Source organism: Urocitellus parryii, chromosome 4, assembly GCF_045843805.1.
Source record: "Urocitellus parryii isolate mUroPar1 chromosome 4, mUroPar1.hap1, whole genome shotgun sequence".
In the NCBI taxonomy this organism is placed as follows: domain Eukaryota; kingdom Metazoa; phylum Chordata; class Mammalia; order Rodentia; family Sciuridae; genus Urocitellus; species Urocitellus parryii.
Window position 1 is genome coordinate 184,822,239 of NC_135534.1, and position 144,179 is coordinate 184,966,417.

The window sequence follows — 144,179 nt, forward strand, 5'->3', positions numbered from 1 at the left end:
GCTGGGGCTCAGAGCTCACTTGAATAGAGCAAAGAGCCCTGAGAACAGCTTAAGCAGAGCTTATATACTTTCCTTGAAGAGGGCAGGGAGGGAAGTTCATTGACAGGTCAGGGCGAGTGGGCGGTTTGCCTGCAACCGGGTGAGGGAATATATTCTGCAGTTTGGCAGTTGGGGACAGCACATTCTGGGAACAAGATTAGCAATCAGTTCTCAAGATTATTAACCTTTCATAAGAATTCAAGTTGTTTTATATTTCACCAGTATTTGGTATTATTTTCTTTATTTGAGCCATTTTGAAAACCTACCTTACTATAGTTTTGATTTGCATTTTCATGAGGACTTCTGAAGTTAAACACCTCTTTGTGTGTTTGTTCGTTTTTTGAATATCCTTTGTTTTTTTTTTTTTTTTTCTTGTAGCGCTGGGGATGGAACCCAGGGTCTTATGCAGCTAAGGCCTTTAATGCTGAGCTGTACCCCCAGCCTTTATATACTCTGTTGTGAAATTCCTGTTAAAGTCTTCTGCTTATTTTTGTATTGAGATTTCTTAAAAATTGATTATATTTTATTAGCTTATATGGCTACTTTATATTTTCTGGGTAAGGGTCCTTTGCTGGAGAGAGTATGTTCGTATGCATATACATATATATATATGTATGTGGACTTCTATTTTGTGCTTGTCTTTTTGCTCTCTTAATAACGTCTTTTGATAATTGGAAGTTCTTAATTTTAAGGCCATACTGTTTATGGATTTTATTTTTCTCCTAGGGCTCAGCTTTTTGTGAGTAGGCATCTTGAGTTGGCTCAACTTTTCACCTGTCTGGGAGAAATCCTTATTTGGACCCTGCCAAACTATCATCAGTAGTTTTTTATGGCCCAAAACTTGTCACTGCAGTGTCTTCTTGCTTTGTTGGCTTGAATTTATCTTATCTGATCCTTCTTTGCTGGTGACATTTGACTTTGTTCTGCTTCAGCCAGCAGACTATCCCTCTTCTGTCCTTAGGCTGGATTTCTTTGTCTCGGCTCTGATCTAACTGACCAAACTTTCCAACCACCCACTCCAAGTTGCCAGTCTCCATCTCCTTCGTGTCTAATTTTATCCTCAGCTTCTCTCTAGATATGGATTTGCAGCACCTGTTCGCCTAGTTATCCTAACCTCAGTCTAGCAGGGAACATCCCCTTCTTTAGAAGACACCCTGCCCAACCCTTTCTTTACTTTGGCATCTCCAAGTTACGTGAATTTAGAGGCTCAGAGGCCCTGTCAAAGATTTTTCTGCACTGAGGTAGTTTTATTTCATCATAAGTGACTTCCAGCTGAGAGAATATGAAAACATCCTCCTGATGATGCATATTCTGATATTTGGATACTTGATGAATCTCTTGAGGTCAGATTCCTTTTGTTTGCTCAAATATCAGGTGTACCTTGTGTTCTCATGACTGGTGTGTTGGTGGAATCAAGCCTCCTCCACAAATCACTGACATTTTATGGGTTCTCAGGCATATACATGTGCATTTTTTTTTTCAAACTTCATCCACCAACCCTGTTTTCTAATCTCTGTTCTTTTCGTCTTCTGGTGTAACAAGATGAGAATGACATTTCAAAAATTCCAGTTAGAACCTCTAAGATAAAAGATGTTACTTCCACATTCTAAAAAGAGAGAGTCGACTGTCTATGTGGGACTCAATAAAAGATAACAACTGGTCTAGAGAACTTCACTTTCAACAAATAGCCCAAGTGGTCAAAACATTGAAAGGGAATTTATGGAATGAATTCAGAGAGCAGAGTTCTTTGCTTTTCTATTTTTCTCTCTAGGAGGAAATATGTGCTTCCCTCCCCCCAGCCAATTCAGACTACGGAAAACAGATGGAGGATTATTTTCTCTCATAACAGAACATCTGAGAGACATAACTGATAAATTTAGTTATCTGCTATTTTCTCCCATAGTCATAAGATGGCTGTCCCTGTTCAGGGCTGGAAAAGGACCAATGTCAAGGGTATGGGGTCTCTTTTTATTAAGGGATGTCACTTTTTTTTTCATTGATCATTCTGTTCTTTCACCATTACCATTCTGTCTTTCCAGCTTTATAATTCACCTTGAGGTCGACTAGTGTTAAGCCTCCCGTTCTTCACTTTGTTTTAGGAAGGATGACAGCAGAACTATAGATGTGCATTCGTCATCTTATGGTGTCAGCCATGAGTGTAGATGTCAAGAAACCTTGCTCTGTGGAGGTCCAGGGCATAGATGAGTCAGCAGCGGGGGCTTGCCATAAAGGATATCAATAGCCCAAACAACAAAACAAAAAACCCAGACTCAAAAACTATAACCAACACTTGACAGCTAGAAAATCTTTGTTCCTTTTCTCTTACTCTCCTTGACCTTTGTTCCTTTTCTCACCACAGGGTACATGGAAGATGGAAGGGGCAAAAGATGAAGAAAGATTGAAAAACTTCATATACTTTCCCCCCACTGAAAGTCTCTGTGACTAAGCACTTTGTAGCTACTTGGGAGGATGAGGCAAGAAGATTGCAATGTGGAGGCCAGCCTGGGCAAGTCAGTGAGACCCTAATTCAAAAACAAACAAACAACAACAACAAAAAAAAAACCCAACAAAACAACAACAAACAAAGGGGAAGAGCTGAGGATGTAGCTCAATGGTAGAACACTTGTCCAGTGTTCTATCTCCAGTAGCACAAACCAAAGCAAACCAAAATAAAACAAAACAAAAAAGAAAGTCTTTAAAGAGATAGACTAGTAGCTGGTAGGAATCAAGAAGTTCCAAATCAGATGGAAGATTGACATTTTAACTATGTTTTTTTCCTCCTTTTAAAATATCTTAAGTGATAACAAAGCAATGAGATCTGCTGAGATAATATTAAAAGGACAGGATGACATTACCAATTATTACCAAGTTGTCTTCCTAGCTCTCATGTGCTGGAAGGACTTTTCCTTGCTATAGGGAAGCTGGATGTGTCAGGAAATTTTAGAAGTATTTCTACAATTTTACAAGGAAAATTTTAGAACTATTTAGGTTTGTTGAAAAGGAGAAAATCCAGTTGGTGTACTTAGGCTAGACTGGTTGTAACACAATAAATAAATTATAGTCTGTTGTTGACTGTGTTTATGACTTCTCTCTGGCCATTAAAATTGGTTAAATGAAATAATTATACTGCACAACTCTTGGGATGTCTGCGTGGCTCCTTGCTTTCTCAGGAAATTGTGCTGATACTTAGGGATGTTTCAGATACAAATCGTGTGGTCCAGCCTCCCATCAGAGCTGATTAACCAGAAGAGGACATCTGTCTCATTCAAGGGCAGGCAGGGTCTCTTCTGTTAGTACTGAACAAGGGGACCCAGAGGCTGAGGGATGTTGGCATTGAGTATCATCAGTAACCATGCCCACCTGCTGCTGCTGGCCCCAGAAATTCTCTGTTTCTTCCTCTTCTTGGTAGTTATTGCTCACCTCTTCTCTGCTTTCATGAAATTCCCTGGTAGCCTTTCAGTATATCCTTTACTTGGCTTAAGTGTCTCAGAATGGTTTTCTATTACTTGTACTCCAAGGTACATTTTTTTTAAGTGTCCATTGAACTTTCAAAATTCTGATATTCTGTGACTTAATGAAGTCATTAACCTGCAGTGTCAGAAAATAGGCAGCTATGGCACTGGTAAGTGACTGCAGTGTTGGCAGTCCTTGCAATGATGAAACAGGCTTTTAATTAGGCTAACTTGCACTTGTTGCACATGGGGAACATTTTTGTTTTGTTTTGGTACCAGGGATTGAACTCAGGGACACTCTACCACTAAACCACATCCTAGCCTTATTTTACATTTTTATTCAGAGACTGTTCCACTGAGTAGGTTATTGCATTGCTTTTGCTGAGTCTGGTTTTGAACTTGTGATCCTCCTGCCTCAGCCTCCAGAGCTGCTGGGATTACAGGTGTGCGCCACTGCATCTGATATTTTATTTTTTAATTTAAAAATTTTTTATATTTTTGGTACCAGGGATTAACCCCCAGGGCTGTTTACTACTGAGCCACATTCCTGACTCTTTTTATTTTTTTTTTATTTTGAGACAGGGTCTTGCCAAGTTGCTTTAGAGCTTTGCTAAATTGCTGAGGCTGGTTTCCAATTTAGGATCTTCCTATCTCAGCCTCCTGAGCCTCTGGTATTAGAAGCGTGCTCCACGGTGCCTAGATTGTTTAATTGTTTTTATTAGAGGAGTAAATGATTTTTATAGAAAAAGATTTTAGTTCCATTGTAAAAAATAAGTGTAAAAAATAAGTCATATTCCATTGTAAAAAATAAGTCATATTTGCCAAGACACAATGTCAAAGGCACTATTATTAGATACACACTGAATCTAATGAGTTGAATGCATTCTATAATAACCAATATCCAATAAGTGTTGGTTTATCACTTAAACCTCATGAGACAGTATTTCACTGTACTGACTAAATGCAGTGGATATTTTGAGAGAAACTGGTGCTCTCTAGTTAATTATTCTTGACAATCCTGAATATTATAAAGTTTGAACTCAAAGTACACATATTTTCCTTATATACCATACAATATAATTGGATACAGTTTAGGGATCATACATACAGTGTAGTTATCAAGTGCCTATCAAAATATCTTTAGAATGAAAATGCCCAACCAGAATACCAAAGTTTAGAAGTGCAATTGATCATTTTAATATGACCCTTATTAATCATGGATTCTTCATGTCTTTTAAAAAGTTATTGTTGTAGATTTCCTAAAATGAAAGGCATGCCACTCAGTGGATGGGAAGCATTATTGCAGGAAAGAAATGGCCAAGATTACATTTATGATACTGAAGTTAGGACTTTGTCATTTGAGCCAGGGACATGGATGAGCAAACTAAAGAAGGGATATGAGAATTGCTCTAGAATTAACCTGATGATTAATATTAGTGGCATGACCACAAAGTTTGTATTAATAGAGGCACACACTGCTGAAGGAAGCATTTATTCATTTATAATGTAGTTCTGAGCCAGGGATGATTTTGTGCCCTTCCCCCTGCCCACTCTGGGGACATTTGGCAATGTCTAGAGATATTTTTGGCTGTCACAACTGGTGTGTGTGTGTACGTGTGCATGTCCACACTACTGGCATTTAGTGCTAAGGATTCTGCTAAATATCCTATAATGCATAGGATGGCCCCCTACAACAAAGAATCCTTCAGCCCAAAACGTCAACAGTGAAGCCTCTGAGAAACCTAGCTTATAAAAATTAGTTTTACATGTTTTTGAACTCAAAAGTAGTTCAAATAGATCTTGTCAGAATTCTTTAACAGATATTAATACAATTAGACCAGTTTTGTTTCCTAATGAATAAATTATACTTTATAATTTGGATTCATTTTATCAGCAGTAAGTATTCAATTTTGTAAACTAATTTCAGAATTCAGGAAAGTTTAAATTTTCACATGTAATTTCCTCACATCTTGCCTTTCCTCATTGATTCAAAGTTCTCCCTCCTTCTATTCCCCATTTTTTCCTGCTCTGACCCATTTCATTAGACTAAATGCACTGACCAAAAGCAAATATGATAAGCAAATTTAAAATATGGATAGAATCTGTCTTTTTGTGAATCACTATTTCCTTTTCTTTATAGCTTTTCTAAAAATAAGCTTTAGGCAGAAGTACCCAAGCTTATTTCTACAGTATTAAAATGATCAAATTACTTGTAGACTCTGATATGACTAATTCCTTTCTGTTGGAATTGATTTGTTTTAAGGTGACTAAAATGCTTGATTTACTGTCTTAAAAATAATCTTGGCCAGGAGCCCTAGTGCATACTTGTAATCCTAGCTGGAGGCTGAGGAAGGAGAACAGCAAGTCCAAGGCCAGCCTGGGCACTTTAATGAGATACTGTCTCAAAAAAACAAACCAAGCCAAACCAAACCAAAAAAGGGGCTGAGGATGTAAGTCAGTGAAAAACAAAAACAAACAAACAAATAAACAAAACAACTTTGGTATTTTACACTGCTGCCCTACTGGTTTTAATAACAAATTATACCCCAGAATGATACCGAACAGACACTTGTCTTAGAGATGTAAGACAATTATATAATTATTTCTTATAAGTTCAAGGATGAAACATATTTTGTGAAATTTAAGACTGTTAAAGTATTTAAAAAATTAGGAAATAATATCAAGTTCTTCCCCTAAATTCACTATACTTCCAAAGAAGGCAACCTATGAAAAGAATGGAAATTCTTTCTTATAAGTTCAAGGATGAAACATATTTTGTGAAATTTAAGACTGTTAAAGTATTTAAAAAATTAGGAAATAATATCAAGTTCTTCCCCTAAATTCCCTATAATTCCAAAGAAGGCAACCTATGAAAAGAATGGAAAGAATTGATTTAAACATAAAGATATAAATAAATACAGGTTTTTCTTCTTATTATTTAGTCTTACTAGAAAGCATGCTAGTTTAAAAAACTTTCTCTTGGGCTGGGGATGTGGCTCAAGCGTATGCGCGGGGCGCTGGGTTCGATCCTCAGCACCACATAAAAATAAAATAAAGATGTTGTATCCACAGAAAACTAAAAAATAAATATTAAAAAAATTCTCTCTCTCTCTCTAAAAAACAACAACAACGAAAAACTTTCTCTATAGGAACTTCCTTAAAAACCACAGATGAAAAGTATTTTAACAAGTCTACTCTTCCATGATAAATAATAAAATGTAGAAATCTGTTCCAATTTTCCTGTTTTAAACATTGAGTGTTCATGATAGTGCTTCTGACATCTGGGAGAATGCTTGGTTTAGAACAGGCATTCAAAAAAAATTGTTAAATAATTTTAAACCAATGGTTAAATATTTAGATAAAAATAAAAAAACAAGGAGAGTTTCTCTTCCAGCACATACTCCCACGCGGCTGTTACCTACCTAGCAGCTGATAGTCTTTGTATTTTCATTTTCCTAGTGCCAACATGATCTGTTGGCATGTCAAATAAAACGTGCCAAACTCGACTTTTCTTTTTACCCAGATCACTCCTTCTTTCCTAGTTCTCTTTGCGATCATAATGTTATTGCTCATTCCTCCTTCCCTTGACAAATTATGCTTCTTTTGCTGACTTTACAGGTGGATATGACCAGCCCTATTCTGCTCCTATGGCACCTGGGCCTCTATTCCTGCTGCTCTTGGCTTTCACTATCTTTTTCTTGGATGGGTGAAGATTCTCGGATTTTCCCTGTCTCTAGTGTTCTCACCAAATTTCTTCCCTTGTTGCTTGACTCTACCTCCATCCTCCGCAAAACAACCCGGGTCTGCACAATGGTCAAGAATAAAGGATTCTGACTCTGATAGGCCTGAGCGTAATGTAGCGATTAATCTGAGGTTTAATTATAGGGCCAAATCACTTGTTTTACTGCCTGCTGTTCAAGGACTCAACTTCTTTTTCAACCTCACTTCTCACTTCGTTGTCTGACAAAATACCTCCCTCCTTCACATAACTTCCAGATCCCCCCCCCCCCCCAGCTTTTAAAGTACAACTCTTTTGTCACTCAGCCTCTTCTCTGGAATCTTTCTCTCACGAACTTTGACTATTTTCTTGCGTTAAAAACATTTTTTTTCCCTGTTGGGAAAGAGCAACTTTCATAAGACAAGAATGTTGTTTTATTTTGTATATCTAATAAGTCACAATGTGACTTGAAATGGGATTGCTCAATAAAAGGTGAATGACATCAGTTAACATAAAGAAATGTGACCCTGAGTGTCTCCCCAGCTTCGCTCATCGGCGCTTTCTCTCGAGCCTGGCACGATCAGGTTCAGCACCAAGAGGACACTGAACCCTTATTAGGAGAATAAGGCAGCCGGCTCGCCGCGTTCCCGCGTCTGAGACTCCCGGACGCGCAGCCCCGCCCCTCGGCGCGCCGCCCCGGGCTCCAGGGCGCACGCGCAGGCGCTAGCCGGCGCGGCGGGCGCGCGGCCGCGGCCGTCCCCTCCCCCACTCCCACTTCGCTGGAGGGGAATCGGTCACCGCGGCTGCTCAGGCCGCCGCGGTCGGTCGTAGCCATGGACTCTTCGTGGGAGGATCTGACGCTGGCCTTCTCCCGCACGTCCATGTTCCCCTTTTTTGACATCGCCCACTATCTGGTGTCCGTGATGGCGCTGAAGCACCGGCCCGGTGAGTGTGGGCGCTGCGGACCCGCCCCCTCAGCTTCCAGTCGCTGGGATGACGGCCTCGGTCCAGGGGCAACCGGGAGCCGCTGTCCGGGAAGGATTTGATAGTCTAGTGGGAGGGCGCCCTGAAACTGCCTGGCTGACCCCCCCTTTAGTACAGAAGGGAAACTGAGGCCGGGAGGGCGGAGGCCAGGTATTAGACCATGGAGGCTAGGCGCCGCTTCCGTGGCTTGCGGGGTTGGCTGGGCTCCGGGGCCGGTGCGGAAGCCGCTGCCGCGCGGTCGGTCTCCTGGTGGTACCAGCGCTTCCCTGGAAGGTGTTTCAAAGTCACCGGAGAGCTAAGCTCCCAGTCCCCGCACGTCTCCGACCTCGCCTCCGGGAGTAAACAGGTGGTCCTTGCCTGTTGGGAAAGTTGTGCAAACACGTGAGCCGCAGGCCTCCCCGGAGTGGGCACACCGAAGTTCCCCTTAACGCGGTGTCCTCCTTGACACCTGCTCAGCACGTTAGGATGAATGCCAGAAGCCAGTGATTCCTGTTTTCATTGTCACTAGTGACTTTTGTACAAGTGAGAGTCGCTGGACATCTAGTTTCACACGACTCTGTGCAGTGGGGATGTGGTCTTGTGGTTTGAAGACCTTTGGAGCTGTTAACCAAGGAGCAGTATTTCTATTTTCTATCTTACATTCAGGATATTTGCTCCTATATTGCTTTACTTTTGTTGTTATTTCACCTTCCCTTTATGTTTTGTGCATCTCTTCTTTTTAGAGGCCAAGCATTTCTGTCCGTTTTCCATGTGTTCATACCATCTTTAATCCGCCTTGTTCTACAAATAGTTGATGAGTGAAGATTTGAGGCTGATGCTGTATCTCTCCTAGGTATTACTGGTTGTCTCAATTTTTGGAACTTAGAGTATTTTTTTTTAAAACTTATATTGGAGTTTGTAACTCAGTCTGAATCAGTTGTTTGGTAGAGATTTTGACCTGGATAAGGGGAGTATTACTATACTAATTAATGTAGGTTAGATAATCTCTATAAGATACTGCTTCCTTAGTCTAAAAGGAAGTACATTTTGTTACTGCCCCATACTCAGAATATGATATTTTCTTGCATTGGGTAAAAGATTCTCAAAGTATGGTTGAGGAATCCATAGGATTCTCTGACACTAACTTGTTAAAATTATTTTCACAATACTATTCAGATATTATTCATTTTTTCACTCTGATTTTTTTACATGTGTACAGTGGAGTTTTCCAAAGACTACATGACTTATAAATTGTGATACTGTAAGAGATTGAAGAATATGAGTATGAGAATCCTGCCAGCTGTTTTCTGTTTGAAGCCAGACATTAAGGATTTGCTACAACAGAAAACAGTGTACTTTTCTCATTAATTGATTTTAGCTTTGGAAAAACAGTCATTTTTCATAAAGAATCTGTTAACATTTAGTGCATTTATTATTTTTAAAATGAATATAGAACTCCCCCTCCCTTTTTTTTTTGGTGGTGGTAATAGGGATTGAAACCAGGGCCTTGAAGGTGTTAGGCACTCTACCATTGACCTGTGTCTTTAGCCCATAAAGAACTATTTTGAAATTCTCTCAGTTACAATTTGATACTTGCAACCCCCATGAACAAAAGTTCTTTGGGGTTCTCAAGAAATGTTTGAAGGGCTGGGGTTGTGGCTCAGTGATAAGCTCATCTGGCATGTGTGAGGCACTGGGTTCTATCCTCAGCACCATATAAAAATAAATAAAATAAAGGTATTGGGTCCATCTACCCCCCCCCCACACAAAGGTTTGGAAGTCAGTTATTTTTAAAGGTCTAATTTATATATAGTATATTTTTTTTTGAGAGAGAGAGAATTTTTAAAAAATATTTATTTATATTTTTTAGTTTTCGGTGGACACAACATCTTTATTTTTGTGTTGCTGAGGATTGAACCCAGTGCCCTGCGCATGCCAGGCGAGCTTGCTACCGCTTGAGACACAATCCCAGCCCAGTATATATATATATATATTTTTTAAAGAGAGAGTGAGAGAGAGAGAGGGAGAGAGAGAGAATTTTTTTTTAATATTTATTTTTTAGTTATTGGCAGACACAACATCTTCGTTTGTATGTGGTGCTGAGGATTGAACCCGGGCCGCACGCATGCCAGGCGAGCGCGCTACCGCTTGAGCCACATCCCCAGCCCCAGTATATTCTTTTTTAATATAAAAATTTAACATTAGCATATATAAAATATATTAATTTAAATATAAAGTTCTAAGATTTTGAAAATAGTCTTATAACCACCATTACAATCAAGATGTAGAACATTTTGTTCACCTACCCCAGATTTCCTTCTGCTCCTTTGTAGACAGTCCTCCTCCAACTCCTGGCAACTGTTAATTAGCTTACTAATTTTTAGTGTATAAAGGGGTCAGAGTCCCCCAAAATCTGAGAATTACTTGGATAATTGAATGCTAATATAGTGTTATATAGAGAGTAACAAATATTTTTTTCTAGTACCAGTCCTTGTAAAGAGGTAAAAATGATAGAATTCACATGGGTGTACCTGTTTATACTTTCCCTGGAAATATGTTAGACTCCCTATTTCCTTTGACATTGTTGACTATTTTCAGTCCTCAGTACCTTGTCATTTTCATGATCAGAAAACAGTTTTCATTTGCTTTTGTCAGGGTTACTAATGAGTTTATACTTAGGTTTATTGAACACTTGTATTTCATGGCTGTAAGTTTCTTAATATCTTTTGACCATTTTTTTTTCTATTGGGTTGTAGGTTGTTGTCTAATTGTATTGATTTTCTTTATGTATCATGGGTGTTAATTCTATTTATGTATAGTAAAGCTATTTTCCTTATCTCAGCAGAGTGGCTAATTGAATTTGTTTTCCTCTAAGACCTTTATTAATCCTCTAGACTGTCTGTAATTTTGCTTATTTTCTTTATTTAGCCTTTCAGTTTTTCTGAGTTACTGAAATCCTTCAAGTGAATTCTTTTTGGCTTAAGTTTGTCATAGTTTTTTTTTTGTTTGTTTGTTTGATTTTTACTTGTAGCCAAGAACCTTGTATTTTCTAGCCTCTATATTGAGGAGTATTGATATAAAGTGTTTAATAGTGGTGATTATAGTGAGTAGCTTTGTTCTCATGATTTTAATGAGAATATTTTTAAAGTTTCATCAAATGTGATGTTTTACTGTAGGGTTTTAAGAGGCATAGTTAACAGTTTTATTTTAATCTTAACTTTCTAGATTGTCCCTATATCTTTATCACCATCCTGGTGGAGAAGGTGACAAATTTTATTAATGTTTCCCCCCCCCCAGAAATCCATTGAGATGATCATTTGTATTGGTTTTTCTATTTAAAAATGTAATGGGCATTGTAGCTTAGGCTTGTAATCCCAGCAATTCTGGTGGCTAAGGCAGGAGGATTATAGGTTAAAAAATAGCTTGGGCAATTTACCAGGACCCTGTCTCAAAATTAAAAAGAACTAGTGATATAGTTCACTAGTAGAGCACCCTGGGGTCAATCACCATTACTAAAAGGGAAAAAAATGTAGATATTTAAAAGGATTTAAAAAATGATGAACCATTCTTATATTTTAGGAATAAACTTGTTTGATGTATTTAGTTTTCAGGAATTTTGATTGCTAATACTTTATTTAAACTTTCTGTATTTATGTTTATAATGGGAATTTGCCCATCAAATCTTTTTCTACTTTGGGTATCAAGATTATGCTGTTTTTGTAAACTAGATTGGGAAGCTTTCCACTATTTTATATTTATTATTTATTTTTAGCTCAAGATAGTTTATTTAATAGGCATTCCCTATACTTTTTTTTTTTTTTTTTGGAGAGGGGGTGGTACTGGGGATTGAACCCAGTGATGCTTTATTATTGAGCCATGTTCCCACCCTTTTTTATTTTTTATTTTGAGACAGGGTCTCGATAAGTTGCTTAGGGCCTCATTGAGTTGCTGAGACTGGTTTTGAATTTTCGATTCTCCTCCATCAGCCTCCTGAGCTGCTGGGATTACAGGCATGCATGCACCACCATGCCTAGCTCACTACTTATTCCTAGGTATTTGTTTTAGTCAACTTTTTCAATGCTGTGACCAAAATATCTGACAAGAACAAATTTAGAGGAGGAAAGTGTATTTTTGCACTGATTATTTCAGAGGTCTCAGTCCATAGATGTCTGACTCCATTCCTCAGAGACCAGGTAAGTCTGAATAGGAAGAGTGTGGTGGAGGAAACTTTCACTCAGGACATGGCCACTAATAAGCAAATAGACTCCATTCTCCAAGGACAAAATATATACCCAAAGACACTCACAGTGACCCACTGCCTCCAGCCATACCACCCTATACCTGCCTAAAGTGACAGGTAGTTAATACTTATTAGGATTCATCATGGTGTAGGTTAAGACTCATAATCCAATTATTTCACCTCTAAGCTTTTTGTGTTCTTACACATGAGCTTTTGGGGAACCATGTTTATATAAACCATAAACAGTATTCAATAGACATTTAAAATATGAAGCTGTTTCTTGGTCCATTTTAATGAGTAAATCTTTTTTTTATAAAAAAAATCAGTCTTAAGTCATTTTTGGCAATTTACATTTTTCTCAGGAATCATTTGTTTCCTTTAGATTTTGGAGTGTATTGGAGTAAATGTGTACATTATTTCTAGAAAATTTCTCTGGATTCGTTAGTAGTTGATTCTTTAAAAAAATTTTTAATGTATAAATATTTTTTTTAAAAGAGAGAGTGAGAGAGAGAGAGAGAGAGAGAGAGAGAGAATTTTTAATATTTATTTTTTAGTTCTCGGCGGACACAACATCTTTGTTGGTATGTGGTGCTGAGGATTGATCACGGGCTGCATGCATGCCAGGCAAGCACGCTACCGCTTGAGCCACATCCCCAGCCCAATGTATAAATATTTTTAGCTGTAGTAGGACACAATACCTTTATTTAATTTATTTATTTTTTATGTGGTGCTGTGGATGGTACCCAGCGCCTTGCATGTGCTAGGTGAGCGTTCTACTGCAGAGCCACAACCCCAGTCCTTAGTAGTTGATTCTTAAATGTTATACACTTTAATTTGACTCTTCTGGATCTTTTTTTCTTATGTCCAGTGATAAATTTTTATAGCCTCTGATTTACCTTTTTTTTCTTCTAACTCATTTAGATTAAGATATGTTTGTCCAAAAAAAAAAAAAAATTAAAGGTATAACTAAAAAAAAAAAAAAAAAAAGATATGTTTGTCCAGATTCTTGTTGGTAGCAGCAAGTAGCTTGTATGCTCTCTTTATATGTGGTCAGTAAGACTTTTTCATATTTAGAACTGAAGAGTGGATATGTGGTACTTCCAGTCCAATGCCCAGTTTCTCTTAGTTTTACTTAGTATATATATGCTCTGCTTAATTGGCAACTTTTCTTATCCCCCAGAGACCGATTGTCTAGAACTCAGATCTATAGTAGTATAATAAATCTACAATTCATGTATGTGCTGCTCTCAGGATTCTTATCTCTGTACTTTCAAACATGTTACTTTTTGAGACTTAATTTTGAAATATTTTCTATCTTTGCTAATACCTCACTCCCCAATTTTTTATCCTTTATATCTTATCATTGTAGTTTCTGCCTAGAGCATAAAAATGCTAGTGGAAAAGGGGATTAACTCTTTATACCTGAGGTTTGGAGACGGTTATACCTCATATTTGTTTGGTTTAGATTTTGAAGTGTATTGGAGTAAATGAAATGAAAGATAATTCTCCCATTTCTCCACTGTGTGATTTTTTTAAAAAAAATTTAAAACAACATTTTTTTAGTTGTTGATAGAACTTTATTTTTCTTTGTTTATATGTGGTGCTGAGAATCGAACCCAGTGCCTCACACATGCTAGGTAAGTGCTTTACCACTGAGCCATCACCCCAGCCTCCATCCACTGCGTGATTTCTACTTCATAAACAAAGATGAAAAACACAGGGTATGAATTGGATTTTTTTCCCCGTAGTTTACCTCCATTTGTCTTAAAATCAACTGTAGTTTTCCCTGAATTCTGGCATTTGATTTTCAGCTCCCCCAGTCCCTTTATCTCCTGGGCATTTTATTAGGAAGTTGTAATATGCTGCTTGGAGACTACTAGTGAGAATCCATTTTTTTACATTACCAACTTAATATATTTTATCTTGCATTTAAAATCAGTCTTTTTTCTTGTTAAATCTTCATTAAAATAAACATTTCTTCAAGCCCATATTCATATACAATTGCCATCTACTATGAGTTCTGAAAACAATCTACAATTATTTCTTCTATGCATGAAATCTATCATTGCACTCTACATTCTCTCAACATTTTGCCAATCTCTCTTAAATCCTATATAGTTCAGTTAAACAAATTATTATTATTTTTTTTAAAGAGAGAGGTGAGAGAGAGAGAGAGAGAGAGACACACACACACACACACAGAGAATTTTTAATATTTATTCTTTTTTTTAGTTTTTGGCTGACACAACATCTTTGTTGGTATGTGGTGCTGAGGATTGAACCTGGGCCGTACGCATGCCAGGCGAGCGCACTACCACTTGAGCCACATCCCCAGCCCAGTTAAACAAATTATATGGTACAGTTTTTGAAACTGTACTATACTATATTATCAGGCTCTATATTAGATGTTGAGGATGCCAGAATAAAGGCTACTCTTTTTTTTTTAATTTGTTTTAATTTGTTGAAAGCTACTCTTACAATCCTAAAGAAACCCAACTGCTCATTCTTCTTGTTTTTTTGGACAGTGTCTCATTAAGTAGAAATAGTTATCACTGGTTTTGTATACTGCAGAATATTTCTGTATAATTATAATCGTCATACATTTCTGTAATATGGGTATGACTGAACTCATTTGACAGATTTTAAAGGAATAAAATAACTTTCCTAACTCACACACTTGAGTGAATTTTAGTTCTTGTAGTGTTTTTTTTTTTTTTTGGTACCAGGGATTGAACTCAAGGGCACTCAACCACTGAGCCACATCCCCAGTCCTTTTTTAAATATTTTATTTAGAGACAGAGCCTCACTGAGTTGCTTAGTGCCTCGCTATGTTGCTGAGGCTGTTTTTGAACTCGTGATCCTCCCACCTCAGCCTCCCAAGCCACTGGAATTACAGGCATGAGCTACCGCACCCTGCTTAGAACTAGTTCTTGACTCCAGATTTGGCTAATTCTAAACTTTCTAAACCATCTGTGTTCTCTCTTTGTAGGCCCAGTGTTCCTGGTTTCTTAATATTTATAATTTAGCACTGAACTGTCTTTTGACATGTTATTAATCATGGGAGTTATTTTCTCCCATGATTTCTGTCACTTCCACATCACAAACCAGGTTCTCATTTGTTTTAGGAACTGAATTGAGGGAAAAAGCTTGTCATAGTTCCATTCTCTAATTGGTGGGAAATGAAAGGGCTAATAAGTTAAAAATTTATTACTCTGGGCATTTTGGACAGATGGCAGTGCTTGTGACAACACAGTTTTGCCGTCTTTGTGAACCCCTTATAAAACCATAAAGAAGCCAGGCATGTTGGTGTATGTCTATAATTCCAGAGGCTCAAGAGGCTGAGACAGGAGGATCGTGGGTTCAAAGCCAGCTTCAGAAATGGCAAGGCACTAAGCAACTCTGAGACTCTGTCTCTAAATAAAATATAAAAAATAGGGCTGGGGATGTGGCTCAGTGGTTGAGTGCCCCTGAGTTCAATCTCTGGTACAAAAAAAAAAAAAAAATACACACACACACACACGTATACACACATATATACTTATATGTGTATATACATATATATTTATAATTTTTAAATTATGTTTTGATAATTATGCATTTATATATACACATATATACATTTTAAAATATGTATTTTAAATTATATATATTTATTAGTACAAAAGTTAAAAAGGTACAGACCAATGAATTTTTAAAATTAGCAATCTATGTAATCAATACCCAGATAGTAATAGACCATTCACAATCTTCAAGAAGCTTCCTTTATTATATGATTAAAAAAAATGGAATAGCTTCTACCAGTATATAGGAAGGGATGTCTCAGAAATGGCAGTTCATAATTTACTTCTGTAAATTTAGAGATTATGCTTGAATATATTTAATATTTTTTTGAGTGATCTGAGATAAAATGCTGGTCAGTGAATTTTTTTAAGAATTTCTTTTTTAGTTATAAATGGACATAATACGTTTATTTTGTTTATTTTTTTTATGAGGTGCTGAGGATCAACCCAGTGCCTCACACATGCTAGGCGAGTGCTCTTCCCCTGAGCCTCAATCCCAGCCCCTGGTCAGTGAGTTTTTTGGTAGAAAGATCTCATAAAGCTAGTCAGGAGGCCAGTGTCTAGTTGACACTCTTCCATTAATGGGCTGAGTAGTTCTAGATAAGAACTTAAAACTCAGTATTTTATTTGTGCAATGAATGTGTAGTACTAGAATATCTAACTGAGGAGTTGCCCCTCTACAGGGTTCTCAGTTTGGGCTGTAAAGAGCTTTTCCTCCAAGTTAGTAAATTTAAATAATTTTAGCTTATTCTTTGGTTCCCCAGAGTGGTAATTGCTTTCTGCAGCTGATACCTATGTAATAATATTTACCTTTTGCCTTTTAACCACTTATGAAGCAAGTTTATACTGTAATATTAACTTCTCCTTGTTAAAATGACTGTGTGTTTTCTATCTATTGACTGGACCTCTAACTGATGATAGAAATCCAGGAATGGAATTTAATGTCCCACTTTCTGGTTTTCATACTTTTAAATTTTTTTTAGTTGTAGATAAATATGATACCTTTATTTTATTTATTTTTATGTGGTTCTGAGGATTGAACCCAGTGCTTCACATGGTAGGCAAGTTCTCTACCACTGAGCTATAACCCCAGCTCTGCATATATCTTTTAAAGATATCTAAAGTATTTGGTATATCTTGATTATCAGTTTTATTCAGTAGGATGTCATCAGTATTGTAGGCAAGTTTGGACTCACAATATGATTAAAATCTCAGTGTTGAAGTATAGGAGAGTTAGCATAGGCTTGAAGCAAGAAAGTGATAGTTTAATAAAATGGAGTGCTACTGCTGCTGCTGCTGCTGCTGCTTCTGTTTCTTCTTCTTAAATTGTTGTTTGTTTTTTACAAATTAATATGAAGAAAAAAGCATTTGCTTAGTAGGTGTCATGGTTTGAATACAAGGTGTCCCCCTAAAACTCCTGTGTTAATGCAGGAGTATTTGGAGGTGAAATGATGAGATTGTGAGAACTGTAACCTAATTATTCCATTCTAGTTTGAATGGACTAACTGTAGGGAGATGGAGCATGGCTGGAGAAGATGGGTCCCTGGGGTCAGGCCCTGAAAGGGAGCATCTTCTCTGAGGGGACCCTTCTCTACCACTTCCTTGTTAGCATTGAGCAGAGAAGCTTCCTTCCACTGTGTCCCCTCTGCCATGATGTGTTCTGCCTTGCTTTGGACCCAGTAAAATCATGAGCCAAAATAAGCTTTTACTTCTCTGAGTAAATACTTGTTCTTGTCAAGTATTTTGGTCACAGCCGTGAAAAGATGACTAACATACTAGATTATGAGTTGTTAATTTGCTCTGGTAAAAACACTTCATCTTAAATACATCCATTCACCAGGTCCATCTGTTTGATGTGGACCAAAAAGGCTAGTTAAGCAAATCATCACCTTTCATCTTTCAAGTCTGTTTATTGCACTTATATCTGTGGTTTTTTTTTCATTTACTTTGTTGGGAAGAAGAGGAATCTCTATAGAGTGTCTCGTTGATCTTTCTACCATAATGATTCTTACTCCACAGCTCAGAGAATCAATTTGGGGACTGAGCCAGTTGCCAAATATATAACCATTCTAGATGTGCATTAATGAACTGAGGAAAATAACCAGAGGGTGGATCTTTGTATTTACTTGGCTCAGTGCGACTCAAACTTGATCTAAAACTCCTTGAATTTTGTCACAGATAGTCTGTAAACCTTTGTTTTTGTTTTTTTTTTTTTTAGAGAATTTTTTAAATATTTATTTTTAGTTTTCGGTGGACACAACATCTTTATTTTATTTGTATTGGTGCTGAGGATTGAACCCAGCACCCCGCGCATGCCAGGCCAGCGCGCTACCACTTGAGCCACATCCCCAGCCCGTCTGTAAACCTTTGTTGCTTCCATGATTATTTTTAATAATTCTAATGGAAAAGCATTATGAGGAATGTGATATATTATTTTATTCATTTTTCTTTTTTAATATTGATTTTTTAAAATTTGTAGAATAGTCTCACAAAAGTAGAACTGTTCAAGGTACATGCATTTAATCAATACTGCCAGTTTCTTTTTCTTTTTTTTCCGGATATCTAGAACAATCTGCTTGCTTACTCCGGATCTTATCCATTTTATTTTGTTTTATGCCAGGCAGAGGTGGAAAATGGTTTTCTAAAATTTTAATTTGCATTTTTACCACTTTCTCCTAAAATGCTAGGTTAATGGTCAAGGTTCTTTCTTGGACACTGACCTTTATGGTAACTTTTCTCTCTTTTTAAGGAGATAAATTCAAGGATAAAGCAAAGTATTAGTAATACGCAGTTTAAAAATACTAAACATCTGGAGTTAAAATTTATGCAGGCTAGAACATTCTTGTGTTCCTTTCTGGAAATCATACTAACCACTAGCAAGCTGGATGTTAAATATTTAAAAAATAGCTACAGTGAAACTAAAGTTCTTAAGAATAGGGTTTTACTTTCAAGCTAAATTAGACTGAGTCCAAGAAATTAAAAAAGTCATGTTTACCATACAAAAAAACTATCTTTCTAAAATTTGTTACAAATAAGTTAATAGAACTATTGTAAACATAATCTAATGATTTTATTTTGGCCATAATTTTGGAATTTTGTAGATTTTAAGTGAGTTTACAGAAATAGTTTGGAACTTCATATTTAGCTTCCATTTTATAATGAAAATAGTCTTATTGAAACACAACCTCATTCATTCATTTATATATTATCTATGATTGCTTTCATAGTATAACTGCAAAGGTAAATGATTAAATAGACACTGTCTGGCCCACAAAGTGAAAATATTATTATCTATCCCATTACAGAAAAAGTTTTCCAGATCCTGGTTAGGGTGAAAAACTCAGGTTCCCCCTGTCATCCTCATAGGCCCTAACTACAGCCATGCATTGTGTAGCTCCCCTTTAAGTCTCTGATCCCTTTTACCCTGCTCCAGTCATACACCCTCCTCCTTGCTGCTCCTTTAGCACCAGAAGAAGCTGTCATGGGGGTGGGGGGGTGGGGGAGGAGCAGGATTTGCTCTTCCCTTACTTTTTCATTAATGGAAGTATTTTGATATTAAAGTCCATATGTGGTTATTTGTGTTTTCAACATCTTAGATTTGGTACTTAGATTTGGGTCTTCAGTACTTAGATTTGGGTCTCCATGTGATAACTTTTGCTAAGAGTTTTGGGAAAAATAGTTCTATTGATAGCATATTTCAAACATCTTTATTCAAGTTAGGACAAAAATTTTTTTTTCTCTTTTAAAGATCATTATGTTAAAAATAACTTGAACAGAATGTTTTTCACTGAAATAATATTGAAAACTGTGCAAGTAGGACTATGTGAGGAGACCACCTTATCTATTCTTTTCCTGATTTTTTTTTCCCAAATGAAATCTTACTTTCACTTATTTAAGGCTGTTAGGTTCATGAGTATTCTTTCACTATCATCTTATCCAAACCAATATGCAGCTTAAAAATAGTAAACATCTGGAGTTAAAATTTATGCAGGCTAGAAAATTCTTGTGCTCCTCTCTGGAAATTATACTAACCATTAGCAAGCTGGATGTTAAATATTTTAAAATTTTAAATTTTAAACCAACAAATGGTTCTGGGAAAACTGGAAGCATATCCTAGTCTTTCAGTAATAACTCAATAGAATTGTATTTTGGGCTTAGAGAACTGAGTCAGAAGCAGCCTGAAGGTTTCATTTACCTACCTCCTTTCTCTGTTGTAATGATGAATCTGCTGAATAGAGAAATAAGTCAGCAGAGTAATCTGCCATGTACTAGGTATAAAAATGTATTTTATATATGTTCTCTCATTTTAAATCCTCACAAGGTATGTATTATTTCTGTTTTATAAACAATGAAATTTAATTTGAGTGAGATTGAGGCCAATCCAGAGGTTATGAAACTGATAAGCAATCATAATTATTTGTCTGGCTTTTGACAATCCTTGGTAAGGGAGATTAATGGCAGTACAATTTTAATGCTTAAACTCTTTGTTATATTTCATATGTATTTTTCCATCATATGGTAAATGTTCTATATTAGTACCTGTTTCACACTAAAATGTCGTAGAGTCTCAGAATTAACAATTTTATAATGGAGATGTGATTTGTGAAAAAAAATGTATCTTAAGAAGAATGAATAAAATAAGTGTTGAGGGAAAAGGAAAGTTTTCTTTTTCTTTCTTTCTTTTTTTTTTTTTTTTTGAGTACCAGCATACTGGGCCACTGAGCCACATCCCAGCCCTATTTTGTATTTCATTTAGAGCCAGGGTCTTACTGAGTTGCTTAGCACCTCACTTTTGCTGAGGCTGGCTTTGAACTCTCAAGTTCCTCCTGCCTCAGCCTCCCAAACTGCTGGGATTATAGATGTGCACCACCACACACAGCTAGCAAAGTTATTTTGGTGGATTTAATAAGAAATTAATATTTTATGATTAAATATTTTTTGTGTAAAAGTGTTTAATTTGGATTGGTTTTAATGGCCAAAGGAGAGGTAGGTGTATTTGGGTTTGGCTTAGCCAGTGAGTGATAGTGTTAGAATAGTATCAGAATAGTACTAAGGAATGCAGAAGAGACACCAGTCAGTATTCCAATTGTGTTTTTCAGAACTAATCAGTTACCTTGGGAATGTGTTTTCATGTGACTGCTGTGTTATTTGAGTCCATTATAGCTCTCACTTAAAGTTTCTATTTTATGAATACAGCTCCATGCTAACCAGGTTATACCTGAGAGAGAGAGAGAAAAGCAGACATGCATACTACACATGCATCAGGTGGAGGAAGTGGGGACAGATGGAAGGGGGAGAAAGAGTGCATGTGTGTAAATAAACATAGAAGTTGTCTAGAAATAGTCACCCTTCATCAGAGGTGTGTGACTGAATTGTAGGAGTCGAGAGGAAGAGTCATTTTTTTTTAATTTACTTCTGTGATAGTAGCTGGTACTTTTGCTTACTATGTGCCAGGCTCCATTCCAAGTACTTGAAATGTACTCATTTCTAGTTAATCCTTACAACAATGCTCTGAGGTGAGTTACTTTTTTCCTTTTCTCTGTTTTGATGGAGTGTGTGTGTGTGTGTGTGTGTGTGTATGTGTATGAGTGAGAAACAGAAAGAGTTATTAATACAAAGAGTAAGTGCTACAGACGGGGTTTGTTTCTGAGCAGTTAAGATCCAGTCCACATTCTTAAACACACTGTATTGCCTTTCAGCCTGAGGTAGCTCAGTATGGCATTGTTCATTGTTCAGCTAGTGCTCATTAACCAAAAGGAGAAGATCAAAGGTCGTATTCATTTATTGTGTTGACCAGTATGACAATCATTCACACTGCATGGGACAGTACTGAATGGTGCTGATACACATACTCAGATAAATATCTAAAATGTGTGTGTGTGTGTGTGTGTGTGTGTGTGTGTAGGGATGTATATGACATAGTGGTAGCATATCTTATGTAGGGGTTTGTCTCTAAAAGCAGCATGACCATGTGACATCAAAATAGCTCTTTTCCAGCAATAGTAACAAAACCAGCATGGTATTGGCACCAAAATAGACTGGTAGGCCAATGGTACAGAATAGAGGACACAGAGACTAACCCAAATAATTACAGTTGTCTTATATTAGACAAAGGTGCCAAAAACATACATTGGAGGAAAGATAGCCTCTTCAACAAATGGTTCTGGGAAAACTGGAAATCCATATGTAACAAAATGAAATTAGACCTTATCTCTCACCATGCACAAAACTCAAAAGTAGATCCAAGGACTTAGGAATAACCCAGAGACACTGCGCCTATTAGAAGAAAAAGTAGGCCCAAATCTCTATCATGTTGGATTAGGCCCCAGTTTCCTTAATAAGACTCCTATAGCACAAGAATTAAAACCAAGAATCGATAAATGGGATGGATTCAAACCAAAAAGCTTATTCTCAGCAAAGGAAACAATCATAGAGGTGAATAAGAGAGCCTGCATCTTGGGAGCAAATTTTTACCACTCGCACATCAGATAGAACACTAATTTCTAGGGTATATAAAGAACTCAAAAAGCTAAACCCCTCAAAAAACAAATAGCCCAATCAATAAATGAGCCAAGGAACTCAGCAGACACCTCTCAGAAGATTATATACAATCAATCCAAAAATATATGAAAAAGTGTTCATCATCACTAGCAATTAGAGAAATGAAATCAAAACTACTCTAAGTTTCATCTCACTCCTGTCAGAATGGCAGCTATTAAGAATACAAACAACAATCAGTGTTGGGAAAGATGTGGGGAAAAAGGCACACTCATACATTGCTGGTGGGACTGCAAATTGGTTCAGCCAATATGGAAAGCAGTATGGCGATTCCTTGGAAAACTGGGCATGGAACCACCATTTGACCTAGCTATCCTGCTCCTCGGTCTATACCGAAAGGACTTAAAAAACAGCATACTTTAGGGACACAGCCACATCAGCAGCACAATTCACAGTTGCTAAACTGTGGAGCCAACCTAGATATGCCCCTCAGTAGATGAATGGGTACAAAAAAAGTGGCATGTAAACACAATGGAATATTAGTCAGCAATAAAAGAATAAAATCATGGCATTTGCAGGTAAATGGATGGGGTTGGAGAAGATAATGCTAAGTGAATTAGCCAATCCCAAGAAACCAAATGCTGAATATTCTCTCTGATATAAGGAGGCTGATTTATAGTGAGGTTGTGAGGGGCAGCATGGGAGGAATTAGATGAACTCTAGATAGGGCAAAGGGTGTCAGGGGAAAGGAGGGCATATGGGGGTAAAAAAGATGGTGGAATGAGATAGATTTCATTATCCTAAGTACATGTATAGGGCTGGGGAGATAGCTCCTTTGGTAGAGTGCTTGCCTTACGTGCACAAGGCCCTGGGTTTGATCCCCAGCACCAAAACAAACAAACCCCCCGAAAACTAAGTACATGTATGAAGATATGAATGCTGTGAATATACCTTATATACAACCAGAGATATGAAAAACTGCTCTATATGTGTAATGTGAATTGTAAGTCATTCTGCTGTATATATAACAATACAAAAAAACAAAACAAAACAGGCAGTCAACTTGCTTAGACTTTTGTTAGAGGCTTTGTCTCATTCTTTGGAAGTGGCAATTTCAATCTCAGTTCATTTAATTTCCTTAAGACTCTGAGTTTGTTGTATGTAGGTGTCCTTTGAGGCTACCCTGAGACTTGTATAGGATTCATACACACAAGTAGAGGATTCAGTTTGTGGTTCTCTTTCCTCCAAAAGTTCCTCCCACCTCCATCTCCAGGTATGACTTGTTATGCTCCTTTCTCTGGTTCTGTTTCTACTGTACTATTTTACAACTGTGGCTCACTCTCAGGGCAAGTGCCCCTCTGCCAAACGTGCATACAAAGGGGCACTCAGCCATGTGCTAATGGATTCTACTTATATGGACTCCTTTTTTTATTTTGAAAAATCCTGGCCACATTTTATTTTTTGGAATTGTGGGTTATACTATTTTCATTTTTATTTCTGAGCACATGAATTTATCAATTCCCATACTTGTTAAACACAAGTATGTTGATGTTATTCTTCTGAATGCATTGTACACATTTTGGTTCATTGTCTTGATTACTAATGTTGAAGACTTTCTTTTTTTGGTATGTTTCTACTCACTTATGGTTCTGTTTTGTGACTTGCCCATTTTTCTTTTGTTTGTTGACTTTTCCTCATAATTTGTTGTCATTTGCCTTATGTATGTTGAAAAATATTTTATTCCAGTCTTTTGTCATATAAAAGTCTTAATTTTTTATTTTTTTGAGCAGTACTAGGGATTGAACCCAGACAGTTGATCATTGAGCTATATCTCCAGCCCTTTTTAGTTATTTATTTTAAAAATTTGAGAGAGGGTCTCAACAAGTTGTCTAGGATGGCCTTGAACTTGTGATCCCTGTTCCTTAGTCTCCTATGTAACTGGGATTACAAGAATGTGCCATGAATTTTGATGTCTTATCTATAAATCATGGCTTTATTCAGATTAAGTACTTTTGTTTCTCTGCCTGCATTGCTTGATTAAAAAAAAAATCAGGAATGTTGAATTTTTGTGAAGCACCTTTTTCTGTCTGTCTAAAGGAGTGACCATAATAATTTCCTTGTGTAATGAATGAAGATTAATGAATTTCTAAATACTGAACTTTCCTTTAATTCTTTGGATAAAATCAAAATCAATTTGACCACCAGGCGTGGTGGCGCATACCTGATGGCTCAGGAGGCTGAGGTGGGAGGATGGCAAGTTCAAATTTTATAAAATGCTTCTATTTCTCTGGATGAACCGGTTTACTTTATTTTGTTATGTTTTTTGTTTGATAATTTCAAATTTACAGAAAATTTTGAAAATTTTCAACCAATTTAGAATAATTGGTTAAGAAACTCTTTATATAAGTGGGGGGGGCATGGGCAGAATATGAACTCTAAATAGGGCAGAGGGGTGGGAGGGGAAGGGAGGGGGCATGGGGTTAGAAATGATGGTGGAATGTGATGATCATCATTATCCAAAGTACATGTATGAAGACACAAATTGGTGTGAATATACTTTGTATAAAACCAGAGATATGAAAAATTGTGCTCTATATGTATAATATGAATTATAATGCATTCAGTTGTCATATATAAATTAAAAATATAAAATAAAAAAGCAGACTTTCCACCACGGAATACTGTCTTTATGATGAACGTAAAGAGAGAAAAGGCTGAAATCCACCCCTACCCCCAGCCCCTCAGTGGACATTGCATGAATCCACAACATGATGGCCACAACGCTCCTCTCGCTTCCTTAAAGGAGGATACGATGGTATCAGGAACCTGTGTGGTGTCTGAGGAGGGGAATTAAAAAAAAAAAAAAAAGAAACTCCTATGTACACTTTAGTCAGATTAATCTACTGCTTACTTTTGGTGCTGGGGATCCAAGTAGGGCCTCACACGAGTCAGGCAAGTCTTCTGTTGCTGAGTTCCATTGCTTCAGACCCTAGTTTTTTTCTCTTAAGATATTTAATCTGGAACATGTCATTGGTCTTTTTATTGTTTTTCTTGACATTTTAATTGTATAGGTCAGTTTTTGTTTTTTGTTAGTTTTTTTCTTTCTTTGTTTTTTTTTCTTTTTAATTCAGAATATCCTCAACTTCGGTTTATTTGGTTAGATAAATTCATTACTTATTTTTGCTAGTAAAATGAAATACCACAGAAGTGATGGTATGTTCTCAGTGCATCATATCTGGAGTCACCTGATGTTGTTTACATTGATGGCTGCAAGGCTTCTCCACTCTAAATTTATTACTTCCTTCAGTAATTAGTAAGTATTTTGTTAGGATTTATTTTGAGATGGTGTTAATATTTGCTCTTCATAAACTGTTCACCTTTGTTTCTTGCTTGTCATGTTGAAAGCTTAGTTTGTTTACTTCAGCCTCATATTTTCTAAAGTATTTAAGATTATAAACTTGTATTTTTTTTTGTTTGTTTTGGGGATGCTGGGGATTGAACCCAGGGCCTTGTGTGTGTGAGGCAAGCACTCTACCAACTGAGCTATATCCCCAGCCCTAAGATTATAAACTTAATACATAATTTGACTTATGGTCTGGGAATACTTATAGTAGGATTTGGAATGAAAGGAGACTAAATCATCTATTACCAGGAAGCTGGCAGTAAGAACCTGAACAGAGAATTTAAAAGTGCCAAAAATCAGTCATTTTACAAAATGTGTTCAGTCTTTTTTTTTTTTTTTTTTAAAGAGAGAGTGAGAGAGGGGGGGAGAGAGAGAGAGAGAGAGAATTTTCCAACATTTATTTTCTAGTTCTCGGCGGACACAACATCTTTGTTGGTATGTGGTGCTGAGGATCGAACCCGGGCTGCACGCACGCCAGGCGAGCGCGCTACCGCTTGAGCCACATCCCCAGCCCATGTGTTCAGTCTTGCATTAAAGAACAAGTGATATGGTTTTTAATGGTTTAATGGTTGTAATTGGCACAACTATGAACAGTAATAAGTTGCTGAAAATAATGAATTTAAGAAGTTTATTTCTTTAGTGCATTGCGTACTTGGGGCTTATTTAATATACAACTATCTCAGACCATGTTTTGCCTTTACCATTTCAGGAGCAGTGGAAGGGGCATGGAAGAATCCTTTTTCAAGCTGGTTTACTGCAATGCTCCACTGCTTTGGTGGAGGAATTTTATCATGTATACTTCTTGCAGAGCCTCCACTGAGGTTTTTGGCAAATCACACTAATGTTTTACTGGCATCTTCAATCTGGTAAGCTATCATTATGGTAAACTATGAGACATTCTAAAAATTGTTTTGTAAATTGCTAGTAAAATGAATTTTTTTTTCTTTAAAAAGTATTTTATCTTCTTGGAAAGTTAAATCCCAGCCCCTCCCCTTATTTTTTCCTAGAGGCAGTTATTACCATCATAGTCTTATGCATTTAGCTTTTCAGACATGAAAGAGGATTAAATATTTGGCCCCAAACAGTTTCCTCTTATGAGCTCAACTTATACATCCAGAATTACCACACACAGAATTAGAATACAATAAAAGTCAATAAATGTCATGAATGTAACCAAACAAAAAAGATTCAAATGACTCAATATATAATTGTCCTTTGTCCTACTTTTTGTTGGGTTATTTAGAACCTTATGAGATCTTTAAACATTAATTTTTTTAGTTATGAAATGAAGAAAAATGTTGCTAGGAATTGCTTTGGCTTCTTATAACTCCAAATTCAGGTATGCTTTAGAGAATTGATCCATTAAGTTAAAAAATAGATATACTACAAATCAGTGAACTTTGTTCTGTTGAAAGCCAAAACTGTGCTTCTATTAAAAACCACATCAGGTTAAATATATAAGATGTTAGGAACACATAAGATTTCATTTTTATTATGATAATTTGTAAATGATTGTTTTACTAGTTCTGAAGGGGATATTATAAATAATAGTAGCAATAATAAAAAGTAAAATGAGGGAACTTGTGATATATAAGATGTTAGGAACACATAAGATTTCATTTTTATTATGATAATTTGTAAATGATTGTTTTACTAGTTCTGAAGGGGATATTATAAATAATAGTAGCAATAATAAAAAGTAAAATGAGGGAACTTGTGGCAGGAGAAACTTGAAAGAGCATAATAATACACTTGATAACTTTATATACTGAACTGTTACTATATGTCAGTTAAATTCTTTATATTCATTTTCATATTATATTATAGGAGTCCTCTGAGTTAGTTTTTATTCTTATTCCTATTTGACAACTGAGAAAACTGAAATAAAGAAATGTTGCTATAACTTTCATATCTAATAAGTGACTGAGTTAGAATCAAATTAAAAAATTTGATTTCAGAACCTTCAAACTTGATAGGCCCCCACTCCCTGTCTTTCTCTTTCTGTTTCTCCCCCCCCCCCCTCTCTCTCTCTCTCTCTCTCTCTCTCTCTCTCTCTCTTTTTGGTGATGCTGTGATGGGACCAAGACCTCACTCATGCTAGGCAGGCTCTCTGCTGCTGAACTACATCCCCAGTCCTCTCATAAATTTGTTAACAATCTCCTAAATATAGTCTTCCAGTTGCTTTTTGTTTTAAAAAACTTTTCAAGAATTTTATTTCTACAATGATATTTTAAAATGATATAATTATATTAGCATTTTAGGAAAATTCTTTTTATGTGTGTAGATGTTGAAATTATATAAAAAGTAAGAAATCCAGAATATGTTACTCCCCATCACTTATACTTCTATTTCTGTTGTACTTATCACCAATATTTCTTGCCTGGATAGTTGAAGTAGCTTCTTAAGGGGTCTTGCTGCTCTACTCATTATCTCTTTTTTTTAAAAAAAATTATTTTTAGTTTTCGGTGGACACAACATCTTTATTTTTATTTTTATGTGGTACTGAGGATCGAACCCAGTGCCCCGCGCATATCAAGCACATAACTGCTTGAGCCACATCCCCAGCCCTGTTCATTATCTCTTGAGTCTGTTCTTCATGCAGCAGATGAAATGAATTGTTTTAAAATAAATTGGAACATGTTACCCTTATGCTAGAGTTTCTTACTTTATGAAAAACAAAATTCTAAGCTCTTACCTAACTTATAAATCCCTACAAAACCTTTCTTCTACTCTTTATTGTAATGTCTTACCACTGTAACTCTTGTTCACTAATTCTTGAACATATATTTTTTTTCCTTAGTGCCTTTGAACTTGCTTTCTTCTCCCTGTAATGTTATTTTCCCAGAAGACTCATAGTTTATTAGAGAGGTTTTTCACCATCCTTCTCTATTTTTCTTCCTAGAGTTATTACTGCTTGACATATTAACCATTGACTTTTTATGTTGCTGTAATTCCACTAGAATAACAAACAGCTTATTAGACCAAGAACTTTGTTTTGTTAACTGTGTACCAAGTAATATTCTGCGTTCAGTAAATACATTGCTAAAGGAGTAGATTGCTGTGTACTGTCATGAGCAATTTCTGAAATTGAGTACCAAGGAATTACAGATCTTGATTAATTGATCTCTTAAATGAAGTGAAATTGCATGTCTATAAATGTATGATTTCTTGGCTTAAACTAAGACATATGTTAGAAATGGAAAATGAGAAATGCATTTTTATAATGAATTAATAACATTATTCATTAACCTCAGATCTTTTATTCCCATTTTATGTAAGAGGAAGTTGAGGCTTAAAGAGTTGGTATAAAGTCTGAATTTCAACTCAGGCATTTAGATTATGGTATTTTTAAAAAATATTTATTTATTTATTTTTTCTTAGTTCTCGGCGGACACAACATCTTTGTTGGTATGTGGTGCTGAGGATCGAACCCGGCTGCATGCATGCCAGGCGAGCGCGCTACCGCTTGAGCCACATCCCCAGCCCTAGATTATGGTCTTTATAGAGTTTTTTCTCTAAACAATCTTTATTAGTCTTTTCAGCTAATACAGAATAGGTAGAAAAATATTTCTAAAGTATATGTAAAATAGAAACAATTATGATGTAATAAATCTTGTTTTTTTTTTTTAAGAGAGAGTGAGAGAGGAGAGAGAGAGAGAGAGAGAATTTTTAATATTTATTTTTTAGTTCTCGGCGGACACAACATCTTTGTTGGTATGTGGTGCTGAGGATCGAACCCGGGCCCGCACGCATGCCAGGCGAGTGCGCTACTGCTTGAGCCACATCTCCAGCCCTAATAAATCTTGTGTGTCCATTATTTAATTAAGAAAAAAAATTGCCACTTAAATTTTTTTTTATATGAAGTGAACATTCAGAAAGCCACAAAGATACATTGACATAGTAAATTATTATAGTGTATACCCTTAACCCCTACCCCAGTCAAGAGATTCTGCTTTGTCACTAATCATAGAAGTTCTTTCTGTGTGTTTTATTCTAATCACAACCTCTTTCCCACCTTAAATAACCATTATAATAACACATGGGAATCACGTTTCATATTTTTATAATTTTATCACCACTGTTCATTCCTTGATATATTATAGTTTAGTTATTTACAGGTTCAGATTGTCTGATTTGATCTCTTTTGTGATATTAACAGTGTTTTACACTTAATGCCTGTAACAGTAAATTGGGAATTGTAAAATGGCAATGATCTAATTTTATCTTTTCTTTTTCTTTTATTTATTTAAAATTTTTTTGTAGTTGTATACAATACCTTTATTTTACTTTTTTTATTTAAATGTTGTGCTGAAGATCGAACCTACACTGCACACATACTAGGCAAGTGCTCTACCCTTGAGCCAGAACCACAGCCCCCTTCTTTTTATTTTTTAAAATATTTTTTAAGTTGTAGATGAACACAATACCTTTGTTTTATTTTTTATGTGGTGCTGAAGATTGAACTCAGTGCTTTTCACAAGTGAGGCGAGCACTCTGCCACCGAACTACATCCCCAGCCCTCTTTTCTTTTTATTCATCAGTTAGAATATTATTCTAAACAGATACTTCTGACTTATCATCTACTATTTGGTAAAGCAGTTGTATAGTTCATATAAAAAAGGCAGGATAAATAACGTGTTTCTTTTCCTTTACTAGTTTTCAGTATAATCAACCTATCCTCTGTCATCCTCCAAAGATGACCAGTTTAAAAAAACAATAATTATGAACTCATGATTCAAGCATATTTCATGAGTTTTAATTTTAATTTTTGTTTTAATTCTTTGGCCAGTGGGAGCCTCTTTAAATTGGCTCCTGAGACTTCGGATTAGCTTCCTTGCCTTTTGGTGTTATAAAATTCATCTTGTACTTTTCTTTTGGAATTTAAGAACCTCCAGTATCTTTTTAATGAGAAATGGCATTTCAAAACCATAATCTGAGCATTAGTGATCGTCATTGTTACTGAGTTCATCATTGTTTCTAGGCCACTGCAGTGAACAGAGCTAAGAAAAATAAAGACAAAATAACTTATGAGTTCATATTGATATTTCTGATCCAAATTGAAGACTATACAATTTTTATTTATCTCATCTCTATTACATACATATCTTCTTTCTTTGATACTAAGGATTTTGGTTTTTAAAAGAATAGGACATGATAGAATTAAACTATTTTGACATTGCTTATTTATTCTGTTGTTTATTTGTTTTTGTGTGGTGCTGAGGATCGAATCCAGGGCCTCACCCATCCTAGGCAAACACTCGACCACTGAGCCAGAACCCCAGCCCTCATTTTATTCTGTATTATGCACATGATAGTTTTAGAATATAGTAAGACTGTCACCAGTTTGGTTACTGGAAACTTTTTTTATTAGAGCTTTATATTTATATATATAATATTTGGGTTCCTTTTGACATACAAAGAATTTGATTTCAATTCCCATTCCCTCCTCCTCTTAATTTCCTCCTTTCTCCCTCTTTTTTCTCTCTTCTCACTCTTTTATGTATTTAACTGGTACTTTCTTTTTTTATTTTATTTTATTTTTTTTATTGTTGGTTGTTCAAAACATTACATAGTTCTTGATATATCATATTTCACATTTTGATTCAAGTGGGTTATGAACTCCCATTTTACCCCATATACAGCTTGCAGAATCACATCAGTTCCATTGATTTACATATTGATATACTCATGTCTGTTGTATTCTGCTGCCTTTCCTATCCTCTACTATCCCCCCTCCCCTCCCCTCCCCTCCCCTCCCTTCTTCTCTCTCTACCCCCACTACTGTAATTCATTCCTCCCCCTTGTATTATTTTTCCCTTTCCCCTCACTTCCTCTTGTATGTAATTTTGTATAACCCTGAGGGTCTCCTTCCATTTCCATGCAATTTCCCTTCTCTCTCCCTTTCCCTCCCACTTCTCATCCTTGTTTAATGTTGGTCTTCTTCTCGTGCTCTTCTTCCCTAGTCTGTTCTTAGTTACTCTCCTTATATCAAAGAAGACATTTGGCATTTGTTTTTTAGGGCTTGGCTAGCTTCGCTTAGCATAATCTGTTCTAATGCCATCCATTTCCCTCCAAATTCTATGATTTTGTCATTTTTTAATGCAGAGTAATACTCCATTGTGTATAAATGCCACATTTTTTTTATCCATTCATCTATTGAAGGGCATCTAGGTTGGTTCCACAGTCTTGCTATTGTGAATTGTGCTGCTATGAACATCGATGTAGCAGTGTCCCTGTAGCATGCTCTTTTTAGGTCTTTAGGGAATAGACCGAGAAGGGGAATAGCTGGGTCAAATGGTGGTTCCATTCCCAGCTTTCCAAGAAATCTCCCTACTGCTTTCCAAATTGGCTGCACCAATTTGCAGTCCCACCAACAATGTACAAGTGTACCCTTTTCCCCACATCCTCACCAGCACTTATTGTTGTTTGACTTCATAATTCTTGTAGAAATAGAGAAAGCAATCATGAAATTCATATGGAAGAATAAAAGACCCAGAATAGCAAAAACAATACTAAGCAGGAAGTGTGAATCAGGTGGTATAGCGATTCCAGATTTCAAACTATACTACAGAGCAATAGTAACAAAAACAGCATGGTACTGGTACCAAAACAGGCGGGTGGACCAATGGTACAGAATAGAGGACACAGAAACCAACCCACAAAACTACAACTTTCTTATATTTGATAAAGGGGCTAAAAGCATGCAATGGAGGAAGGATAGCATCTTCAACAAATGGTGCTGGGAAAACTGGAAATCCATATGCAACAATATGAAACTGAATCCCTTTCTCTCGCCATGCACAAAAGTTAACTCAAAATGGATCAAGGAGCTTGATATCAAATCAGAGACACGGCATCTGATAGAAGAAAAAGTTGGCTACGACCTACATGCTGTGGGGTCGGGCTCCAAATTCCTCAATAGGACACCCATAGCACAAGAGTTAATATCTAGAATCAACAAATGGGACTTACTCAAACTAAAAAGTTTTTTCTCAGCAAAAGAAACAATAAGAGAGGTAAATAGGGAGCCTACATCATGGGAACAAATCTTTACTCCTCACACTTCAGATAGAGCCCTAAGATCCAGAGTATATAAAGAACTCAGAAAATTAGACAATAAGATAAGAAATAACCCAATCAACAAATGGGCCAAGGACTTGAACAGACACTTCTCAGAGGAGGATATACAATCAATCAACAAGTACATGAAAAAATGCTCACCATCTCTAGCAGTCAGAGAAATGCAAATTAACTGGTACTTTCTACATATACATAGAGGAGGTATACCGTTTGGTACATTTATATATGTATATATTATGGTTTTGTTAGATTCATTCCATATTTCTTTCCCTTATGCTTCCTTTTCTCTCCCTCTCATTTTCCTATTTTTAATCCACTGATCATTCCTATATCTTTATGATATCCAATCCTCTCCCCCACTGCCTTTCCCCCCTTATTTTGCTTTAGCTTCCACATACAAGAGAAAACATTCAACCCTTGATTTTCTGAGTCTGACTTATTTCACTTTATATGATTTTCTCCATTTCTATCCATTTACTGGCAAATGTCACATTTCATTCTGATTTATGGCTGAGTAAAACTCCATTGTGTGTGTATACCACATTTTCTTGATCTATTTATATATTGACAGGCATCTGGGTTGATTCCATAATTTGGCTATCGTGAATTGTGCTGCTACTAACATTGTATTGGCTGTTTCATTATAGTATGTTGATTTTAGTTCTTGGATAAATACCAAGGAGTGGGATAGCTGGGTTATATGGTGATTCCATTTCTAGAATGGAATCTACTTTTGAAAGTAGTTGTACTAACTTGCAGTACCAACAACAATATTTGACTGTACCCTTTGCCTATATCCTTGCCAGCATTTATTATTATTCATATTCTTGATAATTGCCATTCTGACTGGTGGTAGTTGTGGTTTTCATTTCCCTGATTGCTAGAGATGTTGAACATTTTTTTCATATATATTTTGGCCATTTGTGTTTTGTTTTGTTCTTTTGTCCATTTAATGATTGGGTTATTTTATTTTATTTCATTTTTTTTCATTTTTTTGAGTTCTTTATATATTTTAGAGATTAACTCTCTCTCAGAGGAGTAGTTAGCAAAGATTTTCTCCCAGTCTGTAGGCTCTCTCTTTGCTTTCTTTCTTTTGTTTTTTTGGGGGAGGCAGGTGTGGGTACTAGGATTGAACTCAGAACACTCAATCATTGAGGCACATCATTAGCCCTATTTTGTATTTTATTTAAAATCAGTGTCTCACTGAGTTGCTTAGTGCCTCGCAATTGCTGTGGGTATCCTCCTGTCTCAGCTACCTGAGCTGTTGAGATTGCAGGCCTGTGCCACTGCACCCTGCCCTCTTTTACTTCTCAGTTGTGAAAATTGCTTTTTATGTTTAACTCTCTTATGTTTAACTCTTATGTTTAATACAAACGCACCGTTCTGCATTCTAATAATATAATAGCCATTTTATACTATACATACCCTTTTTCAGTTTTCATTCAGTCTTATTTTTCAGCTAACTTTAACACTTAACACTAGTTCTTATGACTTATATCTGTTTATTTTGGTTGTCTGAAGTTTATGCTGTAGTAAATTTCTTTTTTTTTTTTTTAGAATTTTTTTAATATTTATTTTTTAGTTCTCGGCGGACACAACATCTTTGTTTTGTATGTGGTGCTGAGGATCGAACCCAGGCCGCACGCATGCCAGGCGAGTGTGCTACCGCTTGAGCCACATCCCCAGCCCAATGCTGTAGTAAATTTCATCAGGAATAGTAGTCCCAGAGTTTTCACATAAGGATGTTTATTTGTGTCTTTTGACTCAAAAGCCAATTTATTTATTTACTTATTTAAAAAAATTTATTTATTCTAATTTGTTATATATGACAGCAGAATGCATTTCAATTCATAGTATACATATAGAGCACAGTTTTTCATGTCTCTGGTTGTACACAAAGTAGAGTCACACCATTTGTATCTTCATACATGTACCTGGGGTAAATGATATCCATCTCATTCTACCATCTGTCCTAACCCCCTTTCCCCTCCCCTCCCTTTCCTTCCCTCGTCTTTGCCTTATCTAAAGCCTATTTTATTGAATATAAAATCATTGACACATGTATAATTAATATATTAAATGTACTATTTCATTTTTTCCCCGTGACTTAAAGCATTGCTGTGAAAAAGTCTAATGGTCTTATAATTTTCTTGCCCGTATAAGTCACATGCTTTCTCTTTCTTTTTCTCGCGCTCTCTCTCTCTCTCTCTCTCTCTCTCTTTTTTCCTGAATTTTGTTTTCATTAGAGTCTAATAATTTAAATAAAACATGTTTTGATTGGTCTTTTTGGGGCAGTATCTTCAAGTATGTGGGATGTTCTTTTTAGTACATATAAATGTTTTCTTATTTGGAAAAATTGAGTATTTGTATGATTCCCTGGACTTGTTTTTCTTTAGGAACTCCCATTATTACTGGCATATTGGCTCTTCTTTGCCTTTCTTCAATGAATCTTTTTTAAAAAATATATACATTTTTAGTTGTTGGTGGACTTTATTTTATTTGTTTATTTATGTGTGTGGTACTGAGAAATGAACCCAGTGTCTCACACATGTGAGGCAAGTGCTCTACCACTGAGCCACAACTCCAGCCCTTTATCTGTCTTTTTAAGTTAAAATATTTTTACCTTTTTCTCTTCTGTTTCTTTGGATGCACTGTCTGTTGTGTTTATTTCTCTTTGTGTTTTCTTGTTTAGTTTTCATATCTGAAATTACCTTTATTTTTTATTTTTATTCATTATCCTTAGTTTTTTTTTCTAATTCTGATGTTTGCTGTGCTTTTTATGTCTTATATCACTTTCTTAATGTCTTCAACTTTTTCTTTCTTTTTATTATTTTGAAATAATGAGCTACAGTTCTAATCTGATTTGCAGAAACATCCTGAGTGTTTTTTTTTTTTATTATTTTTAGTTGTAGTTGAACACAGTACCTTTTATTTTATTTATTTATTTTTTATGTGGTGCTGAGGATCAAACCTAGTGTCTCACGTGCTAGGAGAGTGCTTTACCACTGAGCCACAACCCCAGCCTCCTGAGTGTTTTTATTGTAGGGGCTTACTTTATTTATTTTTTATTGTAATAAGTTTATATGAGATTTGACCTTAATAATTTTCTGTTGATAATATTTATATGAATTTGGTTTCCTTTAGGCTTTCAGAGTTAGGTACAATTTTCTGACTTCACATAGTTTCTATTTGTTGTTTTTATGTAGCATTCAAAAGATGATGGTACATGTTCCCTGAGATTTCTTGGGTCTTTTCTCCTTCCCCATTTTGGTCTAGACTTTTCTCTTTCTTTTATTTTTCTATGCTGTTCTGTTTTGATTTTATTACAGCAGTTTGTTTTCAATATGGGGCCTGTTCTAGAAGATCATCCTGGTGGATCAGTTTTGAAAGCTCATACAGACTAAATTGTTTAAACCTTTTCCCATCTTCTATCATGAACCCTTTGTCCTATCTGATGTTTAAGCTGCATATATGTTAGTTCACCCTTGGAATCCTAGCTATGTGGAGGTTGAAGCAGTAGGAGGATTACCAGTTCTAGGCCAGCCTGGGCAATTTAGTAAGATTCTGTCTCAAAATAAAAAGGGATGAGGATGTAGCTCAGTGGTAGAAACCTTACTTAGCATGCACAAGACTCTAGGTTAATCTGTAGTTACTAAAACAAATGTGCAGGCGAGCACACAGCCAGAAACCCTCTAGTTTTTCTTCAAATTGGCCTACATTTTTTGTGGTTCTGGGATTGAACCCAGGGCATTATAACATGTTAAGCACACACTATAGCATTGAGCTATATAAGCCCCTAGCCCCTGAACCCATTTTTAAATGGAATATCATACTGACTATAGTTTCCTGGGCATTAATTTTTCACTTGACATTATGTTACTAAGATTCATCTGTATGTTTTTGTGTGTAGCCATAGTGCATTCCTTCCCATTGCTGTATAATCCATTATATTGGTTCCAGTTGTTTTGTTGTGCATTACAGAACCACAGTAATGATAGTAATTTATATATCATTTATTATGTCCTAGACACTCTTCTTAGTGCTTTACATTTACTATCTCATTTAAACCTCACATGAATCTTGTGAGGTAAGTATTGTTTCACTCTTCACAGATCATATAACTGAGGCATGAGGCATGAGGCATGCAGGGTTAATAACTTACCCAAGGGATTGCAGATACTGATTGGAACCTAGGATATCTAGTTCTTTGTACTTTGTTCATGCAATGTATTCCTCCCCCCCCCCCCCGCCCCCAAGTACTGGGGATTGAACCCAGGGCACTCTACTACTGAGCCCCTTCCCCCCTTTAAAATTTTGAGAGGGTCTTGCCAGGTTTCTGAGGCTGGTCTTGAACTTTCAGTCCTCCTGTTACAGTCTCCAAAGTAGTTGGGTTTATAGGAGTGTGCTACCACACCTGACAATATTGCATCATATTCTGCAAATAGGAATCTTTTCTTTGTCCTCATAGACCTTTACATATAAAAAAGTTTCTGATTTAAAGACATAGTATATTTTACTATTTTCTCCTTTAAAGTTTTAATATTTAGAATAAATATATAGTCTTTGCTTCATTTAATTTTTCTTACTTCTTTCTTTATTTTTAGTATTGGGTATCGAACCACTGAGTCACATCCCCAGCCCTTCTTATTTTTAATTTGAGACCACATCTATATAAGTTGCTTAGGGACTCACTAAGTTGCTGAGGCTGACCTCAAACTTGCGATCCTCCTGCCTCAGCCTCCTGAGTCACTGAGATTACAGGCATGTGCCCTGTGCCCAACTACTTCATTTAATTTTAATTTGAAAATTAAAATGATGTTTGGAGTATAAATTCTAGCAAGTAAGGTCATCTTTAGTATCATAGTGCACACATATGGAGATTAACACCATCTACTGGCATACAGAAACAATAACTTGGTTATGTCATAATTATTGGTTAGAAGGATTTTTCTTTTTTTCTTAAATTTTTTTTTAGTTGTAGTTGGAAGACAATACCTTTATTTTATTTATTTAGTTTTATGTAGTGCTGAGGATTGAACCTAGTGCCTCGCACGTGCTAGGCAAATGCTCTATCGCTGAGCCATAACCCCAGCCTATAGATGGAGTTTTCTTTTTGAAATTCTGCTTCTGAGGAATCAAATATTTTATAATTTTTCTGTGTACTGATTTTTATTCCCCAGGGTTTTTTTTTTAACTTTGAACTTAAATTCCCAAGTGTAACTTATTGTATGTTGCATATTATACAGTTGCATAGCTAAAATTACATTTAGACAAGCTGTCATTGGGTAAGTCTTTTTTCCAAGCACATATATAAAATAATTTATTAGAGTAATAAGAACAAGAGGAAACTATTATATTGAACCCTAACATTAATTATATTTATTTAGTGTTCTGTTTTGGTTTAGTTAAGTGATAATATCTTTGTAGAGGAATGGAATTGATAGTACAGTGAAAACAGAATTCTCAGTGACTAACCTTGGGAAGTTTTACTTCAATCTTTCTAACTTTAAGTGGTTTAGCTTTCATTTGTTGGTGGTGTAGGATTTTATTTGTATCTTGTTTTTGGACTAATTTCTATCCTTGGTCATTTTTCTTTCTTTATCAGAAAGATAATCCATGAGACTTAAAAATGTGTGAGAAATTCATTATTGTCATTCATTTTTTTCTTTTTCTGTTTTTTCTTTAGGCACTTTTACAAGTTAAATATATCTTAGATGTTATAAGGAGGGACATGTGATTACTTAATGAGTGTTAGTTGAGTGATTCATTAAAGGAATTTTAAAAAATCTAATTTATGTTACAGAGTAGGAATAGTTGTTTTAGAGATTCAGTGTTTCTGATATGTTTACTTTTAAGTCTTCTGAACAAAATAAATGTTCTTTTGCTCTGGGGCTATTTAGCACTCAAGGAGAGTGGTTTTTTGTTTAATGTGTTAGCTTATTGTAGGTATTCACATATTTAGGAATATCTGATTAAGGTCTTACTAATTCAGAAATAGAAATAATTATAAAATCTTGAATATGAAAAGTCCAAGATTACTCTTGTAATAGCATAAGTTTTTAACTCATGTTAAAGATAGACTTAGTGAATGGATTGAGCAATGGCGTCATTTGTACTATTGTTTTTGTTATTCCTTTCAGTATTTTACTTTTGAATTTAATTTATGTTAAAGTGAAAACTAATCTTTTCTAATTCTAATGTATAATTTTATTTTATTAAAACATATACAATTTATTATTTAAATGTATATACTCTCTTTCCTAATCGGCTATCTAACCCATTTCTTAGAAATGAGTGCAGAGACTTTTTTTTTTTTAACAATATCTTATTTATTTATTTATTTATCTATTCATTCTTTCATTCATTCATTTATTTATTTTATGTGGTGCTGAAGATTGAACCCAGGGCCTCATACATGCTAGGTGAGTGCTCTACTGCTGAGCCACAACTTCAGCCCTAGAGTACAGAGACTTAAAATATTATATGAACATATAAAAATTTAAAATTATTCTAGCCATTTTTCAGAAATCTTTTAGTACTTTCCAATAATCTTTCTCTCAAGCTCTCTGTCAACTGATTCTTTGATTTGGTATATTTTGTATTTTGCTTTCACATTGATTGCTAATAAATTATTTATTTCAGAGATACTTTCCACCCTGGTGAGTTTTAGGTTAGGGAGTAATAAGATGAATAATTTCTGACCTGTAAGGACTATTATAATTGATTATGAGTGTTATAGTCTTTATTTTATATTGTCTCAAAATAAAAAATAAAAGAGCTGGGAATGTAACTCAGTGGTTAAGCACCTGGGTTCATTCCCTGGTACCAAAACAAAACAAAACAAAACACTCATGATATTTCTTGAGTGCCCTGTATTTCTTTATCATCCCATTAGAGAGAAGGTACATTTTACCTTAAGCACAATATTGTCTACTAGAGTCTTTTAGAAATGAAGAGAAAATAAGTCGTTTTTTTTCTAGTAAAAACTTCTGACATTATTTGATGCTTAGGACAAGTGAAATTTAAAAAATAATTTGTCAGAGGTGAATTGTTCTTAAAATATTAACATGATTGGTTAAAATTAAGCATGTTCAACTAAATTTTAAAAACCAGGCTTATATTCTTTCAGTTGTATGAAAAAGTGTTCTTTAACAACCCTGCTTGCTTTTGAGCTATCACCTATCTTTGTATAGATTTAGCTTATGTTGCTCATAAAGAGGCACAGGAAAGAAATTACTGGGGATTGAGTGCAAACCTTTCTCAATTACCAAGTGCCCTTTTCTCCAATTCATTTTTCCAGAGTATAAAAGACATTGTGTAATTAGACCAGTCTTCACCCCTAAAAGTGATTATGCTTTTGCTTAATTTTGTTAGTTGATTCAATACTTCCAGAAAATAGGCTCAAATTAGGAACTCAGTAGATACTTCATCCATTTATGGAGTATTCACAAGCCCAAAGTTTACATTCCCCTCTGGTCGTGACTTTTTTTTTTTTTTTTTGGTATCAGGGATTGAACTCAGGTGACTCAACCACTGAGCCACATACTCAGCCCTGTTTTGTATTTTATTTAGAGACAGGATCTCACTGAGTTGCTTACCACCTCACTTTTTGTTGAGGCTGGCTTTGAACTTGCAGTCCTCCTGACTCAGCTTCCCTAGCTGCTGGAATTACAGGTGTATGTCACCGCACTCAGCTGATCATGACATTTTGACATGTGATTGACCTTCCTATACAATATGTGCTTTTCTTGGATTCCTATTCTAAGTTTACATGGATAATTCCATTTATTGTGTTATGCCATATTGTTAGTACTGATAGAGCTTTGTTTCTGTTCTTCTGATTCTGCACATATTAAAATATTTAAATTTTAATTTCAGGTATATTATATTTTTTTGCCCTTGGGACCTTATTTCCCAGGGCTATTCATTCTTACCTGTTCAACTTCTGGCTGCGGGAATGAAGGAAGTGACCAGAACTTGGAAAATAATAGGTGGAATCACACATGCTAATAGCTATTACAAAAATGGCTGGTTAGTCATGATAGCTATTGGATGGGCCCAAGGTAATATTAACAATATGTGTTCATAGGTATTCTCTTATTGATGTACCATAATTTTGGGGATGGCATACTTTTATTAACAGTCTTTTTGGAGGTAGAAACCTTGTTTCTGTTGGCTAGCAAAATTATTTAAAAACTTGTACTTTTCACTAGTACTAGTTCATCAGCCATTATTTTGAGCCTGACTGCCTTGTTATATAAAATTTTTATGATTTTGATTTCATTTTTATCTTTAATTTATGAACCAGAGACATTTATGTTAATTATTTTAACATAAATAAAACAAGTTTACTTAAGAAATTATGTAGCTCATATAAATAAAAACCAGCTCTTTCTGTGTTCTTTTCCTCCAACTTGAATTACTGGAAATAGTAAATATGATTGGTTATAAATTCATGTTCATGCATCAGTTGCTTTTATCGTTGCTTTCTGTAGGAATTGAATGAATTTCTCTAACAACTTGTTATAGCATACTGTACCTAAAACTAATTATATCAGGAGAGTAAATGGTAAAACAGAGGATTTTATTTTTTAGGTCTGAAACAAACCTCTAGCCATACCTCTGTGCTTGAGACCCCAAATTTAAGCTTAAGTGCAGTAAAATAGACAATTGCTGTGCGGGTGAAAGGGGAGAATTGCAGATGTTTCAGTATCCTAAGCTTACAAAGCAATTTTTTTCTTTCTTCCAATACTTCTGTTTGGAAATCCTCTTGGATTTTAAATCAGGTGGTAGAATTATGGCTCCCCTCAAATATTCTTAAGAAAGTTACTAAATAATCTTGTTTATTTTTTATTTTTATTTTTAGGTGCAGGTGGTATAATTATCACAAATTTTGAACAGTTACTAAAAGGAGATTGGAAACCAGAAGGTAATGAATGGCTGAAGATGTCCTAGTAAGTTGGTATATATTTTACTGAGATCTGGATTTTGTTCTTAGATCTTTTTAATAACATTTTTAGAACTCCCAAGTGTAATGAAATATAGCTGAAAAAATAAGTGGTAATGACAATGGAAAGAAAACCCCCAAATTTTATTCTAAGAGTTTTCTCTCTCAAATGAAGTTTTAAAATAAATATTGATTCACTTCTCTGAGGATTTATCCCCTTAAAAAACAAAACAAAATAAAACAAAACAAAAACCTCCAGATTATCATAGAATTATGGGAAGAGTATATACTTATGAAGAGAGATCTACTTAGAGGCAGACTTCTGGATGGAAATGAATCAATTATAGGCTCTTGGCATTTTCATTAGTGTGACATCGCACACATTTCAGTTTATACATAGCTCTAGTAGTAAAATGTCAAAATTAATGGGAAAATAAATTAGTACATTATCATAAGATCCTGAGAGTGGTTTTAAAAATTACAGGTAAGTTTAAGTATCAAAGTAAGAAAAAGATTAGCAGAAATAATCCACTGTATATTTGTGTGATGCAAACTGTAGGTCAAGTCTCTTTAGAGAAAAGAATCTAATCATTAGATCTTTTCTAAGGCAACAACTCAAATCTTAAATAAGTCATAGGTATATACCTGGTGCACCTGAAAATGAAATGGAAAAATATAGTTATTATTCACACAGGTTGAGAAAGAGAAGACTTAGGAATAGTGGCCATAATAAGCTGCTCTTACTGTTGATTTTTATAAGCTCATTTTCAAATTAATGGATTAAATATAAAGATCACAAGCATTATGAATGAGGTAGTATTTTTGAGTGAACCAATAAATTCCAGGATATTCAACTTGGAAAGTACCCTTTAAAGCTTATAAGAGGTAGTTTGAACATAATATATTCTAAAGTAAAGCCTTAGAGAATAGTGTATAAAATCAGTGTTTTAGAATAAGTGGAACTGAAAACAGAATCCAAAGCTATTTTCTGAGGCTTTACCCTATCAGGTGCTATGTAGACACTTCTAAAAACATATATATTATCACTAATACTCTCAATAAACCTAAAAAGCAGGTATTATTTCTACTTCATGGGTTAGAAAACTAAGGCTCAGAGATATCAGAAGACTAGCTTATGGCTACCTAGGTATTTAGAATGTTTTTCTTTTCTTTCTTTCCTTTTTTAATTGTGCATTTCTTAATTTTTAAATTAAGCTAAAACTTTATATTGAGTAAACTTCGTCCATTTGAAGAATATAATTTTTGTTGAGTTTAAATAGAAATATATAATAAAAGAATAGTGATCACTATCAAGAATATTTCCATTATTCCACAAATTTCCTTTTGTCCCTTTGCATTCCATCTCTCCCTCCATTCTTGATTATAGTCAGAAATATGTTTTTTTTCCTAGAATTTTATGTAAATGGATTTTGTATATTCTTTTGGGTCTTACTTCTTTCTTTCATCATAGCAATTTTGAGGTTCAACATATGGATGAACTGGTTTCTTCCTTTTTGTGCTATATTTTATTTTAGGAGCAATCACATTTTATTTTATCTGTTGATGGACATTTGGGTTGATTCCAGTTTCGACCATTGTGAGCAAAAGTTCTTTCAATATTTGTATGTGAATCATTGTGTGGACACATTCTCATTTTATTTATGTAAACATATTAGGGAGTGGCTGAGTTGTATAGTAGGTGTACATTTAACTTTTTTAAAACCATTGCCCATTTTCCCAAAGTGTCTTAAGAATTCTAGTTGCTCCATATTATTGCCAAGCCTTGGGATTGCCAGTCTTTTTATTTTTAGAAATTATAGTGAGTACATTTCTCATTGTGATTTTAGTTAGTATTTCCCTGTGGACTATGTTGAACATCTTTTCATATGCTTATTGGCCATTTTATGTCTGTTTTGAGAAATATCTGTATATACCTTTTTCTATTGTTATGATTAGATTGTTTGTCTTATTATATTGTTTTTTATTTATTTTTTGTTTGTTTCTGGACCTTTATTTTATTTATTTATTTTTATGTGGTGTTAAGGATCAAACCCAGAATCTCACTAGTGCTAGGCTAGTGGTTTACCACTGAGCTACAATCCCAGCCCTTGTTATATTCTTTATATATTCTGAATACCATTTCTTTTTTTAATTCTAATTTGTTATGTATGACATCAGTATGCATTACAATTCATATTATACATAAAATGCCATTTCTTTGATGTGTGTTTGTAGAATTTTGGTACAGATCAATTTATCAATTTTTTAATACTTTCATATTCTGGGATGTCTTTGCCTATCCAGAGTTGCAAAGTTATTATTCTAATGGTTTCAAGAAATTTCTACTCTTAGCTTTTATAGTTAAGTCTATGATCTATTTCAAGTTTAATTTTTGTATAAATAGTATTGTGTAGGATTTGATATTTATTTTTCCCTTCTATATGCAGTTGTTTTGGCACCATTTCTTGGGAAGACTTTTCTTTTGCCCATTTAGTGCCTTGTTAACCCTTGTTTTTTTTTCCCCCATAATCAAGTGATCACATATTTGTGGCTCTGTTTCTGGATTTTCTTCTGTTTTACTGATGTAAAAGTCCCCTAATGCCCAAACCCCACTATGGTATGGGAGTTTTCAGTTTTAATATCTTTTGGAACCTATATGCTGTTTTCCATACTTTGTTATACACTAGTTTTAATTCCTACTATAGTGTGAAAGGTTGCATTTTCTTCATACCTTTATCAGCATTTCTTGTCTTTTGTTTTTTTTTTTGATATTAGCTACCCTCATGGGTGTGAGTTGGTATCTCACAGTAGTTTAATTTGCATTTCATTGATGATTAGTAATGTTGGCTATTTTTATGTCCTTTGGAGAAATATTAAGTTCCTTTGCTTCCTTTTTAAACCTGGTTATATATTTTCTTGCTGTTAGATTGTATGGTTTCTTAATAAATTCTGGATATTAACCATGTATCATATACTAGGTTTAAATATTTTCCCAGTCTATGGTTTGCCCTTTCACTTTATTGGTTGTTTCCTTTGTTGTATAGAAGCTTTTTAACTTGATAGAGTCCTGTTTATTTATTTGTTTTTGCTTTTGTAGCTTGGGATTTTGATATGGTATTCAAAAAGTCATTCCAAGGCAGTGGCATACTCTCAGCCTATACAGGTTGCATGACAAAATTAGATTCATGTTATCAAAGTAATTCTTAGAAAAGTGAAGCAGGAGGCATCACAATACCGGACCTTAAATTGTAACTCAGAGTGATAGTAATAAAACTGGTATGGTATTGGCACCAAAACCAATGGTACAGAATAGAAGACAAAGAGAAACCCATGTAAATATAGTTATTTTATACTAGACTAAGGCTCCATAAACATGCTTTGGAGAAAAGATAGCCTCTTCAACAAATGGTGCTAGGAAAACTGGATATCTATGTGTATCAAAATGAAATTAAACCCCTCTCTCTGACCCTGCACAAAACTCAGAGTGTATCAAGGACTTATGCATTAGATCAGAGACCTTGCAGCTACTAGAAGAAGATAAAGTAGGTCCAGATATCTACCATGTTGGCCTCAGAACTGAATTCCTCAACAAAACTTTTATTTTTATTTATTTTTTTTTTTTAAAGAGAGAGTGAGAGAGGAGAGAGAGAGAGAGAGAGAGAGAATTTTTTTAATATTTATTTTTTAGTTCTCGGCGGATACAACATCTTTGTTGGTATATGGTGCTGAGGATCGAACCCGGGCTGCATGCATGCCAGGCGAGCGCGCTACCGCTTGAGCCACATCCCCAGCCCATCAACAAAACTTTTAAAGAGTAAAAAGTAAAATCAAGAATCAATAAATGGGTTGGTATTAAACTAAAAAGCTTCTTCACAGCAAGGAAACAATCAAGAATGTGCAGAGAGAGCCTAAGGAATGGGGGTAAGTCTTTGCCACCTTCACCTAAATAGAACATTAATCTCCAGGATATACAAAAAACTCAAAAAACAAAACAAAACAAAACAAAAAACTTAACACTGTAAAAAGAAATAACCCAGTCAATAAATGGGCAAAGGAACTGAACAGGTGCTTCACAGAAGAAATACGATCAAGTCAGCAAATATATGGAAAAATGTTCAGCTTTTCTAGCAATTAGAGAAATGCAAATTAAAACTACGTTGAGATTTCATCTCACTTCAGTCAGAATGGCAATTATCAAGAGTACAAGTAACAATAAATATTGGGGAGGAAGTAGGGAAAAATGTACACTCATACATTGCTGGTGGAACTGCAGATTGGTACAACCACTCTGGAAAGCAGTGTGGAGATTCTTCAGAAAGCTTAGAATGGAACTACCGTTTGACACAGTTATCCCACTCCTTGGCATATACCCAAAGGACTTAAAATCAGCATACTATAGTGACACAGCCACATCAATGTTTATAGCAGCTCAGTTCACAATAGCTAAGCTATGGAACCAACCTAGGTGTGCCCTTCAACAAATGAATGGATAAAGAATGTGGTATATATACACAATGGAATATTGCTCAGCTATAAAGAAGAATGAAATTATGACATTTTTCCATAAGAGATGGAACTGAAATCTGTCATGCAAGCAAAATAAGCCAGTCCCCAAAAACCAAAGGCTGAATGTTCTCTTTGATATGTGCATGCTAACACATAAGAAAGGGGGTGGAGAATAGAAGTTCATTGGATTAGACAAAGGGAATGAAGGGAAGGGAGGGAGAAGGGAATAGGAAGGACAGTAGGATATATCGGACATAACTTTCCTAACTTCATATGTGAATACGTGATCACTGTAACTCCACAACCACAGGAATGGGAAATATACTCCATGTATCTATAATATGTCAAAATACACTCCACTATTTTGTATATCTAAAAAGAACAAATAAAATATTTAAAAACTTAGATTCATGCTTAGGAAGATTTTCTCTGGTAAGAAAAAATTTTTTCTCTGGTCAAGGGTTTAATTGGATAGTCTTTTACTAGTGTTGAAGGGTTAGGCATGTGATTCATGGATAAATTTCAGCCATCATAGCCGAAGCCCAGGAATAGAGAGGAGATTATTCAAGAAAGATTTGTGGAGGAAGGATTCACTTGACTAATGGCATGGATCCCAGGAAACCCAGAGAATGTTAGAAATGTTAAATTAGCAGATATACTGCCAGCTTGGACTGCAAGAACAGAGACAGGATGAAATGAAAGAAGATTATCAAACTCATGGAATTCCTTAGGTGAAAAATAGGCTGATAAAACTGTGCAGCTACAGAAGTGTGCTGCCCTCTAAAGGAAAAGGAATGACTTCATGGTGGGGGCTGCACCCCAGAGGCCTGAGTCTAGCCCCACAGTCTGGAGTCAGAGGTGCAGAAACCAAAGATGTGAGTGTAGAGTTTGGAGCTGCAGATTCAGGACAGTGCATCCAGCCATGGAGGATTATCCTCAAGCCTTGAAACCTAATGGAATTGCCCTGCTGAATTTTGAAATTGCTTGGTACCAATGATATATTTATTTTATTTCTTCCTTTTGGAATGAGAATGTCTGTAACTATTACCCAGTACCTGTTCCACCATTGTGGAACTAGAAAACTTGTTTTTAGTTTTACAGGAAATTAGTATGTATTACAATTTTCTAATACATCCTGAGTTTCCTGACAAATCTCATATTTTGATTTAAAATGGAATTTCCCTTAATTCTAACCCTTCTCCAGTGTCCTGCTCCAGTTTAGTATCTATAAAATCATTATTCTTCAGATTCAACCTTCAAGAGAATGTAATCCAAAATGGAATATGTGTATGCCAAGGCCATACCTGTAATGACCCACTTTGGTACAGAAACCAAACTAGTAGAAATGAATAGTTGAAAAATAACTTGAAGACAAATCTCATTTCATTTGTTTTTATCTTATCTTTTTAGAATTTCAGTTTTATGTATAGTTTATAATAAAATTATGTATGTATGCATACTTTTATAAATTAAGAAACATATTAGGGAGCATCTAAAACATAAAGACCTATAGGGATATAAAATAAAAACTTAGAGATCACTGTTTTAAAATATGTTACTCAGTATATTGGTAAGTGAATTCCAAATCCTGTTGCCTAAACTTATTCCTATTTTGAACTTAATCTTTAGTGTATAATAATTAAATAACCTATTTAAAAAAATAAAGTGACTTATAGGGATCTTTAAATTTGTCATGTTGCAATATGGCATTCTGAGAGTGTATCATTTATCTTTATGGTAAGCATAGAGAAGCTAGATAATGATCTATTACTGAGGTATACTTTAAATAATGTGGCGGGTGTATAATATCAAAGTAATGTTGCTTATTTGATCCATTAGTAACTCATTGTAGACTTAAAATTTCAGCATTAAGATATTAGCAAAAGCTAATATGATATGTTGGAGTTGGCTCATATTGTTTTATGGAGCCAGTTGTGTACATCTCTTTTTCATTGCATGCAGCAGCCTGAAATTAGCTATGTGGGAGTATGTACATCATGGAAATAGGCAAACACTATAAATTGGGAATGAATTTCCCTCCTTTCACCCTCTCCTCTCCTACTGCCACATCCCCCAGCTTGTTTAGCACTGAGGGTTTTTCAATACTAATTCCAAATCATGCTATGAAACATGAGACTTTCAGCTCCTTTTTGGAACAAAGTTATATGTGCAAAGTATGTTTTAGAAATGTTGCATTATGGAAATATACTCACCTTTTAGTTAGAGAGCCATGATGTACATAGACTTCTGAAATCTCTGATACTTTATACTGTGAAGAAAGGTATTTAATTTTGTATGACTTAGCATTTCCAAAACTCTTAAGTAAATTCACAAATCTCATTTTGTGTTAATATCTGTTAGTAGCTCATTAAAAAATGTTATACAGGGGCTGGGGATGTGGCTCAAGTGGTAGTGTGCTCGCCTGGCATGCATGCGGCCTGGGTTCAATCCTCAGCACCACATACAAACAAAGATGTTGTGTCCTCCGAGAACTAAAAAATAAATATTAAAAAAAAATGTTGTACAGTGTACTCTTTGAGAAAGATATAGTTTATTAATTACTATGATTACATTTTTATTAACTACTGTCTTAAAATATGTTTTATTTTCAGCCCTTCCAAGGTAACCCTGCTGGGGTCCCTTATCTTCACATTTCAGCACACCAAGCATCTGACCATATCAAAGCATAATCTTATGTTCCTTTATACCATCTTTCTTGTGACCACAAAGGTAAGAGTTCTAGGTATCTGCTCATTGGCAGTTGCTTCACATTTTCCCCAACACTTGTAACCATAGGTCATTTTATTTATCCACTCATTTATTGACAGACATTTTGGTTGTGTCTCTTAGAGTACATATAATGAGTTATGAACATGCAAGTAAAAGTTTTTGGAAAGACATGTGGTTTATTTCTTGTGGGTATATCATCTAGGAATATATTGTTAGATCATATAGTAATTCTGTGTTTAACTTCTTGAGGAACTTACAGGGTGTTTTTCCAAAGCATGGCCATCATTTTGCATTCTCACCAGTAATAGATGAGAGCTCCAATTTTACATATCCCACCAGCATGTGTTATTGTCCGTCTCTTTTATTCCAGCCATCCTAGGGGGTGGAAGTGGTATCTCATTGTGCTTTTGATTTACATTTCCCTGTTAACTAATGATGCTGAGCATTTTTTCTTGTGCTGGTTGGCAGTTTTTATATCTTCTTTGGTAAAATGTCTGTTCAGATCATTTTCCCACTTTTAATTGTGTTATTTGTCTTTTTAATGTTGAGTTGTAAGACTCCTTTATGTACTGTGGATATTAAACTATTTGGTGTAGATCTCAAATGTCCCCTTTGGGACTTTTGGGACTTTGGGACCTTTGGGAATTTGGCCTTGGGTTGAAGGCTTGTTCACCAGCTCTGATTGTATTGGGAGAAAGTGGGACCTTTAGGAAGCAGAGCCTTGTAGAAGTCCTTCAAGGGGGAGATATTTGGACTCCAGTTCTTCCTCTCTCTTGCTCTTGCTTCCTGATTACCATGGGGTGAACAGACCTCTTCTGCCACCTGCTATCTACCAGGATGTTCTGCCTGTTCATAAGCCCAAAGGCAACAGGGCCGAGTGATATGGAAGGAAACATTTGCAACTGAGCCAAACTAAGTTTTTCTCCTTATGAGTAGTTTATATCCTCATTTTTGTCACAGCAACTGAGAATTGACTTAGTCATAAACCCTTTTGAGAATTATGATTTCTAGATTTTTTTTCCTCACTCTGAGCTTTCTTTTCACTTGATAGTGTCTTTGGAAGCACAAGTTTTAAAAATTTTGATTAAGTCCAGTTTAGCTATTCCTTTGTTTTGTGTGCTTCTCATGTTGTATCTAAGAAACCATTGTGAAATCCAAGGTCATGAAGATTTATCTTTTGTTTTTTTTTCCTCGGAGTATTATCATTTTTGCTTTTATCTTTAGGTCTATGATCCTTCTAGAGTGAGTTTTGTGTATGGTATAAGGATGATTCCAACTTTATTCTTTCACATTTAGATATCTACTTATCCCAATGCTTTTTATTGAAAAGACAATATTTTTCCTCATTGAATTATCCTTGCAACCTTGTAAAAATCAGCTGACTGTGAATTTGAGAGTTTATTTCCAGACTTTTCACTTTTATTCCATTCATATGTATGCCTAGTCTTATTCTGTTTTCCTAATACCTTATATTGTAGCTTTGTGTTATTAGTTTTGAAATCAAGAAGAGTAAGTCCTCTGAGTTTTTTCTTCTTTTTTTGGGGATTGTTTTTGACTATTCTGGGTCATTTGAATTTCCATATGAGTTTTGGTATAAACTTGACAGTTTCTGCAAAGAAGCCATTTCATATTTTGATAGGGATTGCTTTAAATCTGTAAAAGAAACATTGCTTTAAATCAATGTTAAGTCTTCCAATCCATCAACACAAGATTTATTTCCACTTATTTAGGTCATTTTTAAGTTTTTTCAAGGATTGAAAACACTAAATGTTTTATTTTTTCATATATATATTTTGTTTAGTTGTCAATGGACCTTTATTTTATTTATTTATATGTGGTGCTTAGAGTCAAACCAGGTGCTTCATACATTCTAGACATGTGCTCTACCACTGAGCTACAGCTCCGGCCTGATCTTAATGTTTTCAATGTAAAATTCATACACTTTTTTGTTAAATTTATTCCTAAGGATTTTATTATTTTTGATTTATAGCAAATGGAATTGTTTTTTAAATTTTATTTTCAGGTTACTCATTATAAACATGTAGATATAAAATTGCTTTTTTTTTGGTTCTGGGGATTGAAACTCAGTGGCACTTGACTACTGAGCTATATTCCAAGCCCTTTTTTTGTATTTTATTTAGAGATAGGCCCTAAGCAACTCAGCAAGATCTTAAGTTGCTGAGGATATCTTTGAACTTCTGATCCTCCTGCCTCAGCCTCCTGAGCTTCTGGGTTCTCAGGTGTGTGCCACTGTGCCCGGCTTACAATTGCTTTGTATATTTTATCTTGAGACCTGTAATCTTGCTGAACATATTTATTACCTCAAATAGCTTTTGAGATTATTTTTACTTGTTAGTTTTGTTGATTGGTTTTGGTGTTTATTCTTTAGGATTTTTTTATATTTAGGGATGTGTCCACAGAGATAGTTTTTACATTTTTCCCTCTGATCTTCATGTCTTGCCCAGTTGCCCTGGCTAGAACCTCAAGTTCATTGTGGAATAGAAATGGAGAGACTGAACATTCTTGTCTTGTTCCTGATCTTTAGGAGAAAGCTTTCAGTCTGTTTCTTACGAAGTATATTAGCTGTGAGTTTTTTTATAGATCAGGTTAAGGGAGTTAGTTCTTTCTTAGTTTGTTGATGTTTTTTCTTTTATCATGAAGGAATGTTGGGACCTGTACAGTTTCTGAGAGTTCTAACTTTAAAGAAAATGAATGTTTACTATGGGCTTGATAAGAATACGTAGTACACTAAACTATTACATTTTTTGAATTAGAGGATCAGTTTTTGTTCAAGATCTAATTGGTAGAATAAAAATGATAGTTTTTCTTAGAATTGTTGCTAGACATATAGCTCTTTATTATAATAGCTGAACTTAAACACAATATCTTAATGTGATAATTTAAAAGATATTTTAAATTAGAAAAACAGGGAATACTGAATTTTTCTTATAATATTCCCTAACATTTTCCTGATTAGAAATGTATCCATTAATTTTCAAGTAACTCATCCATTTGCCCTAATTTTATGAAAAATTATACTGGTTTTAAAATCGCTTGTCATTTAAGAGCTTCTGAGCAGCTACTAAGTGAACAGTGTCTCAGTTTTTAAAAAAGATATTAAGAAAGGAATATTCAGAAAAAAAAAATTACTTTTTATTTTTTCCTTTACAATTTATATAGTCAGAAAAATTTGATAGTATTTTAGATATTGATCTAGTGTTTTGGCATATAAACAGATGCTAATAAATTCTCAGAGAAAATATCTCCCTCACAGTATGACAGGCACACACAAATAAGTGTAATATATGTATAAAAATAGTGATTTTTTAAAGACACAAATTGGTGTGAATATACTTTATATACAACCAGAGATATGAAAAATTGTGCTCTCTATATAATAAGAATTACTATGCATTCCACTGTAATATATAAATAAAAAATTGACACTCAAAAAAAATGATTTTTATGGGAGAAACAAAATAAATGACCTTTAGCATTACTCAGCCTCTGTTATCTGTTCTCATCTTAACTCAATTGAATCAGCTCTGTGTTAAGCCTTAAGTAGTCTCTGTCTTCACAGTCCACCTTGTCCCTCAGCCAAGGATTTGCAGTACCATCCTATATAGATATCTGGAGTCTCCCAATCCATCTGCCTGCCTTGCTTCCTCCTCTCTGGCACCTGCTGTGCAGATTCCAATCCTTTTGGCTGCAGTTGAACATGTCTCTGCTGCCTCAACTTTAGTTTAGGTTCTTTGTTCTCTGGTTGAGAAGTTGTCCTCAGGTAGTAATGGGGGTAAATGTGGAGATGACTTCATGTATTGCCCTTTTCTTATGGATCAGGCTTACACTATTTTTTGTCCAATGCCTGATAATAATTGTCTTATGTATTTTGTCAAGTTTATGTTTTTTCACATCTGGAGGGGGCTAGTCTAGAATCGAATATCTGGCATAGCAAAGGAGGAGGAATTTCATTCATTCATTCTTGTTCAGTCTTGTTTATCTGTGTTTTGTTAATCTTTTCAGAAGACTGACTTTTGGTTTTGTTATTCCTTCTACACTGTTTTCATCACTGCATCTCATGTCACATGTTTTGACATGTTTTTAATTGTCATTTAGTTTAAATTTTCCTACTGATTTACATTAGTTTCTTCTTTGACATGAAAATGTTTACAACTATGTTTTGAAATTTCCAAGCATTAAAAATATCTGTTCTTAAGTGAATTCTGCTTTACATTTTGAACAGTATATATGTGTGATCTATGTGTTATTCTTTGGAATTTTGTTGAAACTTCATTTCTGTACTAGTATTGATGAGATTTTGTAATTACTTTTTATGTGGAGAAAAGTAAGTATATTCTTTATTTTGGAGGAATAGAAATCATATATTTGTATATACATATGCTTGTTCATTGTGATCCAACTATAGAATATAATTGTTAATTTTCTTCTTGCTTCATTTATTTTCTTTTTTATTGAGATAATTATGTTAAGTACCTCCATTTTGTGTTGCTTTCTTTCTTGTATTCTTCCTCTGCTCCTTCCTGTCTTTCTTTTTCACCCAGAACTTAAGCAAGCCTCAATATTGATTACATATGGGGTCCCATTTTCATTCAAGGAGGACTCAATTCTACCTTTACAGATCTCTCTAGTCCTTTGTGATTATTAAAACTTAAGCATCAGGGAAAGAAATATATGCAAAAGACTATTGGCATAGGAAAAGCACTTGAGTATTGAAATCATACGAACCTTTGTTGGAATTTAAGCTTCACAATTTTGAGCAAGTAATCTGTGTTTTTCAAACTAGGGCTTTCCATATCCCAAGCTATATATGACTTTTGGCATTGTCTTTACAAAGTCATGTAAATATGATGCATTTTGTACCAGTGATTGATCTCAATGGTAATTATTTTAAACATTAAAATAAGTTAAGCAGGAATAGGATAAAATTCACATAAATTTTAAAGATAAGATAAATGACATTTTATTTTTGACATGTCTTTGGCAGTTTTGCGCTTTATCAAGTTGCTTTCCCCCATCAGAGATGAGTTTATAAAATTTGAGAAGCCTAGGGTATCTATTGGCTGCTTAGCATAAGGTGTACTGTGAAATAGTGTTATTGTGAAATAAAGCAAAGGGAAAGGTCAAAAATGATTAAAACTGAAAAGAGCATGTTGGGTTTTGAAATTAATCATATGGTGATCTCGATAAGAGCAATTTCAGTGGAAAGATATAGAAAAATTATTTTAATCAATTGAGTCAAATAAAAGGAAGTGAAGATAAAGAGTATTAACTATTTTAAAGGATCTTAAGGCAGTATAAATAAGAGAGCAGTTTGACAATGTCTGAGAGAGTTATAGATTTACTTGTCTTGTGAGTTGTTAATTTCATTTCTAGATATAGCCAACAGCAATGTTTGTCTAGGTGTGGTACAGGTCTAACTTCATCAGGATCACCTTTAAAATGTTTTTTTAGCAAAGTAGAATTGCCGCAGTCTGGCTGGGCACAATTCAGGAGCCACTTGTCAAAAGAAACTAACTTTATTTTTAGAACTACAAACGCCAAGCAAAACAGCTCCAAAGGAAAAAACCCTCAGAGCCCAACTGCCACCACCGGCTTCCACAAGCCTCTCCCCACACAAACCTCCCCACCTCCCCCAATCCTCCTGCTCTTGAGGCCGATTGGCTGGGTCGCATGGGCGGAGCCAAAGAAGTCCCCCAATGAGCAGTTCCGTAGTCTGAAGGGCAGGGAAACAGCCCAATGAACATCACCGCAGAGGAGCCAATCAGCTAGATGTTGCTGGGGCCGCTGTGAGCCAATCATCAGCTGGCAGTCTGAAGGGCAGGGAAACAGCCCAATGAACATCACCGCAAAGGAGCCAATCAGCTAGATGTTGCTGGGGCTGCTGTGAGCCAATCATCAGCTGGCAGTCTGAAGGTTTGCTGGCAGCTGGAAGTTTGCTGGGGCCCCTTTGGCTGTGGCTCTCAACATCTCCCCCTCTCTGTTTAAACAACAAGCATGTGGCTTAGGGACCGTGCCTGCCTTAGGTTGTCCAATACTACATATGGTCCTTACCCGTCTTTGGATGAGCTGACCTCAGGGCGTCAGCCTCCTGTCTTAGGTTGGTACCATTGTAATTGGATCTTACCCGTCATTGACTACCGGTCCAGTATACAGCCACACCTGTGGAAAGGTACCAGCGGGGGGGTGAGGTTCTTTGCCTCACCTCTGTTGGCCCCCAAATTTTAGCTGAACGATCATGACAAGCAGAAGGGAGGAAGATATACCAAGCCAATTGACGGCTCCTTTTGGGAAAATTGTACCACCGATGACATCAGCAAAAATACCCCAACACTACCACAAGTCGCTGCACCAACAGATAGTTCACAATGCATACAAGTGAGTTCACAATGCATACAAGTGACACATAGTTTAGGCAAGTTCTGTAAGCGGTTCAGTGATGGCTATTGCAGAAACTGTAGATTAGTTTTATCTTTGTCTTCACCAGCACAGGGATGAAGATAGGAATTCTGGCAATAATGGCTAAAGAAAAAAATTATGTAACATTCCAGAAGGTACTAAAAGAAAACAATTTTCTTAACAATTTACATTGTCTTCACTGGCACTGGGATGAAGATAGGAATTCTGGCAATAATGGCTAAAGAAAAAATTGTGTAACATTCCAGAAGGCACTAAAAGAAAACAATTTTCTTAACAATTTACATTATCTTCACCGGCATTGGGATGAAGATAGGAATACTGGCAATAATGGTTAATATTAATAATTGTGTAACATTCCAGAAAGCACTAAAAGAAAACAATTTTCTTAACAATTTACATTATCTTGAAGAGAATTATTAAATATAATGAAAAGGATAGGTGAAAGTAAACAAACAGATCTGTTAACCTCCTTTTTTGTTTACATATTAAAACAATTCTTAAGGCAAATTTATATCAATTCTATCCAAATGCGTATTTTCCATATATGTTTCAATGATTTTTAATGCCTTTCTTGCTTCAGGCGTTAACATTCGGGGTGAATTTGGATCTGATGGACCTTTTAGGATATCAAATAAAGGTCCCAATTCTCCGGTTGGAATACCTAGATAAGGCCTTATCCAATTTATGTCTCCTAATAACTTTTGAAAGTTGTTAAGTGATTTGAGTTGATCTACTCGTATTTGAATTTTTGGTGGACGGACCATGGTTGAGGATAATAGAACTCCCAAATAATTAATTGGAAAATTTAATTGTACTTTATCTATTGTTATCTCTAGATTATAATTTTTTAATAAGTTTGTAAGTGTGGCATAACATTCTAGCAATGTGTTTTTAGCTTTGTGTGCTAATAATATATCATCCATATAGTGAAATATTTGTAGCTCAGAATTTTGATTTCTAAGTGGCTGGATTACTTTGTTAACATAAATTTGACACATAGTTGGGCTGTTAGCCATCCCTTGAGGGAGTACTTTCCATTCATATCTCTGATCAGGACCTTCATGATTTAGTGCAGGGATAGTAAATGCAAAACGTGGACTATCCTCAGGATGAATTGGAATTGAAAAAAAAACAATCTTTAATATCTATAACTAAAACATACCAAGTTTTTGGCAAAGCAGACAATTGAGGAATCCCCGATTGAGCAGGTCCCATAATGACCATTTCATTATTAATGGCTCTTAAATCTTGCAATAATCTCCATTTACCAGATTTCTTTTTGATGACAAAAATGGGAGTATTATGGGGAGATACAGAAGGTTGTATATGTCCTTCTGCTGTTTGACCAGATCATGGGCTACTTGTATCTTTTCTTTAGTCAAGGGCCACTGAGGAACCCATACTGGTCTTTCTGATTTCCATGTAATTTTTATTGTCTCAGTGGCCCTTTGTGAAAATCCAACCCATGTCTGTTCCTTGATTTATTTGTATTGGTGCTGCTATACCTTGTTCTTGTTTTTCTAATCTTTTTCCTTTCCTAAAACCTTGTCTAGCCATAATAGTGGGTGCATTTTGATTGATATTATTTGTTAATGTCAAACCTAATTGATCTAAGACATCTTGTCCCCATAAATTTATAGGAAGATGATCCAATACATATGGCTGTATGGTTCCTTCACATCCTTCAGGATCCTTCCAATCTAATACCATTGCACTTCTATGGGGATTAGTCGCCACTCCTAGGCCTCGAAGCGTTTGAGTGGCTTGTTGTAATGGCCAATGGTTTGGCCATTCTTGACGAGAGATGATGCTAAGGTCTGCACCTGTATCCAGTAGCCCATTAAATTCATGTCCTTGAATATTTAGTTTTAGCATGGGGCGAGAATCTAAATTTAAAGAAAGCATAGCCCAATCTGCACCTGTGGAGCCTAATCCCTTGGAACCTCTTTCTACAGCATGACTGGAAAATTTATCATGTAGGCTTGGTATTATTAGTAATTGTGCTATTCTATCTCCTGGTGAAATTACTGATATACCCTTTGGAGAACTGGCTATAATTTTTATTTCACCTTCATAATCGGGATCAATTACCCCAGGACTTATCAAAAGTCCTTTTAGAGTAGAAGAGCTGCGTCCCAATAATAAGCCTACTGTTCCTTTGGGAAGAGGTCCTTTCACCCCTGTGGGAATGATTTGAACTCCCATCTCTGGAGTTAGTACTGATTTGGCGGAGGCGCAGATGTCCAACCCTGCGCTCCCTCTGGTTTGTCTGATGAGGGATCTGATGTCCTGGGCACTACCCTGATGGGGTTGCTGGGGTTGCTGGTTTCCTCCAGTGCTCCGTATATTTGTGGTTTGGGACCCCGGAGCATTGGGGCCCCCTGTCCATTTTTTGGCAATGGAGCCCGATGCCTTTGTCCACGATATTGTGGATAAACACCTTGTCCTTGTTCGTTTTTTGATAATGGAGTACCCTCTATGGTGGTTTGAGAACGGCATTCATTAGCCCAATATAATGGAGTACCCTCTATGGTGGTTTGAGAACGGCATTCATTAGCCCAATGTCTCCCTCTACGGCATCGTGGGCAAATACCGGTATTCTACTCCTTTGATACCTAGTTTTGTTAAACCCTCCTCCTATGGGGCAATTCCTTTTAAAATGTCCTGTTTGTTCACAGTTGTAGCATGTTCTTGGCCCGGAATCTAAAGCCTGTTTTACTGCAGCTGCCACAATTTGCCCTTGTTCATTAATGTCTCTGGCATCTAAAGCCTGTTTTACTGCAGCTGCCACAATTTGCCCTTGTTCATTAATGTCTCTGGCATCTAAAGCCTGTTTTACTGCAGCTGCCATGACTTGCTCTTGTTCATTAATGTCTCTACATAATTTAATATATGTGTTTAAATCTTCCTGTTTCCATGGTCTAATGATATCTCTGCACCAACGATTTGCTTGGTCATAAGCCAGTTGTTTTATTAATGGCATTGCTTGTTCTGTATTCCCCAAAACTCTGGTAGCTGTTTGAATAAGCCTATCTACAAATTCAGCGTAAGGTTCATTAGCTCCTTGTATTATCTTAGATAATTGACCTTGTAAACCTCCATGTCCTTGTAAAGTCTTCCATGCCCTAATCGCCTCTACAGCAATTTGTGAGTATACGCCAGGATCATATGCAAGTTGTTGCTGCCGATCCTCATAAGGTCCCTTTCCTAACAACATATCTAGATTTCTCTGAGGATAACCAGCTGCTGCATTTCACCTAGCCGTCTCCTTGCAAAATTCCTCATTGGCAACCTTCCATAACAGGGATTGTCCTCCAGTTAACACAGCTTTACAAATATTAGCCCAATCTGCTGGTGTCATGTTTAAGTTGGTAATGGATTCGACCAAGCTTACAGTGAAGGGTGCTTGAGGACCATAGGTTGTTACAGCCTCTTTTAGCTCCTTCACTGATTTGAAATTTAAACCCTGGTAAATTCGCTGCCCTCCTACCTCAAATACAGGACATACTTGAGATCCTGTCTCAGGATCCCAACTATCAACTGCGGGGGTTGGGAGTCTCCTAGCATATGGAGGTGGTGCTGTTGATTGGACACTTATGCCCTCTGGTGATAGAATGCTGTTAGTAGCAGTCTCCTGTAGAGGTGGTGCTGTTGGTTGGAGACTTTCGCTCTCTGATAGAAAGGTGTTATTAGCAGTTTCCTGTTGTAACTTTTCCCCTGATGGCTTTTTCTGCTCTAAACTTCCTTCCTCTGTCTCACTAGCTCGAAAGACCTTCTCTTGTACTTGAATCTTTTCCTCTTTCTGACTAACTTGAGAAACCTTCTCTTTTACTTGAATCAATATGTCTTCTCCTTCCTCTACCTTTGTCTGAACTGAAGGCTTTGGACTAAGCAAACCAGATACGAACGTCCACAATGGCAATGTGCCAACTGGCAGAGTCCCTGGGTTGTTCTTTTCTATTCTTTTTAAATCTTCACCATGATGGTCCCACTGTGATATATTTAACAACTCCTCCTTAAAAAGCCATGGGCTACATTTTTGTATTGTATCAACGTATGCCCAGACTGCTCTTGATTTTACTGGGATGCCTCCTTCCTCTAACAATTTACTTAACACTCTTTCGGTTTGTTTTTTACTAATTGCTGATCCCGTATTTCTACTATAATACAACCCAACAAGATGATGCCAAACAAAACCGACAGAATGCAATAAAAATGGAACAATAATTCATTATATCAGCCTTTCTATCCTCCTGAAATGTGTATCCGTCCTTTCTCCCTATCTGTTCCTCAGACGCAAATAGTTTTTCCTCAGATGTGAGCGGTTTTTCTTCTGTCTCACTCATCTCCAGGGACAGGCAAGTTAAAACAAAAATGAAGCAAAACAAAAGAGGAATCTTAGAATGGCTACCCATCCTCTCGCCCTGCCCTCAGGGGCGAGCAGTTTACTTACCCTCAGTCGCTCCCCGTTCGAGCCACCAAATGCCGCAGTCTGGCTGGGCACAATTCAGGAGCCACTTGTCAAAAGAAACTAACTTTATTTTTAGAACTACAAACGCCAAGCAAAACAGCTCCAAAGGAAAAAACCCTCAGAGCCCAACTGCCACCACCGGCTTCCACAAGCCTCTCCCCACACAAACCTCCCCACCTCCCCCAATCCTCCTGCTCTTGAGGCCGATTGGCTGGGTCGCATGGGCGGAGCCAAAGAAGTCCCCCAATGAGCAGTTCCGTAGTCTGAAGGGCAGGGAAACAGCCCAATGAACATCACCGCAGAGGAGCCAATCAGCTAGATGTTGCTGGGGCCGCTGTGAGCCAATCATCAGCTGGCAGTCTGAAGGGCAGGGAAACAGCCCAATGAACATCACCGCAAAGGAGCCAATCAGCTAGATGTTGCTGGGGCTGCTGTGAGCCAATCATCAGCTGGCAGTCTGAAGGTTTGCTGGCAGCTGGAAGTTTGCTGGGGCCCCTTTGGCTGTGGCTCTCAACATAGAATGTAATATTTATTTATAAAAACTTAAGAATGTGTTCTTTAAAAAAATTTAAATATCAGTTACGAAGGAATAACTTACCCGTATGACAAAGTCTATTCAGTCTCGGAGTACATTTTTTATGAGTTTTGACAGATATGTACATCTGTGTATCTATTATCACAGTCAAGATATGGAACATTTGTATCACTTTAGAAAGTTCCCTTGTGTCCTACTCCAGTAACTCCCAATTACTTCTAAAACTCCAAGCTACTAGATATTTATTTTTTATCACCATAGGTTTGATTTGTCTTTTTCCTATTTTATATAAATGGAATTGTATAGTACATAATCATGTCCTTGGCTACTTTTGCTCAGCAGACTGTCTTTTGAAATTTACCCATAGTTTCTTACAAATTCTATTTTATTGCTAAGTAGCATTATATACTATATTTTGTTTATCCAGTTGTTTCCAGCTTCTGATTATTTGAATAAAGTTATCATGAATAAAGCTACTATAAATATGTGTACCTTGTGAGGTAAGGGTCAGGGTTGTTTTTTACTCATATTAATATAGAGTTGTTTCAGCACTATTTGTTGAAAACTTATTCTCTCCCCCTTGAATTGTCTTGGCAGTTTTGTTGAAAATCAGTTGCCCTGACATGTATGGGTCTATATCTGGGCTTTATCTGTACCATTGATTTATGTGTCTGTATCTCTAGCCAATACTAGATTATTTTCATTACTCTGGCTTTTGAAATCAAATAGTATAAATTCAACATTTTTTTTAGTATTTCTTTGGATATTCTAGGTCTTTTGCATTTCCAAATACATTTTTTGATTATGTTGTTATTTTCTATTTTAAAAAGCCAACTGGGTTCAGTGACACATGGCCAAGAGTCCCAGCTACTCCAAGCTGAGGAGAAACGATTCCTTGAGCCCAGGAGTTTAAGACCAACTTGGTCAATATGGATGCCATTAAAAAAAAAAAAATTGAAATTGTATCTGTAGATCTATTTGGGGAGAAATTACATTTTAAAAATATTGAGTCTGCTGATCTATGAGCATGATGTATTTCTCCATTTATTGAAGTATTGTTTAATTTTTAGGAGTAAGCATTTATGGTTTTTATTGTTTTACATGGATCTTGTTAACTTTAAATTTATCCTGAAGTAGTTCATATTTTTTGGATGCCTTTATGAATAGTACTTTTAAAAATTTCAATTTTGAATTTTACATTGACTTTATGATAGTAATTTTCAAAATTTCAAATTTGAACTTTACATTGCTTATATGTAGATATACAATTGATTCTTGCACATTGTTCTTGTATTCTGTATCTTGGCTAAATTCACCTTTTGGTTCGGATAATTTTTGTATAGATTCCTTAGTATTATCTATATACCTGACCTTGTCTATGGTAAACAATTTTCCTTTGCCATTTTTAACTGGATGATTTTGTTTTCTTTCAAATCTTGTGTTGGCTTGAACCTCCTGTACAGTGTTGAATATAAATGGTGAGAGTGGATGACTTTGTCTTTTTCCTTACCTCTGAGGGAAAATGTTCAACCTTTTACCATTAAGTATGATGTTAGCTAGAAGGGTCTTTTAAAAAATTTTTTTTTAAAGTTTTAGATGGATACAATACCTTTATTTTATTTATTTTTATGTGGTGTTGAGGATCGTAGAATCTAGGCATTTTTTTCTACCACTAAGCCACACAACCCCAGCCCTATAAGGTCTTATATATGCCCTCATGTGAGGAAGTTCTCTGCTGGAAGTTTTTATCATGAATGGGTATAAAATTTTGTCAAAGATTTTTTTTAGCATCAATTGAAATAATCATGATGTTTCCCCATGAATTGTGTTAATATAGTGGATTGAATTAATTTTTTAAAATGTTATATCAACCTTTCATTTCCTGTAGTAAACCTTATTGAATCCTGATGTAGTATCCTTTTTGTGTATTATTTGATTCAATTTGTTAATGTCTTTCAGGGATTTTTTTCCCCTCCTGTGTATTCATGATGTTGGTTTGAAGTTTTCTTTGTAACTTTGTCTTTTTTTTTTTTTTTTTTTTTGGTTAACCTAAAATAGAACTCATTAAATAAGTGGAGGAGTATTCAGTTTTCTACTTTCTAAGAGAATTTATATAGATTTGATATTGTTTCTTAATAAATGTTTGATAGATTCACCTGTGAAACCATTTGGACTAAAGTTTTCTTTGAGGAAAGTTTCTGAGGACAATTTCTTAAGTAGTTATAGGGCTAATAAGATTTTCTATTTTATATACATTTTAGTAAGTTGTATTTTTCATGGAATTTGCTATTTGACTTAAGGTTTTTTTAAAAAAATTTGTTGGCATAAAATTAGACTCAATAGTTAAAGAATTTGTACTAATATTTCCACTTTCATTTCTGGTATTGGTAGTTTATATCTTCGTTTTGTCTTTAATATAGTCTTATATTTGGAAAAGCAGTTTTAATAAACAAATGAAAATATAAGATAAAGTACTGTTACTTAAATAAGTTGTAACCTTATATTGCTTGACCATTTTTATACCTAAATAAGTCATTGCTTACTAGTTTCGGTAAATACATGATAGTCATCTATACAGAGGCAGAAAGCATAAAATATGAGAAAGGAAACACTGTTAATGGCAATTCTAGTAACTCAACAAATGTTTCATAATTACTAGCTCTTCTAATGGTGGAAAACTACGCAGTGTAGTCCCTGAGAAGTCAAGTTCTGATTGGGTTTTTTTTTTTGGGGGGTGGCTACTGGGGATTCAACTCTGGGGCACTTAACGTCTGAGCCACATCCCCAGCTCTATTTTGTACATTATTTAGAGACAGGGTTTCAATGAGTTGCTTAGTGCCTCACTTTTGCTGAAGCTGGTTTTGAACTCGCCATCTTCCTGCCTCAGCCTCCTGAGCCACTCTAATTACAGGAATGTGCCACTGTGCTGGCTCTATCTTCTAATTTTTTAAAAAATATTTATCTTTTAGCTTTAGGTGGACACAATATCTTTATTTTGTTTTTATGTGGTGCTGAGAATCGAACCCAGTGCCTCACGCATGCCAGGTGAGCGTGCTACCACTTGAGCTACATCCTTAGCCCCTCTGTCTTCTAATTGTTGATGCAGGACAACAATGTCAGGGCAGTCCCTAGTAATGGTACATTAAGAAGCTAGATTCCTTCCTTCTGGTCATTGATTTCATCGCAGTATTTAATAATAGTGTAATATGACTACAGTTAATAGGCTATGCATATAAATATTGATCTCCTGAAGAATGTTTAGTATAATAACAGCTTTGCTTTATACAGTAGTACATTTTCATCTAAAGTTTTGTCATTAAATAAAAATTTTGTTTTTTAAAATTAATTTAACTAGGGCTGGGGAAGTGGCCAGTGATAGAATGCTTGCCTAGCATTTATAAGCCCTGGGTTCAATCCCCAGTAAAATACATATCATTCTATCTAGAGTTTTCTTAATTTCATCAGTTTATTCCAAAGATCCAGCTTTTGGTTTACTGGTTTTCTGTTTTATGTCTCATAACTTTTCAGGTCCTTATTATACCTTTCCTCTATCTACTTTGGGCTTACTTTGTTTTCTACAAAGAAAAGGTTGAAGATTGATAAATTTGACTCAGTCACTTTTTTTTTTAAAGTTGCCTGGCAAAACCCAAAGTGGACAAAATCAAAATTCAGCTGTCAAACTGTGTAAAATACTTAGAACATATATCATAGAGGGCTGGTATCCTTTATGTATAACAAGGATGAAGGACCAAGACCTAATAAAAAAATTGAGAAAGTTATCACTAATGCACACGGATAAGATATAAAGATGTCCCTCAAACATATGAAAAAATATGAAATTCATAATTTGAGCAATAATAAAATAATACTGAGATACTATTTCTTGCTTATCAGATTGGCAAAAATTTAAAGTCTGGCTACAGATTCTTTTATACACATGGATTTTTGGCTCACTGTCCACATGGTTCCCTGTTCTTTGGTTTGTGATGCCCTCACATCCTAGATATTTTGGCTTTCTCAGGCTCTAGATTTTGTCTCTTTAGCCCTGAAGACTTCTGATTTCTATTCCTGTGAATTAGCACATGTTCTTAAAAGAAAAGACCATGGTGAATGTGGAGCTCACTTTTTTCAGCTTCCTTTCTATTAGGGATAATAGCGCCATGAGATTGTGCCGTTCAGGTTGTTATCCAGTGGCTTTTAGCAGTTGTTTTATGTATTTTTGTCTTTTACATTGATTTTGATGTGAGACTTAAGTCTGATGTAAGGTATGTTGCCATGGCTGGTCTGAAAACTGTGTGGGTGCATTAGAAAAAAGTTTGTTTTCGTGTCAAATTCACATAAAAAATATTTATTTATTTATTTATTTTTCTTTTTTAAATTTTTATTGGTTGTTCACAACATTACAAAGCTCTTGACATATCATATTTCATACATTAGATTGAAGTGGGTTATGAACTCCCAATTTTACCCCAAATGCAGATTGCAGAATCACGTCAGTTACACATCCACAATTTTACATAATGCCCAATTAGTAATTGTTGTATTCTGCTACCTTTCCTATCCCCTACTATCCCCCCTCCCCTCCCCTCCCCTCCCATCTTCTCTCTCTACCCCATCTACTGTAATTCATTTCTCTCCTTGTTTATTTTCCCATTCCCCTCACAACCTCTTATATGTAATTTTGTATAGCAATGAGGGTCTCCCTTCATTTCCATGCAATTTCCCTTTTCTCTCCCTTTCCCTCCCATCTCATGTCTCTGTTTAATGTTAATCTTTTCTTCCTGCTCTTCCTCCCTCTCTGTTCATAGTTGCTCTCATTATATCAAAGACGACATTTGGTATTTGTTTTTTAGGGATTGACTAGCTTCACTAAGCATAATCTGCTCTAGTGCCATCCATTTCCCTGCAAATTCTGTGATTTTGTCATTTTTTACTGCTGCATAGTACTCCATTGTGTATAGATGCCACATTTTTTTTTATCCATTCATCTATTGAAGGGCATCTGGGTTGGTTCCACAGTCTAGCTATTGTGAATTGTGCTGCTATGAACATCGATGTGGCAGCATCCCTGTAGCATGCTCTTTTAAGGTCTTCAGGGAATAGCCCGAGAAGGGCAATAGCAGGGTCAAATGGTGGTTCCATTCCCAGCTTTCCCAGGAATCTCCAAACTGTTTTCCAAATTGGCCGCACCAATTTGCAGTCCCACCAGCAATGTACAAGAGTACCCTTTTCTCCACATCCTCGCCAGCACTTGTTGTTGTTTGACTTCATAGTGGCTGCCAATCTTACTGGAGTGAGATGGTATCTTAGGGTGGTTTTGATTTGCATTTCTCTGACTGCTAGAGATGGTGAGCATTTTTTCATGTACTTGTTGATTGATTGTATATCCTCCTCTGAGAAGTGTCTGTTCAGGTCCTTGGCCCATTTGTTGATTGGGTTATTTGTTATCTTATTGTCTAATTTTTTGAGTTCTTTGTATACTCTGGATATTAGGGCTCTATCTGAAGTGTGAGGAGTAAAAATTTGTTCCCAGGATGTAGGCTCCCTATTTACCTCTCTTATTGTTTCTCTTGCTGAGAAAAAACTTTTTAGTTTAAGTAAGTCCCATTTGTTGATTCTTGTTGTTAACTCTTGTGCTATGGGTGTCCTATTAAGGAATTTGGAGCCTGACCCCACAATATGTAGATCGGAGCCAACTTTTTCTTCTATCAGACGCAGAGTCTCTGATTTGATATCAAGCTCCTTGATCCATTTTGAGTTAACTTTTGTGCATGGCGAGAGAAAGGGATTTAGTTTCATTTTGTTGCATATGGATTTCCAGTTTTCCCAACACCATTTGTTGAAGATGCTATCCTTCCTCCATTGCATGCTTTTAGCCCCTTTATCAAATATAAGATAGTTGTAACTTTGTGGATTAGTCTCTGTGTCCTCTATTCTATACCATTTGTCCACCCGCCTGTTTTGGTACCAGTACCATGCTGTTTTTGTCACTATTGCTCTGTAATATAGTTTGAAATCTGGTATCGCTATACCGCCTGATTCACACTTCCTGCTTAGAATTGCTTTTGCTATTCTGGGTCTTTTATTTTTCCATATGAATTTCATGATTGCTTTATCTATTTCTACAAGAAATGCCGTTGGGATTTTGATTGGCATTGCATTAAACCTATAGAGAACTTTTGGTAATATCGCCATTTTGATAATGTTAGTTCTGCCTATCCATGAACAGGGTATATTTTTCCATCTTCTAAGATCTTCTTCTACTTCTCTCTTTAGGGTTCTGTAGTTTTCATTGTATAAATCTTTCACCTCTTTTGTTAGGTTGATTCCCAAGTATTTTATTTTTTTGGAGGATATGGTGAATGGAGTGTTTTTCCTCATTTCCATTTCAGAAGTTTTGTCGCTGATATACAGAAATGCCTTTGATTTATGCGTGTTGATTTTATATCCTGCCACTTTGCTGAATTCATTTATTAGTTCTAGTAGTTTCTTTGTAGACCCTTTTGGGTTTTCTAGGTATAGAATCATGTCATCTGCAAATAGTGATAATTTAAGTTCTTCTTTTCCTATTTTTATGCCTTTAATTTCTTTCGTCTGTCTAATTGCTCTGGCCAGTATTTCGAGAACTATATTGAATAGAAGTGGTGATAGAGGGCATCCCTGTCTTGTTCCAGATTTTAGAGGGAATGCCTTTAACTTTTGTCCATTCAGAATGATGCTAGCCTGAGGCTTAGCATAGATAGCTTTTACAATGTCAAGGTAAGTTCCTGTTATCCCTAGTTTTTCTAATGTTTTGAACATAAAGGGATGCTGTACTTTGTCGAATGCTTTCTCTGCATCTATGGAGATGATCATATGGTTCTTATCTTTAAGTCTATTGATTTGGTGAATAGCATTTATTGATTTCCATATATTGAACTATCCTTGCATCCCAGGGATGAATCCTACTTGATCATGGTGCACAATTTTTTTGATGTGTTTTTGTATTCGATTTGCCAGAATTTTATTGAGGATTTTTGCATCTAGGTTCATTAGAGATATTGGTCTGTAGTTTTCTTTCTTTGAGGTGTCTTTGTCTGGTTTCGGAATCAGGGTGATGTTGGCCTCATAGAATGAATTTGGAAGAGCTCCCTCTTTTTCTATTTCCTGAAATAACTTGAAAAGTATTGGTATTAATTCTTCTTTAAAGGTTTTGTAAAATTCCGCTGTATACCCATCCGGTCCTGGGCTTTGGTTGGTAGTCTTTTGATGGCTTCTTCAATTTCATCCATTGATATTGGTCTGTTCAAATTGTGTGTATCCTCCTGACTCAGTCTGGACAAATCATAAGACTTAAGAAATTTATCGATGTCTTCACTATCTTCTATTTTATTGGAATATAGGTTTTCAAAATAATTTCTAATTGTCTTCTGTATTTCTGTAGCATCTGTTGTGATATTGCCTTTTTCATCCCGTATGTTAGTAATTTGAGTTCTCTGTCTTCTTCTCTTCGTTAGCATGGCTAAAGGTCTGTCGATCTTATTTATTTTTTCGAAGAATCAACTTTTAGTTTTGTTAATTTTTTCAATAGTTTCTTTTGTTTCAATTTCGTTGATTTCCGCTCTGATTTTAATTATTTCTTGCCTTCTGCTACATTTGCTGTTGTTTTGCTCTTCCTTTTCTAGGGCTTTGAGATGAAGTGTGAGCTCATTTATTTGTTGGTTTTTTCTTTTTTTGAGGAATGACCACCAGGCGATGAATTTTCCTCTTAAAACTGCTTTCATTGTGTCCCATAGATTCCGATATGTTGTGTCTGTATTTTCATTTATCTCTAAGAATTTTTTTATTTCCTCCTTTATGTCTTCTGTAACCCATTGATCATTCAGTAACATATTGTTCATTTTCCATGTGACGTAGGATTTTTCCTTCCTTCTTTTATCATTGATTTCCAGTTTCATTCCATTATGATCAGATAAAATGCATGGTATTATCTCCACCCCTTTATATTTACTGAGGGTTGCCCTATGGCATAATAAATGGTCTATTTTTGAGAAGGATCCATGTGCTGCCAAGAAAAAAGTATATCCATTTGATGATGGTTGATACATTCTATATATGTCAGTTAAGTCTAGGTTATTGATTGTGGTATTGAGTTCTATAGTTTCTTTATTCAACTTTTGTTTGGAGGATCTGTCCATTGGTGAGAGAGGTGTGTTGAAGTCACCCATAATTATTGTGTTGTGGTCTATTTGATTCTTGAACTTGAGGAGTATTTGTTTTATGAATGCTGCAGCGCCATTATTTGGTGCATAGATATTGATAATTGTTATGTCTTGTTGGTGAATGGTTCCTTTTAACAGTATATAATGTCCTTCTTTATCCCTTTTGATTAACTTAGTCTTGAAGTCGATTTTATTCGATATGAGGATGGCCACCCCTGCTTGCTTACGAGGACTGTGTGCGTGGTATATTTTTTCCCATCCTTTCTCCTTCAGCCTGTGTATGTCTTTTCCAATGAGATGTGTCTCCTGGAGGCAGCATATTGTTGGATTTGTTTTTTTAATCCATGATACCAGCCTATGTCGCTTTATTGGAGAGTTTAAGCCATTAACATTCAGAGTTACTATTGATATATGGTTTGTACTTCCAACCATGTTTGATTATTTATCCTTTTTAAAAAAAATTTAGTTTGTTTCTCCATGATTATCTTTCCCCTCGCCCTCTGTCTTTACCGAGGCTCTTCCCTCTGATGGTTTTGGTTATTGTTTTTCATTTCTTCCTCGTGTAGTGTTTTGCTCAAAATGCTTTGCAATGCTGGTTTTCTGGCTGCAAATTCTTTTAACTTTTGTTTATCATGAAAGATTTTTATTTCGTTGTCATACCTGAAGCTTAATTTTGCTGGATACAGAATTCTTGGTTGGCATCCATTGTCTTTCAGTGTTTGAAAAACATTGTTCCATGACCTTCTTGCTTTCAGCGTCTGTGATGAAAAACCGTTGTTAACCTAATTGGTTTACCCCTGAATGTAATCTGCCTCCTTTCTCTTGTAGCTTTTAATATTTTCTCTTTGTTCTGTATATTGGATATCTTCATAACAATGTGTCTTGGCGTTGGTCTACTGTGATTTTGTGTGCTCGGTGTCCTGTATGCATCTTCAATTTGTATATCTGTTTCCTTTTTTATTTCTGGAAAGTTTTCAGTAATTATTTCATTCAGCAGGTTTCTCATTCCCTTGGTTTGAATCTCTGTACCTTCTTCTATCCCGATGACTTGTAAGTTTGGTTTTTTTATGTTATCCCATAACTCTTGGATGTTTTTCTCATGATTTTTTACCAGCCTTTCTGAGTTGGCTAGACTCTTTTCAAGATGATATATTTTGTCTTCATTATCTGACGTTCTGGCTTGTACTTGATCCACTCTGTTAGTGATACTCTCAATTGAGTTTTTAATTTGGTTTATCGTTTCCTTCATTTCTAGAATTACTGTTTGATTATTTTTTATAATCTCTATCTCCTGATAAAGATGCTTAACTTCTTCTTTTATCTGTTTATGTAACTCATTCTCAATGTGTTCTTTCGCTGCTTGAATTTGCTGTCTCGTATCCTCTTTAAGGTTCCATTCCATCTGTCTAAGGTGTTCCATGAGTTCTTTATATGACCATTTTTCTGATGACTCTAGGTCCTCCTGAATATTTAGGCTGTCCTGCATTGTTTGTACTCCTTTTCTTCCTTGCTTTTTGAAGCTGCTCATGTTACTTCTTGTTCTGTTTGACTGCTGAGTTACTGTTTACTCCTATAAATTTATTTGATGCTTGGGAGGAAAGGTATTAGAAGGGAAGGGAAGAAGTCACTAAAGAGAATGAGATTAAGCAGGTACAATTCAAGGAAGGGGGGGATAAGATAATTGAAAAGAAATGAAAAGACAAAAGAAGAAAATAAATAGGAAATAAAAAAAGAAAAAAAAATTTAAAAAAAAATTTAAAAAAATTAAAATTAAACTTGGAAGAAACAATTTAAAAAAAATTAAAAAAAAATAAAAAACAAGAAAGAAAAATGAAAATGAAAGAAAAACCCAAATCAAAATAAAAAAAAATTAAAAAAAGAGAAAAGAAAAAAGAAAAAAAACTAATAAATGCAGTCTTAGAGTTTGATTAACTTCTCTTCCAGTAGGTGGCGCTGTGCCCACCAGGCCAAGTTTCTCCTGTCAATACGCGGGAACCAATCACTGTGCAGCAGCTCCTCCTCCCAGACTGGGCGAGTCTCCAATCCTGAGTGCCTAGGGCCTCCACTTGTGTCTTGTCACTTCCCCACTTTTCCTCTAGCCAGGCCCCTCTCACGGGTGCCGCTCACCACAATATTGGGTACACGCCAGGTCTGCTGCTCCCGGGAGCCCTGTTGTCATGAATGACTGGGCACACTCTCCCAGATTGCCTGTCCCTCAGACCCTAAGTTTGTAGAGCTTGGGGTTGAGAATCCTCAGTGAATTTTACTGCCCCTCCGGTAGCCACGCCCCCAGTAGCTGGTGCAAGAGACCTCAGCTGTCAGCTCTAGTGGGAGTGGTAGTTCCGCGCCGCGGGTCCCGAGCCACCTCTAATTCCCTCGGTCTGGCTACCGCACTCACGGGAGAGCTGGGAGGGGCCCTTAAGGTTTCCCTGATGTGTGGAGAGGGAAGGCTAGGGGATTACACACCTGTAGCCACAGGATTCAATGAAGTTATCTCCTCCGCCGCAGTCTGATGACGTCAGTTCTCTGCCATGGTGGTATCTCTTGCAAATGGCGACAGTTTGTTTCCCTTTGCCGGGTGACCAATGCAACGGGTGGGTCCTGACTGTCTCTCCCAAGCCCCGTTTCAAACCTGTGGCCACTACCTATGAAGGATCGGTAGGCATTTACCTCCGTAGGATCAGAAGGGCCGACCAGTTGTTTCAGCCGGATGGATCAGTGCTGAGTCGCAGCTGTTTGTCTGCGGGAAGCAGGCGAACGGGAGCTTGAACTCAGCCGATCTGGGCTTGGTGTGTGTTCTGAGAGGCCCAGACTGTTCGCCCCAGATCCACGTCAGCTCAGCATTGCCTAGCGATCCTGAGCAAACAGATTTAGGCTGTTTACGACTCCCTATGCCTGCACAGCTGAAGAGGTCAGAGACTTGATCTCTCCGCGCCCGCCGCCATGTCCCAAAAATAGTTATTTAAAAGTAAACATTTCAGTGGTGTTTTAAGTACATTCACAATAGTGTGAGTTTTTAATTTATATAAATGATAGAACAGCGTAGCTTTTGTTCTGATTTCTACTTAATTATATGTCCCAATATTTTTTCACTATTGTGTTTCTGTTAATCACTTTTAACTGTGGTACAATGTGAATTTCACTTTTCTATGCCTCTTGATAGACATCTACTATTTTTGTAGCTTGCCTCTATTTAGATTTATGTGTGGCAGTTAATAATAATTTATTCTTGATAAGATTTCCCCCACTAACATGGATTTTGTAGGGGCTTTTTAAAGAAATGTGATTCCAAAAATTTCTGGTTTGATTGATTTCTGTGATCTGGATCAGATCACAGAAATCAGTCAAACCAGAAATTGACACTTGAGTAATTGAATGGCTGGACTTTGGGGAATAATTATAGAGCTTAAATTTCTTCCCATTATCCATTTTGGCACCAGTCTGATTTCTTGAGCAAATCTAAACATCTCTTACACCAAATTTTGCCAGATAAATAATTGGAAGCACTTTTCCCTCTACCTTTTGATGTCTTAGTTAAATATATATGAAAAAATTGGGTGGTAGATCCTTTCTGCCATCCCTGTTAGGGACAGTATTCTGCAATTCATTGAAAGTCTGTGACTTCTGTTAATGATAGAGTAGTTAGTAACTGAATTAAAAATTTAGGTTTTGCAAACTGCTTTACTGACTATTAGCTTTATGATTTTGGGCAAGTTACAGAACCTCTCAGAGCCTTGCTTCTAGATCTTCATGATGAGGATAATAATAGAGTATTGTTGGAGTAAATTGAAAGAGAATAATAATATAAAATACTTAATTACAGGGGGCTGGGGTTGTGGCTCAGTGGTAGAGTTCGATCCTTGCTCCATATAGCTATAAAATAAAGATATGTGTCCACCTAGAACTAAAAAATAAATATTTGAAAAAATACTTACTACAGTTCTGTAATGTACATAGTAATAATAGCTGTATTGGTTTTTGATATAGACTATAAATGACATTTTATCTTTTTTCTCTTTGAAAACTATTTATGTGGAAATGGTTATACTGTTCATTTGACATCCAAAAATATGGTATCTTCTATTATTTTTAAATGAATTATCTTCTTTTCCATAGAGAAAAGATTTTTTTTCCCAGAATATAGCTTAGTTTGTTCTCCTGCAGAGTAAATTAAGAATGCCTTTTGAATATTTTTTTCTTTTTCGTTTACTTTTCTTGGTTTTGAGAAACAGAGAACAGTTGTACTTAAATTCAAAATTGAACTTTTTTTTTCTGCCCAGATAACCATGATGATTACAGAGACTTCTTCTGTGACTCTTGCTCCTTTTGAAGATATATTGAGTCGGATGCTCTTTGGCTGGCAGCACCAGTTTTCATTGTGTGAAAAGAAATGTGGAGCAAAATCATCTTCCAATGGCACTGGTTCATCAGTCTCAAAACCTATAACTGATGGTTCAGATGATGTTAAAAGGAAACATTCAAAGAAGACTGAGTAAATTTACTTGAGCTCTAGAAGGCAAAAAAAAAAAAAATTTCTTTTCTACCTATCAGATTGTGATAAATATTTCTATGTAGATGATGTGAAATAAAGATTATATATAAGGAATGGAGGTGACAAAAAGAAAGAAATTCTTTCTGTTTCAGGGTGACTACCACTTTCTTGATTGTAATTCTTGAGTGTCATGAGTATATCATGTGAATTTTTTTCTGATATAAAGTATCTTGTGATTATTTGAATAGTTTACATTGATAAAAGAAATTAAAAAAATTTGAAACTTTTAAAAAATTGGGTAATTTCATGCATTTAAAAAGTCTGAATCTATTTGAGTTTTAGTTCAGAATTAAACTTTTAAAAGTAAATAAAAGTTTAATTCATAGGTATGGAAAATTAATTGATTAAAAAATTAAAATTCTAATTTAATTTTGAGCATTGAGGACAGTTAACTTTTCCTAAAATACTTTCTATTATATATGGATATAAATTGCTAGTTTATATTTGCTATATAAACATTGTAATTTTGCCCTCATTAAAATAGAAAATACCTGAAATCTATCTTAATTTTATCTCTAATAGTACTTTTCAGTAAGAACACAATATTGTTGTATGAATTTCAGTTTGAAGTCTGCTTCATGCCCTTGTTTAAAAAACTGTTTTTTTCCCCCTCAAAAGAAAATTAGGGGTACAATTTTTGATAAATTACTTTTCAGTTTTCCAAGATTACAAAACATGGAATTTTCTTTTTTTTTTCCCTTCCCTCTTTCTCTCTCCTTAAAACACATTTATTTCAACTGTAGAGAAAATTTTCACATTTCACATGTTCTCCCTGACTTTGGTTGTTCTGAATACATTGGTAGCAGTTGTCTTAATGATTCAACAAAAAGTATTGTCTCCATTAAATTTGTTTCTTCCATGTCTCCTTTCTAGTGGCTACTTTCTCAGTTTTTTGTTTGAATGTTTCATGTTAGATTATATATGGTTATATTTAGTTTTCATCTATGTGTACATGCATTATTTATTTTGTTTTAAATGAAAATCAATTACCTTCATGTGAAAATGCTCAGCTCTGAAGAGAATTGTCTGTACACATTTGATAGTAATCACCTAGGAAACAGATCAACCGAAATCTCATGGTTGTCTTATTTGATTGAAGAATGATGACATTAAATCTGGTTTCTTATTGGCAAAATAAACCAGAAAAGTACTAAATGATATTAGAGTTTCTTTATTTTATGATTTAAAAGTACAGTTCTAACATTCAAACTCTGTGACATGATTTCTTATACCAAGACCATGAACATACTACCTGTATCAGGTAGAACTTTTAGATGGCTTAGAAGTACTCAAATCATTCAAGTTGAAAGTTCTTTTTAACAACTGTGAACACCAGCAGGTATCATATTGCTTATGAAAAATGATTTTCTTTTTGGCACATGGAGCACTTTTGATACTCTTAGAATGCTAAGAAACTTGTTTTTAATATTATAACAGCCTTAAAATGAATTCTGTGTTATATTTGATATTCTTATAGTTGAAAACTTTTCAAAATTAACTTGTTATTAATTATTTGTCAGTTTTGAAGTTTGGATTTAACGTAGTTAAAATGGTAGGAATCTTGTTTTACACTTGTATCAAAAGACAAATTCATTAAAATAAGTTATTCAACACCAATGGAGTATTAGATTATTATTATTATTTTTTTTCCTTTTATACTTTTCTTGGAGGAGTGCAGAATTCCTCTGTTGTTTTGACTGATATAGTATATATTCAGTTAACTACTGTTTAAATGTGACATTGATATAAACTTTAGTAATCTATACAAGTATCCTATAACCCTCAGTTCAAGGTTCATAGGGGTAAAAGCTGTACTGGAGAATATAGTCAGCCCTGAAACTTCCCACTCTGAATCTGCTTATGCTTCCTGCAGAGACTTGGATTTGTGAACCAGGTTGTTAGACTTCATATTCAACAAGAAGCACGAATAAGGCCTGTAGACATGCCTCACACAGCCTAGCCAAATCAGAGGTGGCACTGAAGAAGTCAAGACCTGGTTAGGTATCCCTTAGTGAGAGGGAGACAGGAAACTGTCTAGAACATGGGCAAGCTTAACTTAGAGATATCACTCTGTAGTAAAATGTGTCCAAATGAATATTAAACTCTCATTTACCAGATTAGTTACTCTTCCTTGCTAAGGGAGTAGTAAGGACTGGAGAGACATGATGGGGTGAGGTGAATGAATTTCAGTGGAAATGCCAATCTCTCTGTGGGCACAGACCAAAAACTGGAGTAATGAGAGAAGAAGGGAGACCTCAGTATATTTGGTCTGCTCCTTTAAAACCAAATACCTTTTCATTAAAATATGTTTCAAATCATAAGTTGATTGCAGTTGAGTGGAATGTTAGAAATGGAATAATGCCCTTCCACCTCACATGCAAATCTCTTTAGAATTTTTGCCAGGTATAATTCACATTTTTGGTGATGTTCATTCCTGTGCTTATTCAGCAAATACTGGATACTAGTTATGGATCAGGCATTGTCCTAGGCTCAGAAGATACCACAAACAAACAAACAGCAACAATAATAAAACCAAGTAGAAATAGCCTACTTCTGTGGAGATTGCTTTCCACCAATGGAAAGAAAAATAAATGTGTTCTTGTGATGATGATAAAAGATTATGAATGAATATTACATAAGATGTAAAGATGGAAAGTGAGGGATGTAGAGGTATTTGTTAAAATAGGATCATTAGGCCTTTCTGTTAAAATTGCTTTTTAGCAGGTAACTGAAGGACACAAGGGAGCAAGCCACGTAGAGACATATGGGTAAGTGCAAGAGTCATACTTTTCATTTGTATATTTGATTTAGGCTCTATTTCTTAAAAAATATTGAATTTATTTATTTACTTATTTATAGAGAATTTTTTAATATTTATTTTTTAGTTTTCAGTGGACCACAACATCTTTATTTTTATGTGGTGCTGAGGATTGAACCCAGCACCCCGCGCATGCCAGGTGAGTGCGCTACCACTTGAGCCACATCCCCAGCCCCTTGAATTTATTTTTATTACTAAGTATAATGGTACTGTGTCATTTTTAACAGACATTATTCTTCCACAGAATTTATTTTTGATTTTCCAGATTTTTCTTTTGAGATAAATCTGCTTTAAAAATGCACAAATTATAAATGTCTAAGCACTGAGTTTTGACAGATGCATTCAACTGAATAACTAAACCCCTACCCAGCACTGTAGGAAGTTCTTTTCCGGTTACACCCTCCCTATTGAAGTTAGTATAAATAAGACTTCTTTGAAAGTCAGCATAATGTTTTTGAAATTTATCTTATTGCATTTATCAGTATAGTTCATTCCTTTTTAATTGCTTGATAGTGTTCTATATGACTATACCACAGTTTATACTGTTGATATACATCAGAGCTGTTTGTGGCCTGGGGTATTCTAGATAACTATCATGAACATTTTTGTATAAGTCAAATTTGTAGTTCTTTTGGACAAATACTTAGGAGAATATTTACTGGGTCATATGCTTGGTTGTATAAAAAACTGCTGAACATTTTTTTCCAAAATTGTTATACCATTTTATAGTCCACAAGAGCATGTTAATGTTCTGGTTGCTCTGCATACTTACCAAAGTCTAGTGTTGTCAAGCATTTTAATTTTATCCATTTCTAATGTATGCTTTGTGCTTTTATGGTTTTAATTTTTCATCTCCCTGATGATTAATGATGTTTTAGAGCTTTTTGGTCTGATTATTGGTCATTTGTGTATCTTCCTCTGAAGTATCTATTGAGATCTTTTACATGGGTAAAAGATATGCCTTTTTATTAAGTTGGAGTTCTTTATATTCCATAACAATCCCTTGATAAATATTTTGTACACATTAGCTTTCTGGTCTGTGGCTTAACCTATTTGTTTTTTGTAATGATTAATTTTAATGTGCTGATATTTTTAATTTTGAAGATGTCCCCCAGTATTTTCTTTTATAGTTATTTGCTTTCCTCTGTCTTTAGAAACCTTTGTCTGTCCCTGATTCATGAAGATATATGCATCTGAGGAACCCCAAATAAAAGGATCTCCTAGAGAAACATTTAAAAGAAACACTTTGTTATTATGTAAAGCATTGATTCTGTTACTCTGAAAGTTACCCAGTCCTACTTATTGGTTCTGCTTCCTGAAAATGATTGTATAACTTACAAGTAGCCACTGTTTCTGTGCATTTGCTATGGGCTGTACATCTGCTATGGGCTGTACATCACAGGAATTCAGGACTTTTTGTGTCTATGTAGGTACTTTTTGTGGGTATGCTTGGTGTTGGTTTATCACAACCCTAGTGCTCAGAAGAGACAGTAAGGATGTAACAATAGCAAATACACTCTGTATGGCATTCTGACTCCTGCACTTAAATATTAAAAATTAAATCTTCTAAATCACTGTTGTTACCATCACATTCACATTCCATGTCTGATCATTTATGTTTTCAGTTGGATATGAGTCCCCAAAACTCATACTAGCCTTCCTTATAATTGTTCAATATATATTTTGACAAATATTTTGTAATTATAAATTCATTTGAAAACAACTTTTAAGAAAGTTCCCGTCTCTTCTTCTGATATTTCTCCCTGTATGATTATGTATTCAGGCTTCAGATTTGGTCCTGTCTCATCATGAGTATTGTTATCAGTGCTACTCACTATGAAGGAGACTCTGGAAACTGAACTGCAGCATCTTTAAATTAAAACAATTTCAAATCCCCCTTTCAACCAGATCCCTGGATGCTAGGACAGCCCACAGCAGTAGGAATGACACAAATTGAAGTAATAATACTCCCTAGAGGTGGCAGAGACTTGAGCCAATAGGTGCTCAAGTACTCACTGCTGATGGAGTGAAGTGGTTGAGAAATATTGGGCACAAAATGGGGCTCCAGGAACAAGGTTGAGTGTTTTCTAGGACAAGAGACCCCTCAACAAGGCTCCATGGAGTACAAGTGCTCTGTGTTCTGGCAGTGTTCTCTGAGGTGGTGGAGGCTAACTCTTCTGCTCTAGCTGCCATCAAGACTGCCAGGGGGAAGTTCTTTCACAGCACTTGGGTAAACGACAATGATCTTGGGTCATATGCCATAGAGGTATCTTAATTTCTTAATGGATCTGTTAGCAATTGATGTTCACTTAACACTACCTTATAAGACACATGCCTAGAACCATTATTCCTTCCATTTCCTCCTTGGGGACTAACTTACCCCAAAAGGATAACATTTGAAGCCATTCAAAACACGGTTGATTTTCATTTTGCTAACATAGTACTTAGTTTTGTTGAGCCTCTCTCTGTGGACAGGAACCTGCTTTTTGCGGGTGGGTACTGAGGATTGAAACTCGGGGGCATTCAACCACTGAGCCACATCCCCAGCCCTATTTTGTATTTTATGTAGAGACAGGGTCTCACTGAGTTGCTTAGCACCTCGCTTTTGCTGAGGCTGGTTTTGAACTCAAGGTCTTCTTACCTCAGCCTCCCAAGCTGCTGGGATTTTAATAGGTGTGTCCACCACACTGGACCTGCTCAATAGATTCTTTGCAGAAAAAGGAAGATCAGCTTCAGGGTGACTTTCTGTCCTTGGCTGTATCAAAATGCAGCTGACAACTCACTAGAGAAGAGAAATTGAAACATTTAAACTGATAGGACACTCCCCTCAAAGGACACCCAATATAGAAGAATAAAGGAGATAAATTCAGGCAGCATGAGAGGAAATGGTCAAGGCCAGTGATTTTTGTTAGAAACAGAAATGTTTCTACATAAGGTCATTTATCAAGTTTGCATTTTAATTTGTAATTGACAGGAATCCTGTTTGCCTTGTTAAATGATAACAAAGAGGATACTTATGTAGCCACAGCCTAACTCAAGAAATGAAACACCTCATTTTCTAATTATTGTTCTTCCTCTGTGTCTAAAGGTAACAATATCCTCATTTCTTTTTTTTTCTTTTTAAAAATTTCATTGTTTATTTTTGGTTATACACGACAGTAGCATCCATTTTGATATAATTACACAAGCATGGAATATATCTTTTTCTAATTAGGACCCCATTCTTGTGATTGTACACAATGGTGGAATTCACTGTGGTGTTTTCATATAGGTACTTAGGAAAATTGTGTCATTCATTACACTGTCTTTCCTTTTCCTATCCCACTTCTTTTACTCCCCTGGGCCTAATCTACTGAATTTCTATTCTTCCCCTCCACTGTTATTATGGGTTAGCTTCCACATGTTAGCAAAAACATTCAATCTTTGGCTTTATGGGAATGGCTTATTTCACTTAGCATGATTATCTCCAGATCCATCCATTTACTGGTAAATGATATAAAGTAATTCTTAATGGCTGAGTAATACTCTATTGTGTATATATACCATATATATTTTTTAATCCATTGAAGAGCACCTAGGTTGGCTCCATAGCTTAGCTATTGTGAACCAGGCAGCTATAAACATTGATGTGGCCACATCCCTCTAGTATGCTGATTTTAAATCCTTTGGATATAAACCAAGGAGTGGGATAACTAAGTCAAATGGTGGTTCTATTTCTAGTTTTTTGATGAATCTCCATACTGCTTTCCAGAGTGTTTGCATCAATTTGCAGTCCTGCCAGCAATTTATGATTGTACCTTTCCCCCCCACATCCTCGCCAACATTTATTGTTACTTGTATTTTTGATAATTGCCATTCTGACTGGAGTGAGATGAGATCTCAGTGTAGTTTTAATTTGCATTTCTCTAATTGCTAGAAATGTTGAACATTTTTTCATATATTTGTTGGTGATTCATATTTCTTCTTTTGAGAAGAAATGAGCAAGAAACTGGGACAGATACTTCATGAAAGAAGACACACAAAAAAGCCAATAAACAAACTCATTTGATATGCAACTTCATTAGTCATAAGGAAAGTAAGCTTTAAAAAACAGAGAACACTATACCATCATCAGAATCAGTTTCTTTGCCCATTTATTGATTGAGTTATTTGGGTTTTTTGGTGTTAAGTTTTTTGAGTACTTTATATAACCTGGAAAGTAATGCCGTATCTGAGGTGATGGTGGTAAAAATTTTCTCCCATTCTGTAGACACTCCCTTCACATTCTTGCAATATCCTGATTTCTGATCCCAGATGTTTTTTTGGATTATTTTTGAATTTTGTATGAATGGAGTTAGGTTGTATCCTTATTTTTGTGCATCTGACTTATTTTGAGGATTATTATGTTTATGAGGTTTGTCTGTGTTATTTTGTATGGCAGGAGTTCATTTTCATTGTTAGTATTGCATTGTATTAATATATCTTATTTTGTGGATCCATTTCATTGTGTTGATGGATATTTAGTTTTGCACTGTTGCAAATATTTGCTGCTATAAACATTGTTGTGTATATCTTTTGGTGCACATGTGTACATTTTTTTTTTCAGTGTAATCCCAAGTGTAAAAGTACTGGCTCCTGGGGTCTGAGTATATTCAAGGACTATAGATAGTTCCAAAATATCTACAATAGTTGGCTTAGGCTTAATTTGCATTCCCAACAGTGTATGGGAGTTCCAGTTCTCCCATATCCTTACTAATACTAGATATTATGCATCTTTTAAGTTTAATGATTCTGATGATGGTATAGTGTTCCCTGTTTTTTAAAGCTTACTTTCCTTATGACTAATGAAGTTGCATATCAAATGAGTTTGTTTATTGGCTTTTTTTGTGTCTTCTTTCATGAAGTATCTGTCCCAGTTTCTTGCTCATTTCTTTTCTTTTCTGTTGGGTCGTCTTTTTGTTGATGTAGAGGGATGTGTATTTGTGTGTGTTATGTGTGTAAGCTCAGGATATGAACTCTTCTGTAGTTTCATATTGTAAATATATTTTTCAACTCTGCTGGCTTGCATTTGCATTCAACAGTAAAGTGTCCTGAGAAGAGAGGTTTTCTTTCTGTTTGTTTGTTTTGTGGTGTTGGGGATTGAACCCAGGACCTTGTGCATGTGAGGCAGGCATTCTACCAACTGAACTATATCCCCAGCCCCTGAGAGGGAATTCTTAATTTTATTGTGGTTTGATTTAGCAGTATTCCTTCTATGATTAAAGCTTTTTTGGTTTTTATTTGAGGGATATTTCCCTATTCTAAGGTTATGATAATGTTCTCTCATGTTATGTTTTAGAAGCTGTATTGCTGCATTTTTTTTTGTTCTAAGATCCATATTCCATTTGAAATGTATATTTTTGCATAGGGTGAGCAATGGGTATCCAACTGATCCATTATCATTTATTGAAAAGTGCCACTTTGACACAAATCAAGGACCCATATGTCTAGAGATGTTCTGGACTGTTTAATTGTTTTATTTGTCTATTCTCATGCTATACCACATTATATTTACTACTCTAGCTGTGTAAGTCTTCACATGCAGTGGAATAAATCCACTTTGATCTTTTTCTTCTTAGTTTTCTGGATTCTTCTTGGTCCCTTTGCTTTGGTCCCTTTGGTCTGTATGAATATTGGAATTATCTTGTTAATTTCCACAAAAATAAATTTCTGGAATATTTATTGGGATTTCATTGAACCTAAAGATAAAGTTTTTTTTTTTTTTTTAAAGAGAGAGGGAGAGAGAGAGAGGGGGGGGAGAGAGAATTTTTAATATTTATTTTTTTAGTTATTGGCAGACACAACATCTTTGTATGTGGTGCTGAGGATCGAACCCGGGCCGCACGCATGCCAGGCGAGCGTGCTACCGCTTGAGCCACATCCCCAGCCCCCTAAAGATAAAGTTAAGGAAGAATTTGTATTTGAGTTTTTTGACCTGAAAACATAGTATATTCCTTTCTTTTTCTTTCTTTCTTTTTTTTTTTTTTTTTTTTTTTGCATATTGGAGAGTGAATCCAGGGGTGCTTAACCAGTGAGCCACATCCCCAACCCTTTTTGTATTTTATTTAGAGACAGGGTTTCACTGAGTTTCTTAGGGCCTCACTAAATTGCTGAGGCTAGCTTTTAACTCACAATTCTACTGCCTCAGCCTCCTGAACTGCTGGAATTACAGGTATGTGCCACACACCTGAGTATATTCTTAACTATATAATATAGTTCTTCCTGTAAAAATATTGCATATTTTCTGTTATTCCTTGGAATTTGTAAGTTTTAAAGTTATATTCTCTGTACTAGCATATAGAATTGCAATCAATTTTTTATACTAGTCAGAAACTTTATTAATCTTATTTATTAATTTTAAGATTTACCAGTGTATTCTTTCTTTTACCCTTTTTTGAGGTTGTCATGTCACAAAATTTGCCATTTAAAAGCATAAGCTTTAGTGGTTTTTAGTATATTTTTATGTCATACAACCATCAGCATTAATTCTAGAATATTACCACAGTTCCCCAAAAAGCTGTGCCTGTGAGCAGAGCCTTAAGTCACTTTTTCCCTCAATACCTGCAACCACTAGTCTGTTTTTTTGTCTCTACAGATTTGCCTATTCTAGACATTTCATATAAATAGAGACATACATTATGTGACCTTTCGTGTCTGGCTTCTTTAAAAAGACTTAGCATACTATTTTCAAGATTCATCCATGTTATGTAGCATCCACTAATACTTTTTTTTTTCCTCTCAGTGCCGGAGATGGTACCTAAAGCCATATGCATGTTAGGCAAGTGCTCTACCACTGAATTACTGCCCCTCACAGCCCTGAATATTATTTATTATAACTGAATATTATTCATTATATCAATAATACCACATTTTGGTTATGAATTGCTCAGTTGGTGGTATCTTACTGTGGTTTGATTGCATTTCCTTGATGACTAATAATGATGGGCATCTTTCCATGTACATTCTAGGCCCTCATGAAGTTGGGGAATACAGTTGAAATGGTATTGATTTATTCTGTTGGTGATTTTTTTTTTTTTTTTTTTTTAGGTGTGCCACTAGCTTGGGTTTAGAAGTAGAGTGGTAATATGGAGTGTTTGCAGTAGCTGTACTAGCTTGTTGTCTTCTTATCTATAGGCTAGGTGAAGGTCATCTTATCAGAAGATTCCTTGGTTAAACTTGAAAATAGGCCAACAGAAGTTTGTGGCACTAAAATGTCTAATTGCAGGTATGTCAAGTAGTCTGATAGAATCATCACAGTTGTGAGGCTTCTGCCATGTACACATAGGAGTGTAAAGTTATTTGTTCATCCAGACAGTGCTGAGAAGGGCACCACCACCAGTAAATGTGAATGCTGTTTTACTCTTCACCTGGTAATCTGAATGCTGTGGTCCCTCGCAAGGCAGTGACTCTTAAGCCTCAGAGGCTGTTGTACCAGAGGTGCACTTGTTAAGATGATCTAGTTAACTCTTCTTCCTTTAATTCCTGTTTACTAAGTAATCATTTGATTGCAGTTTATCTCAATGAAGTACGTATGTATCTATATGTACATGTATTCATTCCATTTAGGATACACATTACATTTAGTAGTCATATCTCCTTGGGCTCCTCTTGAATGTAATAGCTTTTTCTTTGTTATTGATTATTTTGACTATTTTGAAGTGTACTGATCTAGCATTTTGTAGAATGTATCTCAATTGGGATTTGTCTGTAGTTTCTTGATTAGACCGGGTGGTTTTTTTCCTGGAGGAAGAGTATGGGTATAAAGTGTCATTTTCATCAAACATATCAAGGGCATACTATTTTTTTTAAGAGAGAGAGAAAAAGAGAGAGAGAATTTTAATTTATTTTTTAGTTTTCAGTGGACACAACATCTTTATTTTTTTATATTTATGTGGTGCTGAAGATCGAATCCAGCGCCCTGCGCATGCCAGGCGAGCACGCTACCGCTTGCCCCACATCCCCAGCTCCAAGGGTACATACTATTAATGTGACTTTCTACTCTTGGTGTTAACCTTGGACTCCTAAGGAAGTGTTTGTCAGGGTTTCCACTGTAAAGTCACTTTTTTCTTACCCACACTTCTTTACTACACTCTGGAAGGAAGTCTCTGTGTGCAGCCCACACTTAAGGAAGTTACACTCCTCCTTCTTGAAGGTCAACTATCTACATAAATTATTTGGAATCCTGCACAGGAGATGAGTTTTTTTTTTCTCCCTCATTTATTCATCCAGTCATTTATTTAAATTAGTATGTTCTCATGAATATTTTATATATTGATTTACAATCCAGTACTACTTCATTTCTTCTGTGACTCAAGAGAAATTAAAACTTTTAAATTTCCTGGCATTAGAAGATGTTCCAGGCTCATCTTGGGTATTTCCTGCCTCATCCTAGCATCATTCACTTCTTCAAAGGGTCTTTTATTTAGAAATAAGACCTTAGGTCTGCTTGCTGCCACTGGAGTGTTGTGCTTGCTGCCACTGGAGTGTTGAGGCTTCTAGGCCCTGTCAGCTGACGGAGCAAGGAGATAGATGTGTACTAAGGAAAGCATATAAACGTATCTATAAGTATTCCTATATGTAATCATCTGCATCTATACCAAGTTAAACGTGTTCACACTGACAACTCCAAATGCACATATTACCACATGGATTCTTCAGGTCTCCTCGGATTCTTTCTTATCTGTAACCTCCCATCCCAACATGTGAGAGAAACTTGGCTCCCAACATCTACCATCTGCCATCCATTTACTTAAAAGTATCATACATACTTTTGTTTTTGCCTTTAGCTTTATATACGCCATTCATTTTCCAAAACTGTTTAGGTCAATATCTTTTTCTCCATTTCCTTTAGTAGTTTATTTCATACATTTGTTAGGTTGGTTTGTCACATTTCTGATTTCATTCTGGGATCCCTTGACCACCTCAATAATATTTTTAAATTTTTATAAATATTAAGATTTACTTTTATACTGTCAACCTCTGTGGATTTTAACAAATATATCCATTACAAGATACAGAGTAGTTTCACTGCCACCACTCCCTGCCAAAATTCTGTGCTTCACTTATTCAACTCATTTTGCCCCTGAACGCTTGACAACTGCTGATCTTTTTATCATCTCTATAGTTTTGACTTTTCCAGAATGTTATATAGTTGGAATCATCCAGTATGTAGCTTTTCCAGACTGAATTTTCCAAGTGGGAGAAACCTGACTTCCAACATTTACTTAGTTGTTCAATTCTTAATTGTTGAAAAACTCTGCCTCACTTTTTCTTTTTTCTTTTTTTTTTTTAAATACCTTTATTTTTTTTATTTTCACATGGTGCCTGGGATTGAATCCAGTACCTCACACATGTTAGGCAAGCACTCTACCACTGAGACACAACCCTGGCCCCTGGGAAGATTTATTTCAACACTAGGTATAAAATAGTTTGGGAGAGAATCTGGATATAGGGCAACATGTTTACTTCCCTTTTTTTAAATCTAAAATTATGCTATTCAATTCCAATTTAGTAGCCACTAAACATAGGGACTATTGGAATGTTCTGCCTCACTTTTTCAACTTCCTTTCACTCAGCAGTGTGCATTGTAAATTCATCTGTCTTTTTGTGGCATTATAGCTCATTCTCATCTCTGAATATTGTTCCATTGTCTGCATATACCAAAGTTTGTTTATCCATTCACCTATTGATAGACTTCTTGATTGCTTCCAGTTTTGGATGATTATGAATAAAGCTGCTGTAGGTATCTGTGTTAGACATAGGTTTTCAAGTCAACTGGGTACATATCTACTGTATCATATGTGTTTAACCTTTATGCAAAACTTCCAAATTGTCTTTCAAAGCAGCTGTCTTGTTTTTACTTTCCATCAACAATACATGAGAGTTCCTATGGATCCTCATTCTCAATAGCAACTGATACTGTCAGGTTTTGCATTTAAACTATTTCAATAGATGTGTAATGGAGCCTCATTACTTTCATTTGCAATTCCCTAATGACAAATGATGATAGCCTTCTTTTTAGGGCCTCCTCCACCCCCATGTTCCAGTTTTTAAATTGTGCTGTTTCTTTATTGATGTTGAGTTTAAAAGTTCTTCATAGATTTTTGGATACCAGACCTTTATCAATAGGTGTTTTGCAAGTTATTTTTTTTCCCAGTCTATGGCTTGTCCTTTCAGTCTCATAATGATCTTTTGGATAACAGAAATTTTAATTCTTAATAAATTGTAATTTATTTTTTTCTTCATGGATCATACTTTTGTTATTGCACCTAAAAAAAATTATCACCAAACCAAAGGTCACATAGTTTTTTATCCTGTATTTTCTTCTAAAAGTTTTATGGTTTTGCATTTTACATTTAGGCTTATGATCCATTCAAGTTAATTTTTGTGACTACGTTATTTCTTTATTTTTTTGGATAAGGATGTCCACCTATTCCAGCAGTATTTGTTGAAAAGTAAATAATCCTTTCTCCATTGATTGTTCTCTTGTTAAAAATCAGTTTACTGTATTTATATGGGTCTATTCTTGAGCTTTCTGTTCTATTCCATTGATATATATTCATCTGTTCTTTTGTCAGTACCACATTGTCCTGATTACTGTAGTTTTATAGTAATATACAATTTTGAAACCAATTTTTGAACTTTTTAAGTGGTTGTTTTTTGATTGATTCTCTTGCGATTTTTTAGTTTTACCATTATATTCATAAAAAGACTATAATTTCCAGGACAATATTAAATAATGGTAGTTGCAAGTCTAGAGACTCAAACCTCAGTGTTCACACAAAATGGCTAATTTTATCTATCAACTTGGCTGGAGTATAGCATCCACTTACTTAATCAAACACTAATTTAGGTATTGTTGTGAAGTCATTTTGTAGATATGGGTGATATCTATAATGGATTAACTTTAAGTAGGACCGTGGATAATGTGGATGGACCTCATCCAATTAATTTGAAGGGCTAAGGACAAAAACTTTTTTCAGAGGAGAAGAAATTTTTCCTCAAGACTAAGATGAACTGTTGCTTGAGTTTCCAGCCTGCCTTATAGATTTTTTGGACTTGTCTGCTTCATATCTGTGTGATGCAATTCCTTAAAATAAATATCTTAATGTGTATATTTCTGTGTTCATCCATACCTCAAGTTCTGTCTCTCTGGAGAACCCTGAGTGATACAGCATTCAAAAGAATAAAAATAGCTAGAATTAAACTTAACCATGAATATAAAACTCTTGTGGATTAAAAAGTACAAAATATTGGTGGAAGAAATTAAAGGAGAGCTAGAAAAATCAAATTTCATGTTCATTAAAAGACTTAATGTTGTTAAAATGGCTATACTTCCCAAAGTGATCCACATATTCAGTGTAATTATTATCAAAATATCAATAATAGTTTTTGCAGTAATGTAGAAGTTAGACCTAAATTCATGTGGAGGTTATACATGAGCTCATCCTCATGGACATCTACTCACCATGCTGATCTACAGTCACTGCCAAGTGCCCAATCTGCCAATGGCAGAGACCAACAATGAGTCTTCAATATGTCACTATTCCCCAGGGCCATCAGCCAGCTACCCGGTAGCAAGTTGATTACACTGGACTGCTTCCATTATGGAAGAGGAAGCACTTTGTTATTACCAGAGCAGACACTTAGCATACAGATTTGACATCCTTGCATGTAATGCTTCTTCCAAAACTATCATCCAGGGGCATACAGAATGCCTTGTGCCATGTTGGTATTTCATACAGCACTGTTTCTGATCAAGGAATTAATTTCACAGTGACCAAGTATAGCCATAAGCCCATACTTATGGAATTCACTGGTCTTACCATGTTTCTTTCTTTCTTTCTTTTTTCCCCTCTCTACCCTTGGCTGGTTCAGGGACCTCAGAATCTCAGCCTCTCCTAAGTGTAGGAAAAGCATGGCAGATAGGAAAACCAGGACACCCTTTATAACATATTTAAACTGGGTTAACAGAGGTTCTATCCAGTTCAAGGAGCTCCTAATTATTATAAAGAAGGCAATTTCCATATCTCCTCATAAGAATCAATTTAAAAAAATCTCTAGAAAAGCAAGAGAAGTCAGTAATATATCCTTACATGTGCAGGTTTACCTATCTTGGCATCCAGACTTGATTCCAGGTCCCCCCTACTGGTGGGTCTAGGACTATTTGGACCAGGCCTGGTTCTGGAATTGTTTGAGGATGGTCTTCTTGCATTATCTTTTATTCTACCCTTCAAAGATCTTAATGTTTCAGAAGTAGGGGTGGTAGGTGGGTAGGTCCTGGTATCGTTGGCTCTTCAAACAGCCTTAATCATACTTCCCAGATTCAGAAATTTACATTAAAACTATGTTGGGATACAGGTCACAAATTTCTGATGTTCTGTAACCTCCTAGGACACAGTCTGTCTCACACTTCAGCATGTAACTAAGGGCTATATAGAGAGCTGGAACATGAATTGCTTGCTTTGTTTGCTTTCCTCTTTAAGGTGGCCAAAAAAAATCTTAACAATTGTTTAGGGCTTTCTGAAAATTGTCTTTTAAGGATGATACCTCATGTACTGTCTAGAGATGTTGTTGGAACAGATGTTGTGAGAGGCTCTTACACTCTCATATGCCAAGAATGCCCATGTATCCCCCAGGCATTATCACAGAAAATCCTCAAACACATTCATAGCACTACAGGGCATTGCCTTCCACTTGACCCTTCCATTCTCTTGATTGTTCAATGCACAAGGGTTATTAAGAAGCTGAAAGATGATTATTACACTCCATTGTGGCTGCCAGCTATGTGCTGGCAGATTTTTGAAAACAGATTCAGGAAATCACTGTAGGTTAATGGTATAATAGAATCAGGAAGATTTTAGTCTTTGAGTAAGCTAGCCTATTTTATAGAGCAAAATCTGGGATGAAGTTATCCTTGACTGGCAACTTGACCTTGGGCTTATTTTAATGACTTAGTGCCTCAGTTTCCTCATCCATGAAATGGGGATTATAACAGTCTTCACTTCCATTGTGATGTGGATAAAATAAACGAGACAATGGAAGTAAAGTGCTTAGCAGAAAACCTAGCATACAGTGGACCATCAAAGATTTAACCTCCTATTATAAGATGAGGGTTTTTTAAGTCTTATATTAAAGCAGATTCAAATGCTTATTGTTAGTGATTAAGTATTGAATCTTAGAATTCTGTTGGTAAAAAAGGGAATCATTTTAATCATCTCTGCCTGAATTAGTCCTTTCAGTGAGAAAACTTAGTTCACATGGGGAAAATGGCCCAAACAAAAATCTAGAGCAGGAACTGTCCTGCTGTGGGCTACAGGTTAGTTCATTGGCACCCCAGGGAACTTTTTAGAAATATCCGACTCACTGAATCCGAAACTCTGGGGGTAAAGCCTGGCATTCTGTGTTTTAATAAGTCATCTGGGAGATTTTAAAGGTCATATTTGAGGGCCACTGACCCAGAGCCATCAGAGATAAATTGTTGATAAAAAGCAGCCTATAATCATTGCACAAAATTGATGGAAGTTTATGATCCCAGTCCTGAATTCTCAGCTGCCTGCTGGAATCAATCTCCGCCAGAGCCATCCTTCCCTCCACACTATCTCCTCCTGGGCATCTTGGGTTTGTCCCACTGGCCACTCTCCTAGATTATCCCCTCTTGCTTTTTATCCAACCAGGCACCAAGAGCCTTTTGATTCAATTTCCTGTGTGTGGGTATCTGTCTGCTCCTCTCTCCCTGCAGCCTGCACCTTCATTCAGGCTCCCATTGCCTCTACTGGGTTTAGGATGATAGGGTCACATTTTTTTTGGGGGGGGGGGTTTGGTCTTTTTATCTTTATTTCTTTAGTTAGTTATCCTGCTCATCTCTCCATACCACACACATGACAGTGGGTAGATGGATGGAAAGTAAGTAGTTCCACTGCTCAAAAACCTTCCATTGCTGAGAATTGAACCCAGTGCCTCACATACGCTAGACAAGCACTCCATCACTGAGCCACAACCCCAGCCCCCTTCTACTCCATCTTGTACTCTGCCAATGCCATGCTCTCTTGGTCCCTTGCTCTGCCTTCTGTATTCCTCCTTTTCCTCTTGTGAAGTTCTATTTAACAGTTCAGCTTCAATATCACCAATCCTAGGAGCCTTCCTTGTTCTTCTAAGGAAATTTAGAATCTCAGAGTTTTCCAGCTGTACTCTATTTTAAAAGGCCTTCACTACTCATAATGATGGCTTATCTACTAGACTGTGAGCTTCTCAGGGCCAAAAATTAACTGTCATTCATCTTGGCATTTCCAACACAGTGCTTAGGGCTTATTAAGTAGGTGCTTAATAAATATTTGCTGAAGAAATGAGAGTGTGTGAGAGAATTTTCTTTGTCAGGAATGAAATCTCAGCTGCCCAGGCATAGCATACTGCCTTGAGAGAGCATTTATGTTCTGGATCACAGCAGCCACGGAAGAGGAATAGGTCTCTTGAGGAAAACCACGGGTGAGCCTGGGCAGGTGAAATGTAATTATCCACACTGGCTCTGAGCCAAGGATTCGCAGAGCCACTTCGAGGCCAGGGCTAAACACAATAGGTGTGACCTTCATCTTGCATCCCTTCTGAAGAGTGGCTCCTCTGGCAGCGAGGAGCCCCCTAACAGCTTGCTGGGGCCTGAGGTCACTCACCGGAAAGAGGCAGTCAGGCCCTGTGACCTGGCTGAGCTGCTGTGTGGCCCTGCATTCCCTTTGGTCTAAACACACAGCCTGGTGTGGGAAAGGCAGTGGGCCAGTGATGTTTCTCTCATTCTTTTTGGTCTGTGCAGCCCTTTTCTGGACAACAACCCCAGCAGGTAATGATAACTTGACATTACATTACTGGCAGCCAATTTCCTCACCTTTTGTATATGTGTGTGACTTTATGTTTATTTCCAAAAACAATAAATCTCCCTATCCAAGTTACAAAGCAACCCATGCACAAATGCAGAAAATTGAAAAACCCTTTTGAAGCTGACCGTAAATCCTTTCTGGAAGAAAATGCAGGTTACATAAAAAGTAGCTGCCTGGGACTTAAACTCAGGAAGTGTGACTCTAGGGTCTAAACTGAGAGACTGTGCTGCAGGTTGGGCTCCCTGAGGATCTACCTGGGAGGGGTTGGGGGCAGCAAAGGCCAGCAAACATAGCAGGGACTCCTGAGCCTCCTGGTTTTTAATATAACTAAAGCTATAGAGCCTTGGAGCTTCCACGGTAAATGACCTTGGAGATGGCCACAGGAGATAGGCGGAAGAATACAGAGTGGAGAACCAGGCGCGTCCTTTATACAAAGCAATCTCACATTTCGTCAGAATTGTGCCTCTCAACCATTCTCCAGACAAGATTTTATGCCCAGAGCAGAGACTTTCCCCTAAACAGCAATATTCCTGTATGTTCTACTTTTCATTTTCTTGATTCTCCTTCCAAAGGTCTCCAAGCAATTTACAAACTGCAGGTTGTGTTTGCAATTCGGACCCTTAAAGTTTATCTATCTTTCTCTCCCCTTCACTTTTCCTTTGTCTTTTATGATTGTGATGAAAAAGAGGAAGAGTGGGGAGACCAAAGCTCATGAATGTATATGAAGCCATTACATCGGTGGGGGTGAGGTGCAAGCACAGGGTCTGTTTTTAAAATGCCTGTCTCCTCAACACCACAATGGCTTTGGAGTCTTTTCCTCCAATTGCAAAAATTCATTATTTACTCTTTTACTGCATCTATTTACAAGTCCGCATGGACCTTCTGGGAAGCCCAATTCGGGCTCAGAGCTCCTATAATGAAGCCTGGCTCACTCCACTTTGATATATCTCACTGCTACTGCTGCCTGGGGGATAGAGAGTGTGCCCACCTCCTTTTTGGAAGGTCAGACTGACTGAGGACAAAGGATTTTAAATTGTGCTCTGTGGAATCCTGGAATCCTGAGTAGGCTGCCAAGAGTTCTAGGAAATAACAATAATAAGGCTGGCCATGGACAGTCTTTTATTTTCCAAGACACTATGATTTTGGTTGGGTTATTAAACTTTCTCTGGGGTTAAAATACATATATAGTGCAAGCAGACTGTACTCCCTGAAGTTTGTTTTTAAAGTTTTCCACAGGTGTGGAGAAAGAAGGTTTGGAGGGGTCCTGATGAGAGCAGTCACTGGGGACATTCCCTGGTAGGGACTTGTCCCCAATAAGGATGTGTCTATTTGACTGTGATATTCAGATCCAAGGAGACAGTGCATGGGAATAGTAGGTGGTCAATAAGTAGTTGAATGAACAAATAAGTTTTCTGGCTGCTGTATGCTCCTGACAGCTTTACCTGCAGGTTAATTCTGCTCCAGAACTTGTGCCTTTTGACCAAGGAAGGAATTGAACAGCAACTTTACTGTACATGCCTCATATGCTTAGAGTCAGGACTGACTGGGGTCAAGTAACCCCCTCATGGCCCATGGGTTGACCTCATCTTGCTCTCTGATCTCTTTAGGTGCACAAGACTTGTTCCCAAGGGAATTCCTGGTTGCTCAATTTTAACTCTTTGCTTTCCCCTCTAGTAATGGCTCCTAGATTCCCTAAAGCAGGAGTTCTGGGATCCTGTCACCCTTGGGTTTTCCTCTAGATAGGTGCCTGTCTTTTTAACTCTTAGCCAACAGCTGAGATGTCCCGAGAGCCAAAAGCCGTGCAGGCTGGCTGCTCCCCGGATTGTGCTTCTCTAGCGAGCCAGACCTCTGCCCCAGAGGGCATGGGGCCATCCCATGGGGCCATGGGATGTGTGTGTCAGGGTGTGACCCAGTGTCTCTCCCCTAGGGTGACCCAGAATGCTCTAATCCTTTTATTCTCAAACTCGACAAAAATTCAAGTTTCTTTATTTTAAAATTTGTTCTTTTCAGTTATACATGAGAGTAGAATCTATTTAGATATATTTATATAAGCATGGAATATATATCTTATTCTAATTAGGACTCCAGTCTTGTAGAGGTCCATGATGTTGAGATTCACTGTGGAATACTCATAGATGTACAAAGAAAAGTTATGTCAGACTCATTCTACTGTCTTTCTATCCCTACTCCCTTCCCTTCATTCCCCTTTGTCTAGTTCACTGAAATTTAATTCTTTCAAAGTCAAGGTTCTTAAGCTGGAGTTTAGATGGAAGGGGAATCTTGTTGGAGACTTAACTGGTCACAGGTGAGTTAATAATAGCTCAAGTTCCTCAACTTGAGTGACTCCTTGTTTCAAAAATATTATTTATTACAATTTATTACAATTACTTTGGGAAAAGCACTGGGGGTAAGAGCAGCTCACTTCTGAGAGGACTCTGCCTCTTCCCTCCGTGCTAGTGTGGCTCAGAAATGGTGGGAGCCCAAATCCTGGCAGTAATTTTTGGTGAGGACTAAGGCAATGGCCGCAGTGAAGGAAAAGTAAATAACCAACACAGGGCTCTGGAAGGTTCTCCAGGTGGGAGAGATGGGAGCAAGGGCTTTAGAGGAAGCAGAGGCTGGAACTGAAGAATTACAAAGGGTTGGAAAGGAAGTTTTAAGAATGTTACTTGGGTTATGATCATTATCTCTTTTAATGTTTTTTTAAAGTCAAAAGTTTCAGATTATTTTTGGCTGCTGGACTAGGTCATTTGACTAAAATCCATGCTTGAATGGAAACATTTGGGAAACAGGAATTTCATTCAACAAATATTGAGTGCCCAACATTGGGGATACGGTCGTGAACAAAACATACCCAAACCCCTTTCACAGAGACTTGCTGAAAAAAAAAAAAAAGACAGTAAGTAAAATAGTAAAGCATGTCATAGAGCAAAAAGTGATAAGTAGTATTTGAAAAATAAAGTCAGAAGAGGCTGATGGGGAATTCCAGAGGAGGAACGTGCTACAAATTTCAAACATGGTGGCCAGAAAATGCTTTCAAGAGAAAGTGACATAGGAACCAAGATTTGAGGCTGTGTGAGGGGCTAAGACAGAGATCTGGGGTAAAGCCCTGGAAGAGCTGGAGCTGGGGCACATTTGTGGACCAGCCATGGTTGGAATGGAGTACAGAGTGTGCCAGGAGATGAGATCAGAGAGGTAAAGAGACCTGGTCACACAGGACTTTGTAAACCTCTCCAAAGAATCTGCTTTTCCTCTGGAGAGAGCTCTGAGCCGAGGAGAGAGAAATACAACAAAAGTTTTAAAGGAGGAACTATGGAAGGGGAGACAAAAAAAGGGAGACCAGTCAAGAATTATTACAGAAATCCAGGTGATGGATGAAGAGGGTGGCAATGAAGATAGTGAGGAGGGGATGGATTTTTTAACATTATACATCCATCTATTTATCTATTTTTGGTGAGGGTAGGGCAATGGCTGCAGTGAAGGAAATGTTTCAAATACTTAACTGCTTATGAAATGTTTAATGCTATTTGATAAACAGTTAAGTATTTATTGAGCCCTTGCAGAGATTGCAATCTGAAATGGAAGGCAAATAGTTAATCCAGCTCCGGAGTTCTAAGTATCCTCGAAGGGAGGAGCTGGCACCTTTCTCTCATGAATTGATTGAGAAGCATAAAGAGTGAATGTCTGGTGGGGACATGCCATGTGGCAGAGGACACAGCAGGGGCAAATGTCCAGAACTGAGTTTTTTCCAGCCTCTCCTTTCTCTCTTTTACTCAGGGGAATGGGGCTTTTTTCTCTTGCCAGAACCCATCTATCCTGAGGGTCTGATTTCTCTCTCAGTAGGAGAATCATGGAAGGCACAGATTTTGCCTTGGAATCAAGCAGGTCTTGGACTTTTCCCTAAGAGTTTTGGCCCATGGCCCTTGTTTAGCACCTCTTGTCATTTGCCTGGTTTCATGACTTGCTCTCTACTCCAATCTCCTGCTCCTGTGACCTGCTCATCTCTACCTGATGACCCATTTGTGACTGTGCCCAGTTTTGTTCCATCTCCATCCACCCATCTCCTGTACAAAACAACACCATTTCTCTCCCATTCCAAGCTCTAAAATATTTATTTTAATCCTAGCCTATAAGCTCTCTCTTTATCTCTGGCCCTCTTCCCTTTTCTGCATAAATTCTTTTCCTCTTGTCCAAAGTTCTCATACTTTCTTTTTAAAATCCTGGCATCCTCTTCCTTTTCTTATATTCTCTCTCCTGTGATTAGTCCATGATTCACAAAAATGCCTAGGAGGGACTGATTGGAAAATTGAGCAAGAAAGAATACTTCTGGGAGCGAGCAGAAGGAGGAAAGAGGCTGTGAACATTTATGCTTTATTATTTTTTTCTTGGCCACATCTGTGTTTCTCATAACAAGCAGGGCTCTTAGGTTTGGTCTGGGCCATGTAGAGCCCTTCTCATAGTTATAACTATGTATTTTAATGCCAAAGACAAAGATTTTCATTCTTCAGATTGTGATTTTAGGTTGCCAGCAGTGTGAGCTGCTTGCTTAACCAAATGCTTATCTTCCTCTTTCCTGCCTCCACCAAGTCATGACATCTTAGTTTGTTATATGGAATTTTATGTCATATCCCATGGGTCCAAATTTTGATCCACTTCTGACTTCAAATACCATCTCTAATCTGATGGCTACCAATTTTGTACCTTGGACCCAAATATATCTCCAGATTTAAGATCCATTAGTTGTTACAAAGCTGTTAGGCTCTTATAAGTATTACAAGGTTGGGGCTGAGTTCCAATCCTGTAATTATCCAACTTTTACCCTAAGGTATGTTATTTAGCTTTTGACCTGCTATCTCGTCTGCTTAAAATGGAAGAGAATATGAATATACCCAAGGGGTTGATGGGGAAGATAAAACCAGAGGGGATGTATATGGGCCCTGTAACTTGTCATGGAAGTAAAAAAGTCCCCTACAAATCATCATTGCTTTGTGAGTTGCATTTTCAACTTGAGCAGAGACCAGCTAAATTTAGAAATTGCCCCTGCAATAGACCTATGTTGCCACCAGGTGGCAGGAGAAACCTGTGATCCAATCAAGGAGACAAATGTTCCAAGAGATAAAATTAATAACACAAAATGAATGCTGATTGTTAAATGCAGCTAAGATCTTAGTGGTTATTAAATAAGCAACAAATCTTATTTATAAATCACAGCATCCCTGAATAAACCAAACATAAAGCTCTTAGTACAATGTGTCACAAAAATTTTTAACTTATAGTGCTCACTTTTCAGCTGAAATCTTACACAGAACCCCAAATATAGAAAAAAGATAAAAGTGGTCTTACTTTTTCTGAAGTATTTGACAAGTTCTCTGGGAGATAATTTCTGCATTCTCTACCTTTATCCTTGAGCCACCTCTGCTGAACTTTAGGTCTTCATGGGACAGTTTAAACCACTCTTTTAATAATTGTATTTTCCTAACACCCTTTAAAAATATGCCTTTATTATTATAAGTAAGTAAACTAATTTGTTAAAATATAGAATTTTAAGTAGTTTATATAAGTTATAAATACATAAAATGTATGTAAATATATATAATTACCATTTATAGAATTTATAGCATATAAAATATACAATTTGTATAGATTACAGAATATGGAATACATAAACATACATTTAAAATTTTAGAATTAAAAAAAGAATGATCTTTTAAGGTACTTAAAGTGTCTAGAAAGAATATTCTAAACATGCCAAGCTGCTCTGTACCTTTTACTTGAATTGTTGGAAATTTTCTTCCTTGGTTTCAGTTCAAGATGGCAGAAGGAACCCAAGCATTCAAACTTTTACACCCTTGAAAGTCTTAACAAAAATAAGTTAGTTCAATGTTTTTTTTTTTTTTTTAAAGAGAGAGGAGAGGGGGAGGGAGAGAGAGAGAGAGAGAATTTATTTATTTATTTTAGTTCTCCGCGGACACAACATCTTTGTTGGTATGTGGTGCTGAGGATCGAACCCGGGCCGCACGCATGCCAGGCGAGAGCGCTACCGCTTGAGCCACATCCCCAGCCCCAAGTTAGTTTAGTGTTAAAAAAAAAAAGAATTCATTAAAAAGTGAGGATAGGTGTAGCATAATAGATAAAAAATTTTGAAGAATTTCTAGTAGCCACATATCGTATTTGAGATACAAGATACATGAGGATGCTTTTTCCATTAAACTGACCAGGCTGTTATAGGGAGGGAAGAGGTAATACAATACAAGGGTGTAAAGAAGTGCGGGCATCCCAGACTGCAGAGGGCCAGGGCTCAGTCCTGCTCTGAGAAAGCAGCAGAGAGGAGGGAAAGGGAGCCTCCCATCTCCCCCAAGTCCACAGTCTGGAGAAATGCAGAACAGTAGAAGGCTGGGAGGCCAGCCTGGAGGTGCTGAGCAAAGTGGAAGGATGACTGCTTTTCTTCTCTTTCAAAACTCCCCTCCTGATTCTCACTCTGGGGTTCCCTGGGCAATGATTTCCTAGGAGCATTTCCTAAAGAAACGGGGAATCTGCATACAAGGGGGCGGGGCCTCACGACATAGAAGGTGGTAATGCTGAATCCAGTCTTTCCACAGGCAAGGGAGTCAGTGGGCCCCGGGATGGTTCTGCCTCCTGCTCCCCATTCTCACACCCTGAAGAAATGTCCTCTAGAAATAGAAAGTTCACAGTTACTCCCCTTGCACGGGATTTGCTGGTGGCTGAAGAGGTATAAACCCATTGCTCTCCACTAATCCACATAGACTTTTCTTAAAAATGTCAGTGATTACAAATGACCACCCGACTCAGGCAGAGAATAAGCTGCAAGAAATGAGAACGAGCCAACGAAGTGACCTCGGAGAACTCGGGGATAATTCAGGGAAAAGGAGGGAACTTGAAAAGGACTGTTAAAGACGTGAATTATTCAAGATGATTTTGTACTCATAAGATGAAAAGAGTATATTATAATAAAGAGGCAATCAGTGAACAAGGAAAATTCCACCGAGATTTAGACTCTTAAATTAAGTGCACAGCTCTAGGGCGCCATCTGTCTGCAGCCAGGTGAATGGAGCTCTCTGGATGATGTGAGCGCTGCCGGTGTGGCCACAAGGGAGCGCTCGAGTGTGGAGGTCGGGGCATCCGGATTCAGGTACAGTTTATTCCACTTAGGAGAGATGACTTGGTCCTCCTGGGCCTCACTTTCCTTCTGGCTCTAAAATATTGAGAGACCAGGACTGTTTTCAGGGAAGGCACAGCAGGAATTTCTTTCTATCTTTGATTATTTTAGATGTTCAGAAACTCCCACAGATGGCCCTGCAACTCTCTAGGTCACTTAATCCTTGCATTTATAACCTGTTGCAACTTTTTTCTCCTTTGGATCTGAAGACAGGCATCTGAAGGAGCTGGAGTGCTCTTTCTTTCACTACCTCCTCACCCAGTTCTCTGACTAGTCCAGAGCAATTCTTTCTTGGTGATGCTTCACTACTGAACAGCGTATAGCTCCTTCATAAAGATGAAAATACAGAAAAGTCAATATGAGTTTTATGGAAACATTCTGTAACTCAAGAGAAGTATGGTAATATATTGTGACTAAGCAAATTTACTTTCTTCTGAAATAGATTTCTTACAAGAAACTAAGCACGTTAAACAAATATATCAATTCCCAATAAGATAAATGAGGTTACTTTCTTCCATTAAACTGACCTGCTGTTATAGGGAGAAAAGATATAAAGAAGATACAAAGATATAAAGAAGAGAAAAAATAAGATATCTAAAATAAAATCAATATAGGTATCAAAATGGAGACATGACACCATAGAAGAACAATCGAGCAAGATAGAAGACAAACTTTAGAAATTCTCAGAATGTGGCGGTAAAGGGCAAAGATATTAAAGCAGTGTCAAAGAAGAGGGCAGAGTGAGCCATAGTGAGCAGAAACTCACTTTGGGGTCAATAGGTGTTCTAGGAAAAGAATCCAGAATGAATGGATTCTAGTAACAAAGGAAGAGTTATGAAAAGCATCTCTGGATTTTAAAGTAGTCTTAAAAATAAAAATTTAAATTTCAGAGAATGAAAAAAAGTATTCTGTAAAAAGATGAAAAAAAATACCCCATTGCTGACAAATGAGTAAAAAACAGATTGGCAATGCTAAATGATGTGCATAGAACTTTCTGGAGTAAGGTGCTGTTCCTGTGTGCAGACATTAAAAAGACACAGTAAAGTATGTTTGGTGCCTGGAGAAATATAACATCTACATGATACAGCTTAACAGAGTAGTCATGAGGTGTTCACGTCACTGATACGTAAACTGTGCTGCAGTGAGCACTGAATATATAGAGATTCAATTCAGTAGTGGTAGGTGTAGTTATATAGAAGGCAAAAGACTGTATGTAAAGAAATTTTAAATATAATGTATTTAAAAGAGAAAATAATAGCATCTAAATTCAAAATGAAGAACAGAAGAAAGAAAAAGACCAAAGAGTAAGAGAAAATGAAAGTCCTAATTTCCACATTTTCAATAGATTAGAATTAATAAGGTGAAAAATCTTTATATTTGATAAATAAATACAGATTTTGAAAGTTTTAGATACAATTTGCTAGTAGAATTCCAAATATTTGCAGAAGGCTAAAACATACAGTAACCTAAAGGAAAATTAAAATAGAAAGGAAATAGAATAACAAACCCCAGAAAGCATAAAATATCGTTAGGATGACCAGGCATAATAAATATATGAATACATGTGAGCAGAGTATATTTTTCTATTTACAATAAGTTAAACATTATCAAACTGATCATAAAATAAAATGTAGTGTTTTATGTGTGCTGAGGTATACCTAAACAAAAATTACAGAAAAAGTCAACAGTCAAATAAAAGGCAATGTATATTAGAAAGACAGAAGAAGAGAAAATAGTGCTTCGTCATTAAAGAGTTGTTTAGGTTTAATTTTATATATTACAAGTTCTTCCATAGACCAGTAGTTCTCTTGTTGTAAGGTGCATGGGAATCACCTAGAGACCTCTGAGCAGACAGATTTCTGGGCCTCACCAGCAGAGTTCCCAGTTCTTCAGATCTGTGTTGGGGCCTGGGAATTTGCCTTTCCAGCAAGTTCCCAGGGGAGGCTAATGCTGCTGAACCAAGAACTAAACACTGTGGAATGCCAGTGGGGTATTAAATAGTAATGAAATTTTATGTGCCGAGAAATAACATCAAGATATACATAGTGAGGTCTGGGGTTGTAGCTCAGTGATAGAACACTTGCCTTGCATGTGTGAGGCACTGGGTTTGATCCTCAGCACACATAAAAATAAATCAATAAAATAAAGGTATTGTGTCCATCTACAACTAAAAATTTTTTTTAAAAAAATATATACATAGTTAAAAACCATCGAAAATGTGAACAAGAATAGAAGAACAAGTTTTTAACACAATATTAATATTAAATAGTAATTTAATAAGGGATAGAATTATCTAAATGTTTTAATTAGTATCACTACAGTGATACTATACAAATAGAAAAGATAACCTTTCAAGTGTCCATGAAATATCTATGTTTAATCACTTACTTGCCTATTTTTATATATCTTTTAAAATATCTATTTATAAAGATCAAGACAGAAAAATATGATAAACTTTTGTGTGTTTGTGTGTATCATATGCACTTTGGAACTAGCAAAAGCATGAAAACCACACTTTGGAAAAGTAAAAATACAGTAATTACAAGGAAATTATAAAAAAATCTTAAAAAATTTATAAATAATACGGGAACTGGTCTTATAAAACATAAACTTCTGTAAATTGTAAGATTAAAGTGAAGAAAAGTATTAAAGAATCGTCATAACCGTAATATAATGGTAGATATGCAGATTATTACTAAATTATAAGTCAACAATGTGACCAATTGCAGCAGTGAATTAGAATTTCTCTAAGAAATGGAGGGGGTTTACATTATTACTTTAATAAATGCTGAAAAAGCATGTGATAAAATGTATAAAATATTATGTCCATTTTACTAGAAAACTCAGCCAAAATCATATTCAGTGGTATCAATTACAATGATCTAGAATTCCATTAATCTCACAGAATGAGTGGGAGCACTCACACTTTACAAAGCAGAGGATTTGATTAGAACAGTTTATCTCCCTTATATGAACTTTTCCTCCTGAGTAGTGTGTGCATCAAGCACTGTAAAGGTTTCTGGCCTCCTTTATACCTTTGCACCTGTTCCTGGTGTCATCTACTGAGGCTCAAGCAGCCAGATTATTTAGGTATCATACATGGCTCCAGCCAGAGTGCATATATGGGAAAGACCTGCCTGGGATCCCTTTTCTCAGGAGAAAAGTGAACCAGAAGGCATTTCTTGGACTCTACATGTGCAGTTCATGGGCGCCACATATTGAGCCAGATAGCATCTGTGATAGAGGAAATGCAAGAGCCAGAGTTCAAAATGAAAGATGACGCAGTACGAACACCCTTGCCCACTGCAGGAACCCTTTCTGAGTATTGGTAACAGCACAGAACTCCCTGCAGCTACATCGATTGAGGCTTTGAGTCGTTTCCCTTGGCCATTAAAGAACACAGTGACTGAGAAAGGCTAGATGTGATGATCAGACAGTTAAACGCAAAAGATGACGTTGAATCCCTATTGCATGCAAATATACAAAAATTAACTCAAAATGGATCATGGACCCATTTTTTTAAGAGTTAATACATACAATTCTTAAAGAAAAGATGGGTATAAATCTTTGTGGTCTTGAATTTGGCAATGGTTTCTTTAAGCACCAAAGCACAAGCATCAAGAGCTGGACCCATGGCACCCACCTACAGTCCAACTTTTTGAGCTTCAGAAGTTTTCAAAGAACCTATCAACAAAGTGAAAAAGATAATCCACAGAATCAAAGAAAATATTTGCAAACCGTTCATCTAATAATGTATTTGTATCTAAACTATTTCACAAATTCTATAGCACAATAATAAAAAAAAATCAATAGTGGAGCTGATTGGATATTTCTCCAAAGAAGACATATAAATGATCAAGAAGCACATGAAAAGATGCTCAATGTCATTAGTCATCAGGAAAATGAAAACCACAGTGAAGTACCACTTCCTACCTACTAGAATGACTATATAAAAAGAGAGTAAAAAGTATTGGCAAAGACTGAAGAAACTGGAATTCTCATGCACAGTGGGAGGTAACGTAAAATCATGCAGCTACTTTCAACTCTTTTCAGTCTTTTTTTTTAATTTATTTTTTTTTAGTTGTAGTTGGACACAATACCTTTATTCCATTTATTTATTTTTATGTGGTGCTGAGGATCGAACCCAGGGCCCCGCGCATGCTAGGCAAGCGCTCTACCTCTGAGCCACAATCCCAGCCCTCTTTTCAGTCTTTCAATTCTTCAAAAATGAACATGGAGAATATGGAGTTCCCATAGGACCATCAATTCCACTTCTGCATATATACCCAAGAAGGAAGACAGCATATATCTACACATGTGCACGTACATACATGTGCACACGCACATCAAACCACAAGAAAACTTGTACATCCATGATGCTCATAGCAACATTATCAATCATAACCAAAAGGTAGAAACAACTCAAGTATTCATCAATTGTTGAATAATCCAAATGTAGACATCTAAACAATAAAATATTACTTGGTCATAAAAAGAATTAAATACTGATGAATTAAAAAAATCATGCCAAGCTCCAAAATACAGACACAGAAGACCACATATTGAGCTGGGGTGAGCTCAGTAGAGTGTATGGTTAGCATGGGAACAAGGTTCTGGGATTCAATCTCCAACTCCTAGAAAACACCCACTTTTTCAGGATTCCATTTATATGAATTGTCCAGAAGAGAAAATTTCAGTCAGAAAGTGTGTTAATGATTGCTGGGCTGGTGGGGGATGAGGAGTTTAGGAAACAAAGGGTCTGGGGTTTATCTTGGGGTGATGAAAATATTCTAAAAATTGTTAGTGATAATGGTTGCACATATTAATGGTGTGGTTTATGAATTATATCCATTATATTATATCTATAAGCTATTGCAAAAAAGGCTAGACTATTTGAACATTGGGGGTCTATACATAGATTGTGTCTCTTCAACGTCCCTCTTCTTTTCTTACATTAAAAAACGTGTTTTTCTTTCTACTTTGAAGTTTGACTTCTTTGTTCACCTTCTTCCACTTTGGTAACCTGATTTTCTGCAGCATCTACAATTTCATAGATGGAAAATATATTCTTGATTTGCTGAGACCAAGGCTCTTGGTCCCTTCCAACTTTGTCCTGCTTTTTGAAAAAATATTTATTTCATAAAATAAATTTTTAAAAATGGTTCCCTTTCCTTCCTCTGACTTGTGCTATATCCAATCTAGCTATGGTGATCTTACTGTTTCCTCATTTGGGACATCCTAGTTCCCAGGCTAGGTACTCTGCCTGTCCTTCAGAGCACCAGCAATTAGCATTAATCAGCTGTAAATGTTCAGGGGTTGTGTCAATCTTAGTGGTCTTCAGTAGGGTTACTCTACAAATGAGTTTTAATTGACGTTTATTTTCTGTTTTAATGGAAATTGGAGGTGGGGACATCAGATGTTGGCTATCCGTCACCATCTCAGCCAGTCCTCAGTTAAATTTTATTTGCTAAATAGTTTCATGTAGAATTATCTATAGACAGTTTGAGAAGATTGACATAAATGTATGGCAGGAATCCACTATAGAGGATCCTTGATTTATGATGGATTACCTCCCAATAAACCCATCGTAAGCAAAATACCATCAGTTGAGAATGCATATAATACACCTAATCTACCAACATCATAGGTCAGCCACACAGTTCACTGAAGAATATCAGCTCTTTACTTCCATGATTTCATGGCTAACTAGGATCTGGGGCTTGATGCCAGCACTCAGCATCAAGACAAGATCTTACTGCCTATCACTGGACCAGGAAGAGAACAAAGGTCAAAGTGTGGTTTCCACTTGAACGCTTATCACTTTCACATCATTGTAAAGTTGAAAAATCTTCAGTCAAATCAACATAAGTTGGGAACCATCTGTAATTGGAAAACCATTTGGAAAACCTCGGCCTTGAGAGGGATTGCCTCATCTTGTGATAGTGCTTAGAGTTAGAGACACCAAGGAGACCTGGGTTACTTGTAAGCTAGGCCAGTTGGATCTAAAATCTGATTACTACCATGCATCCAGATGAATTTCAGATGCATTCGAGAGTTAAAAGAGTGTACAATCAGAAAACAGTTAAGTAAAATAAAAGTGTTTTTCCCCTGCTAGCAGAATACCTTACCAAGAATCAAAGTTACAAAAAATAATTAAGAGAAAATTTTCAGGCCCACAAAATGAGAATATCTGCCCATCAATAAAAGTAACACAAATTCAAAAGGCAAATATAGTTCAAATGTATTTGTAGTGAAAATGACAAAGTCATGATCATAGCACTTAATCCCTTCACGGAACCTTAGGAATCACTTTGGTCAAATTCCTTCTGAGGGCCCCTGTGGGATATTGAGTCCACACTGGACTTGTGGCTAAATTGCTGTGGGGAGGCCCTCAAGTGTTCTGATTAAGAGTGCAAGCTTTTGGACTCTAGGCCTGGGTTTGGCTTCAGCATTACTATCTCCTAGCTGTGTTACCTGGAGGAGCTTAGTCCCCTCTGACCCTCAGTTTCTTTATCTGTAGCATGGAGAATAATGACAATCTCTACCTTACAAGGTTATAGTGATAATAAGATGAAGTTCTAAATCTTCTAATAATGTCTGTCAAATACAAAGAGCTCAGTAGATGGCACTACCCTGTCATCAACCTTACCATCCCTGCCATGGATCATTGCTGTCACCATTATCTTTCTCCTTACCCTCTCCACCCATCATTACCACCATAACTGCCACTACACTACCACCACCATCATCACCATCATTGCCACCTGCGTTTGAATCCTGAACCACCTTTCTTGAGCTTTTTGGAATCTTCAAGGTGTCTCGGAGGAGGTCAGTCTCTAGTTGTAATTGGACACGATACCTTTATTTTATTTTTATGACGTGCTGAGGATCGAACCCAGCACCCCGCACATGCCAGGTGAGCGCTGTACCACTGAGCCACAACCCCAGCCCCTCCTCTCCTGGTTTCTCGACATCCCTCTTCCTTATTTCAGTTGCTGCCCCCACTGACCACTCCTGATGTTCCGGGACAGTGTGCGATCCTGGGGAGGTTACAAAACTTTTCTGAGCCACAGGTTTGTCACATGGAATTTGGGAATAACCATTCCTACATCCTTACAGATGCCGTGAGGATTTTCAAAATTGCACAATTAAGAAATTTAGCCTGGCAGCAGGCCGATTGAAGGTTCTTCAAATCTCTTGATTAATTTTGAGACGAGGTGGTTTGCTCAATGTCATGTATCTTATTGAATCAAGGAATGCCCTTGGACTCTCAATGTATCTCACTACTGTTAGATTTATGGCCTAGGCTTATGATAAATATGGAAAGGCAGGCTGCGGCTTGGACATGCAATGTTTGACCCAGTCCTCTCTGACCTCCATCTTCATCCGCTTCTGACATTCCTACATCCGCTTTTTCTCACCTGGTAGTAAGAGCCTTTTAGCTTCCTGTGATGGCTTTCTTCTTTTCTTTTTAAATTACCATGACCATTTTTTTTAAAAAACATAATTTAAAGAACCAAATCTGACACCCCTCCCCCATGTAACAGTTGGCAAAAACACTAAAAATATGCTAAAACTTAATTTTATGTGTATACTTTTTTTTTTTACCCCCAAAGAAATAATAAAAAATTATACTTGCAAAACATGTAGTGTGGGGCTTGAATCAAGTAATCAAGTTACTTCTGCCAGATGCCTCTGACAGCACCCAAGGAGGTCTGGACTCCTGGGGTTCCCTTCCTTGTGCGCGCCCTTCCCGTGTGTGCACTTTGTATGTGTTCAGGGTCCAGGATGGGTGTGGCCCACCCTTTAGTCATGCAATTATTGGTGTCAAAAGGCAATTCCAAGGACATCTTTTTTGTTGTTGTTGTCTCAAACAGCTTATTTCTGCCTCAATAGTCTGATGCTGAAGCAGACCCCCTCTGGAAAAGCAAGTCTGTTTCTTGTGCAGCTCCTCCCCAACCCCCTCCCACCCTCGCCATATGCTTTTCTCTATCTAATTCCCATCTCTTGGATGCCATACGGTTTGGCAGAATCTTGGCATGGCGCTCAGCGATCTGAAACTATGTCGGGCATGGCGTCTGACCACTCTCCCCTTGTCTGTCCTGCTTTGCTGTCTGCACTAATATGGATGTGCACAGAAAGACAGGTTTGGATTTTGTTCCTCTGGTAGTTGAAATCAATGGCATCTCATTGATATTGAGATCCTCACTCTTGATTTAAACACTGCCTTTTAATTTAAAGAATTTTATGGAGAAGGTATTCTTAGCACATGTTCCCAAATGACATTATTCTCCTGTAGCTGTAATTCAGTGGGAATGGATTCAGTAGGAGCTAGATCGCAGGCCCGTTGATTTTTACAGCCAGATCACCCTCACCTCCGTAGGCCCCTTGATTGTGAATCCTCTACCTGGGAGTCAGGGTGCCACAGTGCTAGAAACCATTAATGAATGGTTACCCTGGAGTTATTGGATACAGATGTACTTGCATAGGGGTGAGCTCTATGCCGCACACACTCCAAGGTCAGTTGTGAAACACTCTAGAAAGGCCACAGTGTCAGCTGGCATCTTGCTTCTCTGACTTCTGCCTTCCTCAGCAACTTTCCACTGGGCTCCCTGATGTCCTCCTCTTACAGGATCTCTTTTTCCCCAAGTCTTGAGCTGATGATGATGAAGAAAGCAACTGGAGGTTTTTCCCTTGACTACATGTTCCTTAGGAGGAATTCAACCTCTACCCCATGTCCAGGTTCCACCAGGCAATCACCATCCCTGGGCCTCTTCCTGACCCATCCTTTAGCAGGTGGGATAAAGGATGTTGCTAATCAAACTTTGGGCCTATGCAGTGACCAGGCGCTAGTCCCAGGCATTAGGACTGTGTAGCTCTCCATCCATTCATCCATCTGTCCATCCACTCATGAAACATTTACTGAATCCCTGTGTTCAGATAGGCTGTTCCTCTAGGCCCAGTGAAGGGGATAGAGAAGAAAGAGGACTGTTACGGTTTGGATGTGCAATGTCCCCTAAAGACTCACATGTGAGACAATGCAAGAAGGTTTGGAGAAGAAATGATTCAGTTGTGAGAGCCTTAACCCAATCAGCCAATTAATCCCTTGATAGGGATCAATTGAGTGGTAACTGAAGGCTGTAGGGTGTGGCTAGAGGAGGTGGGGCATTGGGGTGAGGCTTTGGGGTGTATATTTGTATCCAGCGAGTGGAGTCTCTCTCTCTGCTTTCTGATCACCATGTGAGCTGCTTCCCTCTGCCACACTCTTCTGCCATGATGTTCTGCCTTGCCTCGCGCCCCTATGGACTAAGGCCTCTGAAACTGCGAGTCCCCAAATTAACTTGTTCTCCTCTACAATGGTTCTGTTTGGGTCTTTAAGTCCCAGCAGCCGAAAAGCTAACTAAAACAAGAACAATTACACTATAATGAGGTTTAGGCTAAATTAGAAGGAAGCACAGAATACTATGAAAACCTAGAAGGGATTTTAACCCAGGGGCTAACCAAAGAGAAGAGGGGGGCTGTAGGGAAATGGTTCCTGGGAAGTAGACTCATGGAACTGAGTCAGTCCACTTAATCAGTCCTCTGCCTCCTTTAGACTCCAGGACTGGTTTCCACTGGTTGTCCTTCTAATGCTTTGGTACCCATTTCAAATTTGATTGAAATTACTTAACTCCTCTTGGCCCTTGCAAGGCCCCCTGCCCATTGCCTGGGACGTTCCAGAGCTGGGTGAGCCTTCTCCTGATGCTGAGTTCTTTCACCTCTGAGCCTTGGACCTTAACCGCTGCATCATCCTTTTGAGAAGACTGCCCGGCCCAGGTATGTCGCCAGCTAGCAGGGCTGGCGACCTGAGCTGGGTTCACCAGAGCTGGCTACACCAAGGACTAAAAAAATGGCAAAAGAAGCACGAAACACGCAGATTGCTTACAGGGATGGCTCTTGACCTTAAGGGTCCATTGGAAAGAGAGAGAGAACACACCTGAGACCATCCTATTTATTGAGGGGAAGACATTTGAGAAAGTTCAGCCCAAATAAGGCAAGGGATTGGGCTTCCGGGGGGTTGCTTGGTGATGTCTTCTGGTCAGCAGATTGACTGACATCTTGGAAGGTCACACCCATCTCAGGTGCTGTGTGGGATCAAAGGCAAAGTGAGCGAAAAGGACACATATGTCTCATGGCCCAGTCAGAGCAGCAATGTAAGTCCAGTCTCCTCGTGTGCTCAGTGCTCACAGCTCACACACACAGCCCATGGCTGGCTCGTGACACAGGTATGTGGAGAAGCAGACTTTGGGAGCTGGGCTGGTACCACTTATTTGTCCTGAGCCAGCCCTCTCCTCCCTGGCCCCACTTCTGGCTTCTCCTCCCAGCTCAGAATCCACATTGAACAACCCCCTCCCTCCTTGTAGCATGCCTGACATCTAAGCTCATCTGAGCTAGGGATACAACCTGCTTATGTATTAAATGAACTGAACCTGGTAGAGAGGAATCCAAAAAGAAGTTTATTTTCCCCTCACTATGACTCTTCAAATGGTCTCTGTTGGAAACCCCTAGTCTATTCCTAGATAATATCTCAAGCAGAAATAGTAGCTTTTCTGGTAATTTTAAGTATCATAACAGACTCATTTTTTTTGAGTATTAAAAAGTTCAATTTGATTTAAATTAAAACTTCACCTTCTCACCCAATGCTAAGTTTGTCTTCTAATCCCCAGCTTAGGGCAGCCGGCTCTGCTTCCTGCCTTGGGCAAGGGAGACACAGCTTTGTGCTTTCTCTGGGCCTCCCGGCTCCTGCTCCCTCCTCCCCACCCGCCTCCTGCCTCTGGATGGGTGAGGAGGAGGAGAATGGGGGAAATCTCATTTGACAGCTGCTGGCGTAACTGGGCCCGAGGCCGTCTGCGTGGCAGATGTCCAGATGTTCGATTCTCTGAGTCCTTCAAGCCCTGGAATCTCTGACACTGCACACCCCGGCACGGATGATGCGTTCCTTGGCTGGCCACCAGCAGCACTGCCCTGGGCTCCTGCTCAGAGGGAATGCCTCCAGACTTCCTGCTGCAGACAGGCCTCCTGAGGGGGTCCTTTCAAGATGACTCCAGCTTAGCCACAGGTAGAGCAGTCCACCCACTCACAGGGAAACCCGCACCCTTGCTTCACCCACTGAGGAGATGGAGCTTGCTCTCAGGTGGCCGTCACTCTCCACTCTGCTGTCCCCTGGGGCTGAGATGGACCAAGAACACACCTCATCCCCCGACTGTGAAGAGGGAAGCAGGATGTCACACAGGTGTCCTGGGCTGTGGGACAACTTCCTTCAAAGAAACACTTTACTCCAAGTCTCTTGAGTTTGTCTAGATGGAAAGGGGTGATGAACCACGGGATCTGGGTCCTATTTGTGGCCACCTTTCAGCTTTGAGCATGAGCCAAAATTCTGAAAATTACCATTTAACAGAGACACACTGGGTGTTTTTTGAGAAGAGGTGCTAGATTGGAACAGTCCAGCCTTGGAGAAGCTTGAGTTTGACTTGCACAGATTCAGGCAATGAGATGCCCTCACTTCTCAGTGAAGCCCACACTGCTGCACCGACTCTGCCACGGGCCCTGCTTCCCCTGCTGGTGGGAGGTGAGCGACAGAATCTGGAGGGAAAGCAGCAGGAGCAGGAGTGAAATGGGAAGGTGTTGGGTGGATTCAGGCAACACCTGCTGCCCACTGAGGGCCATAACAATGCAACGAAGAGAAACAGCCTCACTGACCAGAGCTGGTCACAGTGACAGGCAACCTGAGTGCCACCAGGAAGTAGGACATCAGCAAGTGACACTTACTGTTCCTGTACCTGAGCTTCAGCCTGTGCTGATGGAGGATGTGCATGCATGAGCTTGCACATATGTGGGGAAAAGAGCTGGAGTGTGTGTGCAAGAGAGTTAAGTGAGCTTCCGAGAATGCTATGAGTGTTCCAAAGAGTGCCCCCCCCCAAGAAGGAGAACCTCACTGGAAGAGAACTGGGTTCTTTGAGGTGTGATATGTCTATGTGAAGGTGTGTGTGGGGGAAGGTAGAGAGGAAGCAAGAGAGAGAGAGAAAGGGGAAGAGGGGTAAAGAGAAAGAAAAATAAACAGAAAGGGAAAGAGAAAGAAAGATAAAAAAAGAGAAAGAAAAGGAGAAAAGGAAAGAGAAAGAAAAGAAAGAGAAAGGAAAGAGAAAGGCCAGGAGAAAAAAAGAAAGAAAAAGAGAAAGGAGAGAGAAAAGGAAAGAGAAAGAAAAAGAAACAAGGGGAAAGAAAAAGAGAAAGAACAAAAGAGAAAAAAGAGAAAGAAAAAGAGAAAGTAAGGAGGGAGAAGAGAAAGAGAAGGAAAAAGAAAAAGAAAGAAAAAGAGAAAGAGAAAGGTAAAGAGAAAGAAGTGAAAGAGAAAGAGAAAAGAGAACGGTACAGCGTGTGCACGTGCGTGTGTGTCTCTGTGTGTGTGTCTGTCTGTGTGTGTGTGTCTGTGTGTGTGTGTGTGTTGGGGGGGGGAGAAAATAATATAAATGCCAGAAAGAGCCAGAAAACAGGTGGAGCCAGGACTCTGGCCAGAGCAGGTGGCTGGGCTGGGTGGCCTCACAGAGCCAGCAGGTGGCATGGGTGTTAAGGGCCTAACTGTGCCCCCCGGGTGGCTCGTCCAGTGGCACAGCTCAGAGCTGTACCTGCTCTTGCCCACCTTCCTGGGGCTCCTCCTGTCCTGAGGAGCATTAACAGAGGGGCTCAGTGCTAATTGCTCTGGGGGGTGTAGAGCGCTTCCAGAGCTGCGCTGGAGTCAGACCCTCACACCCCGCTGCAGGGGATCAGGGCGGAGGCCATGAACCTGGCCATGGGGGCAGGGGTCACTGCTCTAGACTGGCTCCCTCATCTTCTTTGACCTTTAATAATTTCCCAGCCACGTGTTTTGTTGGAGTGCAGGTCTAGACCCCCGGGTGGTCCCCAGTGCTACAGTCTCCTGTGGCCCCAACCAGAGGGCCTCCCTGTCATTTCTTGTGCAGCCCCCTGTCAAACACCCTGCGGCACCTTGGCCTCCCCTCCCCCACCTGCCCCACTTGGGTGGGGTTCCTCTTTAGTCAGCGGGGCCTGCCTTCCCACCCGGCCACATACCTGGCAGGTAGGTCCCCTCCGTCCCATGAAGACTCCTGGAATGAAGAAATGGAGGACAACGAAGGGACAAGGCAGTACTTTGGGGTCAGGAAGCCTGGGTGTGATCTCAGTGTTACCATTTCCTCCGGGGCAAGTCACCAACCTTCTCTGAGTCCAGTTTCCACTTAGCCCCATGGTGATCCTAAGGCTGGAATAAAGTGACTGTGAAGTAAATGATCCAATGTCTAAGACAAGGTGTTAAAAATCTCAGAAAATTATATCTGCAAGCTGAGAAACTTGGGCAAATTATTTTCGACGTCCTTGTACAGCGTCTCAGTGTTTTACAACCTTCCCAGAAGATCAGAATGACCTGGTACCCCTGTCAGAAAACCCAGGCTGCTTGTCCTGGTCAGAACGTCCAGGGGAGCGGGTGTCCAGAGTGGCCACAGCAGCGGTGGAGTTGGGGAGTCTAGCTCCAGGATGCTGTCCTGCTCAGACGGAAGGAATCCAGCAGAAAAGGAGAGAGGGAGGAGTGGAGGGTGACATGGGAACAGAGCGGGTTCCATAATCCGAAAGGGGGAGGACCGCGGGCTTACTTGTCAAACGCTGGGCGTTATGGTTGTCACTATTGGTCCTGGCTGAGTCTTTGCACGAGGCCCTTCTCCCTGTCACTCCTGTCTTGAAGATTATCACTCCTACTCTGTAGCAGCTGCCCTTGTGGCAGGAAGTCAGGGCACATGACGACAAGGAAGTGTACAGAATCGCCCTCTAGCAGCAGCTGTGACTCTGGGGACTGTCGGATGAGTGGCACATCCTTTGGGCAAGGCGGGCTTTGGCTGGATACAGAGGGTAGCTCGCTCTGTCCTCTCTGTCCCTTGTGGGCAGAGAGCCTGTCACTGCTCTGGAATGCAAGGGTTGGCCAGCGCAGGCAGAAGTCACGTTGCTCTCTACTCACTCTTAGGGAAGGGGACTCCTATTTTGTTTTCTGATCACTTCTCCGGCAGAGCGTGGCCGGATGGTTTTATTTGCTCTTCCTGAGAATCCTGGGGTTGGGAATGATTGTTTTCCATCTGCAGGCCTGGCTGCCACAATTTCTGCACATATTTCTGGCTGCCTTTTTCTTGTCGGTCTGAGCAATGATAAGTGAAGGTCTCTGGGATGGTGGAACTACATGACAGAAGGATCCTGGCACGAGACCCTCCTGGCTTGCATGGGTTTTCGACCCATGGTGAGAGATGCACCACCAACATCAGGGTGTTAGTGTGGTGAACACGTCCCTGGAGACTGGCAATTCTGCAGTCAGCACCTATGTCCAGTTCATCTCTGCAGCTCCTCCAGTTATAGGCAGTGTCTGGCAATGAGTGGATGTAAATGAAAACACTCTAGGTGGAGGTAGGCAAGGAGTCATGAACCATTGGCTGTGAAATCAGGGCGGATGATCTGATTTCAGATAAAATAGTATAATGTTGAAAGCCCAGGTTTGAAGCCAGATATACTTGGGTTCAAGTTGCCTCTTTCCTACTTGCTAGCTGGAGAATTTTACTACCTCTGTGAGTCTCAGTCTCCACACCTGTAAAATGGACCTGAAATCTCCTACTTGCTATGATTGTGTCGAGGATTAAAGGAGATGACATTTTTTGACAAAGCTGTAGGGCTTTCACAAGGTTGTTTAAATGCTACCAGTAGCTTGATCCCACCTGTGACAATCTCTGAATCCATGCATAAATCTTTCTTTTTCTAGTGGGATGTATATACACACAAACTTATTGAACCTCTCTCATGCTCAGAGAAGAACTTGTTATATGGATGCAGAGATTTCTCCTGAGTATGGAGGCTAGAAGACAGACCTTGGGGGGGGGGTTTACTTTTCACCCCTCTGGCCTGCACCTCCCTTTGCTAGAGGCTGTGAGGCAGGTGCTGTGGGCATTATTCTTCATTTTTTTTACAGAGGAAGCTCAGAGAGGACAAGTAACTTTCTTAAGGACCCACAGCTAATAGGACAGATATCTGGGATTCGAACACAGGCCCTGACCTTAGCACTGGAATGACTGTGATACTTTGCCCTCATCTCAGGTATATTATGAGTTACTGAGTTTTTTTTTTTTTTTTCAGGTTGGACCCTCTGGTTGCACTTTGAAGTGGACCTTGTGAGGAGGTGGAGGTAGGAAGGCCAGCCAGGAGGCCAGGAGACCATGGAGTGGCAGCTGAAGAGGCCTAGGTCAGGAATGTATTCAGGGGGTCTAGAGACCCCAGACCCACCTTCCCGCCCCACAGCCCCAGGTGTCTGCGTTGATTTCTGGTCTTCAGACCTAAAGGCACCACATTGGAGGTGATGACCCTTTGGTGACCCTGCAGGCTGCTGTTGTCCCTTGGTGCTCCTGGGGCTGGCACCTGGAGGAGGAATAAGGGGAGTGTTCCTCTTCACCCAGGGCCTTTCGGGGTGGGGTCTGCCCCCATGTGCTCTCATTCTCACGCCGCTTTCTGAACTCATGAGATTCAGATTTGCTCTGTGGACCATGTTTCCTTTCTGGATTCTCTAATGCCCTCTCTTGATTTCTCCTCAAGAAGCTTTATCCTTGACTTCTGTTTCGTTCCACTGGTTTCCTGACAACTGCCCTTCCCGTTCCATTCCAGTTCATTCCATCCTAGAAACTCCTTCCCTTTAGCAGATGCAGCTCCATGTTGAAAAGATCTGAAAAACCAAGTGTCCATGACAATTTGATCCTGCGTTTGGGCCTCGGTTTCCTCATCTGTCAGGTGGGCGTGATTTACCTTGCAGAGTTGTTCTGAAGCTTAAAGGGAGGTGTTTGTGAAAGGGGCTCTGCTAACCCTAGGGTATTACGTCAATGTTCATTGGTTTAACTTGGTCCTTTTGCTCAAAATCTCTTCACCTCTGTAGCCTCCTGTTCTTGCGGCTGCCTCTCTCTGGCTTTATAGCAGTAAAGTTGGCCAATGCAGCTATCAAGTCATTAGGCGATTCCCTGTGCTCCATCATTTTGGTAAATGCAGAACACCCTCTTGGACATCAGGAAAGGTCTGATTTATGTCACCTGGCACAGTGGACCCTCAAGGTCATGCCCTCTTCACTCCTCCAAGTGAGGTTCTCCCTTCTATATAATCAGAATACTTTTCTCATGGCTCACAGAGACAGGCAACTTGCAATTTGCAATAATTTATTTTTTTTTTTAAATAATCACATCAGTACTTTCTTTTTAAAAATGTAAGTTCTCAGTCACTTTAGGGAAATTGTCTAATGACTTGATAGTTGCATTGACCAAAAATTCTTGAGGACAAAATTAGTAGAATCACTGGGAGGTGAAACATCTTGAAATTTGCAAGTTGGGTTTGAGCAGGGTTTTTCAGTTTTGCTGGCTTTGAAGAATAAACTGCAGCCCTAGTGAAAACACAAATTCCTTGCCCCCACTCATGGTGAATGGATCAGCTCCTCACATGATTCTTATCAGGTGACTTTGGAAAGCACTGATTTTGTACCTCTGGGAGATATTTTTGATATCTGTATTAGGATTCCCACCTTATCCCAAATAACAGTTGGTTTTAAAACTAACAAGCTCAGCATATATATCATTTTAAGAAACCCAGTGTGTGTGCACATCCACTCCCGTGCAAACGGGGAAAGCCAAGCACATTCCCCTGTAGGTCAATATAAGAAATTTAGGATATTGGGTTATGAAGTTAATTCAGTCTCTATGGTCTTCCTGTTTATTCTTTACCTAGAAAAAGAAAGATAAACTCCCTTGCTTTTTTTTTTAATTCCCCCAAAGAATTTGCTCAAAGAAATATTTCCTTATATCTACAAAAGAAACCATGACTATTAGAAGTTAGATTATCACTTCAATGGTTTCTGACATTAAGGGATTTCCAAACTATTTCAGAACGGCTGGTTTGAAGATTCGGAGTAGAAAACAAGCCCTCTGACAGTTGTTTTCCCATAAATAATCTCATTTAATCTTCATAGCAGTTTCGTGGGGAATTATTATCACCATTCTGCAGATGAGCAAATAAAGGCTCTAGAGTTTACTCAGCCATCAAGTGCTGTGGCTTTCTTGGAACCTCTTAGTAAAAAGCATCCTTAGGCGGGGCACAGTGGCACTTGTCTGTAATCCCAGTGGCTTGGGAGGCTGAGGCAGGAAGATTGTGAGTTTAAAGCCAGCCTCTAACTTAACGAGGTCCTAAGCAACTCAGCAAGACTCTATCTCTAAAAAAATTATAAAAAAGGGCTGTGGATGTGCCTCAGTGGTTAAGCACCCCTGGGTTCAATTCCTGATATCCCCCCAAAAGAAAAGAAGCACCCTTATTTCTGAAATGAAGTACTATTGGGTCTCAAAAGTTCACTTTGGATTTGCTTGTTTGAGAGTTTAACAATTAACTTCAGTATTGAGAAGAGGAGTGACATGCAGGAACACTTTTGCTGAGATGGAAAAAAGAATGGGTTATCATAGTGAGGGGGAGAAAAAAAGAGACCCTTAGGAGGTATGTGACAAGTTACTAGACTTTTGGGCAAGTTACTAAAATTTTTTGAACCACAGTGTCTGAAAAATGAAGACAGTACTGTCCCGTTTGCTCTTCAGAGATGGTTGTGAGAAATGAATAAAACAAACGAGTTAAAGGTCTGACTGTCCTTCACGTGGTCAGTACTTAATAAAGGTGAGTTCTTTCTTTTTTACTTCTAGTTGAAATTTAAATGTCTGATTGTCATTATACATTTCTTCTTAAACTTTCTGCCAAACCCCTCCCAACTGTGGTAGGATTCTTTATAATAATTATTTAAATATATGCATAATATGGGGCTGGGGGTGGAGCTCAGCAGGGGTCTACTTGGTTAGTAGAACCAGGGAACATGGGAGGAAATGAGTAGTAAACTCATCCCAGCCTCCTACTTCACACCCGTGGAGACCTTGTGAGAGCAAAACATATACTGTGCTAAGCTCCTGAGGTGTTGACATTACTTGTTTTCTTCAATGCAAGCCAAACGTATCCTACTGGTTCAATGGTTTGTCCCCCTGCCATTTCTGATTTTTTTTTATTCTGATCTGTTTTTTCATTAATTTCTTCAATATTACTTGACACTAAATTAAATATTGATTTACTCATTTGGTTATTATCTATTTTCCTCTGTTAGAACAGCAACTCCATCAAGGCAAAACTACCATAAAGTCTTTGCTTTGTTCACGGCTGTATCCCTTGGGTCTAACATAATGACTGGCACATAGTAGGTGCTCAATAAGTAATTCTGAATGAATAAACAGCTATTCGTGACTGTTCTACACTTAGCACATAGCTTTTGGTGTTTTTATTTTTATTTTTTTTTTGTGTGTGTGTGTTTGTCCAAACATTTCTCATGTGTACCTACTATATGCTAAACAGGGCCTGGAAATAGAACAGAGAGTTTCTCAGTAAGTTATATGTCTGTCTCTCCTGCAGTGAACTCCTGAAGGCCAGGCTCTGTAGTTTTTGTGTTTACGTCCCAGTTCCTGCACACACCAGACATCCAGCCCTGTTTATTAAATGAAGGAATGGCTCCCGGTCTGTGAGGAAGGCATTCTCATTGGCAAAGGAGGATATGAACTGAAATGACTTTGGACCAGACTTGGCAGCGGTTGCTGCTCACCCTCTGGGACAAGAGTTCCTGCAGAGACATGTTCTCTTCCGCTGTCACTCAGAGGCTGCCTGTGGGTTGTTATGGACATCCAGACTATAAGTCTTCTGAGGGAGGGGCCTTGTCTGTTTCTGTCATCTCAGCGTCACTGGTCCTGCATGACGCCTGGCTGAGAACAGGAGGAACTTGATACATGTATGGAATGAATGTATGAATGAATGCAATTTAGCAACTTTTGTAAATGTGTCCATTTCTTTTGGGTACACTTTCTTGAGCATCTTACCCTTCAAGATCTATCTGGTTGCCAGGCTGAATTTGTCCTATGCCAGACAGGAATGGTCCTGTTTTTCACCTTAAAAGCTCCGTTGAACTCCTTTTTTTCCCCCCACCCCCCTTTTGAGGTTTTCGAATTCATCCCTCACAGGGGCTGCTCATATCCCAGGTACCTTACCAGTCACCAGGACACATTGCCCCAGGAGGGTGATGGGCTTTATGGTTTGGTTCTTTAGATGTGAGGGTCAGGCTGGTAGGTCTTCCCATCCCCACTGAGAAAAACTAGTTTGAAACTTCAGCTCATTTGTATGTTTCCATAAAAGATGGTCCTATCAGTGTTTCTAAGAGGAGGTAGTAGAGACCTGTGCCAGAATCACTGGGAGATGCTTATTAACACTGCAGTCTCTTCTTTACAGTCAATGGCAGGCCTTGACTGGTAAGGCTGAAGGAAGTGTTGGGATGAACATCATTTTGTAACTGTCACAGTAAAGACTGGTTTAGGCAGGGCACACCAATAGATGTTCAATATAAGGAGATTCTGATTATAGACAGGACACTTGCTTGATTTTAAAATTTTACTACTCTTTTACAACTTTTTAAATAAATGATTTACTAGAAGCAAAGGAGAAATGTAGTCTCTGAACAGAGGAGAGATTGAACAATACCTTGACTGGGTGTTTATAATTGGTATCACCAGGGAGGGTAGGCAATCTGTGCCTTTAGATACGATGCTTTGAGAAAGATACAGTTTCTCCTATGTGTATCACAGTGGGAAATGCATAACCTGGATCTACTCATGAGAAAATACCACTTCGTGGAAAAGAACTTGGCCTTGTGCCCTTAGCTTCTGGGCAGTAATCTGTGTTAAATCTGATAGGAAGTGTCTTTGTTCATGGTGGAGGCTCTCCACACCCGGCAGTCTTATGGTGGGGGCTGGCCATGCCAGAGAGAACAGCCATTTGAAGAGTGTGGGGGCTTTGGGTCACATGATATCTCTTAACCTGGGATTGAGTTCAACCATGAGGCAATCAATCAATATCAGCCAGTCAATGGATCAAGCCTATTTGATGGGGCTCCAAAGCAGACTGAACACGGGGGCTTGAGTGAGTTTCTATTACCCAACTTGCATGGATGGAGGTTAATGTGAGTTAACCCCAATGGGAGGGGACCACAGAAACTCTACATTTGGAGCCTCCTTTATAGGGTGAATCTGAGGCAGCTGCAGTGCCGGAAGGTTAGGAAGTGCTCAAATCCAAACAGTCGAATTCACCGGGTATGTCAAAGAGACACAGGCCAACCCGGTGGGCAAGACGGAAGGAGTAGTCAACAGAATAAAGTAGTGTTAGATAATAGACCCAAATACAAAATAAATAGCGATTACATTACAGAACCCTAAAGAAAGATATAGAAGAAGACCTTAGAAGTTGGAAAAATATACCCTGCTCATGGATAGGCAGAATTAACATCATCAAAATGGTGATATTACCAAAAGTTCTCTATAAGTTCAATGCAATGCCACTCAAAATCCCAACAGCATTTCTTGTAGAAATAGATAAGAGAATCATGAAATTCATATGGAATAATAAAAGACCCAGAATAGCAAAAACAATGCTAAGCAGGAAGTGTGAATCAGGCGGTATAGTGATACCAGACTTCAAACTATACTACAGAGCAATAGTAACAAAAACAGCATGGTACTGGTACCAAAACAGGCGGGTGGACCAATGGTACAGAATAGAGGACACAGTAATCAATCCACAAAACTACAACTATCTTATATTTGATAAAGGGGCTAAAAGCATGCAATGGAGGAAGGATAGCATCTTCAACAAATGGTGCTGGGAAAACTGGAAATCTATTTGCATCAAAATGAATCTGAATCCCTATCTCTCGCCATGCACAAAAGTTAACTCAAAATGGATCAAGGAGCTTGATATTAAAGCAGAGACAGGGCATCTGATAGAAGAAAAAGTTGGCTATGATCTACATACTGTGGGATCGGGCTCCAAATTCCTCAATAGGACACCCATAGCGCAAGAGTTAACAACTAGAATCAACAAATGGGACTTACTCAAACTAAAAAGTTTTTTCTCAGCAAAAGAAACAATAAGAGAGATAAACAGGGAGCCTACATCCTGGGAACAAATCTTTACTCCACACACTTCAGATAGAGCCCTAATAACCAGAATATACAAAGAACTCAAAAAATTAGACAATAAGATAACAAATAACCCAATCAATAAATGGGCCAAGGACCTGAACAGACACTTCTCAGAGGAGGACATACAATCAATCAATAAGTACATGAAAAAATGCTCACCATCGCTAGCAGTCAGAGAAATGCAAATCAAAACTACCCTAAGATACCATCTCACTCCAGTAAGATTGGCAGCCATTAGGAAGTCAAACAACAATAAGTGCTGGAGAGGATGCGGGGAAAAGGGCACTCTTGTTCATTGCTGGTGGGACTGCAAATTGGTGCAGCCAATTTGGAAAGCAGTATGGAGATTTCTTGGAAAGCTGGGAATGGAACAACCATTTGACCCAGCTATTCCCCTTCTAGGTCTATTCCCAAAAGACCTAAAAAGAGCATGCTACAGGGACACTGCTACATCGATGTTCATAGCAGCACAATTCACGATAGCAAGATTGTGGAATCAGCCTAGATGCCCTTCAATAGATGAATGGATAAAAAAAATGTGGCATTTATACACAATGGAGTATTACTCTGCATTAAAAAATGACAAAATCATAGAATTTGGAGGGAAATGGATGGCATTAGAGCAGATTATGCTAAGTGAAGCTAGTCAATCTTTAAAAAACAAATACCAAATGACTCCTTTGATATAAGGGGAGTAAACAAGGACAGGGTAGGGACGAAGAGCTTGAGAAGAAGATTTACATTAAACAGGGGTGAGAGGTGGGAGGGAAAGGGAGTGAGAAGGGAAATCGCATGGAAATGGAAGGCGATCCTCAGGGTTATACAAAATGACATATAAGAGGAAAGGAGGGGTAAGACAAGATAATACAAATGGAAGAAATGATTTACAGTAGAAGGGGTAGAGGGAGAAAAGGGGAGGGGAGGGGAGGGGAGGGGGGATAGTAGAGAATAGGACAGACAGCAGAATACATCAGACACTAGAAAGGCAATATGTCAATCAATGGAAGGGTAACTGATGTGACACAGCAATCTGTATACGGGGTAAAATTGGGAGTTCATAACCCACTTGAATCAAACTGTGAAATATGATGTATTAAGAACTATGTAATGTTTTGAATGACCAACAATAAAAAAAAAGAATTGGGCTTTTTAATAGCCTTGATTATGGTAGTGCCCCAAAGTAAAAAAAAAAAAAAAAATAGCGATTACAGATTTGAATCTGTAATAAACTGTGAGTATAATTATAATAGCTTCAGCTGAGTTCTGTGAGTCCTTCTTACAAATATTTAAAACTTCAGGAGTTTGGGGAACCCCTGAACTTGTAGTTTTCACAGTCCTTCAGGGCTGTGCCCTCAAAGATTGGTTGACTTTGGGCAATCAGAAAACTCTCAAAGCGGAGATTTCTTTTAAAAAAGAGAAGATAGTATTAAAACATTTGTCACCAAAGACAAAGCAAGGTTGAGGACCTGTTCCAGGTTAAAGGAGACTAAAGACACATGACAACTAAGGGCATACCTAAGCGTGGACTGGATTCTGTACTGGAGGAAATAAAAATCCATAAGAGGTATTTGAATCCATCAGTAAAGTTGGAAAATGGATTGTAGATTAGATAAAAGAATTATATCTATGCTAAATTGACAGAAATCAGCAGCTCTATAACAGTGTCCTTATTCTTTTTAGCAAATGCACACTGGAGTGTTTAAAAGTAAAGGGCCTTCATTTCTCAAATGGTTTATAAAAATTATATACGGAGGAAAAGAGAGAAAATGATATAGCAAATGGCACAAAATACTAACAACAGATGAGTTTGGATAAAGAATAAATGGATGTTCTTTGTGCTATATTGCAACTTTTCAAATTATTTTCAAATAAGGAGTTAAATAAAATACAGGTCCTGCACCCAGCACTCAGATCTTGGTTTCTGAAAGCTTTCTCCAATAAGACATCCAGGGATTCTTGAAGCAAGGCTGATTCTAGGACTGGAAGAAGAAAAATATAGGGTGAACCTGAGGCAGCTGCAGTGGTGGAAGGTTAGGAAGTGCTCAAATCCAAACAGTCGAATTCACCGGGTATGTCAAAGAGACACAGGCCAGCCCGGTGGGCAAGACAGAATAAAGTCATGTTAGACAATAGGCCCAAATATAAAATAAATAGTGATTAGTCTATGCTGACATAAACAATGATTGAATAAATAAGTGGAAAGAAGAGAGAAATTTCTTGGGCAGAAGAATTTTAAATAATGAACAGAGATCCTCTGTCCTTCAAGGAGGGCCAACATTCCTTATATGTGGGCTGTACCCAGTGACCCTCTTCCTGAGAGGATAGAGTGGCACTGGATAAGAAATGTGACTTCACAGTGCAGAGAGCTGAGAACCACTACCTCATCCAGGTGGTCAAGGTCAACATCCAGAGTGATCAATCAGGCTTGAAGCGAGATACCCTTGATATGGTGCAACAGAAATGGCGCTTGAACCCCGGCTGTTATCATGAGAGAAACTTTCGATGAATTCCAGTAGAGGGACATCCTGTGACATACCTGACCAGTAGTCTTCAAAACTGTCAAGGTCATCGAAAACCAAGAGAATCTGAGGAGCTGTCACAGCCAAGAGGAGCCTAAGGACACATGGCAATTAAATAGAATGTGATACCCTGGAACAGAAAAAGACATTAAAAATGAATCAATATTGGTTCATACATTTTAACAAATGTTCCATTCTATGTAAGTTGTGGTAATAGGGGAAAGTGGCTGAAGACATATTTGGAAACTCTCTAGGGTTGTCCTGTGGAAAAATTAAGAATAAAATCTTTTTTTAAAAAAAATGCAGATTCTGGATTAAGTGGCTGGAAGTGGAGCCCAGGAAGCTGTGATTCAGGGGACTCAAGATCACTGGCTGATCACATACTGAAAGTCACTTGGTTGCTCTGTGTCTTCCCCCCCACCAGACAGGACATAGCCTCGGACCTGGAGGCTTGAGTGTCTCCTCTCTCTAAGACTCTGGGCTAGTACAGACCCCACCCAGAGAAGTGCACCACAGAAACGGACTGATTAATTCATGCTAATAACCAGTTCTGCCTGGGTGATAGCACCCGTGGAGAGCACCGGTTAAACAATCCCCGCCAGGTTCAATGGTGAGTGATCCTCGGGACTGAGCACTTGCTATCCACCAGGAGTCAACAAATATTGACTCTGGGCAATGCATTGCAGTTGTTAATGATTCATGGTGTCTGTTGACCACATCTTTGAAAGGCTGGGAGGGCTGCTTTCTGCTCTGTCACCAACTGAGCAGATCAGGGAACAGAGCCAGGCTGCAGGCAGCCGGGGGCTACCAGCTGCTCATTTCGCAAATACTATGGGGCATTAGCTCCTTGCTGACTGGCTTGGCTGGACCCTAGGGAACCTCTGCTGCAAGCTCCTGAAGTGCTGGCCTCTTGTTCTTCCTCTTGGACTTCTCCCTGGTTTGTTTCATTTTCTTCCTAGGTTGGCTGCTTTTCTAGGAAGTTCGACTCTGACTATGGTTCCTAATTTTGAACCTAAGTTTGGATTTGGACTTTGGCTCCGGCTACTGGATCTAATTTTTTTTTGGGGGGGAGGGGGCTCTGGAGCAGTATGTCTGCAGACTGAGCCTTTGCTAAAGACACTCTGTTGGGCTCTGCCTGGGGACTTCCCATCATGTCTGCCTATGGACCTGAAGATGATACAGACAATGAGGGCACATAAAGAGCAGCTTTGGAGAAGGATTCCTAGAGGAGAAACAAGAACAGCAGCTCACTCATTTTCACCAGGGTGTTTTGCATGAATTATTCCCGGTTCCCATAAAAATGGCCCTATGAGGAAGTGTTATAAGTGGACCCATTTTCTAGAGGAGGAAACAGAGGCTCAGAAGGGCTCAGTTCCTGGCATCTAGCAGGTGACAGAGATGTGCTCTGATTGCAGACTGCATGCACCCCACCCCAAGTTCCCTCAATGCTCACCATTTCCAGGTACCATGTACCTTCTAGCACCTGTGTCTGCCTGAGGGTTCTCCCAGGCCCCCAGGGCACCCTGTGCTTTGTGTGTGTGTGCAGGGGAGCAGGCTTAACAAGCCAGGGAGGAGTGTCCCCTTCCTCCAATGTCCCTCAATCAATTTCAGTAGGTGTTGGAATATGAATACTCCAGCTTCTTCTGGTCCCTAGGGCAGGATGACCAAGCCCTGCTCTGCATTCTCTCCCAGCATTCCCCAGATGATGCCTTCCAGCTGCCCAGAGTGTTAACAGCTTGCACAGGTATACTTCATTGGTTTCTCTCCTTTCTGTTTCACTTCCTCACACCCCTCCGGGTATTTTCTGGAATCACCTGTGAAATAAATGCACCAGAAGCCTTATCTCCAGGGAATCCCCGATGAAGCCAAACAGTGGTGCATTCCACAAGCCCTCGGGACCCACGTTTCCCTAGGGTGTGTCCTCATCATCGTGGGTCAGAGCTGACTTGTCACCAACATGTACATTTTCTCACCTCTGGGACAAAATAAAAAGAGGAGATCAAGCAACTTCCTTCTAATAACACCATCCAGAAATAGCACACAGCAGTGTCCCTTCATCCCATAGGCCAGCACCTGGGCACATGGCCATACGTAGCTGCAAGAGAGTCCTTGTGCTCAGCCAACTCAAGAGATCTGTTATGGAAAGGAAGAGGTGGAGCTCTGGTTAGCACTAGCTACAGCCACAGCACTAGGCTGGAGCAGCTGAGTGGGGTGTGGCGTGGGTGAAGGAGCGGGGCTGGAAAGGTAGTTCTGGGTCAGAAAATGAAGGGGTGCTTTGAACCTAAGAGAGTATGGCTTTGTTCTGAAGTTGAAGGGGAGGGGTCGTAACATTTTCATCAGGCACCTGAAGGAACCCAGTGTTTTGAAGACTGTTGATGGTGGGTTATGAGAAGGGCCTGGAGGCCGGGTCTGCAGGTGGCTGACCTTTGTAGGGATCTAAGCTTGACTGAGGGCACTGGTTGTGGGGGCAGAGATGATGTGTCTAATTCAAGATCTATTTAATCAGGATGGGAATGAGAGTTGAAGCAATAAGGATGAGGCTCCAATTCCCAGGTTCCATTCCTTTGGTGGCTGGAACACTGTGGAGTGCTTCCTGCTCAATCTAGGGTTCCTGTACCAGAGGAAGTAGGTTTTCTCTGCCTAGAACTCTTATTTGCCAGTAGAGTGACCTTAGTTAAGTTATTCTCTGCTTGTGAAACAGGCTGTTCTTATCTTTTTTTTTTTCAGTTGTCAATGGGCCTTTATTTTATTTATATGTGGTGCTGAGAATCGAACCCAGCGACTCACACATGCTAGGCAAGTGCTCTAGCTACCACTGAGCCACAACCCCAACCTCTTCTTATCTCTTGTGGGGCACTGTTAGAGTGACTAAGTGTGCCGAGATCCTCAGAGGGTGGATTCAATGGGAACAGAGTTACACCAGAGAAAACTCAGAACAGATTTGGAAATTGACATGGCAGAGATCTAAAGAGGGGACACAGCACAGGGACATTTTAAAGATGGAGCCAGCAGCGGGATGTTTATTGTATTCAGCGTGTACCTCCTGGAAAAACTCAAACTACGGTACCCAGCAGGTGAGCGTTCCAGACCTGGCTCTCCCACACACTTCCAGATAATCTACTTCTTCCACACCTGTGAGACTTCAGGTAAGTCACTCCACCTCTGTGAGCCACAGGTGCCTCTTCAGTGAAGCAGAGATACATATGCCTCCCTTATAGGGCTGTGAGCATGGTGTGAAAGTGCTAGTGACGTGCCTAGCCCGGAGCCTGGCACACAACAGCGCTGAGCAGATGTAAGTTCTTTTCCCCTTTGTTTTTGTTTAAACAACTTGACTAGAGGTTGAGTCAGAAAACGGTTAATTCTGAGAGGAAAAATCACCCCATCTGATATTTGGAATTTGGTCAAGGGAACCCGATTGACTTGACTCTCTTTTCCCCACCACTTGCGTTGGCACAGTTTCTCCATAGCCTTGCTCACAGCCACTTGCTAGAACACTAAGAGCTGCCTTAGCTCTGGAAATACCAGGCTGAATCTATAGGGCAATTTTAGAAATATAAGATAGGGTGACATGCAATCGATTAAATTACATTTCCCCCCTCCCACCTAGGGTAATGACTCCAGAATTGAGGGGAATGGCTCCAACAGAAGGAGAGGGAGCCATAGTCTGTGGTCCATATGCCTGCTGCATTCCGCAGTTCCTCCTAGCTGCCCATCTGTTCGCGACTGCCGCGACTAGCCATGGGGCTTATAAAACCGCATCTCCGTGTATGGAGCCGTCGCTCAACAGCTGTGAGGATGAGGGGTGTCCACGGCTCACACCAAGTGCGGGCACCATCCCTCTGTGCCTCTTTCTGCAGTGCTTTCTCCTCTTTGCCTTTCAATTTCATTTAACTAGAGTTCTCAATTATTGTTATTTGTAACAAAATGGAAAAAAGAAAGTGGGCTAAAATTTATGGAATTCTTATTCTGTATTAAGTACTTGCTGGACACTCTGTTCAATTTCTCACGTAATTGTCACTGTGGGATACGCATGAGAAATCCGATTTTACTGATGAAAAATTTAGGGTCACAGATACTAAGTCACTTGCCCAAGTTCATACACTAGGAAATGGTGGCACTGGGATTGGACTATGGTCTTACCACATATTGCTCTTGCATTGTAACATCAGAAAACACACGGGCGTGCATGCATGCATGCACACCCCAATTGGCCCTTTCCAGCTGTCTCCCCTAACAGGTGACCTCTAGTTTTGACAGTTTGGACTGAAATGACTTCTTGATGTTAAAGGATGAGCTCCCTCTAGTGGCAGAGTGTGGTTGCTGCAACCTCAGGTGCCTTGGGACACAGGTAAATACTGAAAGACATTCACTTTCACACAGTACAATTTCGTCTACTATTATTATATATTATCGAGACTGCTTTATATAATGCACAAATGGAATTTAAATCTATGTTTACCCTCATCTCAAAGTTAATGCCAGGAGAAATGATAACCCCTGTTTATCCCAGGGTAGCAAGAGAATCAATGGGATTACTGTTTTCACAGAGCTCTGTGATTTCCCAAGAGCTCCTTGGTCTCAGGAGCTTCAGAACATCTCGGAAAGGCAGGTGTCCTTTCTTTATAGTCGAGAGAGTTAGGAATCAGGGAGGTTAAGTGCCTTTTCCAAGGTTACCCAGCTGGTCAGTAAAGGAACCATAAATAAATATGGTCTTGAATATCAGGGCTTCTACATTCAGAATGTGTGTGTGCTCAGAAACATGATGGAACCTTTCTATTCTGGAACTGGATGCACATCAGAGTGGATTATCTGTCGGGTAAAGGGCAGGCAATCATGGCAATGATGTGAGGATTAAATGAGACAGATGAAATTATGATGGATAGTTTTAACTTCCTTGTCTTCTCTTCTCTGATCCATCCTCTGACTGTTCCAGAAAGATTAAAATTAAAAAAAGAAAACACCCCCAAATTCTGTTGGATTCTTGCTTGAAAACCCCCAGGTTTCCCCAGGACTCTCAGGATAAAATATAAACTCCTAGGCTTGGAATGCAAAAATCCTTCACCACCTGAACCCTCTTTACCTCTTCAGGCCTCTCTCTCTCTCTCTCTCTCTGCACCTTAAGCCACTGCCAACTTGGGAAATTCACCCTTTTCATCTTTCCCCACAAGCATCATCTCCTGTCACACCTGTGTCACCTCCTCCATTTTGGAGTGATGCAGTAGTCCTTCCCTCTCCAGGGGATGTGGCAGCTCTCTCTGAAGCGTTTCTCACTCTAACCATTGATGCCTCATGTGCTTCTAGGTTTATGAACTGTAACTTTGCTTTGAGCATCTCTCCCTCCCTCCCACTCCTCTCTCACTCCTAGCTTAGTTCGTCTCCAAAGCCTAGTGCACAATGAGTTCACTAATATTTGCTGAATGGCTCCAGGAAAGGTAAAAGAAATGCTCTCAGGGGTCGTGGGCAGAATCAAAGTCAATGTGATGTGGTTGATGGGGTTCAGGGCTACTTGACAATTTGTAATGAACACTCATTGTAAGCCAATATTCAGATGCCAATGGCTAGGGTGTTCAAATCAATGTTTTTTTTTTTTAATAAAGAAATACTTTTATGGGAAAGATGGTTGAAATAAAGGACACTTGGCTAATCTTGGGATTTTTCTTTCATCATATTTTCAGAGACTCTTTTGAGCATCTGGAAGAGAAGGAAGCTTGTGGCTTCTTGTATGACTCAGGCCTCAGAAGGTCTGGGTGGTTTTCCTGCCCAGATGCAGATTAATCGACCACAGCAAGAAGGTGCTGGAGGAGAGGTGCTCAATGTTCTTTCTCTGTGGGCCACTCCAAATCGTCACTTCACTTGTCCCTCCAGGAACCCATGTAGATTACACCCAGCTGACCTCCTTGAAGTGTTTTTTTTTTTTTTTTCCGGTGTTGGAGATTGATTTTGCCTCATGCAGGCCAGGCAAGTGCTCTACCACTGAACCACATCCCCAGCTTGAGCTTAGTTTTGAGTTTTTATTTATTTTTCTTTCTTTCTTTTTTATTTTATTCTGGGGATTAAAGCCAGGACCTTGTGCATGCTTGGCAAACTCCCCAAATTATTTTATTCACCATCTAGAGTCTTCTCATTAGTGTCTTTGACTCCCTGAAACTCTTCAACAGTGTTCTTGACCAATAATCTTTTCGTATCTGCTTGAATCTAGGAGCTGACTATTCTAGAAACAGCCCATCAGTTGTTATTACAATGACTCTCCTTAAATATTGATTTAAACTCTGTCTCTGTTCATGTTCCATTACTGTTACATGGGGGAGGTGGAAAGACTTCTTTTCTTCTCTCCCCAAACTGTTTTCCTCATTGCCAACTTTTGAACCTCCTTTGCTCACAGACACAGCTAACAGCTTCCCCTAAGCACCCTCTGAGCAGGCTTGGGGGTTTACCTGCAGTGTGGGCTGTGCACACAGCTGTCACTGCAGGTGTGAAACAGAACATAGCGTCTGCCAGCTGCACACCAATAAGAACATCCGTAGATGGTCAAAGCTGGAAAAAAAAAGAGTTTTTTACAAAGTGTGATGACAGGAATTAAGACCCACCATGTTCCTTCCATCATAAAAATCGATGGTTTTATTTTCTGTATTTGCTGCCAATGTCTGTCCACATGCAGAGCTTATTTTTATAGTTCCACTGATAAGGTGACTATTTCATGTGCTTTTCTCTGCTGAATGTATCTATTTGCTGACTTTTTCTTTGTCATTTAAAAGTTGCCTGAACTATTATTGTTATTATTATTCTTTTTGTATTACTGGGGATTGAACCCAGGGCCTCACACATGCCAGTCAAGCATTCTACTATTGAACTATATATCTCCAGATCTTTTTTATCTTAATTTGAGAGAGGATTTTGCTAAATGGCCCAAACTGGCTCAGCCTGTAATCCTGCCTCAGCCTCCTGAGTAGCTGGGATTACAGGCATGTGCCACCGTGCCCAGCTTCTGAATTATTTTAGTGGCACAGGAAAGTTCTTTGAGTGGAAGCACAAAGATTTAGTCTAATGTTGTGCAAGTGGGCTGTTCCCAGATTTTTGTCTATGATGGATATGGTACAATTGTGTACCAGCCTTCCTTGTCCCCACGTGGCCAGCAGCTGTTGCCAGTGACCCGGGCCTGGCCCTGTCTGTCATGCCTGAGCGTAATAGTCTCTTGGCTTTGACACACTAAAACAGGTCTGAAAGAGTCCTGCTTTCCTTGACATGGTACCCACAGGGTTTGAGGAAGGATCTGCTCCTCAATTTCAGAGAAAACCTCACCAAGTGGCCCCGTCTTATGCCTGGACTGTTGCGCTGTTTTCTAATTGCCTCGTGGGAGCCTCACCCCAGCTTCCCAAAGTCAGATTATATTCTTCTGTGATGGATATGACAGTGGCCACGAAGACTCTGTCTTTGCAAATGAAGTGTGTGATTCCCCAGCTGATGGGGACAGTTCTGGCTACCTCACCAAGGCTTTGGCCCCTGCTCTGGATCATCTCCATGACTGAGGTGGTGATACAGAGGCCTGACCCTCTCTCTCCCACCTGGGATGATTCCGAAAGTCCTCCCAACAAGGTTGGACTGCAGCCCGGCTTCTCCTGCTACCTGGTCCTGTATCCCTCCCTCCTCTTTTCCATCGTCATCGATCAAGAGAACACGCCTCGGTGAAATTCCTGTATTCCAATCTCTGCCTCAGAGTCTGCTTCTCAAAGAATCCAAACTATGACATCGTTCTGGTGGCGACTCCGCGGACTCAACTCTCTCTTGGAGTAGCTAGCCACTGTCTGGGAGGCTGACACAGGTGGGATGTCGTCCCCTCCCTGGGCCACTGCCTGAGAGGTTGATGCAGTGTCCCTGAGCTGCAACTCGGCCCTCAACTACAGGCATGACGTCACTGCCCCCTGGCTGTGCTAGTTTCCAGTTCTTTCTCTGAGATCGTTTAACTCATCTCACCTCCTTAAAATTTCATAGTCAAGCTTTTGCTCAGACCATTCCCTCTGCCTGGAATGCTATTCCTAACTTACTTCACCTGGTGAATCATCCTTCCAGACTCAGATTAGTTGTCAACCTTGCCAGGAATGCTTTTTCTGAACTGATTAGGGCTAAGAGACCCTCAGTAGATGATCATAGAAACCCCCATGGTTACCACTAAACTTGCACATTTGTGCTGGTTGAGATATGGGTGTCCCCCGCCCCCCAAATTCATGTGAGACAATGCAAGAAGGTTTAAAGGTGAAATGACTGGGTTATGAGAGCCTTAAGCCAAGCAGTGCATGAATTCCCTGATAGGAATTAACCTGGTGGTAATTGTAGGCACATAGGCTGTGACTGGGGGTGGTGGGTCGTTGGGGGTGTGGCTTTAGGGGTAATACTTTGTAACTGGGCATTGGTGTCTCTTTCTGCTTCCTGATGCCATGTCCCGGGCTGCTTTCCTCCATCATGCCCTTCCTCCATGGTGTTCTGCTTCACCTTGGGCCCTGAGCAGTGGAGCCTGCATCTATAGACTGAGACTTCTGAAACCGTGAGTCCCAAATAAACCTTCCTCCTCTAAAATTGTTCTTGTCAGGTCTTTGGGTCACAGCAGTGAGCAAGCTGACTAAAACAGTATTGAAACATGCATTCACATCCCAAATAACAGCAAGTCCTTTGGGGGCCGACACAGTGCCTGGAATAGACTAGGCACTTTTGCAGGATCCAGCCCGAGTCTCTTGATTTACAATGCTGCAATGGTTTATCCATTTAAATTGTTACAAGCAGCATGCAAATGAACAAATTTAATTACTCCCTCACTAAAGTTGGGTATTGTTAGTTTTTGATAGCCACAAAATGCTCTGCATTTCTGTTTTGATTTCATTTTATAGATTAAGCATTTTCCCATGTGCATTGCTGATTAATAACTTCTCTTTATGGATTATATATTCCTGTCCTTACCTTTGTTTAATAACCTATGGTCTAAAGTCAAATGTCTCAGAATCAGGAACACTGAAGTGGGTGTGTCCAAATGGAACTTGGCAGGAAAATGACCGCATGATTTTGAGATCCTTATGTTACTCTTTTCTTTTTTTTTTTTTTTTTAAATGATAGCCTTCTGTACTTTGTTCTTGACTGGAATCATTTGGTAACCTTATAAAAACATCAACTCCTGGGCTTAAATCTACTGATCTGTGTTCTCTCAATGGAACGGAGACTAGGTGCAGCCAATGTAGCCAAGTCCACAGACTGACCTTGGGAGCCAATGGACCTCCCAGCTCCATATTTTATGTGCTTTTTGTGTGGCCCAGGTACTTGGGACCTGGAGAAAAGGAAAAAGGGAGAATCTCTTGCTGTCTTCTGATGCCTGCGGCACTTTGTAGAGCAAAGAACATTCTTTTTCCCTGTAGCTCCAGAGGGAGAAGCAGCAGGTGCGGATAGTAACTCCACAGAGGCAGCTTTGGGCTCAGCAGATGCGGAAACTTGCTAGAGATGCACATTAACCAGCACAGGTGTAGCTGCCTGGTGGACTGTGGCAGGGATCAGCAAGCCAGACACAGAAAGGGCTGGCCTGGGCTCCCACAGAATCAGTGCTCCCAATTTGGAAGCTTCCTGTGCAGAGGGAGCAAGCTCTTACAACCTTGAGCCTGTGAAGCTGGTGTCTGCTCTGCTCCCTGCTGGCTGTGTGACTTGAGGCATGTTACTACACCTCTCCAAGCCACCGTTACTTCATCTGTAAAATGGGGAGATAGGCATTAAGGTGTTAGTTATTTTAAAAATCACTGCTTTATTGAGACAGAACTCCCAGACCATAGAATTCATCCTGTTTAAAGAGCACAGTTGAGTGGCTTTTAGTACATTCATGGAGCTGTATCTCCCCTGCCACATCACTGACTTAATTTTGAAGAGAAAAGCAAGAACATGCAGGGGGAGAGTTTAGCACAGGGTCAGATGTGAGTGTGTGCTCAGTAGGTGCCGTGCCAGGTATTGTTCTTGGTGGATTCCTTACCTGTAGTGGGGTTTGAGGGAGCTCAGGGTGACCACCTCCTGGGGCCATTACAGGGGACACCCAGGCAACCAGAAGGAAGGCGGAAGACCCAGCAAGGGAACTTTCAGATCTCATCTACCTTGTGAATGTGCACGTCTATGACAATAAATATTAACGCGCATTTGTGAACAAGTCATAGAAGATTCTGTAATCCTCACTTGAGCTCCATGAACTCAGTTTTTATCCTGAGATATCCCCATTGCTCAAAGGTGAGTACTGAAGTTTCCAGAGACCACAACTTTTATAAGATCAAGATTCCATGACCGCTGGGCTCGGTGGCACATGCCTGTAATCCCAGCGGCTTGGGAGGCTGAGGCAGGAGGATCGGGAGTTCAAAGCCAGCCTCAGCGACAGTGAGGTGCTAAGCAACTCAGTGAGACCCTGTCTCTAAATAAAATACAAAATAGGGCTGGGGATGTGGCCCAGTGGTTGAGTGTCCTTGAGTTCAATCCCTGGTACCAAAAAAAAAAAAAAAAAAAAAAAGATTCATGACCTCTTCATGTAGGACAGCTAAATATTTCTATTTGTTCTCTACTTTATATTATACATATACATATAATATAAAGTTGCAAGCTTCCAGAGAGGAAACACCCAGCTGGAAAAATTCCAACAAGGACAGAAATTGAGTTTACATTTATCTGATGAGCAGTGCCCAGCAAGCTCCCATCTCTCCATGTGCTCTCTCCTTTGATTTTTCTCCTGCCTGCTAGAGAGCAAGCACAGACCAGAGGAATCTTTCACAAGAGGATGATGGGTCTGGGAAGTGGAAAGGGGCTGTTCCAAACCCACCTCGTACTCGGACCCTGTGGTGTATGTTTGAGTTTTGGGCTTTAAAATCCCCACGGGTGGGGGAGTTCCTGCCCACGCTGTTTGTACCCAGTGGATCTGAGCCAGCCCCAGCCTCACTTTCCGGGCTACTTTCTTCTTCGTCAGCTTCTAGCCGGATGCAGTGATGTCCCTTCACAGGTGCTCTTTCATCCCTGTCCCATATCTGTCCTTTTGTAGACAGTGGGTGAGTACCTGCTGCAGGCACCCTTCTCCCTGCCAGGTGGGTGGGCCCAGGGTGGCATCAGCTTCATTAGAGATGGGAGGGCATCCCCAGTACTGGCTGCTGGGACCTACTGCTGCGGCCTCCAATGTGTCCCTACCCAGTGCCTCTCCCTCCCTATATCAGAAGGCCCACTTCAGAGAGTGGTCTTGCCTTTCTTGAGTCTTGGCAAAACTCCATGGGTCTTAGCCCATGTAACTGGCCTGATTCCCGCTCCTCAGTTCTAAGCCTAGTGTCTCCCTGCATGTAAGGTGAGCTTCCTTTTCCCCAGATCCAGGCTCCTGGGTCAGGCCCCAGATGTTAACAGTTGACCCACCTTCTGCAAACGTATGGTCTATTTTCATTTATGATGAAATCCCTCAGGGCTAATATCATACCTGGCACAGAGTAGGAACTGAATAAATATTTATTTAACAAACAAATCATAACCACTTGAGGGGCATGGGTGTTGCAGGAATGGATGATGGTCAGTTATTTGTTTCAGAGCTGGGATGATTTTAAATGTTTCACTGTTTATTTTCACCTCAGCCTCACCTGTGAGAGATACATGGCTCTGATTTTGTGAGATTTTTAAAAGGTGCCAGAGGACTTAATTTAACATGCTGAAGCACTTCAACTTTCAGGACAGTCACCCCGGACACTTTTGATACATCAACCCAAATCCTGTTCGCATTTCTGTCATTTGGATTTGATGCATCTTCCCATCCCCTTGGGGATAAACGACTTTTAAATAATTCTGGAATAAAAGGACTCCATCCATCTCTGCTATTCAAAACTTGAATCTATCCAGATATTTATTTATAAGTACACTTCCTGCTCATGGTTTGAAGGGATTCAGATGCTCTTTGGAGGTATTTTAAATCTAAGACTTCACTTTTCAAAAATGAGAATTTGTGGTTGTTTTTCTATCAGGAAACTAGTCCCTTGAGTAATAAAAAAGGAGAATTCCATTGTCCAGGCAAAACTGAACGTGAGTCTGACTTAAGAAGGTGGAAGGAAGTTTTCCTCCAGGCCTTTGGCGCGCTGCTAAGAGTTCTTGGGCCATCATTACGTAAAGCCCTGGAGGCCCCATTCCAAAAACCATCTTGTTCTTCAAAACACTTTAACTTACCAGAGTGGAGCTGAATCTATCTGCTGTGGATTTAACACATTCTTCTCAGGGCCCATTATGGACTAAGTTGTGTCTCCATCTTCCACCCTCAATTTCATATGTTGAAGCCCCCATCTGCAATGTAACTATATTTGGAGACGGAACCTTTACGGAGGTAAATAAGGTTAACTGAAGTCATTGGCCCTGATCCAATAGGGTTGGCATCCTTAAGAAGAGGAGCTAACCTCCAGAGCTCTCTCTTCATGATCACAGAGGAGAGGTCATCCACAAGCCAGGAAGAAGGTCCTCACCAGACCTGAATTTGCTTGGAACCTCAACCTGGGATTTTGAGCCTTCAGAGCAGTGAGAAAATAAATAGTAGTTGTTTAAGCCAGTCTGTGGCATTTTTTTTTTTATGGTGGCCAAGGTAGGCTAATGCAGCCGCCTCACAGTGTTCCCTTCCAGGGGGAGTGTGTTGGTTAGTTTACTAGGACTTCCCTAACAAATCACCTAAGCTTGGTGGCTTAAAACAACAGATATTTATTCTTTCATAGTGCTAGAGGCCAGAAGTCCAAAATCGAGCTTCCAGCAGGGTGGCCCATCCCTGCAGGGTCAAAAGGACACTTCTCTGCCTCTTTCTATCTTGGGGTCTTCCAGGTATCTCTGAATTTGACAGCAACACCCCGATCTCTGCCTCCATCTTCATGTGGCCTCACCTCCTCTCTCATGTCTTCTCCTTTTATCTATAAGAAAAGTTATCACTGGACTTAATGCCCCCAAAGATAGCAGAGGATGATCTCATACCAAGAGTAGATCTGCCAAGACACTCTTTTCCAAATTAAATTCACCATTCAGTCCATAAAGGACATGGATGGATGTTTTGGGGGATACTATCCAGCCCACTGTAGACTATTTTATGTAATACAAATGAAGGCCAGTGTATATATGTTTCTTGAAAAAAAATTATTTAGCTACATTTTAATTCAGGTTTTTATTTTCCTATTTCCAGATTTCATGTTCTTACCATTCCTTACTGGCTCTCAATATACATAGAGGGAAAATGACAGTATTGAGATGTGTAACTGTGAAACTGTATTAAATGCTCACTCTGGGCCTGGCCCTCTGCCAAGAATTTTTTTTTTTTTTTTGTGTGTGTGTATGTGTGTTACCTCATTTCATTATCACCATAACTCTAAATGGTAGATGCTATGATAATGTCCATTTTGCAATTGAAGAAACTGAGGCAGAGAGTTGAGATTAGTTGCATAAATTTCCCAACTTGGCAAACAGCATAGCTAGGATTTGAACCCATGTCTGTCTCAATCCAAAACCTGAATTCTTAATATACGATCGCTGCTCGCTTGAAAGAATGGTGTGCTACCTTGACATTTGCAAGTATCTGGGGAGTTAAAACCCCAATGGCACACATATTATCAGGCCAGGCTGTGAGGTCAGCTTTCATTCTAGTCTGCCCATTTTTGAGTATAAAGAACTGATACAACATAACTCTGAAGAGCCTGGATTCTGGAGCCCGTCTGGGTATGGATCCCTGTTGTACCAGTTGCTGTGTAGGTGGCATTGTGCAAGTGACTTTACCCTCTGGCTTGTTTCCCACAAGCTACTACGGGTTTCACTTCTGTTCTGCTGGGAGTGAGACTCACAGTACCTATCTGTAGGGTGGTTATGTGAACTCATCAAGACAATATTCGTATGGTTTAGAACAGTGGCAAATGGTAATTGCTATATGTGAGAAACAAATCATTCTTGATAGCTGGACAGGTGGTGAATGCCTATAGTCCTGGCAGCCTGAGGAAGGAGGATCGCAAGTTAGAAGCCAGCCACAGCAATTTAGTGAGGCCCTGACTCAAATAAATAAGTAAATAAGCCAAAAAGGGTGGCGGACGTGGCTTAGCAGAGTGACCCTGAGTTCAATTCCTAATGTACACACACACACACACACACACACACACACACACACACTCTCTCTCTCTCTCTCTCTCTCTCTCTCTCACTCACACAATCCTAGAATCGTTCTAGATTCTCAAAATAGCATGCCTTAGGGCCTGGCTCACTATAGTAGATAACAAATTGTGGTTGTTATCGTTGTAGGTGGGGAGTCAAGGGGTCTCGATTTCTTCCCTGGCCCTTCTCTGGCAAGAACATTATAGCTCAGGACTCCAGAAATGGAGATCCACAAAATTCTCATCCCAGTGGGCAGAGAGATGCAGAGCTTCTCGGGTGATTTCCAGGGTGGCAATTTTACATGTAACAAAATTCCTGTTAGAGGAGTCTGGTTTTGTGGCAAGAAGCTACTGTCCACCCACTTTTAAAAATAAGGTGTGAGTGGACAGTAGCCACCTGCTCTTCTCTGATCTTCCTGGGATGTCATGACTAGAAACCTCATGACTAATGGACAGATTTCCTGATAATGCCGGGAAACAAAAAAATAGTTTAGCGACACTGTCCAGGCCTCTTGGAAAAGCTTCTTAAAAAAGTGATTTCTCAACGACTGTACTATGTCACAGAGAAATAATGCTGGATACGAGGCTAGGATGAGGGAAAGTTTCATTAAATATTTTCCCACTTTTGTTCTTTATTCTTCTCCTTTTCTAAATCTTAACCTGGATCCTCCCAACCAGCTGCTACTAGGTCTTAGTCAAATATTGTAAGAAATGATAGCATCTAAAATTTGTATAGGTCTGTATTATAGACTTATTTTCCAACCTTCGAAATTTAACTTAATTCTCATAATGATTTACTATTATCCCCATTTTACAGATGAGGAAATTGAGAACCAGCGAAGTCACTTACCAGGACATAGGAGGGAGCTGCCGAATTGTGATCACAGATGGGATCTTTGGAGTCTAGTTTCTATACAATACCTTATCAGTGCTGGAAGGAGACTAAGCCTGTATATCAACTTCTTTTTTCCTTTGGAAACTTCTTTTCCTGTTAACTTTCCACTCTGCAGACTCCAGAAGACCTCAAGGGAACATCTGGCTCTCCAAACATCTCACCTCCTTAGAGCATCCGGGTGAGTTCTTGTTGGCTTGTTTTTCTCTAAGTCCCTTCCCTGTCTGTAAATGCTCAACAAATGTGGCACCCAGGTTTCTTCATACTGTAAGTAAAGCAATTCCTGTACACCTTGCACAAAATGATCCTCCAGGGTGTGCTTGTATTTTGATATCTTATTGTTAGCCTCTGGGATCCTGGATCCAAAATGCAGCCCACCCACCTTGCCTCCAAGGGAGTTAAGATACACAGGGCTGTTATTTTCTTTGCTGTGCACCATCTGCTCTTCCACCATTAGGCTCTGAGCTTTGTGAGTTCAAGACTGGGCACAGGTGAGATGCTTAATGAATCATGTTTCCTGTACTGTTGTTCTGTATTGTGGGTTCTCTCTAGTTCTGGCCCACATAGTTTCCAGAACAGCAGGGGCCAGAGACCTGTGGCCTGTGTCAGTGCACAGGAGCCCACACTTAGAAGAGCACAAGTTTGACTTAAGTTCCCATGCCATTCTCTTGAAAGTCTCAATAGTTTTTGAATAAGGGACCCTGAAAATCATGTGGCTGCTCCTGTGAAGTTTTCCAGCCAAAGTCAAAGCCCTGGGAGCTCCAAAGTCCTGATTTGCCTTTAGATGGTGTGCATCCAAACAGGTGTGTGAATGTTGAGTGTTTTCACTTGGTCAATCCTCTCTATTATTTATTCCCTTGGTACCATGATTAGAAAGTCTCCTCCTCCCTACTCAAGATGATGTATCTGTTGGGCTTTTTCTTTAGCTATAGGGTCTAGTTTCCTTTGCTCACCAGATTGTAGTTCAGCCCCGCCTTTTGCCAATCAGACAGTTATTGTTTTGCTCAAGAAAGAGGATAGTACAGGTCTGTGAAGGTGAAACAGATGTGCAGTCTGGTCCGCTGATGATAGGCTGGATTGAATGCAGGCCAGGGACTCGGCAGGTCAAGGACTAGCCCTCATTCCTGGCATCTCTCCGTTGTCCCTGTCCCTGTGGAATAGCGAGAGATTTGCTGAAACAGGGATGCTGTTTGGAGGAAGAGAGACCTGGTTTGGACATCAGCTTCTGTGTGCACAATTTGTAGGAACATGACATAAAAAGATGAGCAAGGGACAAGGTCTCTGCCCTTGTGGGACTTGGAGCTTACGGGACAGAGCAGGCAGAGGCGAATCACCTAACAGCACAAATAGTAATTACAAGCCCTGCTGCTGTGTGTTGTGATAGAAAACCACAAGGAGAGAGGACCTGGGGGTCAAAAAGGCTTCCAGAAGGAGGTGGTATTTAGAGAGGAGAGGGCAAAGAGGAGTTTACCAGGCAAGGAGCTGGGAATAGGGGAGTTGTGGGGACTGCAGGTCCAAAGCCCTTGAGAGGGGAGGAGACCTAGGCTGTTTGAGGAGTGGAAAACCGTGAGAGGTGGGGGTGCTTCGTGATCTTGAAGAGGGGAAAAGAGGGTGCAAGGCGGAGATTAGGATTTTGGTCTTGGTCCTTAGAATAAGAATGAAGTCTTTGGAATCATTAAAAGCCTTTAAAAGTTGTGTTTCTTAAAACAATTTTGTCTGAATTATGGAGGGCAGATTGGGCTAAGAAGTGGGAAAGAGGTCCAGTTAGGAGACTGTGCAGGTGGCCCAAGCAAGAGCTAATGGAAATGTGGACTTGGTAGTCCATCTGAGGAACATTAAGAAGGAAAAGAATGGAATTGATCATATATTTTCTGGAGGTTGTGGAGGAAGGATGGAATGAGACCATGCCTGTGCCTAACGGGCTCTCAATAAATATTACCTTCCTTCTTGCCCTTGAACCTGGGTGTCTGAGGCTCTGTCAGGCCTGTGCATCCCCCTTGGAGATGTTGGGCTCCAGCTGCGCAGAGAGTTCAGGAGTATCATCTTCCACTTTTCCGGATCCCATGACTGTTGAGAGCCACAGCCGAGTCGGGATGACGCATGGCATTTTTGCCAGAAGTAGTGGTTGAGAGGCAAGCCATTAAGATGATCCTGGACTGATTCAGTTGTATATTAGACCTTTACTATCCGCCTCGGCCTGCTACTTTTGAGTTCTCGAGGAGTTCCCGTTGAGTTCCGTTGAGCTCTCGTGGGGATTCCTGAAGAGTTCGCATTGGTTGGGGAAGTGCTGGAGGAGGGATTTCCGGTTGGTGGTTGCTGGAGGAGCCGTGTGGTGTTCGGAGAGAGTTCCCTGAGAGTTCCCGGAGAGTGTGCATGGAATGCTGTTGGAGTTCAGGCCATAAAGTTTCCTGTTTGTACATACAAGTGCTTTGTGGCAGCTCGGTGATTTGTGCCCAGCTAGACTGCGGCACATGACTACGTTCCTGGTGCTTACCTTGTTGTGGCACCTGGTGGGCTGTACCCTCCTGTTATGGTTTAGATATGTTATGGTTTAGATAAGCTCCTGTGTTAATGCAGGAATATTCAGAGATGAAAGGAGACTGTGTTAGCTGTAGCCTAATTAGCCCATCCTGGTTTGAATGGACTAACTGGGAGGGGGTAACTGTAGGCAGATAGGGTGTGGCTAGAGGCCTGCCTTGGAAGGGTTCATCTTCCCTGTAGCCCTTCCCCTGTCTCTGCTTCCTGGCTGAGTAGCTTCCCTGCACTGCTGCCCTTCCACCATGATATTCTGCCTCTCCTTGGGATTAATGGAATTGGCTGACAATAAACTGAACCTCTGAAATCATGAGCCCAAAGAAACTTTTCTTCCTCTAAGTTGTTCTTGTCAGGTGTTTTGGTCACAGTTACAAAAAGCTAACTAGCTGGCTATCATTCTTATGTTGAAATCACTGTCAACCATGTCAACCAAGGCCCTTCAAGTCTTTAGTTCTCATGCTGCTGAGGTACACCTCTGCCACCGTCTACTGATCTAAAATCAAGGCCCAGGTGAGGAAAAGCTGTGTACAGGCAGGTTATTCTACTGCTGAGGTGAAGCCGAGATCCTGTGAGGGGATTACATGGTATCGGAGCCATGGAGTGAACAGTACCTGCTACCTCAGAGGAGGAGGGCAGAGGGGCAGAGGCCACGTGGCTTCTGTCTTTCCCTGGGCAAAATCTGGGAGGAAGGGATTTGCAAAAGGGGACCATGGGTGAGGAAGGGGCTTAAGCAGGGGCCAGGCTTATGTGAATATGCTCTTGTGAGCATGTTCCTGTGTGCCTGTGGGTGTGTGCAGGCTCATACTTATGAGTGCACATGAAATTGTGCAGTGTTCATGTGCTCACGTGCTGGGGTTCAGGTGTGCACGTGCATGTATGTGCATACCTGGTTCTGAGAGTGCATGCATGTGGTTGGGTGTGTGGGATGTGTGTTTGTGCATCTGCACTGTGCATAGGTAGAGGTGCCTCTGTATGTGTCCCTGCAGGAGCCCTTAGCCTAATAGCAGCCCCGCCCCCAGAGTCACACATGCCCCTAACTGCCAGCAGGTGGCCCCTGAACACCGTGTGCTGGGCTCTGGGGAAGGGGTCAGCTGTGTTCCTCCAGCCCTCTTCCTGAGAGATTCACAGAGCTGAGACTGCAAGAGCCCTGGCCACTGCTGTGACCTCTGGGGCTTTGCCGGAGGCTCTACCCACCCTGGTTTCGCTCTTGGCCCACACAGAGGAGAGGCAGATCCAGTAGCCGGGGGGCATATTGGGCCTGAGGAAGACAATTCTCATCTGTGTAAAGGTCCTGAGAGTGGCATGGCTTGTCTTTAAGTGGCCACTGAACACCTCTGGTGCTCCTGGCTGTGTGCCAAGCTCTCCCAGAGAGATGTGGGCTGGACCAGCAGGGAGTAGGCACACAGGCAACCCTGGCCTGGGCCACAAGAGGGAAAGAAGAGAGTGCCCAGGTATGCCGACTAATCCCTGCTTGTGTGGCGCCTTGGCCAAGCAGGACAGACAGGTGACACTTCCCTTTCTTGGAAGGAGGGGTAGCATCATTATTCCCCTCTTATAGACAGCAAGCCAGTGTATAGAGATAGTCTTTATTTAATAATGATTGTGGTCTTTGAACAGTTAGGAAGGCTTGAGAAGGAAACCAGGGACTCAGATGGACTTGACCACATGCCTGTGAGGGTCACCAGAATTCCAGAGAGCTCCCATAGCCTACTCTGCTGAAATCAACTGTGTCCTGGGTTTTCCCCCCAGGTCAGCTTGCATCTGGATATTTGGTGCCCATCATAGGATTCAGCCGTGGTGAGCGCTTGATGGTGACTGTGGGCAGGAGCGGTGGAGGGGCAGTGGACACTGAGTAGAGGGCCTGGGAGGAGGGGTGCCTGGGTGAGGGCATCTGTGGAGGTGGAAAGGGGTGGGTGGAGCCGGTAACCAATTCTGGGCCAGGTCTGTTCTGATTGGATTGGAGGGAGTCTGAGGGAGGTCGGGCTTCTAAAAAGCAGGGCTCAGCTTAGAGCCTTGTAGACTATCTGACTTGGAAAATCCTGTGCCATCAACCATCTTTGGTTTTACTCTCTGTCTCAAGGCAGCTGTGGTGGTGGGAAGGGAGTGGAGAGAGAGGCTTGAGCCAGATTTTGGGCCCTGCCTCAATTTGATTGTAGCAGCTCAGTTTTTTTTTTTTTGTTGTTGTTGTTGTTTGTTTTTTTAAATCTTGAGGACAAATTAGAGTTCATTTTCAATCAAAAGAGTATTTATTGAGTACCGAATATTAGAGTCCATGGCTTTAAATCTCAGGGCTATTTGGAGAACATGACATAAGGTCCTTGTTCTCTTGGTTACCTTTTAGGAGGCAGACAAGTAAACACATAAATGAGTTGACTTTGGGTGCTAAGTGATAGAAACACAATAAAACAGAGCGCGACAATGGATTATTACTCAGCCATGAGGAAAAATGAAATTATGGCATTTTCTGGTAAATGGATGGAACTGGAGACTATCATGATAAGTGAAATAAGTCAGTCCTCCCAAACTAAAGGCCCAATGTTCTTTCTCTCTGATATGCGAATGAATGCTAACACGCAATATTTGGGGAGATAGGGAAGAAGAGAAGTTCAATGGATTAGACAAAGGGGAATGACATGAAGGGAGAGGGGATGGAAATAGGAAAGTTATGTCCAATTCATTCCACTGTCTTTCCTATGTTCGTATACGAATAAATAACCAGTGAAACTCCATATCGTGTCCAACCACAAGAATGGGAAGCTATATTCCATGTACGTATGAGATGTCAAAATATATTCTACTGTCATGTGCAACTAAAAGAACAAATAAAAAATTATAAAAAACAAGTGCGATGGAATGACTTTCGGGGAGGCAGAGGTGGAGCTACTTAGATCAGGTGGTCAGGGATGGGCTCTCTGAGGAGGTGACAGTTGGGCCTGAATGATGACGGTGGGAAGAGCATTCTGGATAAGGTTTTGTTTGAAGAAAAGGCTCAGAGGAAAAAAAATGTGTAAATCACCCAGTTAGTCTTCTTTTATTTGTATTCATTTATTTAAATTTCAAAAGTAATACATATTCATTGTAAAAATTTCAAACCTTATTAATGTATATGAGGCAAAATGTACAAACAGCTCCTTTCCCCTTCATCTCCCCTCCTCTGGCCCCCCCATTCCACTTCCTAGAGAGAATCCCTTTATCAGTAGGTAGGCAACCTCCTAGGTTTTTCCCTGTGCATTTGCAAATAGATATTCTAATTACTGACTTTATCTTTAGTTGCTCGTCTCATAGGACATTCAAGTTTAACGCGTCCAAAATGGGACTCTGGATTCTTCCCAATAAACCTCTCCCTCTCCCTGGCACTACCATCCCTCAGGGCTGGGAGACATCCTCAATTCCTTCTTTGTAGTCAAAGCACAAGTCAAATCCCCTAACAAGTCCTTCAGGGATTACCTCCAAAGTAACAACCACCCCCTCACCCCATATTCGGGGCCTCCTCACTCCCTCCACAGACTCCCTCTGGTCTAAGCCATCAGCACACCTTGTGAGGACTCAATTGCTCTTCATCCTCTGGGTTTTCTTTTCTACAGTTCATTCTTCACCCAGCCAGAATGATGTTTAAAACATGGCAGAACTGGTCAGGTCCCTCCTTGCTTATTACCCCAGTAGTTTCCCATTACCCTCAGGAACAAAACCCCGAGGCTAAAATGTAAGGTCTTAGTGTTTGGGCCCCTGTTTTCCTCTCCAATCTCATCTTGTTCCTTTCTCCTCTTATTTATTATTCTTCATCCACTTTCTTTTCTCCCTCCTGTTGCGTTTGAGTACCTTGAATTTGCTGGGCTCATTCTTTCTCATTCTAATCCCTGTCATCCTCAAGTTGGCTTCCCCTAATGGCTCCATGTAAAACAGACTCATTTCCTCTTTGCTTTTCCCTTCACCCTTGCCACCTTGTTTGATTCCACTTTATTTCTTCTACAGTACTTAGATTATCAGAGCTTATCTTGCTTATTTGTTTCTCTGCTTATTGTCTATCCCCTCTGCTCCACGGGGACACAGGCTCCAGTAGGACAGAGATCCTTGTTCATGGCCCTATTGACAGATTCGCAGGGATGCTTCCAGGTTGTTGCTAATGAACAAGGCTGCAGTGAGCATTTTGGTGCACACATCTTTGGGTAATTGCGTGAGAGTTTCTGTGGAACAGCTTCTAAGAAGTGGAATTTCTAAGTCCAGGATGCCATATTTTATTTGTTTGTGGTGTTGGGGGTTGAACCCAGGGCCTCAGGCATGCTAGGTAAGCATTCTACCACTGAGCCACACCCTAGCTGTACACATTTTAAAATTTGATAGATATTGTCAAATTGCTGTCCAAGTTGCTATGCCAGTTTGCACTGCCATCAACTTTGATGAAGCATGCTTTTTTCTATATCCTGGTCAACTCTGAGTAATAGACATCTTTTCCTTCTTTTTGGACTATAGTTATAAGCAAAATCAAATCTCCTCCCCCCCTCAAACAAGTGTTTTATTTCATTTTAATTTGTATGTTTCTAATTATATGAAGTTGAATATCTTTTCATGTGCTTTTTTATTATCTGCACTTTTTCTTTTGGGTAATAAACACATTGATGATCCTACTCCCTAATATGGTCATTTGTAAGAAAGAAGAATAGGAAATAGACAATTAATAGTGTGTACCACATTAGCATTTGGACACACATGCACACGTGCGTGTGCACACACAAACACATGTACCTATGTAT

At 38.7% G+C, this 144,179-nt stretch overlaps 1 protein-coding gene and 1 non-coding gene across 3 annotated transcripts; one reads left to right on the forward strand and one right to left on the reverse strand.

Annotated features, from left to right (window-relative positions):
* Positions 1–7,907: 7,907 nt before the first annotated feature.
* Tmem38b (transmembrane protein 38B) lies at positions 7,908–74,491 on the forward strand. Of its 2 annotated transcripts, XM_077797071.1 has the most exons (7): positions 8,069–8,154; positions 8,916–9,025; positions 26,583–26,739; positions 40,832–41,016; positions 41,820–41,907; positions 49,019–49,136; positions 73,062–74,491. In XM_077797071.1, exons 3-7 carry the CDS (start codon positions 26,633–26,635, stop codon positions 73,275–73,277), a joined length of 714 nt encoding a protein of 237 aa, XP_077653197.1. In that variant the 5' UTR covers positions 8,069–8,154; positions 8,916–9,025; positions 26,583–26,632; the 3' UTR covers positions 73,278–74,491. The 2 variants fall into 2 exon arrangements, with proteins under 2 accessions (XP_077653198.1, XP_077653197.1); XM_077797072.1 differs by lacking the exon at positions 8,916–9,025 and having other exon boundaries at positions 7,908–8,154.
* On the reverse strand, positions 25,951–26,023 carry Trnav-cac (transfer RNA valine (anticodon CAC)). The gene has a single exon. It is a non-coding gene; the product is annotated as a tRNA-Val (tRNA).
* Positions 74,492–144,179: the final 69,688 nt, after the last annotated feature.

Bases quoted from the DNA above. Each gene is read 5' to 3' on its own strand.
- Tmem38b (XM_077797072.1), top strand. From the start codon at position 8,043: ATGGACTCTTCGTGGGAGGATCTGACGCTGGCCTTCTCCCGCACGTCC. The intron at 41,017-41,819 runs GTAATATTAACA...TTTTATTTTTAG, and splicing joins AGCTATTGGATGGGCCCAAG to GTGCAGGTGGTATAATTATC. The intron at 41,908-49,018 runs GTAAGTTGGTAT...TTTTATTTTCAG, and splicing joins GAATGGCTGAAGATGTCCTA to CCCTTCCAAGGTAACCCTGC.